At 41.6% G+C, this 144179-nt stretch overlaps 2 protein-coding genes and 1 pseudogene across 3 annotated transcripts; 2 read left to right on the forward strand and 1 right to left on the reverse strand.

Moving 5' to 3' along the window:
* Positions 1-3605: 3605 nt before the first annotated feature.
* Positions 3606-65676, forward strand: gdap1l1 (ganglioside induced differentiation associated protein 1-like 1). 2 transcript variants are annotated; one of them, XM_080204424.1, is made up of 6 exons: positions 3606-3803; positions 18523-18715; positions 46296-46469; positions 52228-52322; positions 54890-55004; positions 61365-65676. In XM_080204424.1, the coding sequence occupies exons 1-6, from the start codon at positions 3606-3608 to the stop codon at positions 61706-61708; spliced, it is 1119 nt and encodes a 372-aa protein (XP_080060550.1). In that variant the 3' UTR covers positions 61709-65676. The 2 variants fall into 2 exon arrangements, with proteins under 2 accessions (XP_080060550.1, XP_080060551.1); XM_080204425.1 differs by lacking the exon at positions 3606-3803 and adding an exon at positions 4738-4941.
* An 11522-nt stretch (positions 65677-77198) lies between these two features.
* fitm2 (fat storage inducing transmembrane protein 2) lies at positions 77199-83717 on the reverse strand. Its single transcript, XM_080204940.1, has 2 exons — positions 83551-83717; positions 77199-78721 (listed from the first exon to the last, which is right to left on the reverse strand). The coding sequence occupies exons 1-2, from the start codon at positions 83715-83717 to the stop codon at positions 78112-78114; spliced, it is 777 nt and encodes a 258-aa protein (XP_080061066.1). The 3' UTR covers positions 77199-78111.
* An 11692-nt stretch (positions 83718-95409) lies between these two features.
* On the forward strand, positions 95410-95552 carry LOC145354120 (U2 spliceosomal RNA; annotated as a pseudogene).
* The last annotated feature ends 48627 nt before the right edge of the window (positions 95553-144179 follow it).

Here is a 144179-nt window from a genome sequence, read left to right on the forward strand (position 1 = left end):
CCGTGCTGCGTCTGCTCTATCAAACAATTCTCCTCAAGATGCCTCGCTATTTTCTCCTTGATCACGGATTCGAGCATTTTACCTACAACAGACGTTAAACTAACCGGCCTATAATTCCCTGCCTTTTGCCTGCTACCCTTCTTAAACAATGGCATAACATTAGCTGTTTTCCAATCTTCCGACATTTCCCCAGAATCCAGCGAGGTTTAGAAAATAATCATCAAGGCATCCACTATCACCTTCGCCATTTCTTTCAGAACCCTTGGATGCATTCCATCCGGTCCTGGGGACTTGTCCACAATCAGTCCCTCCAGTCTGTCGAGCACTGCCTCTCTAGTAACAATAATGTCATTCAGGCCCTCCATTCCTACCATCTTTCCATCACTAACACCCGGCAAACTATTCACGTCCTCCTCCGTGAAGACCGAAACAAAAAAGTTATTCAAGGCCTCAGCCATTTCCCCATCCCCTACCACTAAGTCCCCCCTCTCATCCTCTAAGGGTCCAACGTTCACCCTAGTCAGCCTCTTCCTTTTTATATTTTTATAATATTTATAATATTTATAGGCTATTTTCTAAATGGGAAAATGCTTCGGAAATCAGAAACGTATAGGAACTTGGGAGTCCTTGTTCAAAATTATCTTAAGGTTAATAAGTTGGTTCAGTCCGGAGTTAGGAAGGCAAATGCAATGTTAGCATTCATGTCGAGAGCGCTAGAATATAAGAGCAGGGATGTACTTCTGAGGCTGTATAAGCCTCTGGTCAGACCACATTTGGAGTAGTTTTGGGCCCCATATCTAATGAAGGATATGTTGGCCTTGGAAAGAGTCCAGAGAAGGTTCACAAGAATGATTCCTAGAATGAAGTGTTTGTCCTTTGAGGAATGGTTGAGGACTCTGAGTCTATACTCATTGGTGTTTAGAAGGATGAGGAGGGATCTTATTGAGACTTACAGGATATGCGAGGCCTGGATAGAGTGGATGTGGAGAGGATGTTTCCACTGGTAGGAAAAACTAGAACCAAAGGGCACAGCCTCAGACTAAAGGGACAATCCTTTAAAACAGAGATGGGGAGGAATTTCTTCAGCCAGAAAGTGGTGAATTTTGGAACTCTTTGCCGCAGAAGGCTGTGGAGGCCAAGTTATTGGGTATCTTTAAGACGGAGATAGGCGGGTTCTTAACTAATAAGGGAATCAGCAGTTATGGGGAATAGGCAGGAAAATGGAGATGAGAAAAATATCAATCATGATTGAATGGCAGATAGACTTGATGGGCCAACTGGCCATATTCTGCTCCTATGTCTGATAGCCTTATGGTCTTAATGTATGCCTGTCTAAGAAGATTGATACCAATGAGTCACCTTCAACTTCTTCACCCAAAGGGTTGTGAATCTATGGAATTCCCTACCCAGTGAAGCACTTGAGGCTATCTCAATGAATGTTTTTAAGGCAAGGCTAGATAAATTTTTGAATAGTAAAGGAATTAAGGGTTACGGTGAGTGGGCAGGTAAGTGGAGCTTACAACATCAAGGGCCAAAGGGCCTGTTTTGTGCTTTACTGTTCTATGTTCTATGATCTTATTAAATGGCGGAGCAGGCTCAAGTGGCCTACTCTTGCTTCTAGTTCTTATGTTCATTGTCTTCATTGATCAGACATTGAAGTGAGTAGGGAAGAGGCTTTTACTTTGGAAAATTAAATGTTAATTTTGTTTATCACACCCAAACCTGATGAAAGGGAAAGAAGTATTCAGGGGTTACAACAAACTTGAATAAAGCTGGAGGAGGATTCAGAAGGTTAAAAAGTGCTAAAGGGGTAAGTCTCTGAGGGGATATTGAAATATAAGTTTGGCATTTAATTGATGGAGGCAGAAGTTCAAAGCATATCATTGGTTACATGAGAGATCTGTTTCTCTCAGAATTGAAATTAGAATTAATCATAATCCAAAAATAACATGAGACATGCAAGGATCTGTCAGCTGCCACTAAATGTCTGCTTAATTTTTTCCTCTTTTAAAATCAATGTTAAAGAAAATGGGATGGGATGGGCAGCTGGTCCAATATCACCCATTTTATAAACCCAAGGTTGAAGGTTTCACCCAGCATTTGCAAATTGAGAATTGCCACACTGATATCCCAAAAAGTAATTCCAGCATTCCAAAGGGAGGCAGGACAGCTAACTTTACCTAAGCTGACACAGAAGGATAAAGTTATTAGAGATCAAGGGATAATAATATTAAATCTACAAACTCAACAGCAACATACTGAATTTAGTTATTGACACACACATGTGAAGACTTGTTTAATGCTGCTTACAGTTTCCTTATACACTTGAGTCCAATCTTGTCTACAACTGGAGTCCCTGCATACAGGTGAGGGGTGGCTTCCTTCTTCCATCCATGACCCACAGGTCTGGACATCAGTTGTAATGTTCTTATCACTGGCCCACTGTTATCACCTTTGGTAGCAAAGATGAAGAATCAAATCAGGGACCTCCCTGGATCTGTTGCTAAATACAAGCCAGACAGTAGAGTTATTTGCTAAACCTTCTGGCTCATGGTCTTGGACTTTCTCTTAGCTTCAAGATATTTTCGGATCTGGTCAAAATTTCTAAAATTTGAAGCACACAGAATCGTCAGAACAGAGACAGAGACCATCATGTCTGCACCGACTCTTTGGATGAGCAACTCACCTAGTGTCTCCTTTCCATAACTCTGCGCATTCTCCCTTTTATAGATAACAGTCCATTTCTCTTTTGAATGTTTCAGTTGAACCTACCTCCACTCCGCTCTAAGGCAGAGCACTCCAGATCCCAACCACCCACTGCATGAAAATGTTTTTCCTCAAATTACTTTTTTTTTACTGATAACTCTAAATCTGGGCCCTCTTGTTCCTGACCATTTCAGCAGTGGGTTCAGTTTCTCCCTATCTACACTGCCCAGACACCCCATGATTTTGAATACACCCATCAGATCCCCAAATGGATGTCCATGTGCTATGTTGATCAAGGTCAATATGCTGAAATAGCCTATCATCAGAGTCATCTTGGATCAATTGTTCTTTTCTACTCAATGAATACATTACCTTAAATAACAAAATAATGTATGGTCCCCAGGATATACATACCGATAATAAGACTATACATACTAGTTCAATCCATTGTTATAGAGGTCTATTATGCCATAGATGACATCTGACAGGGTGCTGCTCTAGATTGAACCCCAGCAACCTGCATGTATTTCAGAACAGTTTTCACTGGTACAACCTCTCATCTGCAAGATATAACCAGAAATGTACATGCAATTTAATTAAATCCTCACGACAACTGAATGTCCCAATCTATAATATACAATACGACCAGCCCATGACAGTAGATGTGTATATATGGTTACAAGTATTCATCACCCTCAAATGTGCATTCTGAGGATACCTTGCAACCCCATCTATTATATATTTAAATATATATAAAAGATACGCACATCTCATGTCTAATACATATTAAAATGATGTGACAGGCTGGAGGTTGCTGGGTCTCTTCCTGTTTCTGGTTTTGGTGCTGATGCTGAGGTTGATGCTTTCCCCCCTCGATTCTCGCCCTCTTCTCCTCTGTCATGGCGTCTCAGCACTCTCCTGCTTCCAACTGCAGCTGGTGGCCGATCTCAACAACAGAAAGCGATGGAAAAATCACCGAAGGCGACCAGGGGAGCACCCCAGCCGCAGAGCAGGCGGGATTTTTATCAGATAAAAACGAAAAAGACGGCGACAGCATCGTCTTGTACCACTGGACTCAGTCGTTCAGCTCTCAGAAGGTAAACACTGCAATTCGCCCTAGGTGACCACAATTACACAACAATAGGGGAACTGCAAGGACTCGCAGCACCTGTAAAAGGCGAGGTTTTGTTATTGCAATATAAACTTTAACAAAAATTGAAGGCTAGAATTTTACCAAGTAGTTTTGAATGCTTCAGCAATGTGCCTTTCCCTTAACAATCTCCAGATTTCGGTTGTTACTCTCATTGTCTCCTGTTTGTTGATTGATTAGGGAATGGTGCGAAATGTTTTTTGTCTCTCTTTTAATTCTCCACTACGAATTCAAAGGGTGAATTTTACCTGAGGAATGTCATTTCATTGTGGAAGGAAATACCGCAGCAACGCCCACAATGTCCCAAAGAAAAACATGGAATAACGTGGACAGCATGTTATCACACACAGTGTGTGTGCTGCCACGGTGTTTCATAATGCAGACATATGTTTATTAATTACTGAAATGATTTGTGTGTGGGGCGGGGGGAGGTTGGATGACTGTGCAAGTCTAAACCGACGTACGGGGTTAAAGTGTCTGTTAAAATGCCACAAATGATGGGAAGACCCCCGTATATCTGCTCGCAATAAAAAAGGCAGTACAAAGCATCTCATTCCGTTTGGGTTTACGTGATATTAGATCCCATGGAGCAAGTTCATGCTGAAACGTCCTTCTATTATTCGACATAAAGTGCAGAAATATCGAACCCCTGCCGTCTTCACATCTGCTGTTTATGAGCCGGCTGAGAGGTTTCTACTTCCTCTTGCCTTGTATTGGTTCGCTCAACACATTTAAATACGTCCCCTGTAGTATTTCGACGTGATATCATAGTGTACCGGCTTTGGTATCCTTGACACTGTAATAAGTGTAAGGAGCAAAAAAAAACCCGCCCATAAGAGCTAGAGAGATGCGGTTTAAAATATTCGAATCAAGAATAGTTTTTGATCAGTATTCGTGTCATTAGGTTAAAGAGGGACTTTCGTTTTCTTCTGAACGCGGTATGAACAAATTGTTAGTAATGGAGTAGAAACGGCAGGCTGCATCTTCTCGTTCAGTTTCGCCAACCTAGACATGGTTCCAGCTACAACGTTGGTAACTCTCTTTGTCTCAAGTCATGTGGTATCTCAAAGAGTATGAGGTTGCAAGTAGGTAAACCCCACTTTCTTAATCAAAATGACAGTATAAATTGGCCATCGTTCTTCTGAACATGATAACGACTTAATCCAATTGAACATCTTTCGGTTTATGAGGTCATCCGAACTCCTTAATCGGATTTCTGATGTGAAATTTACGGCAAAGTATTTTTGGCCATGGTGTTATCCGGCATATACATTAAAAATCTCTTCTGACATATTGGAATTTGACGAAACTTGTAAAAAGAAAAGTCCTACTCTTAGTTTTTTAAAAATTCCTGTCTGTTAAATGCTGCAGTTTCTAAGCTGTTAGAAAGTCCGGATGCAATTTCTAACCAAGATGCTGTATCTTCTGTGATTAAAAAAAATGCTTAAAACTACTATTATGCCAGACTATGGATATTAGGTTCCTGGTAATATTACATCTTTATTGAATCCCTGATCCCTGGAATGAGGGGCTTGTGGTATGAGGAACCGTTGACGACTCTGTCTGTACTGGTTGGAGTTTAGAGGGATGGGGGGTATCTTATTGAAACTTAAAGGATAGTGTGAGGCCTGGATAGAGTGGACATGGAGAGGATGTTTCCACTAGTGGGAAAAAACTAGAACCAGAGGGCATGACCTCAGGCTAAAGGCACGATCCTTTAAAACAGAGATGAGGAGGAATTTGTTCAGCCAGAGAAAGAATACTGGTTTCAGTTATTAAAAATTCAGGTCTTGCAAAAGGATCAAGTAACTGCAAGGATGAAGGATATATTGGCGAAGATGCAGATTGATATAAGAAAATGCTGTTATACAATAAAGACCATAAGAGCATTAGGCATAGGAGCAGAATTAGGCCACTTGGCCCATCGAGTCTGCTCCACCATTCAATCATGGCTGATATTTTTCTCAACCTCATTGCCCTGCAGTCAGTGTCAGCAGTCCAGACCGGAGTGGATGCCATGTCAAAAGAAATCAACTTATCATCAAAGTTGGTGAATGCTTCTTCACATTCCATATCCTGCCATTTACATCATATTGCTTAATTCTGAAAAGCGCTTTCACTTGCCTAGCAATAATATCTGTCAACCATCATTCATACGTCAGATTCATAGCCTCACCATATCCTCATGTACTTAGCACTGCTGCAAGTCACACAGTCCCATCTCACTATTCAACTTACGGGCAGCACAGGTGGCACAGTAGCAAGCACTGCTGCCTCACAGTGCCAGAGACCTGGGTTCGATTCCCAGCTTGCATCATGGTCTGTGTGAAGTTTGCACATTCTCCCCATGACTGCATGGGTTTCCTCTGGATGCTCTGATTTCCTCCCACAGTCCAAAGATGTGTGGGTTAGGTGAATTGGCCATGCTAATTTGGTCCTTAGCACCAGGCGTAGTAGCTAGAATAAATACATGGAGTTGTGGAGATAGGGCCTGGGTGGGATTATGGTCAGTGCAGACTTGATGGGCTGAATGGCCTCCTTCTTCATTGTAGGATTCTATGATGCTAGCTATAGCAAGCACATCACCGAAGCATATTGCACTATACTCACTGATGCACTTTGCATTTTCATACCAGACAAGTGGCCCCTAAGAGACAGAAGCAGCAGTTCACTGGAGTGGGGCAGGCACAGCTGGGTATGCCTATCCAATAAAGAAGACAATGCTGTCCATCATTGGAGTGGCGTCACTAAGGCAGTGTTAAGTGGCAGGAATGAAACCACTGTGGGTGACAAAGATGCCTAATTCTGCTTCACCCTCATCCCGCAATCTATTATCGTTTACTGCCTGCAAGTGATATAACTACGTATCTCTTGATTTCCGTAACCACATTCCCTCCCAATGATCTAGCTCTCCTTTTTGCCACTCCAACTCTGCCATAATGCCTTATGTTATCAGACACACAAAAACTGCTGTCTGGTCAGACAGTGCTGCAGGAGGCTGAAGCCCTTGAGGGACAAGATAATGCTGAAGAAGAAACATTGTCACTTGATCTCACACTCACAGCCATTAATTCTGGTACTGGAATTGCACAAAGCTTAGAGGATGGCTTAAACATTGGACCTGCTTGTGATGAGTTACTAGGCATGAGTAGGCTGTTGCCTGGCCAGAAGGAAATGATAGTGCAGCTACCAGCTCCTGAGAGGACAAGGTCCCGCACAATGAAATACTTGGTGCACTGGCAGACCTGCGAGAAAGCTTGATTTCACTGTCAAGGAGCGTGGAAGGGTCTTGTTCCAATTTGACATAAAATTTTGCTTGCTTCCCAAATACGCAGTGTGCACATAGTGGACATGCAGATACCTACTGCTCAGACTGATCCAGTCTCTGATGACTGAAATTGCAACTTCCATTGCTTTATAACCAGATGCTGCCTTATGTTTGAGAGTTTTAGTGGAGGTTCAGACTATTGACATACAAGCCCAGCTTGGTGCCATGCAGGCTGTCTGCTTCAAACATGGCTGTGGATATTAGTTCGCAAAAAGTTACAGTGTCACAGCAGTCCAGCAACCCATCCTCCAGAAGGTGACTAAAATAACTGTAATACCAGTAGCAGTGACAGTGGAGCACGAATGTGCTGTCTTCACTCAGGAGGATAGCATTTGTATTCTCACCATTAGTCTTGCTACTGCCTTTCAGCCAAGACTGCTGTTGTCCTTGCTGAGATAGTGCTGTCTGAAGCCAGGCCTTCCATGGCCAGAGTTGCACAAAGTCATCTTGCAAGGCCATCTGACGTCTCCCGCACTGAATTTCTGCAGCTTTCCATCAGCCATGCTGAACGCAGTGGGTTAGCACTACATAGGAGTACCCGAGGATTGACAATGGCATTCACACAATGGACAACACGGATTTGCATAGGGTGATTGGTTGAGTCTTATATGGAATGTTGGAAAACACTGTTAGCTAGTAGTTGTTTTATTCTATTTTAGGATTGTGAAAAAGAGTGTGTTGGTCCATAAGAGGTAAGATGTGAGATGTGCTAGTTGCCTCCTCCCTCCTTCCTTTTCCTCCTGTGACTGCTCATCTTCCTGAAGTGCTCACCATAATCCCTCGTGGCAAAAAGGGCTGTGTCCTCATGATGACCAAATTGTAAAGAATGCAGCAGACTATCACTGGCTGGGACATCCAATGTGGCAAGTACTAGAGGGCATTTCACAAACTGTTGAGGCAGTGGAATCATTACTTCAGTATCCAAATTATCTGCTCAGTGACATTCCTTGCAGCAGCATGGCTCTCATATGAACGCTGACCATGTGCAGTTGACTTACGGAAGAGAATCGTTAGGCAGGCATTGTTGCCTAGCAACCACACTCTGGTATGGCTCAGTTGACTGATGCAGAATGAATGCATCGTGACTGCTGTCAGGACAGCAAGTAGTCATAACATGTTATGCTTGGTGTGGTTACATACCATTTTCATGAATGGCAATCTTTGTGGGTTTGGTACATCTCACCTTTAAGGTCTGGTGCCTGAAAAGTCATGTGCATACTGTCAGTGGTGTTCTACACCATTAGAATGCTATCCTGGCAAAGGCATATGTGCACTCCTGCTGTTCAGGTAGAAGCAATGACGTCCTCTCACCCGGCATACAGAGCCTCCATCAGTTCTCTGCAGCAGCAATGAATAGCATGTGGGGAGATGTTAACTATGTCGAATGTTCCAGCCTGGAAGGATCTGAGAGTAAAGAATTTCAGGGCCCTGGTGACCTTCATCAGCACTCACGAAGTCATCTCAGTCCTACTCTGAAGCCACAGGTCTGATTTGAAGAGACAACAGAGTTTTCTGGCTATCTCTTTTGTGAGTCACAGATGCTGAACATACTGCTTTTAACTTAGGTAGAGATAGAAGAATCATTTCCCGATGTGCCTGTGTGGAAGAAGCCTCCTCCTGAGGCCCTTTTGCTATGAAACTGGCATTATAGTACCACAACCAGCAATGTTATGTACTCAAATTCTGCACTCCACTGCAGGAATAGGAAAATGTCAAAAGACCATAAAACTTATGCCTTTTGATATCAACCCCAGTCACTGCTTAACTTTTTCTCACTCCCTTCTCTTGCATACATATAATGGCAGACAATGCTTTAGGGAAAAGCACTGTTTGTTCATAAATAATTTCAAAAATGTAATAGACCTAAATTTAGCTGCATTAAATTTACGATCATTTCATTAATAAATGCCATACTATGAAAGGTAAAATACTAAAGCGTATATATACTTTTAAAAAACGGGGTGCAATTTTCTGCTCCCATTAGCAGCAGACATTGCAGAGGCTGAGACAGGAAATTTGGATTTAAGGGAAAAGTCAGTTTTCCACCTTCAGAAAATCAGTCTGGAATTCTCCTCTGTCAAGTTTGGTGGCAGATTAAAGGTGGCATGACTTTCCCACTGATCCATGTCCGGAACCACATTCACAATCATTTGTATCTCATAAAGGCTGATTAAAAGCCCAACTCGCTGGAATCAAATTAAGTGCCCCGCCAGCAGATAATTACAACAGCCTGTTTCACCACTGTACATGGTGTGCACTTGGTGAGCTTCACTTCATGAATGGCCTGCAGGAATGTAAATGCTGCTTTTGCCTACTTTTAAGAGAGTCACAATTCGAGTTTGTGTATCACAGGCAACTCCAAGGCTGGACAGGAGAGACAAGCTGACGAGGGCAGGTGGGGAGTTGTGCATGGAAAGTGCATGGGTGGGGTATGTGGAGCAGGACGGGAGGCTTATGTCCCAGGAAGATGGGGGTGAATTGGATTGTAACTCTAGCTTCAAATATAGACTACCCTAGATCAGGAGCACTCTCTCAACAATCACCTTCACCTGAGTTCAAGGCAACAACTTCACACAGACACTTACTTTAGGTCTGAGAAAGTGAACCGCATCTCCCCCAAGGAAGGTGACTATTAAGAAATATTACCTTTTCCCAGATAGCTTGTGAAATAATTTGTTGGCCAAGTTATAACTAGTCAGAAATTATAAGGGTTCGGGAGTCTAATTTCAAAAGTTCTTTCTTCCCACTTTCAGAAAATACAAGAGAGGTGGGTTTGTATACTGCATGCAGAAGAGATGTTATAGTTTGTTAATTTATTTAGAAGTTTATTACAGAACTAATTTAACAGGCAACACACTTTAAAGCAGATAAATACACTGCAATGTTAATGACTGTAAAAACTAAAAAAACATAGTCTTACTTCTCCTACAAAATCCAATAAAGCATTAAACAAATCCACAGCTAATATCAATTTAAGAATATCTATCTGTATTCAAAGTAATGTTTTACACGAAGCCCTGAGAGAATCAGTTGCCGGGCAGTTGGATACAAAAGTTGTCCGCTTTACGCTATCTAACCCCACAACAACTGGAGAAATATTGTGGAGGTTCTCTCAGTACCTTTCTACAATATTTCTGAAAGGAAACTGAAATAGTTATGCCTTTTTTAACCTGATTACATCATTCTTTAGAAGCAATGGGTGCAACCTCTTCCTCTTAGATGAGCCCTTATTATTTACTATGATTTAATTGTTAAAATGGTTTTATTACCCACGCAGTGAGCCTGATATCTGGTCATCATGTTCTTAAATATGTCCTTAATATCTTTCCTGTTTATCTACAATTGGTTTTATTTTTTGTAGAAGTGATTTTTCAAATTCTGCCTTATATTTGATTAATATGATTAATCAATGATTAATCAGTGAGTTACTCACTGCAGAATTTTCAGCCTCTCACCTGCTCTTGGAGTTACAGTTTCTATACGGCTGATCCAGTTCAGTTTCTGATAACTTCCAGGATGTTGACAGTGGGAAATTCAATGATGGTAATGCCACTGAATATTAGTAAAAATAGTTACATTCTGTTTTCATTCATTTCAGTTTCTGGTCAGTGGTGACCTCCAGGATGTGCGAATCCTGGAGAAGGCCCATCACTGGGTTGCTAAGTGCCTTGTTGGCATTTAATACTGTCAGTCTTCCACAGTGGAGGTGATGCAGGGCTCTCATTAGCTTTCCAACTGCAAGTCACATTCCTGCCACTGGAATTAAATTCCCCCCATAGTCACTATTGTAATGTTGGCAAAAACAACAGTGAATTCACACATAGCAATATCTCAATAAAATTGGCCATATATTTCGTTTTGTGGTGATGTTTAAGAGTTAAATGTTGACCAGCATACTGAGAAAAATCCCCTGCTGTTCTTCAGATAATGATGGGGGATCTTTTAGGTCCAATTGAAAGAGTAAACAAGACTTCGGTTTGATGTCTTGCTAATAAACGGCACCTCCCAACCCTGTGTCACTCCCTCTTCTCATGTGTTTGTTTGTTTGTTGAAGTCTCTTTCAGAAGCTTGATCCTATGACCTTCTGATTCACAGGGAAGAGTGTTATCACTGAGCCAACAATGGCATAGCTTACAATATACACTGAAGCACTGAACACCACCCACCTCTCTTCTCTCAATACTCTTAGTTCTAGTTTGATTGTGGTCTGAACCACCCCACCTCTATTTTCTAAAGATGGTTAGTTCAGTTTAGGTGTGGTCTCACTACTACACTCGGAAGCTTTAAATGACTTGGGTAGATTTAAAGGCCAACTTTTTAATACGGGCGTAAGGTTGACTCACAAAACCAACCAGTATCTGACATGACGTTATTCCTTGCACATAAGGAGAGGAGCGAATGGGGGCAATTTTCATCCAATGGCCAGTTGTTCCTTGTCTAAAAGACAGCTGGCTAGCAGTTGAAACTCTTTTTGATCCTCATTCACCTGTTGTTGATTCAGGGAAGGACCTTAACCGCCCATTGTTAAGGATTTTCAGGTTGTTCCTCAGACATTAAAAGCCCATCTGTAAATAAGCAAGCGACATGTCTGTTTCAGATGTAGGGCTGTTTAAATATTTAAATTATAAGCCCTACAATGATTGTAAAATCCTGTTTTCAATTCACAAGTTCAAATGGGAAGAGAGTGTGGCATAGCCTGTCATTTGTGCTGTGCAATAAGTGGTTAAACAGATCATAGATTAGGCCCAGGAATTTTTTGTGTGGGGGAGCCAAGAGAAATAGCCAGGTATACATTCTTGAACTATATTGGGGGAATGACCAACATAGATGCTTTATGACTTTCCTGAATTTTCATGGAAGCTATTACAAAAAGACACTCCTTTTCATATGCTTTCTGAAACCACTTGTTGAGTATTATTAATGACCTGTAAGTATTTCACATTCAGTCTGCTGTCCAACAATTCCATGGGAAATAATAGGCAATTTTGAGGGGAGGTTCAAAAAGAAACTTAACATGAATAATCTCTCCAAAAATTTATTCCAAAAGTGTTAAATAGAAGAGTAGTAAATACAGAAAGTTTGTAAATAAAACTGGAATACTAAAATAGTCTTGTAAATATTACAGTAACAAAGAAACATATACACAGAGCTTTCAACTATGACAGGAGTATAAAAATCTATTGATATTTATGGAAAGGAATATCGAAGTGAGTGGATTACAGGTGACAAATCCAATATTCTACATGCAGCATGCTCTGACTAAAATTCCACCAATGAAGGCTGATTTCCTTAAGAGCTCCACTGCACATCAAACATCCGGTGTGCTCAATTAATCAGCTTTAAAAACAGAAAGGAGAGTCCCAGTGGGAAAAAAATAACAACAAATTATGCCATCTGCTCACCTAAACAGTTTTGGTTGAGAGCTTGAACTTGAGAATGGCATCAAATGTGTCCAACCAATCTAGGACATGAAAGAAAGCCCAGAAGACTAGATTTAGGCACGAGTTTAGGCTTGTACCTATTTTGAAACTCTTGTGTACCCATTCTGTGCCAGCGCAACTGAGGTTCAGGAAATCTGTCGTACACGCTCGTGGAGGTCTTGTGGTGCAGTGGTAAGGTCTTGATCTTTAAATCAGAAGCAGGGGATTCAATTCCCATTTCAGGACATAAGGGCCATGGAGGTTCAGAATGTGATTATCAACCTGTATATCCTTCCAGAAAGTTTGGTGACAGGTGGTGAGAGTTTCCTAGTCAGCAGTACTTCAGTAGCAATGGCAAACTACTGCAGCACTTTGCCAGCCATAATCGTGGACCGATACAATGGAAGCCCACAGTCAACAATATCCTCTTACATGTATCTGCAGAATGTCTTCAAATCTGAGAATTTGCCTGGAAGGATGGCTACACTATCCATAGTAATGCATTACTACACAAGGACTTCAAAAAGCACATGCATCTTACTGGTCATTGATGACTTACTATTCTTCAATGAGAGAATAGTCATACCAAGAAAATTTTCTTAAACTTTTTTTTCTCAAGGTGGCGTTGAAGCGAGGTGATTTCTTGCAAGCTGTGCCCAGCATACTTCTAATTCTATCTTTTACTCTCATTCTATGAGTCTAAGACTTCATTCTAATTCTTTAAAACACTGTAACAAATGGACCTACCTCGCACTAAGTTAATCTTTCTCTACATCCTAGCTATGACTGTAACACTACATTCTGCACTCTCCTTTCCTCCCCTGTGAACGGTACACTTTGTCTGTATCGCACACAAGAAACAAGACTTTTCATTGTATACTAATATATGTGACAATAATAAGTCAAATCAAATATTATATTTTCTTTTTAATTTCTTGTTAAATTGCTTCTACATTGATTATAACTTGCTCTCCTGTCTTTTCTAAATCTAGTAAGAAGTTTGACAACACCAGGTTTAAGTCCAACCGATTTATTTGATAGTAAACTCACAAGCTTTCGAGGTTTACCTCTTCGTCAGGTGAACGAAGAGTTCTGGCCTCAGACAAAGCATATAAAGCACAGACAGTTTACAGATTACTGATTGTGCTTTGTACATATATATATGTATGCTTTATATATATGATTGTGACTGTCTGTGCTTTATGAGGCCAGAACTCTTCATTCACCTGACGAAGAGGTAAACCTCGAAAGCTTTTGAGTTTACTATCAAATAAATCGGTTGGACTTAAACCTGGTGTTGTCAGACTTCTTACTGTGTTTACCCCAGTCCAACACCGGCATCTCCACATCATTTTCTAAATCTCCCTGTGCTAATGTTCAGCTCGACAGTTACTTCATATTTATTAATGTCCTTTCGTCTTGGCGTTTTAGGATTAAATTCATCCTAGACTGTTGAGAGGAATTTCTGTCTTACGGTCTTAAATTAGGTTAGTTTGAGGCCAAAGCTTTTTGTAACCTAGCTTTAAATTGGCAGTTGCACTCAAGTTAGCAGTTAGGTGGCATGTGGGAAATTGAAAAATCATACTGGTGTAGACAAAGATGCTTTTCTGAGGTTTGAACTCAGATATGTTGTCAGGATGATATAGAGAGAGTTTTGGGTGAAAAACACAAATGCTGGGGCAGCACTGTGGCACAGTGATTAGCACTGCTGCCTCACAGTGCCTGGGATCCGGGATCAATTCCTAGTTTAGGTCATTGTTTATGCAGAGTCTGCTCATTCTCCCGGTGTCTGCATAGCTTTGCTCTGGGTCCTCTGGTTTTTTCCCACTGCCCAAAACTCGTGCTGGTTAAGTGCATTGGCCATGTTAAATTCTCCCTCACTGTGACCCAAACAGGCACCAGAGTGCGGTGATTAGGGGATTTTCACAGTAACTTCATTGAAGTGCTAATGTAAGCCTACTTGTGACACTAATAAATAAATTTTAAACTTTAAAGCTGTTTTGAATGCAGAATGTGTCCACAATCTGACAATCACATGCGTAGGAAGTATGACGTTCTGTGGTTGTCCTAGGCTCTACTTGAAGCAAGTGTAGATCTAAATACGTATTCAGTCCTCTTTACAAGATTAGACTGCATTTGGCCAAAGCATGCATTGCACACGTCCTAGTTAGTCTTCTAAATCTGTGGCGTATCCAAAATAAGTCTTTAAAGGGATCATGGAAGAGCACTGCCAACAATATTAGTAACCTTATGGAATATAGAGCCATAAGAAGGTGGAATAACCAATACAATTTTATGAATCTTAAAAAAAAATAGTGTGACGTAGGAAAATAGCCACTCCATTCCTTAGATGATGAGGCATGGTCACAAATCTCTTTATTTACAGAGCACTGTGATACAGTATATTTTTATTTAGGTTTTACTTCTACAGATTTGGAGTGTCTCAGAAATGACTCTCACATGAATTATGCTAGTTAAAGACCTTCCTGTGGCGCACACACTAACAGGATAAAGAGATAATTTGAAGATAACCCAACCGGAACCTTTTAGTTTAATTATATAGGTGCAAATATTGCTTCTTATCATCTTAAAGGACAATTGTCTCACATTAAAAGATGTTAGAAATGAGGATGACAACTTAAAATATGATTTTCTTTTCCCCGAGCTGCCACCTGAAGAAATTGTATTATATATTTCACTGTGAAACACGATTAAGAATCTATTTCTGACATTGGTGATCATTTATTCTAATCACTGACATGGTAATAAGCATTTAAGAGCAGAAGCTGTACCCACAGAGAGGCAGTAGGCCTGTGGGTCAAACCAAATCTTTCATGAACAGCACATCTTCTAAAATGCCAGCAAACAAAAGCACTTCTAAAGTGTAGTCATAGTGAAATAGAAGAAACAGAGCAGCCAGTTTAGGCAGAGTAAGCTCCCACAAACAGCAATGTAATTCAACCCACATAATGTTTGAGTGTTATTGATTGAGAAAGAAACATTGGCCAGGACAAGGGAGATAACTTCCCTGCTCTTCTTTCAAGGAGTGTCTTTTGTCCACCTCAAAGGATATTGGTTTAATATTTCATCTTCAGTACCTCCAACAGTCTAGCATTCCTTCAGTTATGAACTAGAATGTTGGCCTTGATTTTCTGCTCAGGTCCTGGAGTAAGACTTGAACCAAAAACCTTGTGACTTAGAAGCAAGCATTCTCCCAGCTGACACCAGGAGGGGAATTTTCCCATCCCGCCCGCCACAGGAATCGTAGCGGGCAGGGGGCAGACCATGCAAAGGCCCATTGACCTCGGGTAAGATTTTCCAGTTTTGGGGCTGAAAAATCTCACCCAATAAGTAGAAATGTTGAAGAAGTGATGACCTTGGACCCAGAAGCAGTGCAATAAAGAAAATATGTCATTTCTTTCAAAAGACTAGGAAATATGTAATTGTTTTTAAGGATATTTGAAAGGGATTTTTCAGAGTTTGCATCAATTGTAAAGAGATCAATTGTAACTATTTTTTATTCTTTCACGGGATGCGGACATCTCTGGCTAGGCCAGCATTTGTTGCCTAACCCTAATTGCCCTTGAGAAGATGGTGATATGCTGCCTTCTTGGATCACTGCAATCCACATAGGTACACCCACAGTACTGTTATGGAGGGAATTCCCTGATTTTAAACCAGTGACAGTGAAGGAACTGCGATATAGTTCCAAGTCAGGTATTATGTGGCTTGGAAGGGAAATTACAGGGCTAATATTCCCATGCATGTGCTGCCCTTGTCCATTAAAGTGGCAGAGGTCATGGGTTTGGAATGTAGTGTTGAAGGAGTCTTGGTGAGTTGCTGTAGTGCATCTTGTGAGTTCAACTGTGCACCAGTGGTGAAGGGTGTAAATATTGAAGATGTTGGAGGGGTGCCAATCAAGCTGACTGCTTTATCCTGGATGGTGTCAAATTTCTTGAGTGTTGTTGGAGCTGCACTCATCCAAGCAAATAGTGGGGGATTCAGCGACAGTAATGCTATTGAATGTCAAAGGGAGATGGTTAGTTTCTCTCTTGTTGCAGATGGTTGTTGCCTGGCAATTGTGTGATGCAAATGTTACTTACCACATATCAACCTAAACCTAGAAAATGTCCAGTTCTTCCTACATATGGGCATGAACTGCTTCAGTATCTGATGAGTTACAAATGGTGCTGAACATTGCACAAACATCAGCGAGCACTCCCACTTCTGATCTTATGATGAAGGGAAGGTCAGTGATGAAACAGCTGAAGATGGTTATGTCTAGGCCACTATCCTGAGGTAGCCTTGCGATGATGTGCTGGGCCTGAGATGATTGACATTCAATAACCACACGATTTCTCTCTTGCTTTGTATGAGCCCAAGCATTGAAGAGTTCCCCCTCCCTGCCTCCCCTCCCCACCTTATCCCCCCACCTCCAACTATCACCTCTCCTGATTCACCCCTTCCATTGACGTCAGTTTTGCTGGGGCTCCTTGATGCAAATTTTATCTCGATGACAAGTCTAGAAACTGTCATCTCACCTCTTGCTTTCAGTTTGTTTGTTCATGTTTGGACCTGGGCTTTAACGAGATCAGCAACCTTGTTGTCTTGCAGAACCTAAACTAAGAGCAGGTTAGTAATGAATATGTGCCACTTGAAAGCACTGTCAATGACATCGTTCACTACTTTACTGATAATCGAGAGTAGACTGATGGGACTGTAATTGGCCAGATTCTTGGATAATTAGAAATATAGGTCTATGTAACCTGGTAACCCTTGAGACAGAAGCAGTACCAACAAGATGGAAGTTAAGACGCAGCCATTGACATAGGCAGAATTGTCCAGCTCTTCCCACCAAGGGAGGGGGTGTGGGGGGTAGGGTGGATCTTCTGTGCAACTGAAGTCAACCCCGGCAACAGGTTGTCCAGCAGCGGCATGGGTGAGGAATATAAATTGTCATTGACTTCAGCAGAATCAGAATATTCTGCTGGTAACCATTGGTTAGCCGTCTCTGTCGCAGCAAGGCTGGGGAATCAACCCAAAGAAACTGCAGCAGGGGGATAACAAAGAAAGCATGTTTACAAGGAAACTGCATTATTAATACTGTTAAAAGGGACAGAAAGATGAAGACAGGTTTAGAACAGAGACTGTGGCTTGGACAATTCCACTGTAATGCTTCTGATTTGAAGAGCTGACCAGACTGTTTAGCGAGGTTTATTAAAGGAGCCAGCTAAAGGAATCTTTGGGGAACCTGTTCCATGAAGACTGTCATAAACTTAGCTAAGGAGGTTCTGCAGAAGTGTACTGATTGGGTAACAACAGGCTCTGGGAAGCTCGGATGGAATATGAAGTAAAAGTTACAGCAAGTGAAGATCCGTTGAAAATTTCTTCATCTGGGGGCCATTTGATAAATGTGGTTATGTTTGATTTATTGTTCTCTCATGGGGATCATAATTGAAATAAATTTGCAAAAATCCTTAGTCCTTGCAATCCTTTGAAAGCAGATAATGCAAACTATAATACTTCCTCCAACCCAAATAATTAATTCAGTATTGATTTACAGGTTAGGTATCACTGACAAGTCATGTGAAAAGTGTTTCTTCAGAAGGAACTCTTCAACTGCAAACAAGAAATATATAACAAAACTTACTCCAATTTATAAATCAAAATGTTTAATGAAGAAATTCTGTAATTCCAAACTTGGGGCTTTGGCTTGGGCCAATCCAAGCTTTCCATAATTCCCAACGGGTTCTTATTTATAGTGAGTCAGCTGGTCAGCTGACCATCAAATCTTTCTATAATTGGTTCCATGGTTTACTGGCTCAGCTGACCCTTACAGCTTGTTACCACTAATCACATTACATCTGATAAAAGTTGTCACCGGTTTCTTTCTGACAAAACGTACCTCTTTGTTTCAGGTTCGTCTACTAATTGCAGAAAAAGGTGTGCTGTGTGATGAACGAGATGTTAGTTTACCATTAACTGAACACAAAGAGCCATGGTTCATGCGGCTGAATCTAGGCGAAGAAGTGCCAGTGTTGATCCATGGGGACAATATCATCAGTGATTACAACCAAATTATTGACTACTTAGAGAAGACCTTTGTGGGAGGTAAAGTTTTATTTTTATCACGTGTTTACGGAGCAAAATATAAAATATGCCTTCTGAACATTGTTAATATAAAATGCATGTGGGGAATCACCTTTTATTTTGACTTTTGTTTATCTCATTGTAAGAAGTCTCACAACACCAGGTTGAAGTCAAACAGGTTTATTTGGAATCATGAGCTTTCAGAGTGCTGCTCCTTCCTCAGGTGAGTGGAGTCCACCTGAAGGAGAGGTGCTCCGAAAGCTCATGGTTCCAAATAAACCTGTTGAACTTTAACCTGGTGTTGTGAGACTTCTTACTGTCCCCACCCCAGTTCAAGGCCGGCATTTCCACATCACGTTTATCTCACTGAGAGCAAGGAATGAGTTCATTTTTTTCTTTATAGTTTTATTTCTGATATCTCTCAAACTAATTATTAATTCCAGTCATGCTTGACTAGTTGTCCAACGAATTAAGAGAAGAATTGTTTTATCGTGTGTGACCAAAAACCAACTGGAATCTGTGAATTAATGGAATTGAAACAAGCACTAATTCCCTTTTTAGTCCATGTTCTATAACAATTCCACAAGAATTTCAGTGCCTCTGTGAAGGGAAAGTGGGTAAGCAGGAATGTACATAATATTATTCCTTCGAGTAAAGGTGGGATTTTCTGGCCCTTCCCGTGGTGGCATCCTCCAGTCTCGCCAAATGTGACACCCCCAAACACGGCGGGTTCCCCAGTGATAGGACGGGCAAGCCACACCAAACATCATGGACAAGGGTGGGACCAGAAGATCATTCCAATGGCCAATGACAAGCCGTTGGAAAACATGCTGTTAGGGAGCCTGGAAATCCTGCCCAAAGTTTGTTGCTGGAAAGTAGGTGATGAGAATTTCCGTACAGGGTTCAACTATTTATGCAGTGACAACTTGTATTTATCTAAGATAGAAACATTTACCCACAGTATTTTAAACAAATATAACAATTTATAGTTAGACAGTGCTTTTCATTTAGAAAACTGTTCTAAGTCACTTCACAAAGGATTAAGAAAATATGAATGGCATGGCAAAGGAGGTGATCAAAAGCTTGATCAAAGAGATGGGAATCAATGAGGATCTAAAAGGGAAAGTGGAAGGTGGAGCAGTGGAAGTATTTTGGAAAGAAATTCCTGAACATGGAGATGGGTGTGTGTTATATCTGTCATATCCTAATAATAATGTTGTTGGAAATGGTTTCTTTAGGGTTGTTGTGTGATTTGCTACTTTTGGACCACTAAGTCAATCCTAAAAACAATCATAAGCAAAATACTGCTGGATGCTGGAATCTGAAACAAGAACAGAGACACTGGAAAAACTCAGTAGGCCTGCTAGCATCTATCGGGAGAGAAATGGAGTTAACCGCTGGAATTTTACCAACCCGCCCGCCACAGGAATTGGAGTGGGCGAGGGGCAAAACATGAAAAGGCCTATTGATTTTATGGTTTTAGGGCGAGTGGGGCCATAAAGTCCTGCCCAATGTTTCGAGTCCATAGACTATTTGTCACAAGTGAAAGGAGGGAGAATATGAAGTAGCATCTTTAAGACCAAATGACTGGTGTGAGGGGGGAGGGAGTGTTTGCATTGAGGTAATATATTTGGAATATTTTTCAATAGTGAAAGTGGGTTTAAGATGAAGAAAAATGTCACAATAATGTTGCTGAACTCAACGTTGAGACCCGAGGGCTGAGATGTTGCTCCTCCAGTTTGTGCCGGGCTTCACTGGAGCACCACAGCAGGCAAAGGATGGACATGTGGGTGTACAAGTACGGTGCTGAGTTAAAATAGCCAGCAACAAGAAAGGTGGGGTCTGTTTGTGGACTGATCGGAAGTGTTCCGCAAAACTGTCACCATGTCTATGTTTAGTCTCCCTAATGGAGAGGAGACTGTATTGGAAGCAGTGAATATAGTAAACCAAATTGAAGGAAGTTCAAGTGAAATGCTGTTTAACCTGAAAGGAGTATTTGAGGCTTTGAAATGGGAGGAGGTGAAGGAGCAGGTGTTGCACATTCCGCAATTCCAAGAGAAGGTGCCACATGAAGGTGGTTGGACATGATGGAGGAGTGGACCAGGGTGTCACCAAAGGAGTGGTCCCTGCAAAATGCTGAGGGATGGGTGAGGGGAAGATGTATTTTGCAGTAGCAGCATGCTGAAGTAGATGGAAATGGCGGAGGATGATCCTTTGAATGTGGAGGCTAGTGGGATAAAAAGTGAGGACAAGAAGTGGAGGGGCAGACACGCAGGAAATGGGTCGAACCCGTTAAGTGCTCTGTCAGCCCCAGGTGAGGAGAACCCTCAGTTAATGAGAAAAGCAGACATATCAGAGGGACCATTTTCAAAGGTGACATTATCAGAACTGATGCAATGGAGGCAGAGAAACTGGGAGAATGGGATAGGGTCCTTACAGGAAGCAGGCTGGGAGCAGCTGTAGTCGAGGTAGCTGTGGGTATTGGTCAGTTTGTAATGAATATTGATAGTCAGTCTCTAACCAGAAATGGAGACAGGGGTCAAATAAGGAAGAGAAATGTCAGAAATTGACCATGTGAAGGTGAGAGAAGGATGGAAATTGGAAGCAAAATTGATAAGTTTTCCAGATCCGGATAAGAGCGTGTAGTGGCACCTATACAGTCATCGATGTAATGGAAAAGAGTTGCAGGAGCGGGGCCTGAATTGGACAGGAAAAAGGAATGTTCCACATAACCCACAAAAAGATAGGTGTAACTGGGGCCAATGCAGGTACATATAGCCACACCTTTTATGGGTTTTGCATCTGGTGCCAAATGGTTTGCAATCTTTCTGGTCCCTTTCTTATGGAACAAACCAAATTTCAACTGGAAAGAGCATGAGGCTGATTAGCATAAGTGACTTGCTTTAAATCTCATAAGCAAGTTTGGCATGCGATGATTCCCCCCTCCCGGAATGTTCCCATTCCCCCCTCGATGGAAGTGACATGGCACAAATCACGACTCATCCCTCCAATTGTGGTCCAGGTGTCATGGATTGCGAGGGTGAGCGAGGAGGCGAGTTCCACCTGGCGTAACCTCCAGGGTGTAAAAGGACAAGTCAGCTGCTGCCATGGTGTGGATTGGAGTGGGGAAACTTTAAGGGTGCAGGGGCTTGAGGGGAGCTTGGCTGGGCTGGAGATCTGCAGGTCGGCACCCACCATGGAGTTGGGATTCATGTGGCGAGTATTCTCACCGGCAGCAGAGAGGCCCTTGATGCTGAGCCAGCTAATGTCGCACTGGCTACACTGCTCTCTGTCTGTTTGAAAGGTTGTATAGTTTATTTTTGTCATTCCATCCCAGGCCCCAACTAACAGTTATAAGCACCAGGTCTGGCAGCTGTTGCCTCAATCAAGGGAACTTGTCAGCACCGTTCTTCACAATACATAAACTCTGAAGAGCTTCCTACAATGAGCATTGTAATGTCTAACCACATGGAAATTAGGAAGGTTCTTTGTTCATTCTGAACTGAATGACATCCCTGGAGGATAGTTTGCACCAGAGGTCCGGGTAGGTGCACCCAGAAAATATGCTGCAAGCATTCCTCAATGAGGACCTACTCACAGCCGCCTTGATTGTCTACATGAGAATCACAGAGCTCAGTCCAATCTGTGACATGCTGCTGCCACTCCTGGCACCCCAGGAATTGAGAAACTCCCACAACTGAAATGTGCCAGCACAAAGGGCTGGTTGGATGTGGAGAGGGAAGGCAGAACATACATTCTGAGGGTGGCAGAAGGGGCCAAACCCCTCAGGCTACATCTCACAGTTCATGCACTGACTGCGCAGGTGCATTGAGTATAAAATAGCATGACAACTTCATCCACTGGCACTCGAATATCCTCAGGGTCTTTGAGGACCACCCCAAGCTGCCGGGATGGTTCATGGGAGACGAGAGCTACACACTGAGGTCATGACTGATGATGCAGGTGGGAAGGCCTGAGACCAATGCGGAGACCCATTACAATGAGGCCCACGCTGCCACTCGATCTGTCATTGACATGCTCAGTTCTGCTACCTGGGCCACTCTGGCAGTGCTCTTCAGTACAACCCCCAAAGAGTCTCCTGCATTGTGGTGATCTTTTGTGCCCTCCACAACCATGCTCAGCAGCAGGGTGACACTCTGGTGCAGGAGGACCAGGGGTATGATTCTGAGGAGGAGGCAGACCAACTGGGAGCAGAGGAAGAGCCTGAGGAGATTCCAAGGGTTGGAGGGCAGACGGTGGTAAGGATCTAGCATGCCAAAGGAGGCCATCATTGCTGCCAGATGCTCCTATTAGGAGGCATGCTGTCCGACCCGCCACCCAAAGAAAGCCTGCATTCCACCCACCCCTATTCCAAGAAGCCGGTCCACCTTTCCAGAACCCTTGTCCACACCTCAAAGGACAGTACTTCCCCCTTCCCACCTCCGAGGCTCTCAATTACATCAGGCCGGGGTGATAAGCCTGGGCAGGCTGCCAGCAAATGACTTGTCTAGGAGGGAGGGAGGTGACGGCTCACTATGAGGCAAGCTCTGATGCTGCTCTGGCACTGGTCCAGTTACAGAGCTCCATTCTGAGGGCTCTCACACCATGGGGTGGATGCAGTTGAGTCTCCAGAACACAAAGTGACACAGAGGCTTCCGGTGTGACAGCCCTCAGCAATGGACTTCTTCATTTGGACCAAGCCCTAGCTTCTGCCTGTCTTCTGACTGCACATAGACCTCCGGGCTCATGTCTGAATGAGAGTCAGGGCCGCAGCTAACATTCAAGTGCATTGATGTAGCCGTACCACTCTCTTCAGGAAAAGGGGGGGGTGGGTGCAGAATTCAGAAAGGCTGGAGACTGCCATAGTATCCTGGGTGGAAAGCCTCGGGATGGGTTCCAGTGCATCCTCCTCCCTCAGGGTCCTCATGGGCACCTGGGACACTCCTTGGGATGGAAGGACAGCTGCAGTGAGCTCCAGAAGTCTCTATGTCACCTGGTGCTGCCAGTTCTGGAGGCCCAACTGTATCCAGCCCACTGGTGAGAGAATCCTCAGCAATGGAGCTCTGCATCTGGACCAAGCCCTGGAAGCCCTCGGTGACTGGGCTATGCTCTCAATGCCCACAGTCATTGTCCTCCCTGCCTGGTGCATGTTCCCAAGGCCCTCAGAGATTTGGCCATGCACTGGGCTCTGCCACCCATGGCTACAAATTCCAGGCCCAGGCTTTCCACTACAGTCACCACCCTTGCCTGAGTGCCATGCAACACTGGCACTATCTACTGAGCCTGAAGGCTGTGGGACTCCTCCAAGCAGCCTTGCAGTTGCTGGAAAATTGTTGACACCCTCTCCTGCAGTTCCTGGCTCTGTTTCTGCATCTTGGGTAGCTTTGAGAGAACATTTTTCAGCATCTGGCTGTTTCCTGAGATCCAGCAGACCTCTGCCAGCTCGATGCTTTGGACGTTCCAGACTCTACCTGATGACCCTGAAGCCTATCTGCTAATTCCTCCCACCGCCTCTCCATTGGTGGATGGGTGCAGGTGATGCCTGTGATGGTGGGGTGCACTGACTCCTAGGCTGGTCCCATCAGGTGTTGATCCTGCAACTCAATAAACAAGGTTCAGCACAAAGGAGGGCAAGTGTCTGCGCAGCTTGGAACACACGTAAGACAGGTCATATTGAAGAAGGTTCTGTGGATCCTGATTTCTGTGGCAGAGGCTGACCTTGCAGGCACATAGAGCTCTCTCGTGTGGCTCACCCAAGATCTCCATCGCTCTCTCCTCTCCGACACAACTCAGGAAATTCCCCGCCAGTCTTCTCGCTCTCCCTTTTATTATGGGCTATCTTCTGCGGGAATGAAAGGGGGTGATTGATAGCCTGATGACTGGCTGGCCAGGCTGGTATAGCAGTTGGCATATGTCAGCACTGTGCCCTGACAGGAAGGCGATATGAAGCGGAATGCTAGAGGGATTTGAGGAAGATGCTGGGGGTTTGGATGCTGGAAGACTGCGGCGGTCAGGGAGTGGATAGATGTGGACATTCCAGGTGTGACAATAGGGACTGATGCCAGGATGTGACACATGAGCATTCACCCTTGCAGCTCAAATTAGGTCATTCATTTTCTTTCGGCATTAGATGGCAGTCTCAGTGCAAGACCGTGGGCACAAACTGCCACAGCCACCACATCCCAGGTCACATCCAAACCCATGTTCCTGGGTCATCTGTCTAGTGCACTTCTACAAAAGTTAAAGTTAAAGTTTATTTATTAGTCACAAGTAGGCTTACGTTAACATCGCAATGGAGTTACTGTGAAAATCCCCTAATCACCACACTCCTGTTCAGGTACACTGAGGGAGAATTTAGCATGGTCAATCCACCTAGCACATTTTTCGGATCGTGGGAGGAAACCGGAATACCCGGAGGAAACCCACAACTTGAACAAGTTTTCAACCAAAAGAATTGTTCGCAGTTCACATGTTTAGCTTGTTGAAGGAGAACCATTGTTGTGAGCCTGATAAAGTTAGAAGTCTTTTTCTACTCTTAAATTGTAGTCACAATTAGACTATGAGGTCAAATAGCTTGTTAGGTATCTGTGTTATTGCAGGATTCCCCTGAATAGATGAATGTTCAGCCAGTCACAAAGCTCATGGTTTCTGTGGTTTTTGATCTGGAGGTCAAATTTTCTTTACAGATGGCCTTGGAGTTTTTGGAATCAAACTGGGAGGCTCTTTTACAATGTAATGCATCCAGGTCCTTCAGGGCAAAGATGACACTGTCATTTTCTGTCACTATTGTCTCCTTTAGTGTTCTCTGCAGAATGCCCAGTTCTTTTTGGTTCTTTAGATAAAAAGCTCATTATTTCCAGCTGGTTTTGTGAACATGGCCAATATAAGAATTGTCCATCCAAAATGGCATAGCTGAAAGCCATTGCTATAAAATGAGATAATGGATGAATCTTAACACTTACACAGGATGAATAGCTTTCTATCCAACTCTTATCATCAGGGCTCCCACTCTAGTCCCAACTTGTGTGTTAGGTGAATCCCCAAACAATAGCATGTGTGAATTCCATGGAATGTATCATATCCAAAAAGAGTGGGAGACAAAAAATAAGTAGCTGTAGACTGTTAGCTTAACGTCTGCCATTGGGAAAATGTTAGTATCCATTGTAAAGGATGTAATACTGGAGCATTTAGAAATGCATCATATAATCAAGCAGAGTCAGCAAGGCTTCACGAAGGGGAAATCATGCCCGACAAATTTATTAGATTTATTTGAGGAGTAAAGAGTAGGATAGTTAAAGGGGCACCAGTAGATGTAATATTTTGGATTTCCAACAAGCATTCAATAACATACTACACAAAAGGTTATTCAATAACTTAAGAGCCCAAGGTGTTTTGGGGGGGGGGGGGGGTGGTGGTGCAGTAACACATTAGCACAGATAGAGGATTGGCTAACTGATAGAAGACAGAGTTGGGATGAGAGGGACATTTTCAGGATGGCAACCTGTAACTAGTGGGATGCCACAGGGATCAGTGTTGGGGCCACAATTATTTATAATATCTATTAGAGACTTGGACAAAGGTGATGAATGTACTATTGTCAACTTTGCAGATAAGTGGGGAAGCAAGTGGTGAGGATGACACAAAGGCTGGAATTTTATCACCCTGCCCGCCAAGGGAATCAGAGCAGTGGGGGGCGGGGGGGCGGACCATAGAGAGGTAAGTGAGTGGACAAAAACTTAGCAGATCGAATATAGTGCAAAAAAATGTGAAGTTATGCACTTTGTGAGGAAGAATAAAGGAGTGGAATATTATTTAAATGGAAATAGACTGCAGAGAACTGCAACAAAGAGAGATTTGTTGGTCCTTGTGCATAAATCTCAAAAAGCAAGCATGCAAGTTTAGCAGGTAATTGGAAAGGGAAATGGAATCTTCTGTATTTCAGAGGAAATGGAGTATAAAAGTAGGGAAGTCTTGCTAAAGCTATACAAGTGCTAGTACGACCATAACTGGAACATTATGAACAGTTGGTCCTGTCATCTGAGGAAAGGCATACTGGCATTGGAGGCAGTCCATAACGGACAAACTAGGTTGATCCCAGGTATAGAGGAATTTTATTACGAGTAGAGGGTTGAGCCTGTACACAATGGAGTTTCAAAGAATGAGAGGTGACTTTGTTGGGACATATAAGATTCTCAAGGGGCTTGTCAGGATAGATGCTGAGAAGTTGTTTCCCCTTGTAGGAGAATCTGGGACCAGAAGGCATAATCTTAGAGAAAGTAGTCCTCTGTTTAAGACAGAGATCAGGAGGAATTTCTTTTCAGAGGGTAATGAATCTGGAATTCTTTACCGCAGAGGTCGTAGGGGCTGGGTCATTGATTATGTTCAAGGCTGAGGTGGACAGATTTTCACTTAGTGAAGGAATCACGGGTTATGGGCATAAGACAGGAAAGTGAATTTGAGGATTAAATTAGAACAGTTAAGATCTCTTGAATGACAAGCAGACCCAATGGTCCAAATTGCCTACTTCTGCTCCTGTACAAAGAACAAAGAACAGCAAAGGCATAGGCTCTTTGGCCCACCAAGTCTGTACCAGCACAGATACCTCTCTAATGTAATATTTTCTTGTCTCTATGGGCTACATATCCCTCTATACCTGCCTATACATTATCTATCCAGATGCCTCTTGAATGTTGTTATAGAATCTACTTCCACCACCTCCTCCAGCAGAGTGCTCTAGGCATTTAGCACCCTCTGTGTGAAAAACTTGCTCTTTGCAGCTCTTTTAAACTTTTCCCCTCTCACTTTCAACTTATGCCCCTGAGTAATTGACCCTTCAGCCCTGGGAAAAAGACTTTGACACTCCAACCTATCCATGCCTGTCATAATCTTGTAAACCTCTATCAGGTCCCCCCTCATCCTTTGACACTCCAATGAAAAAAATCCAAGTTTGTTCAACCTTTCTGCATAATCCATATCCTTCAACCAGACAACATTCTGGTAAATCTCCTCTGCATCCTTTCCAATGCAGGAACATCCTTCTGGTCGTGTGGCAACCAGATTGTACACAATACTCCAAATGTGGCCTAACCAAAGTCTTATACAGCTGCCACGAGTTTCCAGTTCCTATACTCAATGTCTCGATCAACGAAGGCCAGCATGATATCCGTCTTCTTGACCATCTTGTCCACCTGAGTTGCCACCTTCAGGAAACTGTGGATCTGCACATCTCGATCCCTTGTTAAGCTCTACCATTTACTGCATATTTTTCTTTGCAGTTTTTAAAGTGGCATCTCAGCCTTTTGGCTAAGATGCAAATGAGATCAAGCCTTGGAGGAGGAGCAATGCCTGCTCCAATCAGCTTGGATCATGTAGATCAAGCCCAAGATGGGAGGTGAGAGCCCTGTTGTGTCAGCTTGAATCGGGAATGTCTCAACTTGTTGGGACTCTGAATTGGACTTGATTGGATTGAATTGGAATAAAAACAAAAAAAAAGACATTCCAAATCACATCACCTCACATTTGTCTAGGTTAAATTCCATCTGCCATCTTTCAGTCAGGACTCTAACAATCCTCCTCACTATCCGCTACTCCCAATCTTTGTATCATCTTCAAATTACTAATCAGGCCACCTACATTTTCCTCCAAATCATTCATATATACTACAAACAACAGAGGCCCTAGCACTGATGGTTGTGGGATACTGCTTGTCACAGATTTCCAGTTAGAAAAGTACCCTTCCATTGCTTCTTTCTGCTTTCTATGCCCAGACCAGTTTTGTATCTATCTTACTAGCTCACCTCAGATCCCATATGACTTCACCTTCTGTATCAGCCTATCATGAAAAACCTTACTGAAGTCCATGTATACAACATCCACTGCCCTGCCCTGCTCAATTTTTCTTGTCACTTCCTCAAAGAACCTAAACAAGTTTGTGAAACATGACCACCCTTCACAAAACCATACTGCTTATTGCCAATAAGCCTATTCTCTTCCAGATGGGAGTACATCCTGTCCCTAAGAATCTTCTCCAATAATTTTCCCACACTGATGTAAGGCTCACAGGCCTGTAATTTCCCCAGATTGTCTCTTCTGCCCTTCTTAAACAGAGGAACAATGTTAGCTACTGTCCAATCCTCTAGTACCTTGCCCATAGCTAAAGACAATACAAAAATTTTGGCCAAGGCCTCAGCAATCTCTTCCCTCGCCTCTCTCAGTATTCTGGGACAGACCATAAAGGGCCTGTGGACTTGTCATAGAATCCTACAGTGCAGAAGAAGGTCATTTGGCCCATCGAGCCTCCACCGATCAGTATCCCACCCAGGCCCTAATCCTATAACCCCATGCATTTACCCTAGCTAGTCCCTCTGACACTAAGGGGCAATTTAACATGGCCAATCCACCCAACCCACACATCTTTGGACTGTGGGAGGAAACCGGAGCACCCGGAAGAAACTCATGCAGACACGGAGAGAATGTGCAAACTCCACACAGTCAGTGACCCAAGCTGGGAATCAAACCCGCGACCTGGCGCTGTGAGGCAGCAGTGCTGTGAGGCAGCACTACTGTGCCACCATGTCCACTTAATGTTTTTCAAAACCTCCAATACCTCCTTCCTTTTTATCCCAACATGTCCTAGAATGTCAACATCCTCCTTTCTACACTCACCATCCACCACACCCTTCTCCTTTGTGAATACTGATGTAAAGTACTCATCATGGACCTCATCTACCTTACCTGGCTCCACACATTCCTCCACTATCCTTGAATGGACCTACCCTTTTCTTAGCTATCCTCTTCCTCCTTATACATGCATAAAAAGCATTGGGATTCTTCTTAATCCTGCCTGCCAAAGATATTTCATGGCCTTTATGCCCCCCAAAATCACTGTTTAAGTTCTTTCCTGCTATCTTTGTATCCCTCAAGAGCCTTTTCCATTTTCAATTTCCTGAAATTTATATTTACCTCCTCCTTCCTTTTCACTAAGCTCACAATATCTCTTGTCATCTAGGGTTCCCGAATCTTGCCACTTTTAATCTTTCATTTTGACAATGACGTACTTGTCCTGAATTGTTAACAACTGACTTCTAAAAGACTCCTACATATCAGAAGTGGATTTACCCTCAAACAGCTGCCCCCAGTCTACATTCCCTAGCTCCTGCCTGTACTGTCGTAGTTAGCCTTCCCTCAATTTAGTACTTTCACTCTGGGACTGTCCCGGGTTACCCACATGTCACATGTCACAGGTGGAACCTAGGGCTGCTGTGACTGACATTATCCTCTGTTAGTTAATTAATTAAAATTTGCATTTAATTTGTGTGGACCCTCTTTTGTTTAAGTAATGACTAAACTAAATTGGTCGGTCAACTAAATTAATTACTCTGTCTTATGATCTTATTCACTTGACCCTTGGCAGCCATCAGAGTCACCTTATGAATGTTCATTTGTTAAAAATAAAAGCTTCCATATGAGCAGAGTCTCTTTAAAGTTATAAATAGGGCATGCCTTCAGCTGAGTACAACAGGCTTTTTAAGGTCAAAATGGAATTTTGTTGAACCACCAATACAATTACATCAAATTTGGAAACTGTTAAAGCTTCAGATTCTAAACGTGATGATTTTTAGGAGCTGTTCCTGTTATACAAATTGTCACCATTATGACCTTTAAGTGGCTTGTGATGTGCAATCCTGCCCTTCTCCTTCCCCTCAAATAGGTGATCTCACTGACATCTTACTTTAGGGAATACAGAGATACAGAGTAGAAAGAGCTGAACCACCTTTGAAACCGCAGCACTTGCACAGTTCAATTCTTCACCATTTTTGGAATGTGAATCAGGGCCATTGGCAGACTTGACTTCCTGAAAATCATTACTGAAGGATTTCTTTCACTGCCATCCTTGAGTCCTGAAAATTAGAAATCAATAGTTAGGGAAGATGACTCTAACATAAGCACTAAATGCCATCTGATACACGGATGGTAGCACAGAACAAATAAATAATTTGTTCAGGAAAGAACACAATTCTTTGATCAAAATTAATCACTCTGATGTCAATTTTTTTAACCATTCAGTTCCAAACTGGTCTTTGAATGGCTATAGCATTTAAGATCCATTCATCCCAACATAATAAAGAGGATAATTTCAAAATCAAACACCCAGTACATAGCAAAGGAAAAATAACTTCCAGTTAAATTATTTGGATGCACTTGTTATCACCTCCCGAGATATTGTCTCGTATTAATGGATAACATAAGTTAGAATATTGCTAAGGTTTAAGACGTAGGAAGATGAAACAATAACCTGATAGAGGTCAATGAGGATGTTACTTCTGATAAAAGATCATTCCTAACCCTGTGCTTCTATTCCCCATTCAGTTCAGGTACACAGCTCTGATCCTGGACCTGACCCCATGACTCACTTATCAGTGGGCCTGTATGCTGATAACAATTCCCGGTCTTGCACCTCTCTTTACTAGTTGGTCCAATATCCGGATCGCCACAGATCTCACCAGTCAGTTAGATTGCATCTACCTTGCTCCCCGGCACATCCGAACATATCCAATAGCCTTCATTTTAAATCTGAAGTAGCTATTGATTCCATTATTGGAAATCAAAAGTTGAATTATAAACAAAGGCCGCTAAATCGATAAAACTGCATTAAATATTACCCTTAGCATACGCATGTTGAATATACACCAAATATACTATCCAGTAAATGTACACCTTCCAGACCTATGATCATTGCCATTTCGAAGGGCGGCAGAGGGAACATCACCAGTTTTCTTTACTCAGAGAGTAGTAAGGGCGTGGAATGCCCTGCCCGCACAGCAGTGGATTCGCCAACATTAAGGGCATTTAAATCGTCATTGGATAAATATATGGATGACATTGGAATAATGTTGGTTGGATGGGCTTTAGATTGGTTTCACAGGTTGGCACAACATCAAGGGCCAAAGGGCCTGTACTGCACTGTAATGTTCTATGTTCTTGCATTTCTAGTAATTAAATGTCTAGCCGGAAATCTCTGGTTGTTCACACCAGCGGGATTCTCCAGATCCACCAGCAGCACACCCCTGTTGACGTAGGTTGGTGTCAATGGGAATTCCCATTGACAGTGGAGGGACCAAAAAATCCTGCCACTAGCAAACAATGTGCTGCCTTCCGCCAGTGGGAAACATACAGCTGGGAGACTGGGGAATCTCGCTCGAGATGTCTGTTACTTATCTTGGTGCAACATTTCGATTTTAAATAGTGTCTGGTGGAAAAGCAATTGTTTAAAACAATTGTGCACATGAAGGTGAGTAATGTAAATACCAGGCACTCTAAGAAGCAATATAACATGGCTAGTGGGTCTCTTTATTCCGCCTGATAACATTACATAACAAATTCAGTAGAGTGCTCTGTGCAGTGTGCATTTTTCCACCTCCTGCACCAGCTGTCCTCATTTCCAGATACACTCATATTTATATGTTGACTTGAGGAGGGAGTGATAGGATAACCAACCTCCTCACTGCTAGCCCCCATTTACACTTCTAGTGATGCCATTCTACATCAGGTACAGGAAAAACAGAGTTCGCAGGTCGAACCAAGTCAGGAGCAGCTTATATCCACCAGAAAGTGGGCCTTTACTGTAGTTACAAGAAAGCAAGTCATCAAGATTATATAACCAACTGTAGCTGACTGCAACAGAATCTAACAGTCGCAGTCTGCAAAATGTAACATTGCCTTTTGCTGAATGCAATCTGTGGGCAGTTGTGTGCTGTAGGCACATGAGAACTGTGGGCATGTGCCCACTAGGTGATAAGCCAAGTCTGAGCAAAACATTTCACGTAGAACCCTCCCAGCCATGCATTCCACTGTGTCAGTCCATATTCTGACTGAATCCAAACCCTTGTCTCAGTATAAATAAATATTTGAAAAATATGAAACTGCACTTCATCAAAGTGCTCATGACTGCCACTTTGATGATTGCAATTGTTTTAATTTGGAGACAAGTGTCTCCTAGCAGCCTCTATGAATTTATACAACTAAATGCAGCTCCCATCCCAGTGCCAAACTCTAAATAAACCTGAACAACAAGTCTACTGATGGGATAAGGGGACTTGAATTAGTGTATAGATGGGAACTGTGATGAAATCTAAACTCAAGCAGCACCAATATTTAATTGGCTTTAAAATCTACTTTTTGTGTCAAATAATTTCTGGATGACATTTCCATCAGTCACATTATATTACAATTTGAAGAATGTTTGATGGTATAATCATGCTAACAGCTATGAAAAATTGTTTTTTTCATCAGTTTGTCCAGTTTGATTGGAAAATAGCTGTCAGGAAAATGGTTATCCTGTCTTAGTTCTAGAATAGGAGGGCTGCATATCCAGCCACTCAATAGAGGTCTCATGATCATAAATTATATATACACAAACATGCACACACACACGTATAGAATACACCGCCTAAGTATATGATAAGTGATGGTATGATTGCTAGACTATTAATCCAGAAACTCAGCTAATATTCTGGGGACCCGGGTTCGAATCCTGCCACGGCAGATGGTAGAATTTGAATTCAATAAAAATTATCTGGAATTAAGAATCTACTGTTGACCATTGTCAAACGTTGGAAAAACCCATCTGGTTCACTAATGTCCTTTAGGGAAGGAAATCTGCTATCCTTGGCTGGTCTGGCCTGCATGTGACTCCAGAGCCACAGCAATGTGGTTAACTCTCAAATGCCCTCCAAGGATAATTAAGGATGGGCAGTAAATGCTGGCCAGCCAGTGACATCTATGTCCCACAAATGAATAAAACAAAAATTTATACACATATATATATATATATATATATATATATATATATATATATGTGTGTGTGTGTGTGTGTGTTGGGGGTTGGGGTGACTCAGTAACTGATAAAAAAGGACAATCCAGTTTCTGGTCTTCACGTATTGATTTACAATATTAATAGGAGTTATCAGTGGCTCAAAAATAAAAAGATTTCTTTTACCACCATGTCCCTCATTCATGAATAATATTTACTTTTTAATGTCTATTTATAGTAGCTACTTGAGTACCAAGTGACAAATTTAGACTATTAGGAGAATAAACAATTTCCCAATTATACATACATTTACAGAAGAAAGGTTTAATGGCAGTTTTTATTCCATGTTTCGTGAAAATGACAATATTCTGACTGGCTCAGGTTGTAGATTTCCCAGGCAGCTGAAATGAGAATCACTCTGCAGCAATGGAAATCCATTGTCCCAGAATGTCTCCCACTTCAATTTGAGGATGCAGCCCTTATATTTTTGTATGCAATCGTTCCAAGGTACATGAAGGAATCAGAAGATGAGAACAAGGAGACCTTGTTCATACCGTCAAGAGAATTGACGTTTTTATTAATCCTCTGACAAAATTTTGTTTACCCAGTTACAGTCCTCTGTAGAATGGGCAGTACTTTTGAGCAAACAATGCTTTCTAGGACATTTTTCCCTTTCATCATCTGCTTCCTATTGTTAATTTATCAAGAAAAAAATAATATTTTGTTCATTTTTTAAATTCCAAAGCATTCACACTAACTGGAATACTGCCCAAACTAATCTCCTGTTTTAAATAGTAGATTGTGCAGTTAACTAGATTAATTGCCTCTCACCATTGGGATCTGTGATTGATTTCAGTTCAAAGAGATGAGTTGAAAATGTGTTGTGTACAATTCTTGTGAAACATCTGGAGTGGTTTCAATAAAAGGACATAACTTCACAGTACAAAACAATCCAATATAGTTCAAACGAGTACTAAAACCACAGTCTTACTCAGTAAGACCACATGGAAACTTTCACACAGGTGAGTAGAGCTGAAATTGAAATTGAAATATGCGTTGTAATAGAAATAGGAAAAAGGAGCAGGAGTATGCCATTCAGTCCTTCAAGCCTACTGTGCCCTTAATTATGATCATAGCCGATCATTGCAACTCAGTAGTCTGATCCCACCTTCCACTCATATCCTTTGATCACCATTGCCCTAAAAACTACATTTAGCTCCTTAAAATCATACAGGGGGGTGGTGATCTTACCAAAAAAATTCTAAGTGCTAAATGAGCATGAAAATGGAAGAGAATCACACTGTTTTATTGGGTGAATTAGAAAGCGAATCTTCCCTCACTTTGAAAAAAAGATGAGTCAGGATTTGTTCCTGGCCAGCAGGGAAAGGGGGTCAGGGCCTAAATTTGCCAAAAGCTGGCAGATGGCAGCAGAGCATGCCATTGCGCATGCTCAGATCCCTTGCAATAGCACAGAACAGAGAGATTTGTCAGGCACCTACCCCCCAGCTATAGCTGGCTTGCACGGCCTGATCACAATCCTTCTGTGAAAATCAGACTTCCAGTGAGACCAGTTGGCTCACAGTGTAACAATAATCTGGGTGATTTAATGGGAAATCCACTGAATTTGTTGTGGGTAGCATATGTCACTTGGTTTTAGAGTATAGTCTGTATGACCACATTTCACCAGTGCTTTATGTGAACTGTCTATTTACTGAATTTAACTATATCTTGTAATGTGCATTATACTTAAAAGTCTGTATATATCAGTAAAGTTAAAGCTGGGTGAAGGAGTAGCATATTGTAGTTAAGCTTTTCTTGTTTCATGTGTTATTAAAAATTAATTGGCAGTCCTGTGACTCTCTTTATCCATGTCTCTGAACAAAAAATAAAAATTATGATGACCTGATTGCGCTATAGTAGCATCAGCTGGGATCGTAACAGTCTCGTGGTCAGGTTGTAAACCTGACATTGACTTTAAATAAGGCTCGGCCTAGACCACACACAGGCTTATTAATGGGCAGAACTATTAGTGGATTATATGATCCAAAACATAACCATCTAATAAAGCCTCACACTTGTAACACCATCAGTTTAACAGAGAACTATTTTCAACACCCAGACTAAGGTCTGGTTTCTGAGCTTAATAGATAACATATCCTCAATTGTGTTGTTCTTACAAGTCCAATAAAAGAAGCACATGCAGATTTATTTTGTAAAAATCAGCAAATTCAACAAATTTCCCAAGTTGAATGGGCTTTGATGCATATGTGCCAATGGTCTACATACTAAATTGCATTGAAAGTGTTATGGACATGGATAAGAGAGAACTGACATGCAATTCTCTTCCTTTACTGTTCTAATCAGTGTGTTTTTGAAAAGGAAGCTGTATGAATTTATTTAATGTATTAAAGGAAGGTGTGTTAACCCCCAAATCTGTGGTCAATTTGAATAACCAGCTTTTATGGGTTTAAATAAATGGGATTGTTTATTTACATGTTCACTCCAAACATCTAACGCTCTGTGACCCAAATGGTATTCACACACGCCCACATCTACATATTTGTACACACCCAAGAAAAATACAGTTAAAACAAATAGTACACTTTACAAGTCATTATTCTTTTGTTTACATGTTTGCCTTGTCTTGTTTCACCAGGCTGGAAATGTTTGCATTTTCCCTCCGGAAGGGTAAACTAGTTAGATTCAAGAGCCGGAGTTGTATAATCAGGCAAGATTTCCTTAAAGAGATGAAGTTTCAGTCGGTCACAAAGTTAGTTACTTGTGATCTTCTTACCAGTCAGTCAGATTTTGGTACTAGTGGACTTGAAAAACAAAAAAAACGAATATCTTATTATGTTGCAGTTGTCAGTTTTAAGGTGTCGCTGCCAATGTTGCTGCTGATTATTACCGAGTGGTTTTCAGACTGACTGGTTACTCCATGGATCCTGAGGTAAAACGATTTGTCATCTGAGGACAATTTCAGTCACATGACCAAGTGACCAATACTTCTATTGTCCATCCAGAATGATTTGAAGTTCAAAGTCATTGCCGCACAATGGGACATGGATGGTGATCCCACACACATAATTTTAATTCATTGTTTTTTGCAGCTCCCTTTTGTTAAGGTTCAAGCTTGGGGCCAATGATCTAGGAGTGCATAGCTTTTGTGTTTTGGGTTAGATAACAGATAAGAGATATGAATTTTCAAATGGTTTTGTATTAGTATATTTATTCAAAGGAGGCACTCCATTCATGGTCTTTCAGTTGAGAACTTTTCAGTGACGTGAGATAGCTCTAAGTCTATTCAGAATATTCAAAATTCACCTGAGTGTTGGCAGTCATTTTAGCAGCCTTATAATGCCCATTTTAAAAAGAAAGTGGAGTTCAAGAAAATTCCATACTGAAAACAGTTCAAAGTTATGAATACAACTGTACATGACAAAAGATCAACAAAACTTTTCAGAAACCGAAAGGATAATAGTATTAATCAGTTGCTATCTCTCAGTCTAACAAAAAGTAATGAGTTTCTAGTGATAACAATACTAATGTATGATGCAGAAAATTGGGAATCAATGAAGACTGAAGAGAAAGAAATGGGTCCATTTGGCAAGAATGTCACTATAGGATACCTAATAAAATAACAAGAACAGGGATTAACATAACACAGAGAGAATATAAACATAGAAATTACTGTTTCGATGATGGCTTATGATTGTGTTCATACTGTATTCTCTATTTCAATGAAGGTTTCAACTCATTTCAAAATAATGAATTAATACATTTCTGCTAAAATGGGCACTGAAGTGCAATAAGCACTTGTGCATTATTATGATGAGCAGTGATTTTTTTTTGGACAAAGAGTTCCAGATCCCCATCCCACCGTCTAGAAGAAACAATTTCCCTTTGATTCCTTTCTATACCTTCTAAGGCTGCCTCGCTAAATATTTTTAAGACGCGGGTTGATGGGTTTTTGATAAGAGAGGGGATTAAGGGTTATGGGGAGAAAGCGGGAAAGTGGAACTGAGCAGCGACAGATCAGCCATGATCTTATTGAATGGCGGGGCAGGCTCAAAGGGCTGGATGGCCTACTCCTGCTCCTATTTCTTATGTTCTTATGTTCTTATAATCTATGCTCCTGGTTAAAGACTCCTCAACCAAAGAGAACAGGGTGTTACTCACTACTCTATCTAGACACCTATTAATTTTATACACTTGAATTAGGTCTTCCCTCAGTACTAATTTATGATGCAGATACAGCCTTCCCTGTTCCAAAGAAAGAATTACTTTTCACAGAATGGCAACATCCTTTAGTGACTTCTGAGTGAACTCCTGTTCAAGATTTTAAACATGAATTTGAAGTTGCCAGAAGGTGAGATTGGACCTGAAGCACTTTCATTGTTTTCGCTGTTGTGCCGCTAGTGTTTGATATTGGTCAGATTCTCAATTTCTAGCCTTGTAATCATACATAGATCATGTAGAATCATAGAAACCCTACAGTGCAAAAGGAGGCCACTAACCACAATCCCACCCAGGCCCTATTCTCGTAAACCCACATCTTTACCCTGCTAATCCCCCTAACACTAGGGTCAATTTATCGTGGCCAATCAACCTAACCTGCACATCTTTGGATGGGGGAGGAAGCCCACACCAACATGGGGAGATCGTGCAAACTCCACACAGACAGTGACTCAAGGCCAGAATTGAACCCGGGTCCCTGGTGCTGTGAGGCAGCAGTGCCAACCATTGTACCGCTGTGCTTGTATTTAGTTACATTTTATATGTTATTATTGTTCCTATTTGTACAACTTGTTTTAAAACTTCATTTCTCATTTTATATTTTGGTTCAGCATTTTCCTGTTGCGTTTTCTGATAATTTCCTGTCAATCTGTTTAGTTTTGTTTTGTGATTTGTTGTTGTTGCGAATGATGTCAATAGTGATTCAGCAACCAAACCTATTCAATTCTTCTCAGATTGTGCATTATTTTCAAAGTGGAGTTTTCCATCAAGATCAGATAAGAATGAACTGAATCATTTGATTTCTATCAATATTATAGCCTGTACGATGGTTACATTTACAATGTATCCAATGTTTTATTATATGAATAATAGAGAACAGTGGGTGGGTGACAAGTTGTGATAATACCATAAGTGTTATGAGAAAGATTCAAGCAGTTTATAGTTATTAGACCCCCAGAAATTAACCTCTGCAGCAGTTATAGCTTTTTTTTGTTATTTATGGATGTGCAATATCAATAATATGTATGTTTTGTTATTTCCTTGAATTTTATAGCTTGTTTATAGCTAAGTATGGGTTCATTTCATGATGTGACTAAAAATATATTACTGGAACATTAGCACATGAAAGGGAAGGCACAGTTCTGCGAGAAAGAAATGATTTGACACTACATGTAATTGTTTTGAAGAAAAGAGCAGGTGTAGGGCTTATGACAGTTCAAGCCTGCTGCACCATCGAGTAAGATCATGATTGATCTTCAACCTCAGCTCCAATTTCCTGCCAGATCCTCATATCACTTGATTCAATTAAAGTGCAAAAATCTGTCAATGTCAGATGACCTCTCTGGAGTAGAGAAATTCAAAGCCCTCTGAGTGAAGACATTTCTCCTTATCCCAATCCTGTCGGGCCAATCCCTCCTGATTATGTCCTCTATTTCTAGACTTTCTGGCAAGAGGAAATAGACTCTCAGCATTTACTCTGTCAAGCTCTCTCAGAATTGTATGTTTTAAGGAAATCACCTCTCATTCCTCTAAACTTCAGATTGCATAGGCCCCTTCTATTCAATCTGTCCTCATTGGAGAACTCTCTCATCCCAGAAATCAATCTAATAAACCCTCATTTCATCCCAAAGCAAATAGGCATGCAGACCAAAACTGTACACAGTTCTCCGTCATCTCAGCAAAACCCTGTACAATTGAAGCAAGACTTCCCTCTTACAATAAAAGCTAACATACCATTTGTCTGAATGTTAACCCTGAATTTTGTGTCAAGGACACCCAAATTCCTTCAAACAACATTTATAAGTTTCTCATCATTTAAAAATACCTGTTTTGATTGTCTTCCTATTGAAGTGAATAACATTACATTTCTCCTCATTATACTCCATTTGCCACTTTCTTGCTCAAACTATTCATATCTCTTTGCAGACACTTTTGCATAACACATTATCCCACAACACATTATCCCACCTAGTTTTGTATCATCAGCAAACCTGCATTTTGAATCCACAACTGGTCTCTTCATGTAAGTCATTAACATAAGTGGCAAATAGCTGAGGCCCCAGCCTTTATCCTTGTGAAACACCACAACAGTCTGCCAACCTGCAAATGCCATTCATCCCTACTCTGTTTTCTACTCTTTAACCAATCCTCTATTATATTGTCCTCATCCCATGAACCCTTATCTTGTGTAACAATCTTTAATGTGGCTTTTTATTAAATGTCTTTTGAAAATTCAAATATACTACATCTACAGGTTTCCCTTTATGTGGGGCGGCACAGTGGCACAGTGGTTAGCACTGCTGCCTCACAGCACCAGGGACCTGGGTTCAGTTCCAGCCTTGGGTCACTGTCTGTGTGGAGTTTGCACATTCTCCCTGTGTCTGTGTGGGTTTCCTCCAGGTGCACCAGTTTCCTCCCACAGTCCAAAGATGTGCAAGTCAGGTTGATTGGCCATGCTAAATTGTCCCTTTGTGTCAAGGGGATTAGCAGGCTAATATGTGGGATCAAGGGGATAAGATCTAGGTGGAATTGTTGTTGGTGCAGGCTCGATGGGCCGAATGACCTCTTTCTGCACTGTAGGGATTCTATGATTCTATGTTGCTGATTATGTACTTCTTTCGAGATTTGTCAGAAAGAGACTAAAGAAAGAAAGATTTGCACTTATATCATGCTTTTCAAGACCACAGGTCATCTTAAAATGCTTTACAGCTGATGAAGTATAGTCACGATTGTAATGTAGGAAATGCAGCAGTCAATTTGTGCACAACCAACTCCCAAAAATAGATAATGATCAGATCATCTATTTTTGGTGAAGTATAAATATGGTATAAATATTGGCCAGGCTAACTCTCTTGCTGTTCTTAATACCATACCATGGATCCTGTATATTCACCTAATCAGGCAGATGCGGCCTCAGTTTAAAATCTCATTCAAAAGGTGACACTGCCATCAGTCAGTGCTCCCTCAGTACTACTTTGCCTATCAGCTTTGATTTTTCTAATTAGAACTTTAGAGTGGGACTTGAACTCAGAATGCTGTGACCGAAGGGATGAGAGTGCTACAAACTGAGTCATGGCTGTCGTGATTCCCTTTTATAAAACCACGTTGGCTCTGCTTAAACATATTAGGATTACCAATTCATCAACAGTGGATTCCAGCATTTCCCCAACCAGCCCTGTCTCCCACCCTACTTTTTGAATAGCGATCTTACATTTTCTATCATTCAATCCACAGGCAGTAGTCCAAAATCAGGGGAAATTTGGAAGTTTGCAGCCAATACATTCACTATTTCTGAAGCCATCTTTTTTTAGAACCCAAAGACGAAGATCATCAAGGTCAGGGGCTTATAGTCCCATCAATTCCTTCAGTTCTTTCTTCTCAAAAAACTAATTAATTTAAATTCTGTACTCTCAGTCTCTCAGTTCTCCATTATTTCCAGCATGTTTTTTTCTGCTTTCCGTGTGAACCCAGAGATTAAAGCCCAAATTTTCCCTTCTGGGTCGAGGAGCAGAGAAGGGAGGATTCCTGGCTCCATGAACCAGACCTTTAGAAACGGCTGCCTGGATTTTGGATTTTCGGTCTGCGTTGGTGGACTGGATTAGAAGTTGGGGCAGGTGACTTTGAAGAAGTGAGCAAACTGCCGGGTGCAGGCTCGGCGGAAGGCTTGCCTAGTGACACTGATACTGTGTCCAATCATTGTTTAAAAATAATAAAACATAAAACATTCCTTCAGCCCTCAACCCCTCCCCCCAACACACACGCACACACATGCCAGCCCATGCCACCTTATGCCCCATCCGCCTCTCATTGCCCTCATGTTAAAATATCCTCTCATACCAACCCCCATAGACCCTCATACCCACCATGCTAACCGATAAACCTCCACCCATTCCCTTCCTTTATCACCCCTATCTCCTGCCACACACCCCATGGCTCTTTATAGCCCCATGCCAACTCATGCCAACCCATGTCCTCTGCAACTTTTCCCTTAGACCTATCATGCGAACTCACCCAGTAGCCATCATCAGCAGACACCAGGATCCGTGCAGTGATTATATAAAGTTCTGATAAAATGTTCCAAATGTCTATTGCAGACATCATTATATTGAAAATACAGACATTTCATAAAACCCATTTACAACATTTACATTCCTTCAACTGTGTAAAGCTTTATAACAACTGTTATGATCCAGTTAGGGACCAGTAACTATTTGTTTAAAGTAGAAACTGTCTTAAATCCCAGTCATCCACAAGAAAAATAAAGCCACAAAATTTGACAGTTTTAATCAAACAAAGAAAACCTTACTATACAAAATCAGAGAAGTAAAACAATGTACAATACCTACCCCACGCTTTAACATTCAGAATTAATACAAGGTAAATAAGAATTAACAGGAAAATTGTGATTATACACACTATACTGCACATGAAATGGCTGATGCAATGCATACTGATTCCATAGATTTCTTAGCAATCCACCCAGGCATCAATAACCACTGCCATTCCTAATTTCTTGTTAAGTCTCTGATTCTCTTATGAGGGGTTTCAACTCTTGACTTTTGGAGATCTAGCCTCTGAATTCTCTCAAAGCCCACTCCAGTTTGGACTACCTCAAATGACTGCTCACTTCCAATCTCTTCTACTGAGATTGTGTTCCACAAGATTCACAGAGCTGAACTAAATACTGGCACAATTTCAGCTCTTTTGCAGACTTTTAACCACACTAAACTGGCACTGCCCGTGGGTTTCTTTTAACTTCAGTCTACCAGGCCTTTTTTTTGAGATCTAACACTCTCCAGCACAGAAGCAGTTACCTTCCACCACCTTCTCAACTCCAAATGGCTTCTCAGAGCTATAATTTCCTGGAGCATACAAATAGACCTCGGGTTTCCCTGTGAGTGCAAACCAGGAGATCCAAACTGCAACTAATACTCCCCTTCAAGCAAATACAGAGATAAATTGAAATGGATAACCTTCCTAAGCTCCGCCTATTTCCATAATGACATAGCCTGGCAGAGTTCAAGGAATGCTTTTAAACCAATTTACTTCTAACTCACAAAGCTAACATCTCCTTGGACCACACTGCTTTACAAGGTATTTAGATACCACCTTCCCAGTTCTCCAAGTAAGTAAGCTCATTTGCTATTCTGGCTCTTACCTTTCTAGCTGTTACCTTCGTAAGACAACATAGCCGCAACATTTGAAGTGAAATGGACTCCAAATTGCTTTAGTTGCATTTATTCCATTTTCTATGCTTAAACTTTAACCTTCCCAGAAATAAACATCGCCTGTGGAATTTTAACATGAAACATGAACTAGACTCTTCCCGCTCAAAGAAGACAATAGGACTAGGGGGCACAGCCTCAAGATAAAGGGGAGGCGGTTTAGAACGGAGTTGAGGAGGAACTTCTTCACTCAAAGGGTGGTGAATCTCTGGAATTCTCTGCCCGTTGAAGTGGTGGAGGCTGCCTCGCTAAATATTTTTAAGACGCGGGTTGATGGGTTTTTGATAGGAGAGGGGATTAAGGGTTATGGGGAGAGGGCGGGAAAGTGGAACTGAGCAGCGACAGATCAGCCATGATCTTATTGAATGGCGGGGCAGGCTCGAAGGGCTGGATGGCCTACTCCTGCTCCTATTTCTTATGTTCTTATGTTCTTATATTTAACACACAACAAGCATTTCATTCAAGTGCACAATCCCTCATACATCAAGCATTGGAATTTATTCTCCCATATCTGTCACCACTGATCTGTCATTTCAATGGCAAAATGGCAGGCATAATAGATGGTTGTGAAATCAGACACACAGCACTCATCCAGCAATGGAAGCCGTCATGCTTATGTCATCAGACAGAGTGAAAAAAGAATCAACCATTTGTTTACACTCCAAGCATTTACTCAAAGATTTAAAGAGTAGAGGTTTTAAATGCCTTAATAGTTTGCTTCATTTGACAGGTCCTATTGTTAGCTCCCTTTGACGTTTTTCCTACAGTTTTTATTTCTAATAGAAAGTATCTTTTTGAAAATTATGAAATATTTAAGCGCCTGCTATTGCTTATATATTATATCTTTCAATCTAATTTCCAAATATACCTTAGCCGACCCGTTCCTCATATCTATGTAATTTCTCTTGATTAATATTTTAATACTCCAGGTTTAGATGAATAGTCATCATTTTGGAACTTGAATGAAGATCAATCATCTCATGAATTTTTTTTCCTAGAGGATTCCTTACTATGAGATGACTAAAATAGTCTCCTTCCTGGCTGATTCTATGATGTATTATTCTTGGAAATGATTTCAATTGCATTTCATGAATGTGTCCTCTAAACTATTTTTGCCAAATTGATTTGTCCAATCAACATGAAGATTAGAAACCACCACAATTATTGCATTGGTTTTGTTACAAGTTCCACTAGTTTCATGATTAATACTCTAACAACACAATTAGTATCAGGGAACCTAGAAAGTACTCCAATCTATTTTTTCAGGCCCTTGGTTATTTCTTAGCTCCACCTATACTAATTCTACTTCTTAATTTAAAATTACTAAGTCCTACTGTTCACTGCATTTTATTGTAAACTGTTTAATGTAGACACTAGAAGCAAGTGTAGACCATTCGACCCTTCAAGCCTGTTCTGGCATTCATTATGATCATGGCGGACCATCAAATTCAAACCCATATCCCTTGATCCCTTTTGCCCCATCTAGTTTCTTATTGAAATCACATAACGTTTTGGTTTCAACTACTTTCTGTGGTAGTGAATTCCACACATTCATTATTCCCTAAGTGAAGAAGTTTCTCCTCACCTCAGTCCTAAAAGTTTACCCCTTACCCTCAAACAATAGCCCCTGGTTCTGGGCTCCCCCACCATTGGGAACATTCTTTCTGAATCTACCCTGTCTAATCCTGTTAGAATTTTATAAGTTTCGATGAGAGCCTCTCTCACTCTTCTGAACTCCAATGAACATAATCTTAACTGACTTAATCTCTCCTCATATAACAGACCTGCCATCCCAGGAATCAGCCTGGTAAACCTGGTAAAAGTTTAGTAAGCTTTTTGCCCAAATAATTTGTTCTTTTAGAGACTGTCTTATTCTCAAAACTTTGTTGTGTTCTGATTAAACTTGATGCAAAGTATTTATTTAATATCTCAGCTATGCTCCCTGCCTACATGTGTAAATCCCTTTTTGGGTCCCCAATGGACCACACTACTCTTACCATCTTCTTACTATTTATATGCCTAAGTAAGACTGTTGGATCCCTTTTATGTTAGCTGCCTGTCTCTTCTCATACTTCCTCTTTACTTATCCCATTTATTTTTTTTAAAATAAATTTTGCATATCTGCTACGATTCTCAGCAACATTTGCAGATACACTATAGAAAGTATCCTTTCTGGTTGTATCACAGCTTGGTATGGCTCCTGCTCTGCCCAAGACCACAAAAAACTAGAAAGCGTTATGAACGAATCCCACTCCATCGTAAAACCAGCCTCCCATCCATTGATTCTGTTTACATTTCCTGCTGCCTCGAAAAAGCAGTCAGCATAATCAAGGACCCTACGCAACCCAGACATACTCTTTTCCACTTTCTTCCATTGGGAAAATGATACAAAAATCTGAGATCACATACCAACCAAATCAAGAACAGCTTCTTCCATGTTGCCATCAGACTTTTGAATGGACCAACCTCATACTCAGTTGATCTTTCTCCATAGCCTGACTATGACTCTCACACTAAATTCTGCACTCTCTCCTTCTCTATAAGTGGTATGCTTTGTCTGTATAACATGCAAAAAAAAAACAACTTTCACCGTACACTAATACATGTGGCAGTAATACAACAAATCAAATCTCTAAACCTTCCATATTCTGCCTAATTCTCAATTGTATCATCCACCTAGTATCTGTCATGATGAATACTTTTCCACTCATTTTAATCTCTATCTCTTTCATCATCCAAGGATCTCTGGATTTGTTTACCGTACCTTTCCTCTTCATGGGAATATACTTCGATTATACTCAAACTCCCTCTTCTTTAAAGCCAGTCCATTGTTTAGTTACAGTTTTGCTTGCTGATCTTTGATTTCAATTTATCCAGGCCAGATCCATTTTTATCCCTTTGAAATTAGCTTTCTTAAAGTAAAGTTTATTTATTAGTCACAACTAGGCTTACATTAACACTTTAATTAAGTTACTGTGGATATCTCCTAGTGGCCACACTCCGGCTCCACTTAGTTATAATTTAATTGGGAAATAGTGAGACATTGAATTTCATCACTTTCCTGAGTAGGTGTTTATTACATGAAATCTTTACAGCTGTAATTTACGGGGATTAGTTTTCTTAGAGTAGGCTGAATATAGCCAGAAGATTATTGTTCTGTCTGGGTGCATTGTCAAATTGCTATTAATTTGCTTTACACTAATTAAGTTTTTAAGTGGTCATGTTATAATTATAAAATTACATTATTTAATAATTATATAATCTTGGATGAATTAAAGAAGCCAGATCTTCTTTGGCAAAGTCTGAAAAATTATTATTTCTTCACCAGAAAACTTCCCAAGATTAATTCCAGAAGCTGATAGCCTTACTTATTCCAAAATGCAGCATTTTAAAGACTTGTTGGACTCACTCCCCATGGATGCCTACACTCACGGCTGCATTCTACATCCAGAACTGACCACAGAATCCATGATCCCAAAGTATGCCACGGCTGAAATCCGCAGTAAGTACAAAGAATAATACACTTGAGAAGGGATTTAGCATTGCAAATTCTGAGTATGGTAACCTGGTGAAAAAAAGTTATAAAAAACTTGCATTCTTGCATAGCATCTCATCGTGTCACCACTGTGTCCCAGGGTGCCAATGAATTAAACTGAAATTTTATTAACAGATCTTAAGGCTACAAAATCACACAGAAAGAGTCTGGTACTTCAATTAACAGTTTCACATGTAGGATCTGACATGTTTGTTAAGTTTAATATTATCAAATCAAAGGAAGCCACAACAAAAATCAGACTTGTGAAACTTCAAAGAAATAATGAAATACCAAGAAGCGATTCTCCCCAAAAAATTTTAAGTGTCGAATTTTCATAAAAATTGGAGTAAATCACACTTTTTTTTCCAGCTGGAGTTTCAAAATGAATCTCCCACACTCTGTGCACTGCTGAGTGCACTAACATAAATCCCATCTTATTCCTGCCTGACATGCCAGCAGTCATGAGTGGGCCACTGCACGTGCGCCAATCTGTCAGCACAGTGGCCCTGCATTGCCGGCCTCCCGATTGCTAGCCAGCCCTGTGGTCCCCAGCATCACTGGCCTCCTGTCCCCCCCATGGCCCAATCACTGGTTCTCCCAAACATGCCAGGGCCAGCCTTGCTGCCCCGACCCCCTGCAGCCCAATCTCCTGATCCACCCCTCCCTGACCTCTTCTTTCGCAGCCCCAGCCCACCCCCTCACCCCAATGGCCAGCCCCGATCGCTGGCCCCCTGCCCACTGTCACTCAGCCCAAATGCAGAGTGGCAGCGGGACCTGCCACCAATCGCTCCTCCAGAGGCCCTGCCCCTCTTAAGGCCCCATCTCCCCTTGGCACTGCCCAATGCCCCCTGGGCTTTGACACTTTGCCCCTTGGGTGGTGCTGGGTGGGGGATGGTGGCAGGGATGCAGGACTTTAATCCCTCATTCCAGAATTGTCACATTATACCTGCTTGAAAGGATGTTGAAGTTGGATTTCAAGACATTTTGATTTGTCAGCTTATGTTATTAGTTATGTATGAATAATATTCATGCTGAGTGAGCTGATGATCAGAGAGAGTAGATCAAAATGTCCCGAAGTTAACTTCCAACCAAACTTAAAGACAAGTATACTCACAAATTACAATAATGGCACTTGTATCTAAAGAAAACTGATGTTCACAAATGGACATCAATTCTTAATAACTGTGAGGAGAAGTTGTCAAACTTCTGCATGCTATTTACAAATTGAAGACAAAGCATTTTGACAAAGACAAAACAAAGTCACTCGATAGCATTTCTTCCTTGAAACAAAACGTTGCCAAGCTTTGAACTATGGAATTGCTAACATTTAATATTCCATCACAAAATTTTAATTAGTGGAGTAGACCTTTGTTTTAACAAAGCAACAAGAAACACAAATGAGGAGATTGTTTCTGGTCCTCATAAGCTCCTGTCATCCTGGGAGGTGCAAATTACTCATTTCTTTCCCTGCCCTGTGATTTGATTACAATTTATTCCATGGTCACAATTGCTAATTTCTCAGCCTCTAGTTTTATCCCTCCGTATGCCCCTTGCAACTTCTAAGTCTGTCAGGCTAACTATTAGAGGATGGGGAGTCCTCACTTAATTTCATTACTTTATAATTTTCATTGAGTTTACACCCCTTAGTCTCACTGGAGAAGTGAACATCCAGGTCCCACACGGAAACTTTGAGCCTTCTCTATCCCAAGCCTTCTGTCCCCAGACCATGAATGATGTGGAGATGCTGGTGTTGGAGTGGGGTAAACACAGTAAGAAGTCTCACAACACCAGGTTAAAGTCCTTATCACACGATTAGACTATTATGCCAACAGACTCATATAAAAACATTGACCCTTATCATTGAATTAGACATATTTACAGCAGTGAAAGAGGCCATTCAGCTGACAAGGAGATATCTGGCTTAATACCATTTACTGGCACCCACCAGAAATTAAGTGCATAAATATATAGAAGATAAGAGTAGGAAGAGGCCATCTGGCTCTTCGAGCCTGCTCCGCCATTCATTACGACCATGGCTGATCATCCAACTCAATAGCCTAATCTTGCTTTTTCCCCATAACCTTTGATCCCATTCGCCCCAAGTGCTATATCCAGCCACCTCTTGAATACATTCAATGTTTTGGCATCAACTACTTCCTGTGGTAATATCTAAATACTTTTTAAATGTTCTGAGGGTTTCTGCCACTACAACCTTTCAGGCAGTGAGGTCTAGAACTTAGAACAGCAGTTTATCCCCAAGAATCTATGTGACAGCTCTGAAATTCATTTCCCAACCCCGTACTCTACCAAATTCTTTGATTAAGCTTTAGACAATTTAACCAAGAAGAATGCAAAATAATTGCAAGTTGTTGTTGTTACTATTGGACAAATATAGTTATGCGGCTGAAGCTTGCTATTTTTCATTACACAATCACTGAGATGAGTTGCCAAGTAGGAGCAGTGAAGTTTGCTCCCAATGAAGTGATTTGTGAGAGGATCATATGAAGAAGATTAAGGGAAAGAGGACGAACAAAAATGAGCGGAGAAAAAAATCCACAAGTGAAAAACATTATCTAGTTCTCCATTTTGTGTACTTCCCCATTTTGTGTAGCACACAAAAACATGAGCTGTTGAAGTTGCTTCTGTTTACAATTCTCATCATCCTGCGTGACAGGATTGGTTATAAATGCAGAGCACTTTAATAAATCATGCATTGGCAGTGCTTGACATTCAATCTTTGCATGTAGCTAATGGAATCTATCTGCTTTTGACTCCATGTTGTGTGTCAGTTTGAAAATTAACACTTACCCTTGTGTCTTCACTGGTAACTGGCAATGCTTCAGTTGAAATGAGACCACACAGAACAGCCAACTCACAGGGTTCAATTCCTCATCCATACCAAGTTAGTTACACTCAACAGGGTCAAATGAATGAATACAATTGACCTCAGCACCTTGGGCAAACGAAGGGAAGAATCAGGCAGGGTTCTTGCTCCTGGTCACCATCTAGCAACCACCACAATGTGAACAGATCACAGCAAGACATTTTCGTACTTGCTTGTGGTGCTACCTGTTCCATAATTAAGCACTCTACCCTTATTTGTTACCTGGGGTCAAACATGAGAGTGGTTAGCAAGTGGCCCAATACAGCCCAGAAGAAGCCAGCTTATTTAGCTGACAAGGGCTAACAAAAAGCTGCAAGACACCACGCTGTAAAATTATTTACAAAATGCATTGTTTTTTGAGACTCCATGATGATTTGCGCTGGTCATCAGTATTGACTCCAAATGCATTTTTCTTTCCTGTAAATGGCCTCTGGGAAGAATTAAACGTCTAGTCTGCTTGCCTGAATTAAAAGTTCATGCTTCTGACCACTGAGACTTTGCACCACCAATGGAGCCTCGGAAAATTCGTTCTCTAACGGCAACTCAGTAATCACAAATTGAAAGGCTGATTTTGGAATTGCCAACGTACCTCCACTTGTAAAAGTAGAAAAATCTCTTCTGTTACAAATCTTTGCCTTGTTAACCACATCTGAACTATGATTAGAAAAGCAAAGGAGAAGAAAGTGTGGAAAATCTCAAAAGTATATATCTTTAATAGACAGAATCCCTACAATTTAGAGGGAGAGTCTGCACTGACCACAATCCCACCCAGCCCCTATCACCATGCATTTACCCTAGCTACCCCCCCCGACACTAAGGGGCAATTTAATAAGGCCAATCCACCTAACCCGCATATCTTTGGACTGTGGGAGGAAATCGGAGCACCCAGAGGAAACCCATGCAGACATGGGAAGAACGTGCAAACTCCACACAGTGACCCAAGTCAGGATTCGAACCCGGGTTCTTGGTGCTGTGAGGCAGTAGTGCTAACCACCGTGCCATCATGCCACCTGATTAATCCAGATTAATCCAAGTTGGCACAATTGCTGCCTATAAAATATATATGGTCTCTTCCTGCTAGACACTGTAAATAATAAGTTTAACTTGCTATTTGTGAAGCATATTAAGTACCAAACATTTTTTGTGATTCCTTTAAATAGGGAAGTGAATTGCTTAAAATACCTGCATAAATCTCATTTGATTTAATAAAATTGGATTTAGTCGTGACCTCACACCTATAGAAAGAGCCATTTCTGCAGCACAAGTTGTCTGCAGTTCAGCACACAGAAGGTAGAACTAATTGGCAACATTCAGATTTGTCAAGTAGAGATTAGGAGAAAGGTCACCTCTGAAATACCAAGAAAGGACTAGCTAGGCCAATTCATGTCAGTACCCAGTTACTTGGGAACATTTGTTTTGAGGAAGATGCAAAGCACCTTCAGCCGATTTTGGACAGACTTAGTGAATGGACATTGCAGATGGAATATAACGTGCAATAATGTGAGGCTATCCATATTGATAAGAGGAACAAATGTGCAAAGCATTTCATAAATGGTGAGAGATTAGAAAGTACAGAGGTAGAATGTGACCTGGGTGTACTCAACAGTAATACACTGGAAGTTAACATGCAGATGCAGGAAGCAATTAAGGCAGCCAATGTCATGTTAGCCTTTATTGTAAGAGGATTTGAGTAGAGGAGTGACAAAGTCTTGCTTCAATTGTATAGAACCTTGGATGAGCCATACCTGGCATGCTGCAGGCAATTTTGGTCCCTTACCTGCGAAAAGATATTATTGCCATAGAGGGAGTGCAAACAAAGGTTCACCAGGCTTGTTCTTAAGATGGCAGAACTGTGCTTTGAAGAGAGGTTGGGCAAATTGGGCCTGTATTCTTTAGTGTTTCAAAGAATGAGAAGTGACCTTATACTTCAAGGGAGAAACAGGGTAGATGCAGATAAGTTGTTTTAACCAAGGGACGCAATTTCAAAATAAAGGGGTAGCCAGTTAGGACTGAAATGTTAGTAAGGAAGACTTGGCAACATTGACACATCTGGGTTTGCTCATATTGTTTCCAAGGTTAATGCAGGGTGATTCCTCCAGTTTATTTTTTCTTTTAAGATTCGGACTTGCTTGAACAATTCATAGGGCATTTAAGAGTCAACCACATTGCTGTGGGTCTGGAGTCACATCAGCTAAGGACAGCAGATCCTTAGAAGGCATTAGTGAACCACATGGGTTTTTAATGACAATTGGCAATAGTCTCATGGTCAACATTATTGAGACTAGTTTTCAATTCTAGATTTATGAATTGTATTTAAATTCCATCAACTGCTGTGGAGGTATTTGAACCCATGTTCCCAAAGCATTAACCTGTGCCTCTGGATTACTAGTCCAGTGACATTAACACCATACTATTGCCCCAGTAACCCAAAGCAGAACAATTCACACAGACTAATACATATTTTATTGGAACATTACATAGTCAAATAAACTCAATTTGAGTGATTTTTACTGTCACCAATTTTGCTTTCAGAATAGTTTTTGCTTTCAGAATATTTGCTAGAAACTCTTATTTAAAAGTGCAGCACTTAACATGATGAAAAGAAATGACACCAATTCAAAGACTTAAGATTAAATGGTACAATTTCCATGGTACGGTTAGGAGTACAAGCCTCAGCAGAATCTTTGTGATAAAATAGCAGTTCGAAATCTTTTACAAGTCCAACAACTGTACCAAAAGAGAGAATGATTTCTGATGTTTCTGTGTACCATTTATTATTTACTGTATTGTACAAGACATAATAGATATGAAATCATATTTCTTTGTTTTTCCTTCTGACAGGACATTTAGTAAACACTGCTGCAGAACTTCTGAAACTTGACCAAGAACAACCTCAACTCACAGAGCCATATCTTTCCAAACAAAAAAAACTAATGGTAATACGATTTCAGTTTCCTTTCAATTTGATTCTAGAAATGAGACTTGTCAAGTTTCACTACAAATTATATTTGCAGGAAATTTGCTGTTAGACCCAAATTGGCATATGGTCCTATTTAACCTCTAAGCTACGTGCTGACAAAATTCTATTTCTGAAAATGATTAAGGATTCCTTTCTGAGGTATTCTTGCCTTCTTGTGTCTTTCCTGGAGGTGGATTCATCACTGCAATGGCAACCTGCCTGAAAATCCACTTGAGTCATTAAATGAGCCAGTTAGCATAAATTTTACCAGGGCAATGCAACCTTCCAAGTCTCTCACAGGACCCAATATTAGCACTTTGACAACTCAGAGAAGGTGACTGCATAGCTGGAAGTCAGAGGTGAAATTGATTTGAAGAATTCTAAGTGCACATCTGCAAAGATAGCAAGTTCCTTGTTACTTTCTCCATGACAATACCTCAGCCAGAGTTGACTTGCCAGTCAATCAGCACCCTTTTTTTGCTGTATTATAAATTGTGTGATCATTTGAAATTTGGTATTCTTGTGTTTGTGCTCATGTACACAAGTCAAAAGGCTTTGGCAACATGTCTCTCTTTTCAGCAACACTCTAGTTGTGATTCAACCAGAGTTTTATACAAGCTCAGCTAACTGCCCTTTTATACTCAATACCTCTGATTTCACAGTTTTTATGTCTATTAACATCTCTCAGAATGAAGCAGGCCATGTCAACTTTCAGAAGGACCTAGGCAATATCTTGTCTTGGACTGAATGTGGCAGGTAACACTCACAACACACAATTGCCACCATTACAAAGACTAGAAAGCCCAGCCGTCAACATTCACAATGAGAACAACAGCAGCAGAAACAACTTGTATTTTACATAACACCTTTAACGTTGCAAGAATGGTGATACCATCACTAAACCTCCCACCATCAACATCTTGGGGGTCACCATCATCTATAAACATTATTGGACATAGCTACAAGAGCAGGGCAGACATTAGATACTCAGCACCAATTGGCTTAGCTCCAGATCCTTCAATCCTCTCCATCATCTACAAGGCTCAGATAGGAGTGCAAGGGAATGCTCTCCAATTGCCTGGATGAGGGAAGCCTCAAAAACACTCAAGACATTTTCCAGGACACAACTGTTAGATTAGCATCTCAGACACTGGATTCAATAACCTCCTGCATCGCTGGCATACTGTACTTGTTGTATGCCAAGTACAGAATTACTTGCAATAATTCATTAAAGTTGCCACGACGGCATCTCTCCGCAGCAGAATCTCTGTGACTAAGAAGGATAAAGGCAGAAATGCCACGATTAAGCATCGCCTTCAAGGTCTCCTCTCAGTTGCATCTTCTTGACATATACATATATCAGCACTCCTCATTGCTGCTGGGACAATACCCTGGAATTTGTCATTTAGCTTTGCAGGAGTACAATCATCACAAGGACTGCAATAGTTCTAGGTGAAGACCTCCTAAAACTTTTTTTCAGGACAGTTAAGGGATAGCAGTGAATACAACCATTCTAACATTGTCTACAGTGTGAACATCCAAAGAGCAAAAGCTGCATATTTTGTTTGAGATACTTTGAAAGAAAGCCTGCACAGATTACAAATTATTATGGTCTGATCTCACTTTGCCAAGTCATTGCCCAAGAATTTTCCACTGTTTATTTCATACATTTAGGAAATTGCTTTATGCTGCAGGGCATGCTTAACTCTTCAATCCAAGTGTCACATTGTCCAGGCTGTTGGAAAATGTTTCCCTCAGATAGAAAATTCAATTTATTTTACTATGAACTTGAACATAAACTACTTTGTATTTGAGCTGTCATCATAAATCTTGTAAAAGGCGAGTCTGTTTCATCTGTATAGATATTCAAGGTTATTTTACAACAATCCAGTTTTCATTTTAATTTAATGAAATCACCAGGTAAAGTCATACTAATTGTGCTCCTCCCATAGTTGCTGTATCGATGTGAGCAGTGCCAAATTATATTTTGAAATTTTTGACCTTAAAATTTGCAAATAAAAATACTCAGATGTTTCACAACATTGATATATTCCAAATAATAAAGTCACAATAGTCCTAGATAACTATAGGTTGCTCTCCCCATTGAGGGGAAGATCTGACTAGTGGATATTTAACCTGAGGATCACCATACCTTAAGTGAGGGACAAGGTTGAGAAGGCGAGCCTTCATGAATAACCTCAGCCGGTACAGGAATTGAATACACGCTTTTGCCATCGCTTTGCATCACCAAACAGATATCCAGCCAATTGAGCTAACCAACCCCCTTCCAATTAATAGAAAATAACTGATTTACCATTGGCAATCTCTAATGTTAAAACTGTCACACTGAAGCCAACAAGTAGGGTCCCACGCTTATATGTAAAGGCAGAGTGATGCTTGTCCCGATTCAACAGCCCTCTCAGCTAGCAAGCTAATTCCATTCTCCATGCACCCACCACTGGCCACAATGAGAGTGATGAACAGTTCTGTCATGACTAAATAAGACTGAGTCACACTAACATCCTTTTCTCTAATTCTTCCCAGGCGAAGATACTGGATCATGATGATGTTAACAACTTGAAGAAAATTCTTAGTGAGTTAGGGAAAGTTTTAGATCAGGTGGAAGCAGAACTTGAACAGCGAAAGCACGAACTGGCAGGTATGGAGTCCTTAAGATGTTTGCTGTGATACAGTAGTACATGTTTGCGTAACTAACTCAGATTAGGTATTTTTCACATCTTACTTTGAGAGTTAAGAGATGTGAGTGAAACAAATCAGTATTATTCAGTTATCAGTCTGTGACATGAAACTACAAGATTTCCCTGAGACTAGGTGCCAATTCAGCACTCTTATTCAGAAAGCAGCAGCAACAGTTTACATTACACTTTTAATGTGAGAACTTTAAACTAATTAGGGGGGGGGAGGGTGCGAGGGTAGGTGACGCTACGAGGTCTAAAGTTAAGGATAGGGTACAGGTAAGGGAAGAGGCCGAGGATGTCCCAATTGGTGGCGTTACGGCAAATAGGGTCCAGGTGAAGGCTGGGATGAAAGCGCTTTATCTGAATACACGAAGCATTCGGAATAAAGTGGATGAGCTGGTGGCGCAGATCGACACAAATGGATACGATCTGGTGGCCATTACAGAGACGTGGCTGCAAGGTGACAGGGACTGGGAGATGAATGTACAGGGCTATCAAGTGTTTAGGAAGAATAGGCAGGAGGAAAGAGGGGGTGGCGTAGCTCTGCTGATTAAGGATAGTATCAAGGTGGTAGCAAGGGATGATATCGGAGCCAAAGAGCAGAACGTGGAATCGTTGTGGGTGGAGATTAGGAACAGCAAAGGGAGGAAGACGCTGGTGGGTGTCGTCTATAGGCCCCCAAATAATGATCTGGAGGTGGGGCGGGCTGTTAACGCGCAAATAAGTGCAGCGTGCAGGAATGGGACGGCAGTAGTTATGGGAGATTTCAATCTGCATATTGATTGGTCGACCCATGTTGGACGAGGTGGGCTCGAGGAGGAGTTCTTGGAATGCTGCCGGGATAATTTCCTTGAACAGTGTGTGTTGGAGCCGACGAGGGAGCGAGCTATCTTGGATCTGGTGCTATGTAATGAGGCGGGTAGAATTAGGGACCTTGCGGTGAAGGATCCTCTTGGAGAGAGTGATCATTGCATGGTGGAGTTTCTGTTGCAGATGGAGGAGGAGAAAGTGGGTTCCCGGACACGCGTCCTTTGTTTGAATAGAGGGGAGTATGGTAGGATGAGAGAAGAATTGGCGAATGTGGACTGGGGGAGCGCGTTGGAAGGTAGGTCTGCTGAGGAGCAGTGGAGGATCTTTAAGGAGATCTTTCTTGGTGCTCAGCAGAAATTTATTCCGATGGTCAAAAAGGACAGTAGGAGGAGAGGTAATAAGCCGTGGATAACGAAGGAGGTGAAGGAAAGTGTAAAATTAAAAGTGGAGGAATTTAGAGTAGCTAAGAGCAGTGGGCGAGAAGAGGATTGGGAAAGGTTTAAATGTCAACAAAGATTGACAAAGAAGTTGATAAAGGAGGGTAGGAGAAGCTATGAAGCTGGGCTAGCACTTAATATAAAAAAGGATAGCAAGAGTTTTTATAAATATATAAAAAGGAAGAGGCTGGCTAGGGTGAACGTTGGTCCTTTAGAGGATGAGAAAGGGGAGCTAGTGGTAGGGGATGGGGATATGGCTAAGGTCTTGAATAACTTTTTTTGTTTCTGTCTTCACGGAGGAGGACGTGAATAATTTGCCGGGTGTTAGCGATGGAAAGGTGGTAGGACTGGAGGGTCTTAATGACATTACTGTTACTAGAGAGGTGGTGCTCGACAGACTGGAGGGGCTGATTGTGGACAAGTCCCCAGGACCGGATGGAATGCATCCGAGGGTTCTGAAAGAAATGGCGGAGGTTATAGTGGATGCCTTGGTGGTTATTTTCCAGACGTCGCTGGATTCCGGGGAAGTGCCGGAAGATTGGAAAACGGCTAATGTTACGCCGTTGTTTAAGAAGGGTGCCAGGCAAAAGGCGGGGAATTATAGGCCGGTTAGTTTAACGTCTGTGGTAGGTAAAATGTTAGAATCCGTCATTAAGGAGGAAATTGTGAGGCATCTTGAAGGGAATTGCTTGATAGGGCAGACGCAACACGGTTTCATTAAAGGGAAGTCGTGTCTGACAAATTTACTGGAGTTCTATGAGGATGTGTCTAGGGCAGTGGATAGAGGAGAGCCGGTGGATGTGGTCTTTCTGGATTTTCAGAAGGCGTTTGACAAGGTACCTCACAAGAGGTTCTTGCAGAAGGTCAGGGGACATGGAGTTGGGGGTAGGGTGTTAGCGTGGATAGAGGATTGGTTGTCAAATAGGAGGCAGAGAGTGGGGGTCAATGGGTGCTATTCGGATTGGCGGTTGGTGACTAGTGGGGTGCCCCAGGGGTCGGTGCTGGGGCCTCAGCTATTTACCATTTATATAGATGATCTGGAGGAGGGAACCGAGTGCAGGGTGTCGAAATTTGCTGATGACACCAAAATTGGGGGAAAGGCAAATTGTGCGGAGGGTGTGGAGAGTCTGCAGAAGGATCTAGATAGGCTGGGCGAATGGGCCAGGAAATGGCAAATGGAATTTAATGTTGGCAAGTGTGAGGTGGTCCACTTTGGTAGGAAGAATGGTAGGAAGGACTATTACTTACGTGGCGAAAAACTGCAGCAGGCGACGGTGCAGAGGGACCTCGGGGTCCTTGTGCATGAGTCGCAAAAACCCAGCTTGCAGGTGCAGCAGGTGGTCAGGAAGGCGAATGGGATGCTGGCCTTCATAGCGAGGGGGATTGAATATAAAAGTAGGGAGGTCTTGCTGCAGCTGTATAGGGCATTGGTGAGGCCGCAGCTGGAGTACTGTGTGCAGTTTTGGTCGCCGCATTTACGCAAGGATATTTTGGCCCTGGAGGGAGTGCAGAGGAGGTTTACTAGGCTGATACCGGAGTTGAGGGGATTGAGCTATGAGGAGAGGCTGAATAAACTAGGCTTGTACTCGTTAGAGTTTAGAAGAATGAGGGGAGATCTCATTGAGACGTATAAGATGATGAATGGGATGGATAGGATAGAGGTGGAGAGACTCTTCCCGCTCAAAAAAGACAGTAGGACTAGGGGGCACAGCCTCCAGATAAAGGGGAGGCGGTTTAGAACGGAGTTGAGGAGGAACTTCTTCACTCAAAGGGTGGTGAATCTCTGGAATTCTCTGCCCGTTGAAGTGGTGGAGGCTGCCTCGCTAAATATTTTTAAGAAGCGGGTTGATGGGTTCTTGATAAGAGAGGGGATTAAGGGTTATGGGGAGAGGGCGGGAAAGTGGAACTGAGCCACGACAGATCAGCCATGATCTTATTGAATGGCGGGGCAGGCTCGAAGGGCTAGATGGCCTACTCCTGCTCCTATTTCTTATGTTCTTATGTTCTTAAAACATCCCAGGCCACTTTACAGAGATATGGGTAGATTGCTGCTGGCTAAAGGTGGATATTTTGGGAGGAGTGAACAAAAACATGGTGAAAGAAATGGATTTTATGAGAGTTTAAAGGAGATGAGGGAAACTGTGAGGCAATGATTTAGGAATAGAATTCATGAGCTTGGGGACTGGGTGATTGAAAGCATGGGAATCAATGACAGGGTTACGTAGTGAAGAGAGTACACAAGGAATCCAATCCAGAGGGCCAGTGCCTGGGGGTTGGATGGGAGGAATTGATGGCAGGACTGGAGGAGCTTACAAAGGTGGAGACAATACAACAAAGGGCGAACATTTTTTAGACTTTTAGGCATTTTGGGACTGGGAGTCAATTTCGATGAGCATTGATCAAGCTTCTGGTTCAATTTGAGACAGTGGTCATGGTGACAAAAGTTGTTTGTGGCAAGAGACTGTGGTAAGGCAAGAAATAAAGTGCAGCATTCTCTGACCTCATTTGCCCCACGCCCTGCTGCTAGCAAGAATAGAGAATTTGTCACTCAGCCAAAACTGCATTCACAGCATCGAGACCAGAGAATCCCAGCTGCGGATGAGATCAGAGGATTCGGCAAATGGCTTTGCACTTCCAAAAGTTTAGCCATTGAAAATTACAACTAAAATTTGGACAAGCAATCGGAGAGAAATTAGGCAGCAGAGGGGTGAAGAAGATAGAATTGAGGTAGTTATCATGTGGAAATTGATGCCATATCCCTTGTTCATGATATCAAGATGCAACAAAAACATAACAAAGATGGTGCAGGGATGGATGTAATATGCCCCTTGGGATTGAAGATGCAGAACTGGTTGAGAGGGGCCATTGCTAAAGATGCTGCAGACATGATTGGAGCTATAAAAGTTGAACCAATCAACAGCAGACTTACCAGCCGAGCAATGGAAAATTGGTACTGGAGAAGGATGATATGGTGAATTCTGTTGAAGGTTGCAGTTGGATTGCGAAGGACAAGGGAGGATAATTCACAACAACTAGGGAAAACGACTACAATTGCAACTAATGCTGCTATTTCAGTGTTTTGGAAATGGAAAAAAGTTCTCAAGAGATGTAGGTCGCCTCTGCATGACATCTGATTCAAGTCAGATACATATCTTTCCACTTGATAAATTGGGCAAAGGAACAGAAAAGTAACATCTTCCTAGCACTTCAATTGTCATGTGAGTTTGATAAATAAAATATAAATGGTGTTTTGATTTAGCAACGATACTGTGATGCAGCAACCTTATTGTAATGCTGCTTATTATAACTTATATGAGCACTTCGCACTGAAATAGCACATAACATATCCACAAAATGACAAATAAATGACTATCTGTCAAGGTGAGAATATGTTAGGAAAGTCTACGATTGATCATCTCCTTCTTAATCCTTAGTTCTAGAAATCATATTAGTGCTTTGAGATGGTTATTTTCACACCCACCTGTCATTCATTTTAATTTAATCAACTGCATCATTTACTGAAGTGTCATTTTTTTAAAGATTGACACCAAATCTGCTGAGAATGTATTATTATCATTATTATTTTGGCTCATCAGTAAAAATGCATTTTGTGCCTTTTCAATATTGCAGTAGTAATGGTAAAGACGTCAACCATCATTACCGCTTCAAAACTGACAGCAAAATCTGGAGTCCACTCACGCACATGTTAAAACACAGAATTTCAGAAGTTGTTATGAGGGATCCTATGCCTCTTCAGAGGATGTACTTTTGAGGTGCATCCACAATGCATTATCAGAAATCATTCAACTGACAAGAATGTCCGCTGTTACATTATTAATCTTACTGCAGAAGTCCTTGAAAAATTTAAACCTCAGTGAAGAACAATACAGCACAGAAACAGGTCCTTTAATGGTATACAAAGTTCAGAATTACTGCTGAACATTTCACTGACTCTGAAAGAATGATCTTGTTGAATATCAACTTTCTCCACTGTGATAAAAAATCTACGTTTTTAAAAAATAATAGTTTATGATGATTTTGTTGAGGATTAACCACAATAATGCACAGTGAGTACTCAAATCTTTTTTAAAGTTTTTATTACCTGTTAGCAACAGACACAATGAATTTCACTATGGTGTTCTGTCGATTCGTATAGATACTTAGCAGTTATAGTTAATTATAGCAAATAGGAAACAAGCAACTTTCTAATCCTTTATTTGCAAACATAGTCCACCAATCACAGCATAGCTTTTTGCCCTTTCTTATCCAATAGAAAACCATCTCCTTCAATAGTGTAATATGTCAACATATCTTATTTTTTGGTATTTGTCATGGTAACTTGTCTTTGTTTTTATCCTGTGTCCTGGCCCTAGAATGCAGTATGTATAAAACTGATTCAAGGTTAGATTAGTCTCTTATCCTGCAAGCGCTAGCCTCACTGAAGGTCTTGTTTGCTAATAAGCATTTTCTATTACTTGATAGAGTTGTTTGTCATAACTTAGTTTTCACAATTGTTGCAACTTAATTTTTCTCTTCCAGCATCTGCAGTTTTTAACTATAGTTTTACAAGTTCCAGCAATTCCATGGTATTTTGTTTGAAGTGAGCAACTTTAATCTTGCAGAACAAAGTGAATTAAATATTTAGCCAATCACTGGTATTACAACTTAATTTCCATAATTTTGCTTCTACTTTAATCATATATCAACATCCCAATAATCATTTCATTATCTGCAAAATTTAAAATTAAAAGTGAAGGGATTCAGAGATTTTTACTTCCTGGTTTGCTGTCAGTGGGAATGCTTCAATGCAAGCTGCATAGCGTGCTTGATGGCATCTCGGCTGCTGGCCACCCCCGACCTGATGCTAGATTCAAACTAATATCGGGGAAGGGGGAATCCATGCCACAGGAATTACGACACTTTTGTGAGCTGTTTTCTTGAGGTCAACAGCAAATGTCGCTGACCTCAAAATCTAATTTAATAACTTCTATATTGTTTTCATAAAATGAGAAGCATTTTGAAATTTTCAGTGCAAGATCTCATGCAAGGAATTTGCATCTCTTTGTTTTCTAGGTCAAAAGTGTGAAGCGTGGCTGTGTGGGTCAGTTTTTACCTTAGCTGATATCTCCCTTGGAGCAACATTACATCGCCTCAAATTTTTGGGTCTCGCTAAAAAGTACTGGGGAAATGCAGATCGACCCAATTTAAAAGCATATTTTGAAAGAGTGCAGAAACGTACAGCATTTCGGAAGGTTTTAGGAGACATACATACCACACTGCTGTCCGCTGTTTTGCCTAATGCATTCCGCCTTGTGAAAAGAAAACCACCTTCTTTCTTTGGCGCCTCATTTTTAATGGGAACCCTAGGCGGAATGGGATATTTTGCTTACTGGTATCTGAAGAAAAAATATATGTAAAGGAGTAAATGTAATTCTGTGGTCTGTGTAATGTGTGATATTATGGAATGTTTAAAAAAATGTGACTAATTTCAGTAGGTGAACTCTTGTAGTACTGTTAACATTCCATGCCATAGAAAGGTATATTATACAGCACATATACTTTACCTGCTGTTTCTTTTTTAATGAATAGGTTTAGATTTCCCATGCAAACTTCAGGCCAGAACTTTATTAAGCAGCATAAATGCCACCAAATAGTCTAGTTAGAAGTGAATCAACTGACAGTTAGGAACTGCATTGTATATGACATTTTAAAAGCTAGTAATCCAGCAAAACCCTGCCCTGTTCGTAGAATTTAGAAACAAACGGGTTCTGGTGAGTTGGACTAAAGGTCATTTCCATTAGACATATCACTAACTTCCATCCCGTCACTCTGCTCCAGTCATTTTATGATCTAATTTATACAAAACCAATCTGGAAGCATCATACAACCATTTTCTTTTTTGCTTTGCTGATTTAAATTATGACTCTACTTCGAGGACTGTTGTTGGATCATTTTAAGTCATACTTTAGGCCAATGCATTTTATTAAACTGTTGAATGAATTGCGAATGCATTTCATACTTGAAAAGGATGAAGTTAACATTCACAATTGAGTAAATAATTAAAGTGCACTTACTTGACTTACAAATGCAGTTTTATTTTGCAAACGTGTCAATAGACTCCATTTAGCATTTTTTTAGATGGTTCGCTAGTTTGAAAGGAAACTATACAATCTACTTCTGGATCTCACCCAATCTTTATTCAACAATTTAAGAGATAAGCAATAATCATTATGGTGAACTTCACAGGTTTCTTTTCTCTGTAGAGCATTATACCCTATATTCCAGCTAAATCCATGAGTTAACTATGTTGAGAATTATTTGCATTGGTTTATTTTTCATTGCTCACTTCTTAGTGCCACAATGTGCTGTTTATTCAAGCCACTTTCCACATATATGTCTTTCTTCTTCCAGACTTGCCCTTTTTTTTTAAACTGCTTCACTCCTCTTCTTCTGAAGGCAGCTACTCATGTTGAGGTACGGTTCCACATGCATCACTCTACCTCCATCTCCTCACTCAATGGTTATTCTTGATCTGCAAGTTAAATAGAAAGTGCTGCCAGGGCATTCAGCATTGGTCCTCCGCATCCAATTTTGAGTTTACATTCATCTGATTCCCACACAAAAAAAAACCTATTATGAGCAGAAACCCTGACTGAACAGTCCAACATGGCATCTGCTCATTGCCCAAAATAAAATTAGTTATAAGCATGGTTTAAACCTGGTAGGTTTCTGGTCTGCATCCCAGTTTACACAATGCATTTACTTAATGAGCCATTGTGGAAGTTTAAGTCAAATGTCTCTTTTTAGCAATTTCCTTTTAAGTTAAAACGAACAGAATTGTATTGGCCATTCCTGCCAACTTGATATAAAATACATGATATGGTGACTGCACTTAATAAGGCCTCTGAATGTCAAAGACTAATTAATGCAATATCTGTATTTTTAATACAAAAATACATTTAATTAACACATAAAACGTGAAGAAGCATCTCCTGGTTCCATCTTCATTATAGTGTTTTAAGTACATACAAACATAATGAACAATATGCAAAACTACATGTCAGCATGTCAATGAAGTTGAAACAAGCCCCAAGCAATCAACATAAAGCTGGTTAATGATAATCTACATTTTAAAAATCTTTGTATCATTACTTAAGCAACATACCTGCCCAGATTTAGATATAGCCTGTGTTGAATCGGAAACTTCATAAAACAGCAATGGGACCATAACTAGAGAATTTTTCCAGCTTTGTTCATCTTTTTATGTTGAAACTGTTCCACATGTCCGAGATTTGTTGGTTCAATTAGAAATGTTATCATCCTATAAGATAGTTTCACGCTAAACAGCTCAGCATTCTAACAAAAGGAAAATGGCACATTTCTGAAATTTCTCAATGAGACAAGAAGATAGCAGCTCATGGCATAAAATTATAATTTTTTAGTTAAACCTCATCAGTATTGTAACACTTTAGATGTTCCCTCTGCAACTGTATAGTTGTGGAAACAAGTTAGCATCAACAATTACATTTGCAGTAGCTGTATTTGTTCTCACTTAGACCACAACACAGAGACTAACAAATCATCACTAGGTGAATTGTCATTAGGTATTAGGAAGGATCAATGACTGTTTTGAATTACTCTGCCGAGATAGTAACTGGATGGTTAAGTCCTGATCAGACTCACTGCATACCCAACACTGATCAATTCTTCAGATTTCAAATTATCACTTGAAAACATTATGTTGCGGTTCCGTTCCTTATCAGAAATCAAGATAAGAAATCTTAGTGGAAGAACAGTCCTTACCTCCTACAATGCAAAATTCTGTATGGGTTTTAGAAAATTGAACAATTTAAGCGCTGTCAATGTGTTCTAAATTTGAAGAAGATTTCAAAAAAGTTGCTTTGCATAATAAGCCACAGTATCTTCAAAATTTGACTTCAATATTACTATACAATGCAGGAGGCAGGACCTTGTCTTCAATGTTTACATCAGGAATCTAGCCTTCCTGACCACACAGCAGCCTTAAAACTTACACCATCAACATGGATATCACATTTCTTAAATACCCGCCTGACTCTAAATTTCATTAAAAAAAATCAAAATGTAATGAGCCATCAATGTTTCAATTTACTGGTAATGATATGAATAGACAGATTACTAGTTCCAATTTCCCTATGAGACAAAGCAGCAATGATCAAAGAATGTCATTGTGGACACAATATGATGATATTCAAATCAATTACATAGTCACCAGATCTACCATAAACGTGCAAAATTTTGTTTTTGTAAAAATCTTTGGATGGCGAGATAGCAGACCAGTTTCAAAGCTTTGCCCTCAAAGAAGTGTGTCTCTTTTAAAAACAAAATCCAAAACAAAGGATGGGTTGAAGAGTAAAGACTTATGCCTCAGGAAAGTGTGATTTTGAAATTTGAAATTTGAAATTTTTTGAAATTGACACTTGAAATTTCAGAAATGTATTTCAAAACTTGCTGCAAACGCAAAACGAAGGGCATACAGAGCAAAGTATCATATAGTAATTATACACTAATTAAATCTACATTTTAAGCATGCTTGTGTTTTGTGGAACCACTGCATTGACAATGGGTTTGACAAATTCTCTGCTTGTCAACTGCACCTGCCAAAAATCATCCTTAATGTCATAAAAGTGATTGAATACAAAACAGTTTTTAGTATAGTTCTTAGCTTAAAATAATCCAGAGTAACAGAATTACACATTTCATTCAATCTACCATTAGTGTGTGACACAAGAATCATTTTCACAAACTCTGCAGTTGATGGTCAGTGTAAATATGAGAAAAAAATGTGGAAACATCAAAAGAAAACTGCTGATTTACAATGGACATAATTTTGTGGGACTATCAGACTGGAATTTGTTACTTTAACTTATGGAAATTGCATCTGTGTTCATAGCAGAATTTATACATAGGAAATCTGGCCTACGGTTATTTATTGATGGACTTTCTTTGTGTAATTATCAAAAAGAAACTGCAATACAACTAGCACTAACTTACAATTGTTTTGAGAACCCCGTGTCCATTTTCAATTCCCCAGTGCAGGTCAGTGGATGTGAAACAGCTATCAAAATACCTGCCAAATATCCAGTATGGGAAGAACCATCCACAAATAATCCAGGATTGCGTTCACGTCTAATTGCCTGACCACAGAATCAGAGCTTCACCTAAATCTTAAACAACAAATGATTTGGTGATCGATACCCAGTTTGACTAATTGCTGAATGTACTGTACTACTGATGATATTCACCTTGCAAACATACTTCATTTCTGTTCAGATACTGAATTGTAAATGATTTATAATAATATACAATGTACGGCAATACTGATATTATGGTTTTACTTTTTTGTGATGACACGCTAAATAAATGAATGGTCACCTTATTTTGGTAACTTCTAGGCAACAACATTTATTAGCTTCCTATAGACCTTTTAGTGTCTTGCAGTTAGTCAACGAATAGTGATACAAGTGTTGTCTTTTTTATTTGTCTTCCACCAACACTGATGCCTTATACTATTCACTTTTAAGATAAAACATTTTATTATCAGTAAGGCCTTAAATCAATGTTTTATCCAATTCTTAGTTCCTTTCCACACAAAATAATGACAAACGTATCTTCTCATACAGACTAATTTGGTAAAGGAGTGAGGGGCAAAACGTTACATAAAATTAACTGATTAAAAACTTGTATATTGTTACTGTGAATCCTTAATGTTAAAATAAACCCATATTAACTCATTTTGCAGGGATAGTCTCTGATGAGATTCAATGTTCAAAGAACAGCTCCCACTCACAAAACCCAGCCCAAATACCCTAGCTGCCATTTTACTTGAATAAGTGTTCTATATCTTAATTGCAGCTTGTGTAAATCTGCATCTGCACTTAGAGACAGACCAATCTCCAGGGCCCACTGCCAGTTGACAAATTTCCTGCTCCTTTGCGGCCAATGGGCAAGGAAAGGGTGAATTGTCATTTTGTTGAATTGTTTTGGCTGATTAGTTTCAGTCTGGACCAGCGAGAGGACAGAGCAGGGAGGATAAGTGACTGCTGGCCAAAGGAGCGGTTGTGTTTGAGCAGAAGGTGTGATGCTCCAGTATTGGCAGTGTGAACCGGAATCTGGACACACCATTGAGGGTGCAGTAATGCGCAGAATGAAAGAGTTTTATGTCTGCCTTTGTAACCCTGCAGACTGGGCCCGGTACCTCAGTTTTACTCAATCCTATGATAGAGTGTCAGATTGAGGTTAAACATTGCTGTGTGTGTATGTATATGTAGATATTGTGCTTCCACACTATGGGCAGAATTTTACTGGCACGTCTGCTCAAGGTTCATAAGATCCAACCTGAGCACAATGGAGAATGCCGTTCTCCGAGCCTTGCCCTCCCCTGGAATCGGGATGGGCATACCGGTAAGATTCAGGCCTATGTGTCTCCAGATTTAGTTTAGAAAATATATTCACCCTAATGTTTGCTTACAGGATAACTGCCAAACCATGGTAATTGTACACACATCAAATGATATGATTGTTTAGAAACTACTATTTACATGTTGCCACAAAAGTCTACAATGTGCATCCTAAGCCTCGACCAACCTTGCTCACGCAAACACCATAGAATGCATCCTGGGTGACAAATGTATAAAGCTAGTTTGTTAACAAGCTACAGAGAATAATATATATTTATGTTTAGAAAAATAAATCACATAAATCAATATAAAGAAGACAAGTTAGTCATTTTATGTTAGTTCACTTCAAAACGGGGTTGGGGAAATAAGACTTACAAATTTTTCACTGTGATACCAGATACACTCTTCTGGGTTAAATACAATAATTTTAAAAACTTTTAAAGCAATTTTATTCTGCAATCCCTTATATTTCCTCCAGCCATACGTATTTATCATTGTATTAGCCAGTTAGCTGTTACAATTCTTAAATAACCAAAATTGTACCTCAACACTGTTATAAATCTTTGAAAATGTAATTGCAAAGCTAATGAGACTACAACAAGCACTGTTTTAACAAAATAGATATGTATGAACAAAATAAATTCCATTCAAAGTGGATTTCTTCTCCGTTAATAGATGTAGGACCACCTGACTGCTTTAAGCTCCACTCCTTTCTGCTTGATCCCTCACTCCTGACCTGAATTCACATGATTTTGCAACTGCTCCTTCATTTCTCCCACCAGGCTAACCTTCTACATGATACCCATTTCCTTGTTGCTATCCTTGCTGATACTATGAAGAGCTTCCTTTCATCCATCAGTGCTCTCCACATCTTTTCAATACTATCCTCATCCCTCTACGTTAAATGATCCTTCATGTTATCCCTGAGAGGGTGAATAAATGCACTCAGCATTTAATTTTGTTTAAGTACGAAGTTTGGGTTTGAACTTCATTGCAGAATTGGCTTGAGTACCACTACGTACAATTGTTGGAACTGGATTTTTTTTAAATCATCTTCCGAGACTGGGAATCTCAAGAATATATTGTAAATTAATTTTGTATTATAAATGCAGACCTGAGGAGTAAGTCAAGTTTGATCCTTGCAAGGGCATAATGCCATCATTGGCAGAGCTAGATTTGGGCCATCAGGCAGAGGTTGGATGGGATAGGGTTGAGCTTGTTATTTGGTTTACTTGACAGCAAGGGGAACAAGTTTGGATCTGTGGCTTTCCAGTCAGTATAGTCCAAAGGCCAAGCTGGAAACCTCAGGCTTGAGATCAGAGGGGTGGTGGAGTCCCTGGAAGAAAAGCACTGGTGGATATCCAAAGCAATGTTGGCCAACTTCAAAGTGATTATTTGGAGAGACTTTTGCCCTACCCCTCAACCACCATCATCACCAATCCCCTACTGACTCTGCCAATACTTCTTGTGGAAATTCAAGTTAACACTAAGCTTGTAAGTTGGACATAGAAGAATAGCAATGTAGGGAACACTAATGACATGTGTACAGTTGTAATATATCAGCCATAATAGGTTTTCAGTGTCCAGTGCTTTTGCTAATTTTCAGAAAATTGAGTCTCTGGCGTTGATGGCTTGTGTGCTTAATTTACATTCATATTGCACCTTTTACTAATAAAATGCACCAAGGAGCATCATCAAACAAAATTAGATCCCAAAGCATATAAATCAATATTGGGGCGGGCAATCAAAAGCTTGGCCGAAGACTTAAGTTGTTAGGAGCCTCTTAAAGGGGGAAAGAGGGATGAGAGTAGGAGAGGTTGGATAGGAAATTTCACAGCTTAGGGCCTAGGAATCTGAAGGCACAGTGCCCAATCATAAGGCAAAGAATTGACACTCAAAGGCCAGAATTGGAGGAACACAGAGATCTGGGCAAACTATAAGATTAGGGAAGGTTAGAGAGAAAGCTGAGTGAAGCCATGGCTGATTTGTAAACGAGAGAGTGAGAATTTTAACGTTGAGACATTGGTAATGAAGGTCAGTGCATGCAGGAGTGAATGAGACTTGTGGCCACAATTTGATCATAGCCTACAGCAAGAGGGATCAAAGGTTTCTGAATTGTTCTTTCCAAAATATGATCATCTAAGAAACAACACGAGACAGTCCAGATACCATAGTATAGAAAAAAATTGTTGACTACCTGCAGGGACAGCAGGGAGTGACAGGATTGAGCGGATTGTAGTGAATCCTTGAGCTACAGGAATTGTGCAAAAGATGCATTATATTGGACAGCTGTGAGCACGACAGTGACACGGAAGAGGATGATCTTTAGCAACATTGTGATGCCATTAAACAAGCAGCTGACCAGGAGGGAGAAAGAGAGGTAGACTCTTGTAGGATATTCTAAAGTCAGGGGGGAAAAAAATAACCTTTATTTGTAGTTGTGACTAAGACCCACTTGACATTTTAAGTCCCTTGTGTTATGCTGCAGGGAGGGAAAGCTGGACCAGGTTATAATCAATGATTCGGATAGATGCACAGTTAAAATCTTTGGTGGAGTTTAAGGGTTAAAGTGACAGATTGAAAAGCCAAACCTCCAAATTGCTTCCTTTGTCGAGCACTGCTAAGAAGAAACAGTTAGGGAGGTCAACACCTGGTTGTAGGGCTGCTGTAGGTAGACAGGTTTCACATGTTTTGCAACATTGGAATAATCTCTGAACAAAATTAAAGAAAAACCCCTCTAGGAAGTAGAAACATCATTAATACACTTCCTGAGAGGAGAAATGGAGCAGGGGTTGGTGAATGCAATTTAACTAAATGTGGAACAGGAATGAGAGAAGACAATGCTTGACAATAGGAAAGGAGAGCATGAATAACTAAGTTTTTAAAGGATGAAGACTGATAAAAATGGGAAAGAAATAGGTCAGGAGGTGGTGAAAGAGAGAAATACCACTGAAAAGGGCAAGCAATATTAAATTAAATTTAAAAAATGAAATGAAAAGAAAAATAATGGGGGGTGATTTTCCAGCCTGGTGCAGATCAAGCTCATCCTGGAAAATAGCACGTGGGCTGAAAATTGAATTTCGCACCCAGCATCAAATGGTTTGCAATTGTCTTGATCACTTTCTACTAGTGCAAACTGGATCATGCACAGAAAGGGCATGAGGCCAATTAGCATATTTAAACATGCTTAGTCCATTCAACGCCAGATTCTCCCAGTTCTTGGACCCTCCCATCTTTGGGTGCGGCGCAAGACTTGAGAATCGCTACTGATCTCCATTCGCGGAGACAAGGTGTGATGGCTATGCTGGGGGTGCTCAGAAACATTAAAGCCCCAGGTGGTTAGGGACATGACTGGGCAGTGCCCACTTGGCAGTGCCAGTGGGGCTCTGTCAGTGTGAAGGGGGTGAGGCCTGAGCTATGACAGAGAGGGGGGAATGGTATTTGGAGGTTCATGAAGAGAGATTAATGTTAAGGAGCCATGGGAAAGCAGTTTGGCCAGGGGTAATGTGAGGGGGAGGGGGTGCACATAGCTGGTGAACGTGGTTTTTACTTCATAAATCCTAATGCATGCAAATACTTGTTTACATTTGATTCTGTGTTCGCACCTATTTCACGGTAGAGGGGCAACAACATTTTGAGAATGCTTAGGATTCCCTGACGCCACTGGGAGGTCACTAGGCATTTTGCCACTCAAAAGGTTTGAGAGACTCTGTCCTTGGGAGTTACAAGATAGAATTCATTGAGATAGTCATTGAATTTAAACAATGCTTGGCCAAATATGGATTAATTAAGGAAAGCCAGCATGGATTTGTTAAAGGCAAATCATATTTAATTAACTTGGTTGAGATTTTTGATGAAATAACAGAGAAGTAATGCAGTTGATATTCCGTACAGTCTTTGAAAGGGAGAATGATGGAATGCCACATGATAGACTTGTCAGCAGATCTGAAGTCCACGAAATGAAAGGGAAAGTGGCAGCATGGATAAGAGACTTTGCGACTGACGGGAAACATGCAATGTCATGATTGCTTGTTGGAGGAAAATATGCAGTGGTGTTCTCCAGGGTTGGCCCTGGGACCAATGCTTTCTTCAGTGTATATTAAGGAATTAAACTTTTATGACTTGGGCATAATCGCAGAATTTGCAAATAATACAAAACTTTCAAGTATAGTGAAAGTGGGAGATAATGTTAGACAGAGGTCAAACAGATTGATGGAATGAGTGGACAATAGCAGGTGAAATTTAACATGGGGAAGTGATACATTTTGATTTATTATTGTCACATGTTGGGATACAGTGAAAAGTATTATTTCTTGCACACTATACAGATAAAAATATAGCAATCATGGTCCTTGTGCATGAGTTGCAAAAACCCAGCTTGCAGGTGCAGCAGGTGGTCAGGAAGGCGAATGGGATGCTGGCCTTCATAGTGAGGGGGATTGAATATAAAAGTAGGGAGGTCTTGCTGCAGCTGTATAGGGCATTGGTGAGGCCGCAGCTAGAGTACTGTGTGCAGTTTTGGGCGCCGCACCTGCGCAAAGATATTTTGGCCTTGGAGGGAGTGCAGAGGAGGTTTACTAGGCTGATACCGGAGTTGAGGGGGTTGAGCTATGAGGAGAGGCTGAATAAACTGGGCTTGTACTCGTTAGAGTTTAGAAGAATGAGGGGAGATCTCATTGAGACGTATAAGATGATGAATGGGATGGATAGGATAGAGGTGGAGAGACTCTTCCCGCTCAAAAAAGACAGTAGGACTAGGGGGCACAGCCTCAAGATAAAGGGGGGGCGGTTTAGGACAGAGTTGAGGAGGAACTTCTTCACTCAAAGGGTGGTGAATCTCTGGAATTCTCTGCCCGTTGAAGTGGTGGAGGCTGCCTCGCTAAATATTTTTAAGACGCGGGTTTATGGGTTTTTGATAAGAGAGGGGATTAAGGGTTATGGGGAGAGGGCGGGAAAGTGGAACTGAGCCACGACAGATCAGCCATGATCTTATTGAATGGCGGGGCAGGCTCGAAGGGCTAGATGGCCTACTCCTGCTCCTATTTCTTATGTTCTTACATATAGCACAGAAGGAAAGGAGAGAGTGCAGAATATAGTGTTGAAGTTACATGTAGGATAAAGAGCTTAATGTATAATAGGTCCATTCAAAATCTGATGGCAGCAGGTAAGAAGCTGTTCCAGAGTAGGTTGGTAAGTGATCTTAGACTTCAGTATTTTTTTCCCAATGGAAAGAACAAAGAAAGTATGTCTGGGGTACGTGGGGTCCATAATTATGCTGGCTACTTTCAATAGGAAGAATGAGAAGAAACAATATAAACGGTACAATACTAATAGGGTGCAGGAACTGAGAAACCTGAGGGTAAATGTGCACAATATCATTGAAAGTGGCAGAGCAAGCAGGTTGAACATGTGGTTAAAAAGCATTGGAATTGTGGGCTATATAACTAGAGGTGCTAAAGCAAGGGAGTCATGATGAATCTTTGTGAAACACCAGTGTGCCCTTAACTAGAATATTGGATCCAATTCTGCACACCACACTTAGGAAGTCTTTTTTCCAACCTTTCTAAATCCTTATGGGAAAAGTTTTGAGGTTCAGGAACTTCAGTTAAGCAAATAAATTGGAGAAGTTGAAGTTAGTCTGCTTAAAGAGAAGGCTGAAAGGCAATTTAATAGTGGTATTCAAAATCATGATGTGCCTAGACAGCGTTGATAGAAAAAACTATTCCTATTGTAGATGGGTCAAAAATCAAAGGACATTGGTTTATGTAATTGGCAAAAGTGCTAAAGGTAACATGAGGAATAGCTTTATTACACAGCAAGTGATTAGGATCCAGAAGGTACAACGTGAAAGATTGATAGAGGCAGATCTAATTGTGGATTTCTAAAGAAAGTTGGATCAGTACCTGAAGAGAAAAACCAATTGCAGGGGAGAGGATTGGAGTGTGGAATTAGCTACAATGCTCTTGTGGAGTGCCATGACAGAATCAATGGGTCAAATGGCCTCCTTCTGTGCAGCAACTTTTGATTCTATAATTCTCTGTTCATTACAGGCATTAAACTACGAGAATGAGATTGGGATGGGGATGAAGTTCTGAAAATAGTAGAGGGAAAAACATGCAAGGAAACAATGTTTGATTTATTATTGTTGTATGTATTAGTATAGTAAAAATTATTGTTTTTTATTAAAAAAGGTTGAAATTAAAAACTTAAACTGGAGGCATATATAAGAATTAGTGCATTACCTGTATGCACAGGTTCCATTGGAAGTAGGTAGGTTTGTTTTTCTCTTGTTGGAGGTGGTCATAGTTTGGTACTTGCGTGGTGCTAATATTGCTTGCCACTTATCACTACTCGACATATTTCTTTCCCATTTTTATCAATCTTCATTCTCTAAAAGTTTAGTTATTCATGCTCTCCTTCCCTATCCTCAAACTTTGCCTTCTCCCATTCCTGTACCACATTTAGTCATGTCATCCAGATCTTGCTGCATATTGACTCTGAATGTTGCAGTAGGTGAGGAGTTGCTTATGGTACTGATCCTTGTGCAATCGTCAGCAAACATCCCTATGTCTGATCTTATAATGGAGGGAAGGTCATTAACGAAGCTGAAGATACTTGGGCCAAGAACACTACCCTAGGGACTCCAGAGTCCAAAGACATCACTGGAGATTGGCCTCCAACAGCCATAAACGCAATATATATTCTCCACTTGCCTGGATGACCACAGCTCTCACAACACTCAAGTGGCACGACACCATCCAGGACTGGGTTGTCAGGTCAAAGGGAACAGGAGGCTCATGTGTCAACATCTTGAGCGTACAGTCACTTTAGGCACTCTGATGAAGACTTTAATAGCACCACATTAAGGCATACATTGATAATGGTGCATACCAAGATGCTTGGTGCCTTGGCAGGCCTGTCAGTGCCTCCAGTCTACATCAAAATGTCCTTAAGAGTTTGGTTCCAATATGGCAGAAGACAGCCCACAGTCCACCCTTTCTACCATTGAAGGGCTGGCACTAGCAGTCCTGACCTTGGTCTGATGACTGCTATCTGAGTTTCCCTGCAGCACAGACATTGATCATTCAACATCTCACTGTAGTCATGAGATCTATTCTTGCAGCCAGGCAGACTAACAATGATGGCATCATTGCTACAGATCTCATTGTTCAAAGGGGCTTTAAGGGTCTCTCAGCAGTCCGGCAGAGTATGAGGAATATGGAGGTGCCACCCTCTCAGGACAGGCAGTGGCTGCATGGAACCTGAGCCGCCTGTCTTCTCACACAGTGAAAGCACTTGTACTCCTGCCACAGAAACTCTAACCAATGTCCTTGTTGTTCTCAGTCAGCACAACTGCTGCCAACTGCCTAGATGATGCTGTTAGTTATAAAGCTGGAACCTCAAAGCCTAGAGTATCTTGTGAGGCCAATCAGCAATCCTACCGCTCCCCCCACCCCCCAGGGTGACAGTCAACCACCTTCCACCACCACTGGAAATCACAAAACAGGTATTTTGGAAATGCACACAAGTTCATTTGTGCTGGTACAACTGGATGTTATGTTGATTGGTGGTTTTTAATTGTTGAATGGTTATCAAGAAGACATTGACCAATTTGGATGGATGTGACAACAAGTTCATGCTGGTTTGGAGAAGTTGTCCTAGTGGAAAGCAAAGCCTTATAATCCCCTCCTTATCCTTCCATTGGTCTTCAGGTCTCTGGTAAATGACGAGCTTGAGGACGCAGCAGACCACCACAACCTTTGACACCCAATCTGAAATGTATTGCATAATTCTGCCCAATATAGTCAATGTAGTGGAACTGTAGTTTGAGGAGCTGATTACTTTTTACTATCAGTCTATGTGGCAATGATCATCCATGTGTAGATGGGGTCACTCTTGTCTCCCAGCCACTGGCTCCTGTGGGAAGTCCAAATGACACAAAATGGGTACTGCTGACTGGAGGATAAATATATCAGCTCCATTTTTTTTTCCTTCTCTTCCCCCCCTCCCCTCAAGTAACTTATCTGTGAGAATGTAAATTTTGATGCATGCCTGTGCAGCATTTAGGGATATTTGAATCTAGGATATCAATTTTTAAAATATTCAAATACAAAACAGAACATTGAGTATTCATGATCAGCTTAACCTGAGAATCATCTACACTGCTTTGAGTAATAGCTACTGGTCAAGGCATATAGTGAACATTTGCCTTTTCACCTAGCATTGAAGACCATTAACTGTCACTTTTCACATAAAATTGGGTTTGAAGTTAAGCAGTGTCTGACATCAATTTTTAGATCATGCATGATCAGACTGATGAAAAGTGGAAATTGCGAAATGTGCAAGAATTACTGAATTATGTATCAATGAAATTAGAAAATTAGCACCTGATTATACCAGACTCTGAACATGATGCATTAATAAATCATGTATTAGATCCAAAACAGTTACAATAGGAAAACTGGAAAAGCTAAAGAAGAATAAGGTAAAGAAAGAAGAACTTGTGGCAAGTACTAACTTCCACAATTCCCACATCAGTTGAGGAGAATAAAGCCCATGGTCAACTCATATGGACTAGTATATTACCAATACCACTTATAAAAAGTGAAGGTAGGAAGGTCACATATCACTGGTTTAGATGTGTGAATACAATATGATGGATGTGAAGAAAAAATACATAAAGCACCCACCACATGGATTGGACGTTAGGTAAATTTGATTAAGTCTTCCATTTCTCATAGCTATAAAGCTGATACTAGCATACCCTTCTCGATACTAGCCTCAAATGTTTTAGAGGACAGAAGTGTTGCTGTTTAAGACAGTGTTTATTGTCCATCCCCAATTGCCCTTGAACAGAGTGGCTTGCTAGGTCATTTTGGAGGCAAAGAGTCAACCACATTATTGTGGGTCTGGAGTCATATGGAGGCCAATTCAATTCCACCATTTGCAATGGTGGGATTCAAACCCATGTCCCCAGAGCATTACACTACGTGTCTCACTAACTAGTCTAGTGACAATACCATTATGCCACCATCTGTTTTATTGTAAACAATCTTCAACATTCTTACAAATGTCAGTTATATATACACACACCTTTAATATAGCAAAACCTCCCACGATATGCTTTACAGAAGCTTAAGATGACACTGACACCAAACCAAAGGAGATGTTTGAATGGGTGACCAAAAGCTTGGTCAATGAGATAGATTTTAAGGAGGGTCTTAAAGAAGCACAGATGACAAGGTTTGGGGAACTAACAGCAAAATTTAACAATGCAGGAAGAACCAGAGTTCCTGGCAGGTGGTACAGCTAGAGGAAATTAAAGGGCAAGTAATCAACTATTCATGTAATTGAAGAGTCAGAACTCTAATTAAAAATATTTAACATTTTAATAGAAAAATAATTGGTTGCTAAATTGTGAACATGCATAATCAAAATTGTGTTACAATTTCATGCTCTTTTCCTTCATAGTGTTGCAAACTACAAACCAATTAGATCAAAGACTTTCTCTAGATTCTGGGAGAAAAACTTAAACAGGACAGTATTACTTTACATTTCAAAGTCAATTCCACTTGCATTAAATGGTTACAAGTTTTTAAAAATATACAGTGACAAATTCCCAAACTATCACGTACATCTGGTATGCACAATCCAATTAATTTTTATTTTCTTAAATAGATTATATGTTTCATTATTTACAGATGCAACATTCCAAGACATTTCAAGAATTCGGTAGTAATCTTCCTTAATTCTACACACGAATAGGTGAAAAGAACCAACTTTTTTTAAAAACCTTTCATTGCATTTAAAATATGGTACAAAATGTCAATCAGATAACTGCAATTTTAATACACATTCTTCCTATGTGAATAAAACTGACAAAAATAGGTCAACAGAAACAGATTTGTAAACATTGGTTTAAATGTTACAGAATTAATTTATATTGTTACAACACCAGAGCTCGAACTTTTCCTAGTCCACAGTGCTGAGTGTAACATGCAACCAACTCTTAAACATACAATCCATACACAGAACGAGACAGATACAGTCCTGTACCAGCAATTTTCTCCCTCTATCACAAAAGAAATCTTCAGCTGCGGCACACCACACATCGTGTTTTGGTTCTAACCATACAATATTATAAATTTCAACACTTCCAACCTCAAACTCACCTAACAATATAAATATTGGTACACAAACAATTTGTCAGCAGTGCACTTAGGGGAAGACAACCACCGTGCTTTGAAGGTAAAATATCTGAGGCAATATTGGCACCAAGTATTTTAGGCAAGTCACAAAGTTATCAGCTTGAGTGACACGCAGGCTGGAGAAAGTAAGTAACTCCAGTCTACTCTTGGGAAGTAAACATAATAGCTGCAAACAAATATTACTCAAATTGGATTACATTATTTCATAATTTATTATAGGTTTATAAGCAAGCTGCTTTCAATACTGAAAATACAATCTTAATACTTGAATCTCTCAAATTACTATTATATGTTCAGAGCATTTGCAACTAAAAAGCTAGTTTGTCTATTTTCATATCATTTCCACCACTAGATATTTCTTCCCTATATGTGTGTAATTTTTAATGCCCAAAAAGCATTTAAGTACAAACTTAATGGAATTATTGAGTGTAGCCATTACTTGCATAGAATTGATTTTCTTTTAACTATCATAGAGCGCAGCGAAAAGTTGAAATAAAGGACAAATAAACTTTTGCACATTGAACATGCAGAGATAATAATGAACTACTAATAGAGATTTGAGAAAAATATAAATGGAGACAAATGGAAAAAATAGCAACCACCCTGATTACTATTTGGTACTAATTGAGGTGAAAGTATAAAAAATTGCTGATATTTGAAACTTTATGGGCAATAACATAACACAGGAAGCATAATGGTCAGCATCTTCCAAAATAGAGATCGGAATGGCATCATTTGTTATCCCACAATTGCACTTGGGCTGCTGCTTGGCTACATATGCAAAAATAATGTAAGCTGCAATATTACTTTTCCTCCTTTAAAATACTGATGCTCCCAGCAATAAATATTCAAACTGATTTAGCTTGGACACAGAAACTAAAAGGTAATCTTCCGCAACTGAACTTTAAAATCCACCTCAGCAAGGCACGCCAAAACAGCAAAGCAACAAACTGAAGAAAAGAAAAGCAAAGTACCTTTTAAGTTAAGTTTATTATCAGTACACTGATTATATTAAATCAGACTTTTTCACTGGTATTCAATATCTGTCCTTGCCTCTGCCGTAAATCTCACCAAATGATTCAGGTTGATGTTTGAAGAATACTGACCAAGTGGATAAATGTATTGTCAAAGCACAGCCTTATGTGGACATGATGTATACAGTCAATATTAAGTCTAGTCTTCGCTCTCCTTTTTCCTACCAATTTCAGGTGGCAATCCAGGAGAAAAAGGCTTCTTAAACCAAAATCTGTATGTTACACACCAGGCAAAAATTCCCAAAGCAGTTCCAATTATTTTGTGAGGCGTTTCATGAAAATACACTGCAGTACAAAAAAACATCCAAATCCACAGCAGAAGCAAGGCATTTAAAGCAATATACAGTGACTTAATGACTGTAACAGCAGCATTTCCTGGCTTCTGCTCCAACTTGTGAAGTTCACTCATGACTACTATTTCTTCTGTTATTATCAGCACACAGTATGACAGTAAGAAGGAGTGTCCAGAGATGTCAAAGCCAAGCCACAAATGTCCATGCTTCTTGCAGGCATGTAGGCTTTCAAATTCGTGGAGAACAGTCATATTTTGAGATTCGTAGCACTGGCCCGTCAAATTTTCAATTACATGAAAGAACCTTGTGCTAAAGAACCAAATGGCAGTTCCTACCACACACGAAGTTATGCGACGTACTACAAACAGAACATCCCTTTGAACAAAGTAGTTTGAGATTAAAACAAAAGGAAGCAGCAGGCCTAAGGTCCAACCCCATGAAAATTTGACAAAGTACCTAGAAAACAAAAATGTAAAATAATGTTAATGCCAAAATAATTCCTGAGCAATTACTCACGTTTTCAATTTAGGGAGTTAGTGCAGCAGGAAGTAACTAATTGCTTATGAATCCTTATTGTACGCCACTTAATATATAGTTCCATTAATGTTATTGAAATTTTTCAGTTTTTAATCAGAGTATTTCTCCCAAGCCAGATTATTTTAGGATCTCTGGAATAACACAAATGTTCCCCTCTGGTTGTTTTGTTAATAATCTATGGTTTTAACAGTTCTCTCTAAAAGATTAAAGGGAAGGTTAGTGAATTGAAGATGGCAGGCCTAGTAATATTATCACTAGATTACTAATCCAGAAACTCAGCTAACGTCCTGGGGTCCTAGGTTCAAATCCCGCCACGGCAGATGGTAAAATCAATAAAAAAAACTGGAATTAAGAATCTACTAATGATCATGAAACCATTGTCCAAAAAACTAGTAGGTTCACTAGTGTCCTTTTAGAGAAAAAAAAATCTGCCAGCCTTACCTGGTCTGGCCTAAATGTGACTCCACAGTCACCCGAGCAATGTAATTGACTCTCAACTGCCCTCGGGCAACCAGAAAGGGCAATAAATGCTGGCCAGCCAGCATTTATTGAATGAATACAAAAATGCAAAAGTTAAACAACGCCAAGTGATCAAGAAAAGGCCAAAGGGGCCAGAAGAGTCATCTAAATGCGAGCCAAACCTGCTGAGCTTTTCTATTTTTGTGTAACTAGTTTCACAGAATCCCTACAGTACCGAATGAGCCATTCGACCCATGGAGTTTGTACGACCACAATCTCAGCCAGGCCCTATTCCTGTAATTCTACACATTTACCCTGCTAATCTCCCTGACACTAAGGGGCAATTGATCATGTCCAATCAACCTAACCTGCACGACTTCGGACTGAGAGGGGAAACCAGAGCACCCAGAGGAAACCCACACAGACATGGGGAGAATGTGCAAACTCCACACAGACAGTGACCCACTGCTGGAATCGAACCTGGGACCCTGACACTGAGGCAGCGGCGTTAAGCATTGTGCCGTCCATAGTTTACTTCCATACAACAACTTCGCAATGCTATTGCGAAATAAAATATTAAAGCTTCAATATGAACAGCAAGTGCCTGCCATCCATCTCAGTGTAACATTGACATGAGTGTCAGCAGAGGATGGGATGATACAAGGTCAGAAATGGGCAATGTTGTGTAGTTGTAAGCTGATGTTTGTTACGATGAGGGTGTGGGAAGAGACAGCTCAGTCAATTTAGCAGTCTGAAATTGTGAACAGTTCCATTCTGCCTGAAAAATGGTTGGGAAGTGAGATGAAATCAGTAGCAATAGGGCTTATGCAGATACATTTGACAAGCGACCACAACCACTCCATAGTCCTCACGCAGACAAGTACCAACCCCACATTGAGAATGCTGTACATTGAGTTGTTCATATCACCACTGTTCTAAACAGAATCAATTCAGACCAGAACTAGCAACTTGAATCCATGAGGCACTGCAGGCTATCAGCAGCAAGACAATGTTTTCAGCCTTATGGCTCGGCATATTCCTCACTCTATCACTACTGTCAAGCCAGGGGATCATGATGTGGAGATACCAGTGTTGGGCTGGGGTAGTCACAGTCAGAGGTCTCACAACACCAGGTTGAAGTCCAACAAGTTTATTTGATAGCATGAGCTTTTGGAGCACTGCCCCTCATCAGGTGAGTCACCTGGACATAAGCCAGGGGATCAACACTGGTTGAATGAGTACAGGAAAGCATGCCAGGAGCAGCACCAAGCGTAACTATAATGAGGGTCAACCTATGAAAATACATCACTGGGCTACAATCATGATAAATAGCTGAAGCAGCAGGTGATAGATTCCACAACCAAAAGATCAGATTTAAGGTCTGCATTTATGCTACATCCAGCCACAAATGGCAGTGGCCAATTAAATAGCTAAAAGGAGGAGGAGGAAGCTTCAGAAATATCTGCATCCTCAATGACAGGAGTCCAGCATAGAAATGGACTCCTGTCACTAAGGATGCTCAAATAAGCTGAAACATTTGGATCTTCAGCCCAAAGTACCAAGTGAATGATCTCCTGTGGTTCTCAGCATCACAAATACCATTCTTCAGCCAGCACAATGCAAAATAATTGTGATTATTGGACATCAAACATCTCAGTCCCAGGATATTACTGCAGATGTTCCTCAGGATGGTGTCCTTGCGCAACCATCCTTCAGCTGCTTCATCAATGATATTCTCTTCGACAAGAGGTTAGAAGTGCAGATGTTCACTGATGACTGTACAATGTACAGGACCATTCACGAATCCTCAGATAATGAGGATATCCATGTGCAAAAGATCTGGACAACATTCAGGCTTAGGATGATAGATGGCAAGTAATATTTGCACCACAACCATCACCAACATAAGAGAATCCAACTGTTTCCCTTTGACAAAGTAACTGAATCTTCCACCATCAATTTACTGGAGATTAACATTGACCTGAAACTGAACTGGACCAGGCATATAAATGTTGTGGTTACAAAAACTGGTCCGTGACTAAAAATTATGGATCACCTGACCACGATCTACAAGGCACAAGTCTGGACATCTGGACACGTGCAGATCCAACAACACAAATATGATATCATCGAGGCCAAAGCCATCTGCTTGGCTGATAACCACCATTCACCTTAAAAGGTTAATTACAGCCACCACTGATCACAGTAGATGCAAGGTATACCATCTACAAGATGCACTGCAGCAACTCTCTATGCTTCCTTCAACAGCACCTTCCAAACCCACAACCTCTACCACTGGAGGAGGACAAGGACCTCAGATGCATGGAACTACCATCCACAAGCTCCTTTCTAAGCCACACAACACACTGAATTGGATTGCACAGTAATTCTTTCACTGCTGCTGGATAAAAAAAACATGGAATTCCTTTCCTAAAGTAGGTTTACCTACACCAGATGAACTGCAGTAGTTTAAGAAGGCAGCTCACTGCCATGGTCATTAGAGATGGGCAACAAATATTTTTCTTGCCAGCAATGCTCACACCCATGAAGGAAAATAAAATGCAGCACTTCATACAACAAGATAATCTTTCCACAGACAATGAAGACCCTAATAATAAAACCTTCAGCTAAGTGTCATACACAGTGAAGGTATGACCTATTCATAACTTCAAACATGGACAGCTGTCAGTATATTATTTTCTGGAATGGTTTTATTTAAAAATAGCCACTATCAAGACTGCCAAGATGACTGGCTCTTTTTCCAAATTACCTCAAGTCTCCAGCAAGTTCTCCATTGAATGGCCATGGACAGGGTTCCTCTTCGAATGGGCATACCAAGATGACACCCATCAATGGAGTGTGCAATTGCTATTGTTTCTAGAGTAACCAGAAACTCTCCACCCTCCTGCCACTCCCACCACAAACTCACTGGCTACAAGGTGGAAAAATCATAAAGGGAGCTGTTGAGAAGACAGTTCATTACAAATAGGGGCGAACAGGTCAGTCTTCCTATCCATTCCCCATTTTATAGCAATGGCTTCTGGCTTTAAACCATTCTGGTTGGAAAAACTATTTGCGCATCCAATCTACACTGTATACAGATAAATCTGTCACCCCAAGAGAAACTGATCAATCTGCAGAAAACACTGCAAGAAATTGCAGCTACAGAAAGATAAGAACATACACATCTTTAAAAACCTGATGATGGCTACGTTTTAAGTGTCAATGCACCTAACCAACATATCTTCTAGACTTGTGGGAAGAAACCAGAGCACCCAGAGAAACTCCACACAGACATGTGCAGAATGTTTGAAGTTTATTAATGTCACAAGTAGGCTTACATTAACACTGCAACAAAGTTACTGTGAAAATCCCCCACACGCTACACTCCAGCACCTGTTCATGCACATTGAGGGAGAATTTAAAATAGTCAACGCACCTAACCAGCAAGTCTTTCGGACTGTGGGAGGAAACCAGAGCAGCCAGAGAAAACGTGCACTCTACAGATAGTGACCCAAGTCAGGAATCAAACCTAGGTCTCTAGCACTGTGAAGCAGCAGTGCTAACCACTATGCCATCATAATAACATTTTGAGGATAGTTTACTTTATTTACAACTTGTAATGCATCTCTTTACCGACAGCTTTTCTTGAGAGTGTATGTGCTGAGTAATTAACGTAACATGACACTTGCCAGGTAAATGTAAGAATTATTGATTCTTTTTAAACCCTCAACAGTTTGCTACTGACCATGCAAACTGCCCAAACACTTAAAGAGGTTGAGAAACACACATGCATTTCTTTCCAAAAAAAATTACAATCACAGACAGTGAGGGAAACGTATTCAGTTCCAGGTACTTGGTTCTCTCATCCCTGTCTGAAACATAACATTTGAAACAGCAGTGTCTCAAAGATCAGGCTGTATTCCTTTTCTGCTTATCTGAAATTTAAGTACTATTTACAAAGGTGATACAGCAAAGATTAATTTCAAGAGCAATTTGTATATTTGGCGCACTTTACTCCACAATAACTCAACAGGAATGTGCCTGAAATGAGTTTGTGCAAATAATTACTTTCAACTTCAACCAGCATGATGAATGGTCATGGTCATCATGCTGAACTCCCCTCTATTGGTGTAAATTTGAATCATTTCCCTATTTGGGCGGCATTTACCATCGTGAACTGCACTGACGGCCTGGGTGCGGCTGCAGCCTCCGCTCCTGGAGTTTTACTGGGCGGGAGGCAATACTCTGGGCCCAGGCTCCGGGACCTAGCGCCCTTCGATACTCACACATTGAGGGCATTGCGCCGGTTGGAGAAGTAGGAGTCGGCCAGGGGCAGGCTGGCTTTCAGCAGCGAGCCGCCCACAGTGATGAGGAAGAGCAGCGGCGCCAAGTAGCTGCGGGCCCAGTACCGGTGCACAGAGCTCAACAGCTTCACACAGCCGTCTACAGCCATCTTCACCCGGCACCGAGAAACCCCCACAGCCCATTGGCCAACCAACAGCCCGCCCCGCCCCTTCACCCCATTGGTCATGCTTAGGCCTGCCCCTTCACCCCATTGGTTAGAATACCCAGCCCTCCCCATCAGCCCATTGGTCATGTCTAACCCCGCTCCTTCATCCCATTGGTTAGAAGACCCAGACCGCCCCTTCACCCTATTGGTCAGGCTTAGCCCCACCCTCTCATCCCATTGGGTAGAATACCCAGCCTCCCCATCAGCCCATTGGTCATGTCTAGCCCGCCCTTTCATTCCATTGGTTAGAATACCCAGCCCACTCCCTCACCCAATTGGTCATATGTAGCCCCACCCCTCAACATATTGGCTAGACAACCGGCTCCGCATCCTTACGCTTTGGTCGTGCCTATCCCTGCCCACTTGGCCCATTGGTTAGAATACCCATCCCCTCCACTCATTGGTCAAAATACCTGACCTCGGCGCCCCCGCCCCCCCGCCCACCCCGCTGGAGGAAATTAATGACCTTGCCCTTCGTCCTATTGATGGCAAAAAATCACATGGCTCTCCCCTTACCCCGTTGGTGGAAAATACCCGTTTCCCCTCACTCCATTGGTTGGAAATTTCCAGCTGTGCCACTTCACCAAGAGCTAGGAGCAGATGAAGGCCATTTGGCCCATTGAGTCTGCTCCATCACTCAATGAGATCATGACTGATGTAATAATCCTCAATGCTGCTTTCCTGCCTTATCCCCATAACCCTTGATTGTCTTACTAATTAATAATCTATCTCAGCCTGAATGACCCAGCCTATATGTAAAGAATTCAACAGATTCACTACTCTCTGAGAGAAGAAAATTTTCCTTATTTCTGAGATCATGCTTTCTGGTCCTGGACTCTCCCACAAGGGCAACTAGCTCTCTGCATCCATTCTGTCAAGCCCCCTGAGAATTTAAGAATAATTACAAGATTACTGCCAGTGCATCCTTTATCTCAGTAGCTATTTAATATCCTGAGATGCAACCCATCAGGTCCAAAGGACTTATTGGCTTTTCACCCGATTTATTTCCCTAATACTTTTTCTCTACTGATCGTTATTGTTTTTATTTCCACCACCCACCTTTTGCCTCTTGATTATTTAGTATTTTTGGAATGTTATTAGTGTCTTCCGCTATGAAGACTGATGCAAATTATTTATTTAACTCCTCTGCCACTGCCTGGTTCCCCATTATTATTTCCCCAGTGTCGCACTTGCAAACTAAACGTTCAATTCTACCATGTTATGGTTTCCTGGTAATCTTAAACTCAGATTGTTTATTAAACCTGCCTCATTACACAATCAGATCCAAGGCAGTCTAATCGCTGGCTGGATCCACAACGTATTGTTCTAGGAAGATGTCCCAAATACCCTCTATGAATTCTTCCTCAAGGCTACCTTTGCCAATTTCATTTTTCCAATCCACACAAAGATTAGGATCACCCATAGTTAATGTAATGTTTTTCTATATGGCCTCAATATCTCCAGATTTATTCCCCATCCTACAGTCTAGCTACTGTTAGGAGGCCAATGTCTTCTTCCCCCCATTATTTCTTATCTCCAACTGTATGAATTCTACATCTTAAAGGATAGCAAGAGTTTTTATAAATATATAAAAAGGAAGAGGCTGGCTAGGGTGAACGTTGGACCCTTAGAGGATGAGAAGGGGGACTTAGTGGTAGGGGATGGGGATATGGCTGAGGTCTTGAATAACTTTTTTGTTTCGGTCTTCACGGAGGAGGACGTGAATAATTTGCCGGGTGTTAGAGATGGAAAGGTGGTAGGACTGGAGGGTCTCAATGACATTACTGTTACTAGAGAGGCAGTGCTCGACAGACTGGAGGGGCTGATTGTGGACAAGTCCCCAGGGCCGGATGGAATGCATCCGAGGGTTCTGAAAGAAATGGCGGAGGTGATAGTGGATGCCTTGGTGGTTATTTTCCAGACGTCGCTGGATTCCGGGGAAGTGCCGGAAGATTGGAAAACGGCTAATGTTACGCCGTTGTTTAAGAAGGGTGCCAGGCAAAAGGCAGGGAATTATAGGCCGGTTAGTTTAACGTCTGTTGTGGGTAAAATGTTAGAATCCGTCATCAAGGAGGAAATAGCGAGGCATCTTGAGGGGAATTGATTGATAGAGCAGACGCAGCACGGTTTCGTTAAAGGGAAGTCATGTCTGACAAATTTACTGGAGTTCTATGAGGATGTGTCTAGGGTGGTGGATAAAGGAGAGCCAGTGGATGTGGTCTTTCTTGATTTTCAGAAGGCTTGACAAGGTACCTCACAAGAGGTTATTGCAGAAGGTCAGGGGACATGGAGTTGGGGGTAGGGTGTTAGCGTGGATAGAGGATTGGTTGTCAAATAGGAGGCAGAGACTGAGGGTCAGTGGGTGCTATTCGGATTGGCAGTTGGTGACTAGTGGAGTGCCCCAGGGGTCGGTGCTGGGGCCTCAGCTATTTACCATTTATATAGATGATCTGGAGGAGGGAACCGAGTGTATGGTGTCGAAATTTGCTGATGACACCAAGATTGGTGGAATGGCAAATTGTGCGGAGGGTGTGGAGAGTCTACAGAAGGATCTAGATAGGCTGGGCAAATGGGCCAGGAACTGGCAAATGGAATTTAATGTTGGCAAGTGCGAGGTGGTCCACTTTGGTAGGAATAATGGTAGGAAGGATTATTACTTACGTGGCGAAAAGCTGCAGCAGGCAACGGTGCAGAGGGACGTCGGGGCCCTTGTGCATGAGTTGCAAAAACCCAGCTTGCAGGTGCAGCAGGTGGTCAGGAAGGCGAATGGGATGCTGGCCTTCATAGCGAGGGGGATTGAATATAAAAGTAGGGAGGTCTTGCTGCAGCTGTATAGGGCATTGGTGAGGCCGCAGCTGGAGTACTGTGTGCAGTTTTGGTCGCCGCATTTACGCAAGGATATTTTGGCCTTGGAGGGAGTGCAGAGGAGGTTTACTAGGCTGATGCCGGAGTTGAGGGGGTTGAGCTATGAGGAGAGGCTGAATAAACTAGGCTTGTACTCGTTAGAGTTTAGAAGAATGAGGGGAGATCTCATTAAGACGTATAAGATGATGAATGGGATGGATAGGATAGAGGTGGAGAGACTCTTCCCGCTCAGAAAGGATAGTAGGACTAGGGGGCACAGCCTCAAGATAAAGGGGGAGCGGTTTAGAACGGAGTTGAGGAAGAACTTCTTCACTCAAAGGGTGGTGAATCTCTGGAATTCTCTGCCCATTGAAGTGGTGGAGGCTACCTCGCTAAATATTCTTAAGACGTGGGTTGATGGGTTTTTGATAAGAGAGGGGATTAAGGGTTATGGGGAGAGGGCGGGAATGTGGAACTGAGCCGCGACAGATCAGCCATGATCTTATTGAATGGCGGGGCAGGCTCGAAGGGCTAGATGGCCTACTCCTACTCCTATTTCTTATGTTCTTATGTTCTTATCTAAGATCATTTTTTGCTGTTGTACTTATTCCATTTCATGCTAACCACCCCAACTGCCTGTTCTTACGAAAAGTCATGATGTGGAGATGCCAGCATTGTACTGGGGCAAACACAGTAAGAAGTCTCACAACACCAGGTTAAAGTCCAACAGGTTTATTTGGTAGCAAATGCCACTAGCTTTCGGAGTGCTGCTCCTTCGTCAGGTAAGTGGGAGTTCTGTTCACAAACAGGACATATAAAGACACAAACTCAATTTACAAAATAATGGTGGGAATGTGAGTCTTTACAGGTAATCAAGTCTTAAAGGTAAAGACAATCTGAGTGGAGAGAGGGTTAAGCACAGGTTGAAGAGATGTGTATTGTATCCAGCTGGGAAAGTTCATGAGATTTTGCAAGCCCAGGCAAGTCACTGGAGTTATAGATAGTGTGAAATGAACCCAAGATCCTGGTTGAGGCTGTCCTCATGTGTGTGGAACTTTGCTATCAATCTCTGCTCAACAACTCTGCATTGTTGTGTATCGTGAAGGCCACCTTGGAGAATACTTACCCGAAGATCGAATGCCTGTGACCGCTGAAGTGCTCCCCAACAGGAAGAGAATACTCTTGCCTGGTGATTGTCGAGCGGTGTTCATTCATTCGCTGTCGTAGCGTCTGCATGGTCTCCCCAATGCACCATACCTCGGGACATCCTTTCCTGCAGCGTATCAGATACACAACGTTGGCCGAATTGCAAGAGTATGCATGTGTACCTGGTGGATGATGTTCTCACGTGAGGTGATGGCATCCGTGTTGATAATCTGGCACATTCCGCACACGAGGACAGCCTCAACTGGGATCTTGAGTTCATCTCATACTATCTGTAACCCCATGACTTGCCTGGGCTTGCAAAATCTCACTAACTGTCCCAGCTGGAAACAATACACATCTCTTTAACCTGTGCTTAATGCTCTCTCCATTCAGATTGTCTGTATCTTTAAGACTTGATTACCTATAAAGACTCACATTCCAACCATTATTTTGTAAATTGAGTTTGTGTCTTTATATGCCCTGTTTGTGAACAGACTTCCACTTACATGACAAAGGAGCAGTGATCCAAAAGCTAGTGGCTTTTGCTACCAAATAAACCTGTTGGATTTTAAGCTGGTGTTATGAGACCTCTTACTGTGTTTACGAAAAGTTACATATCCCTAACATCTAGCTCCCAGCATTGATTTTCTTGTAACCATGTTTCTGTAATAGCTATAAGATCATTCCCATGAACCTCAACTTGTGCTATTAATTCATTTATTTTGTGTTGTTTATAACATGCATTTAAGAATTGACCTGGCTCCACCCTCCCTCAAAATTTTGTAGAAAATATCTGGTTCTGCCCCCTCGCCCCATTAGTGGAAAATACCGAGCCCCACCCCCTCAACCCCATTAGTAGAAAACACCTGGACTTGCACCCTCACTCCATTGGTGGAACATACATGTACCCAGCCCAGCCATCTCACTCCATTGGTGGAAAATACTGAGATCCACCCACTCACCCCATTGGCATAAAATAACCTGTCTCGCCCTTTCATCCCACTGTGGAAAATACCCAATCCTGTCCTCTCACCTTATTGATAGAAAATAACTTGCCTAACCCCATCATTCCATTGGTGGAACAGACCTGGTCCCTTCCCTTCACCCCATTGGTGGAAAATACCCTGTCCTGCCCCTCAACCCAAAGGCGTAAAATGTCAGGCCTCACCTCCACTTAAGTCCTAAACTCTAGAATGCGTCTATACACCTCTCCACTATTCTACCTCACATTCCTCCTTTAACCCACTCCTCAAAACTTACCTCTCACCTGACCTACTTACTCCAGACTGACCTGGTGTGATACTTGGTTTTATAGTGCTCCTGTGTAGCGCTTTGGGATTTTCATTCTGTTAAATGCGGTCTATGAATATGTTGTTGCTGTTGTGGTTGTACACGAGCCGAGGCAGGGGTGGACTTGGATGATGTTACAGAGTTGGAAATAGACAGTCAGTGATAACCGGAGGATGTAGGCACAAACTACATGACTCAAAGGCTGCAAACAGCCTGATTCAGCTGTTAGTTATGACTCTTCGAATAAAGTTCGGACAAGTATGAACATATTTTAATCGCCTGCTGGAAAGAAGAGCAGCAAAAGTGTTTTTTTTAAATAAATGTCTCAGCCAAAGGGGAAAAGGAAAGCTGTCCAAATAATAACGAAGACAATCAAACAATGCACTGAATAAAATCACAAAGGGTTTGGTAGACTTGGGATACAATAAGATGCTCTCTTATAGTTTCTCTACATTTGGCCTGGAGGATCGGGCTTTGATTGCCACCCTGCTCCCATCCACTGTCTGGGTACACATCAGTTTTTGAATCACATGGTAAGTAACTATGGACCAGTATAAATACTTTTTTCCATTTTAAAAAGATTTGCACTTCAATGTTTATTTATTAGTGTCACAAATAGGCTTACGTTAACACTGCAGTGAAGTTATTGTGAAAATCCCCTAGCTGCCACACATCAGGGCCTGTTTGGGTACACTGAGGGAGAATTTAACATGACCAATGCACCTGACCAGCACATCTTTCAGACTGTGGGAGGAAGCCAGAGCACCTGGAGGAAACCCACACAGGCACGGGGAGAAAGTGCAGACTCGGCACAGACAATGACCGAAGCCAGGAATGGAACCCAGGTCCCGGGGGATGTGAGGCAGCAGTGCTAATCACTGTGCCACCATGCCACTCTTCATGACAATAGGACATTCTAAAACACTGTATAGCCAATCAAATACTTTTAAAATGTCATCACTGTTGTCATATGTGGTAGCCAATTTGCACACTATAAACTCTCTCAAATAACAATTCAACAAATAGCAGGCACTCTGTTTTTATGGTATTGAGTGTCAGATTAATATTGAATAGGTAATCAGAGATAACTCCTTACCTTCCCTTCACCATAGTGAAGAGCACTTGAGAGGGCAGATAGTGTCTCATGTGGTTTAATGTCTCCTACAAAAGATAGTTGATGACATTTACACATCTGTACATCAGTTGCAAATTCATGAGTTCATCTTAATGTGAAAGATGTCAGGTTTATGAATGTACAGGTGACGTGATTCCAGAGATATCATCACGCAAATCACAGGCACAGAATCACACAGTGTGGAAGAGGTCCTCAGCCCTTCGAGTCTGCACCAACACATGATAAACACCTGACCTACCAACCTAATCCCATTAATCAGCACTTGGCCCATAGCCTTGAATGTTATGAAGTGCCAAGCACTCATCCAATACTTTTTAAACGACGTGAGGCAATCTCCTGAATTGCAACAATGATTAATCTTTATGTGCAAGTTCATGTGTAAAGCATCTCAATTGAGGAGAACCTGACTGTAGGGTTGACACTAAAGGATAATTACATTCTTAATAACTGATGCACTCTGATGATAGGTATCCAGTGAAATGATAACTTCTGCTTTCTTGTGGCAGATGCTGAAAAACCTGCTGTTTATCATAGATTCATAGAATTCCTACAGTTCAGAAGAGACTATTCAGCTCATCAAGTCTGCACTGATTCTCTGATGAAGCATCTTATCCAAGCCCTTTTCCCCACCCTATCCCAGTAACCCCATACATTTACCATGTCTAATCCATCTAACCTACACATAATTCTGACATATTACCAACTTTTCTGATTTTAGTTCTGGCAATATTTGTTTATTTATTACCAAACATTATGCTATCTTTTGTACAGGAGCCTGCATTCTGAAACAATGTGTCATGATTCCAATTACTATTTTTTTAAACATATCTTTGCACCCACACTCTTTTTTACCCTTTGATGGTGGGTGGGGGGAAGTGGTGGGAGGATTTCTGAGCTGATTCTCAGCCCGTTGAACCATGTTGAATGTTCCTTCTATGGCCAACTAGTAACATTGGACTTGAACCTGGAGCTTCTGATCCAGCAGTAGCAATGCCACCACTGTGCCACAAGACCTCTTTACTCACTTCTAAATACAAGAAGACAAATTGGGCAACTAACCATTGGTTTGACATGAGTATAAAAAAGATGCCTGAAGGAAGAAATAATTGGAAATGCAATATATGAATGTTTAGAAACAGAAACACACAATGGATTACCCAACATAGCATCATTAAAAAAATTATGACTCACAAATATATGATTATGTTTTCTGCAGAAGTCATCATAGAACATAGAACAGTACAGTACAGGCCCTTCGGCCCTCGATGTTGTGCCAAGTTTTGTCCAAACCCAAGATCAAGCTATCCCCCAGCCTATCATTCTGGTGTGCTCCATGGTGCCAAATAATGACGATGGATGAGGAAAATCCAGTCAGGATTAACTACCTAGACTTCCAAAATACTTCCAATAAGGTACTTCACAATTAGCTTCACTGCAGGATCAAATCTTCTGGTATTGGAGTCAATAGATTGGGGTGGATTGAGAAGTGGCAAAAAGAACGTAGGCTAAAAGAACTTACAGATGGATTTTTAGCTATTTGGAGGCTAAGGATCACTGCTAGGAAGGTTATTCTTTACCATTGCCATTGGTGATACAGAAGTTGGGGGCATAATCTTCCTGTGCAGATTTTTCTAAGATCTGTACAGGTATTAAGAATCTAGACAATGCTAAACAGCTTCAAACAGATCTTAGCATGTTGGGAGATTGGGGTTGATGTACGCTCCAGGAACTGCATGCAATTTAGGGATAGCATAGTGGCATAGTAATTAGCACTGCTGCCTCACGGTGCCAAGAACTTTGTTTCAATTCTAGACTTGGTGACTGTGTGGAGTTTGCACGCTCTCTCTGTGTTTGTGTGGGTTTCCTCTGGGTTTTCCATTTTCTTCCCATTGTCCAAAGATGTGCAGGTTAGGTAGATTAGCCATGATATAAAAAAGGGACTCGAGATTATTTTGGCAGATAAGGCAAAGGAGAATGCAAAGAGCTTCTTCAAATACATAAAGGCCAAAAGAGTAACTAGGGATAGAGTATGGTCTCTTAAGGGTCAACAAGGTCATCTACGTGAGGATCAATACAAGATGGGTGAGATCCTAAATGAATATTTCTCATCAGTATTCACTGTTGAGAAAAGCATGCATGTTAGGGAACTTGGGGAAATAAATAGTGATATTTTGAGGAACATCCATATAACAGAGGAGATGCTGGAAGTCTGAAAGTGCATCAAGGTAGATAAATCCCCAGGATCTGATGAAGTGTATCCCAGGAATTGTGGGAGGCCAGGGAGGAAATTGTGGGTCTCCCAGCAAAGATATTGGAATCATTGATAGTCACAGATGAAGTGCCTGAAGATTGGAGGGTGGCAAATATTGTGCCTTTCTTTAAAAAGAGCTGCAGGGAAAAGCCTGGGAACTATAGGCTGGTGAGCCTCACATCTGTAGTGGGTAAGTTGTTAGGAAGTGTTTTGAGAGACAGGATCTACAGGCATTTAGGGACGCAAGGACTGATTAGGGACAGTCAGCATGGCTTTTTGAGCAGAAAATCATGTCTGACAAATTTGATTGAGTTTTTTGAAGGGGTAACTAAGAAGGTAAATGAGGGCAGTGCAGTTGATGTTGTCTACATGGACTTTAGCAAGGCCTATGACAAGGTACACCATGGAACGTTGTTGCACTAGGTTAAATATCATGGGAGCCAGGGTGATGTAGCTAAATGGATGCAAAATTGGCTTGGTGACTGAGAGTGTGGTCAAAGGTTGTTTTTCAAACTGGAGGACTGTCACCAGCAGTATGTTTCAGGGACCAGTGCTGGGTCTACTGTTATTTGTCCTTTATATTAATGATTTGGATGAGAATATAGGTGGCATGGTTAGTAAGTTTGCAAATGACATCAAGATTGGTAGCATAGTGGACAGTGAAGAAAATTATCTAGGATTGCAATGGCATCTTGATCAATTGGGCCAGTGGGCTGATGAATGGCAGATGGAGTTTAATTTAGATAAATGCAAGGTAGTGCATTTTGGTAGATTGAACCAGGGCAGGACTAACTCAGTTAATGGTAAGGTGTTGGGGAGAATTATAGAACAAAGAGATTGAGGGGTACATACTCATAGCTCATTGAAAGTGGAGTCACAGGTGGACAGAGTGGTGAAAAAGGCATTTGGTATGCTTAGTTTCATTGTCAGAACATTAAATACAGGAGTTGGGATGTCTTGTTGAAGTTGTACAAGTCATTGCAAGGCCACACTTGGAATACTGTGTACAGTTCTGGTCACCCAATTATAGAAAGATATAATTAAATTGGAAAGAATACAGAAAAGATTTACTAGGATGCTACCGGGACTTGATGATTTGAGTTATAAGGAGAGGCTGGATAGTCTGAGACTTTTTTCTCTGGAGCGTAGGAGGCTTAGGGCAATCTTACAGAGGACTATAAAATAACGAGGGGCATAGATCTTTTCCCAAAGGTAGGGGAGTCTAAAACTAGAGGGCATAGGTTTAAGGTGAGAGGGAAGAAATCCAGAGGGGCAATTTTTTCACACAGAGGGTGGTGAGTGTCTGGAACAAGCTGCCAGGGGTAATAGTAGAGGCGAGTACAATTGTGTCTTTTAGAGAGCATTTACACAGTTACATGAGTAAGATGGGTATAGAGGGATATGGGCCAAATGCAGGGCAAGTGTTACTAACTTAGGGGTTTAAAAGAAAAAGGTGGCATGGACAAGTTGAGCCAAATGCGTGGAGTTTGCATGCTTTCCCTGTGTGTCTGTGTGGATTTTCTCTAAATGCCTGTAGACCCTGTCTATCAATGCTGTAAACCTCTATGACTCTATGACTCACGTAGTATCCAAAGTTCTGTAGGTTAGATGGATTGGCAATTATAAATGTGCAGGGTTGCAGGGATGGAGCAAGGAGGATGGGCAAGGAGGATGCTCTTTCAAAGGGGCGGTGCTGATTTGATGAGCCAAATGGCCTCCTTCTGCACAGTAGGGATCCTATGGTTAATCCCAGTCTTGTCCACTGCAAGTTCTGGCACTAGAGAGCTGCTGGCAGTCTGATAGACTGGCAGCTCTTCAATCAGGACTTTCTCCTGTGGCCAGTTGATGCTAATTCGAGTGAAATGGCTGCGGGGCAAGCAGAATCAGGGGTGATTTGTTCCACTCTAACTTCAGGTGGTGGGACAGGAAGCCCCACCACACTAAAAGTCCTGGCCCTTGTTTTCACCTCTCTCAGGAGATCGTATGGATTTGGTTGGAGTGGAGAATGTATAATTTTTCACCATTATATGTAATAGGTTGGATGATGAAACAATCATATGTTGTTTGTATGTCATATAAAAATGTCATATAAGCTTCATGGAGGGACTGGGGCTAAATTACAAGGTGGCACAGTGGGTAGCACTGTTGCCTCACAGTGCCAGGGAACCTGAGTTTGATTCCCAGCAAGGGTCACCATTTGTACGGAGTCTGCACATTCTCCCCGTGTCTGCATGGGTTTCCTTTGCCTGACCTGCTTTCCTTCCCCAATCCAAAAGACATGCTGGTTAAGTGCATTGGCCATGTTAAATTCTCCCTCAGTGTACCTGAACAGGCACCGAAGTGTGGCGACTAGGGGATTTTTGCATAACTTCATTGCTAATGTTAATGTTAGCCTACTTGCAACATTAATAAATAAACTTAAACTTAGAATATGTTGAACTGAAACAGGCCATTCACCCATCCTTATGCATCTCCTCCCATCCCATCTGCTGTATCTGAGCCTTTCAGCAGATCTTTAAATGAACCAAGGTGCAAAAGAAAATATCCAAAGTATGCTTTAGGTTATATATGAATGCAAAAATGTATATGGTACAATGCTAATATATCAGCACGCACAATCAAATATAACTTAGAACTTATTAAATGTTGCAGTGTTGCTCCAGAACAATCAGACCAACAACTGCCAGCATCAGACACACTGCTCAAATTAACAAGATCTCCACCACGGCCTGAGGAGGGTGCCACCTCTGCACCACTAGCTATATCAAAGCTGAGGCTGTTGGGAACACTCAGCAAGTTAATCAGCATCTGTGAAGTGAACATGTCAGGTAGTAGTTACAGACCCTTCCTATAACTCCCACTTCCTCTTTGATGAGATGTGGTGATTGAAAGGAGGGGCAGTTTGGTGTTTGGAATGTGGACCCACCTCCACAGCATTTGTTAACAAGTAACCTATACCTTAAGCATCGACCACTTTTCGGCCTTTTGGCTAAGATCAAGTGTAGTATCGACACGCTGTGCTTGGTTGAAGTCATTAGGTTACATTTCAGCTTCATTTAGAGCAATTTTTAAAAGTTGCATCTTGGCTTTTTGGCTAAGATGCAAATGAGATCAAGTCTTGGAGGAGGAGCTATGCCTCCTCCAATCAGCTTGGAACATGTAGATCAAGCCCGGGACAGGAGGTGAGAGCCCTGTCTTGTCAGCTCGGATCTGGAATGTCTCAACTTGTTGAGACTCTGAATTGGACTTGATTGGATTGAATTGGAATTTAAAAAATTAAAAATACCTTAAGCATTGATTTTCTCTTTTTGTTTAATTAGGTTGCAGTGTTGCTGGAGCTTAATTTGCATTTCTAGCTTCTGGCTATTCCATTTGTCTTATTGTCTACATTGCAGCTATTCACATTCTCTGAGTCTTATAAATGAATGTAATTTTTCTCATTATAGCTTCTTTTTGCCTCAGTTAATATGATCCAATAAATTTTGTTGCGCTTGTTTTTGTTACTTTCCGGCATTACCTCATTTGTGAGTTTTTGTTACTTTCTCTCCCCTTTGTTTTGTGCTTTTTCAGTGTTGTTTATCTAGTGATATCCACCAGTTCCAATGAAAGGTCTACACCAGGACCATTAATGTGTCAGTGCTCTCCACAGATATGGGCTGACCTGCTGAGTGCTTCAAGTGCTCTCTTCTTTTGTTCCTGGTATCCAGCAGCTGCAGTTCTTTGGCTTTCTCCCCACCACTAAGTACATGTCCGTTGCCTAGCAATTTACAGACAATGTCTCGCCATCAACACAATTCATTTTTAGAAACCGCGATTTACTCAGAGCAGGAATGTTCTTTTGGGTCATGAGGTCATTTATAAACATCAAGTAATATTTATGAAGGGATTTTTCCGTCACTACTTTTACACCCAGGAGTTGTTGATGCATTCCATCATCACCCTGAAAGAAAAACTCACCAACAAATTGCACTTCATTTTTTAAATAAATAACATAGTAACCCTGAGGTGTGAGGAGAGTCTTCAAACCATCATAATTGATAATGCTAGAAAGCCAAAGGCTGGAATTTTACTGCCCCGCCCGCCACAGGAATTGGAGTGGGGTGAGGGGTGGAACATGAAAGGTCAATTGATCTCGGGAGAGATTTTATGCTTTTGGGGTGAGTGAGGCCATAAAATCCCACCCAAAATTGATGATTGTTAAAATAACAAATTACACAACAGTTAAATTGAAGTGATTTTGATGAAGTAATTCTGTAAACCTCTATAGAAAGATTAAAGAAACGAAGTCACAAAACATCAGAGCAATGATTGAAAACTTGTGACTGAAATTTGACTAGAGTTCAAGCCATTTCAAAATATTCTGTGATTACAGTATTCTTATAACTGACGACATAATCACCTAAAAATAATTATTTAATGCAGATTTTTTTATTGAGACATTTGACACAGCAAGTGATCACTTGCCCAACAATCATACAAGACTAGACACCGAGAGGCCTGATTTATTAACCTCCAAATCCATTCACTTAAGTCATGTCACTCTCACTAAAAGCAATATCCTCTTGCATAGCATCATAAATACACAATATCAACAACTTCAGTCAGCAATTTGGACATCACAATTTACCTAGTAACAGTGACGCAAATCTCATAATCTAATGGCAGTTTCAACTGAGAATGAAAGTACTGGCTCTGAAAGTAATTTACAGTTTTATAGTTGGCTTTCAGTGCTCATGTGGGGTCCTCACACACAGTGAGTTGAATGCATGCTTCTGAAACAGAGTATCCAATTGATTTTGTCCTTAGATACTGGAACTTCACACTAGCCTCACAATTATCAGTGATCAAAGTGGCTTTTCTACTTGGCAATGGCTAGGATTTTCCAATTCTCCCACAGTTTATTTTCCAATGGCAGAGGCAGCTTGCCATTGGCTGCTGTCCTGCCAAAGTCAATGACCATTGCTCACCAGTCACCCTACTCAAAGAACCCACCACGGATGGGTTGACGGGACCAGAAGAGCCCGCTGATGAGAAGGGCTGGGAAGTCTTGCCCAATGACATTGTTCAGTCAAGGTAATACATCCTTTCCACATAAAAAACATCAGTCTTCCATCGTCTTGTTATTTCTCTAGAATATAGATTAAGGGACTGAACCATCAAAACTGCAAGGAGACGCACTTGGACTTTTCAATTACAAGTAGATTTTTTATTTCCCAATAATGCTAGCACAAGTAATAAGTCATTTGCTACTTACTCCTTATTCCCATCTGATGAAGTACATTTTTTATTCATTCTGCCTTGTTCCAGTATAATTTGATTATTAAATTTTATATTTTAAAACTAACCCTGAAAAGGCTACTCAAGAATCACCTAACTCCTATTGTGAAGTGAAATACACCCTGGTCTCCAGAGGAACAAAAGGAACCATCCAGGTGGATGTTGGCTCAATGCCTTTTCCTGAAAATGGTTCAAAAAGATCATTTCAAATTGAATGTGTCAATCAATACACATGGACTAGCTGTCACAAACTCCCAAGATGTGAATGCCGCAGCACAGGATATATAATGGACCACCCACCTTACTTAGAAAACACTTTATGCTTGAGAAGTATTGTATGATGAGATAGTCATGCCTTCTGTTTGGTTTTAAAACCGTCATAATCTGCTCTGCACAGACAGAGTTCCTTCAGAAAGCCATTGAACCAGCTGCCAGTCATCTAAGCAGCCACGATAATAAACAGCTTTACCTTGAAAGTGCAAGAACTCCCACAAGCCTGTTGTAACTTTGAGCTCACCTGAGGACCAACCTCCTGGACTTTTGATTACAGGAGACCACACAGCTCACTCAGGATTTTGTTCTTTACAAGACCTTCAGTGCAACTAAAGCATCTGAGGATTAAATAACTTCACAGCATGGCATTTTCACACCCTTCAAGAGCATTTTCTTCTATTAAGAAAATCATAACTTCTACACTGTAGGTTAAGGCTGTTGCTACGGTGTAAATGTTATAGGTTTGAATTTTGTGCTGAGTTCAAATGGTCCCACTGGATTCCGGTATTACCTCACTTGTGAGGCAATGACACAGTGGTATTGTCGCTGGAGTAGTATTCCAAAGACCCAGGGTAAATCTCTGGGGACCTGGGTTTGATTTCTACCATGGCAGATGGTGAAATTTGTATTCAATAAAAAATATGGAATTCAAAATTTAACGATGACCATGTAACCATTGCCAACTGTTGTAAAAATCATCTGGTTCACCAACGCCCTTTAGGGAAGGAAATCTGCCGTCCTTACCAGGTTTGGTCTACATGTGTTTCCAGACCCACAACAAATTTTAAGATGACTCTTAAAATGCCCTCTGAAATGGCCTAGCCAGCAATTCTGCTCAAGGGCAATCAAGGATAGATAATAAATGCTGGCCCAACCAGAGATGCTCACATCCCACGAATGAATTTGAAGATTAGCATTTAACACTACTGGTGAAAATGGAATCTTAGGAAATGGATTTAGGTCCAACCATCATTTTTGGAGGAACATGGTGTGTCTATTGTTCGGGGCCAGATTACGTACTCAAAAGTATATTATGAAATTAGCTGAGACCCAGTTATTTTTGATTTTGGCATTACTGTGAGCGTAAGATGTTTCACTCCTGGTATGATTCTATTGATCCATGAGCAAACTTTGATTAAAACAAACTTTTTTTGACACACAGTTAAATTATATCAAAAAGAGTTAGTATTGCTTTTAGCAATTGAAATACTTAAACATGACAGGATATAATTTTTAACTGCTAAGTCTCTCTATTAGTTTTAATTTAAGTAATATCTCCATAGACATAAACTTCCTCAGAAACAGCTAGCAAGACATACAGGCTTGAGTTACCAGTCCTCTAGCCTTTTAACCCATCTGTATGGAGACTTGTCTTCTGACTCTCAGACAACAGCCTCTAGAAAATGACGTGAAAGAGAGAGGGAGAAAACACCTCTTGCCTTTTCCAGGTGTCTGGAGAGAGACGCCGCTTTTTAGGAGAACCCAGACTTCAATTTCTGAAAAGAATGAGCTACTGCTTTGTTCAAACTCAAAAAGTAACTGCCTGCTTTTCTTCTCTCTAAGCCTAGCTCCACCCATTCACATGATTTTCTTCTTGTCAATCAAATTAATTAAACCCTACTCTGAAACCCAAGGGAACAATCCCAAGAATAACAAAAATGCATTAAGATTAAAACAAACAGTCCAATTATTAGGAGCAATTATCTTTCTGTGTGCTCAGCATGTGGAATGCCAGTTGTAGACATTTTGGAATAATTTAAACAGGGTAATCTTATAAACACAGCCTTCACCAGAAACATGATTTAAATATATTTCTTAAAAGCATGGCATCATCACATCATGACTCATGAAAATTCAGGTTTCCCTCTGAGTCAGATAGAGAGATTTGGAGAGGAAGACCAAACACAATTGCTGCTTTGCCCAGCAAGGAAAAGGCTGTGTTTGTGCTAACCACCGAGCAGAATTCTAGTGAGGAGAGATTCACTGGAGGGTGCTTTGATGTTGGAAGTCAGTTTGATTATACTCAGTAGATTGAATGAAGGAACTTTTGAAAGGACACTGGAAACTCACACTGGCATGACAGGAAGAAGATGAACTGTTGAACAGCTGGGAGAACTTTGGAAATTTAACTGTAAGGCTACATACTCACTGAAAGTGTGGAGTAACATATAAACATTGTTTTGGTTTTCAGTTGTGTTAATTAGTAATGTAGCAAGTGCCTTTTCTTAGCATAGTGTATTATTGCCTACAAAGTAGTGTGTGTTTAATGTTGATTTTTGTTTGTTTATTCAGTAAAAGTCTTAAAACATGAAAACATTGCCATGCAATTATTTCCACCAGTCACTGGAAAATTCATATCTGTTTTTAAGAGTTATCAATCTCTAAAGGGAATCATAAGGGCTTCCAGAAATTTTATCAACAGCTGATGACACTTTCAGTTAGAATGCCATATGTTTCCCTTCTCCAGCGTTGGATTTGTTGGATGGTTATTGAATTTATTCCACAAAACAGAAATAGAGATCGTTTCTATAGCCTTTGGCGAATTCATTTGCCTTTTCATGTAAGACAAGGTTGGTTAGTCCAGGGAAGTTAACTAAGCAGGCTTACTAGAGCATGTCGAATTTGATCTAAGCAGCAGTTTCTTCTGGTTAAGACGTATTTAGGTTGGGAAGTTGAATTAATGTGAATTAAGAATTCTAAAATAGTTTAAATTTTTTTTAAAGCTTATTTATTAGTGTCACAAGTAGGCTTACATTAACTCTGCAATGAAGCTACTGTGAAAATCCTTGAGTCACCACACTCCAGAGCCTATTCAGGAGAATTTAATATGGCCAATGGGAGGAAACCAGAACACTCAGAGGAAACCCACACAGACACGGGGAGAACATGCAGACTCCGCACAGACAGTGACCCAAGCCGGGAATCAAACCTGGGTCGCTGGCGCTGTGACACAGCAGTGCTAACCATTGTGTCCCAGTGCTGCCCCTCATTTGAATGCAATAGAGTTTGAAGTTTTATTTTCTCCATTATTTCAATTTAAATTGCCAAATGATTCAAATTAAGCAACTACTATAACATTCTAACCTCTGATGGTCCTGATTGTGCCAGTTTTGTTGTGTAATCTATCCTAATTACCAACAGATGGCACTGCAAAATATTACATCAACTAACTGCAGTGACAATTACTGACATATGGTTTGAGAGGAGGTTAGCATTGTTTAAACTGCATAAAATTGATCTACATAATTCATGCATTTTCTCTAATCTAATATTTTTTAATCTATTGAATTTACATCTTCTTATCATATTCTTCCCTTGTGACAGGAAAAGATCTATGTCTGATGAATACAGTGTGTAGTTAGGGATTGAATCTGTTGGTTTTGTTCCAGCTTATTACCAAATTGGCTTTGACCATTCCACCAGGAGACAGATTGAAACAGAATTACAAATCATAATCAATTGTATAGGTGAAGAAATCACTGATAGTAATTATAGAATCCTACACTGCAGAAGGCCTAACGAGTCTGCACCAACCACAATCCCACCCAGGCCCTATCCCCATAATCCCATGCATTTATCCTAGCTGTCCCCCTGTCACCATAGGGCAACGTAGCATTGCCAATCCAACAAACCCACGCATCTTTGGACTGTGGGAGGAAACCAGAGCACCTGGAGGAAACCCACACAGACATGGGGAGAATGTGCAAACTCCATGCAGACAGTGACCCAAGCCAGGAATAAAACCCAGGTCCCTGGCACTGTGAGGCAGCAGTGCTAACCACTGTACCACTGTGCCAACTCGAACCACTATTGCTTCAGTAAACATGAACGTGCCTGTGGATTTTTTTTCAAAAGGGTCAGGATTAGAATCGAGTTGGTTGACCTTGACTATCAATAAAATATATTTAGAATGACATTGACTGATATGTTGCTGCATTGACATACTTGTCTTTGATTGTTGTTTTTCGCCACCTATTTCTGTAACCTCCTTTTGTCCTATGTTCACTTGACAGCTTTCCATTCTTTTGTTTCAGTCCTCTTATGCAAATCTCCATTCCGTTACCCCACACTGGCCACAGGGCCTTTAATCCTTTGTCTCTGAATCTCTAATTTCCTCTCTAAACACCTTGACCTCAACACTTTTATTCCTCCTCCAAAAACATCCTCAAAATCAATCTCTTCAACTACATTTTTGGCTGCACTTCCTGATCTCATTTTTCCTGGCACAGCATCAATTTCCCATTATTCTATCTATAGTGTCCAAAACATTAGAGACACAGTGTTCATGGTGAATTCTATTCTTGTTTTCTGTAGCATAGTTTATAATAAAGCACTGAGTCTCAAAGCATCTACTTTTGCTAAGGAGGATAACAACTCTGAATCAATAATTATGAGGCCATTTATGCTTCTTTTCAATATATGCTTAGCACTGAGGTCTCGAAAATGCCCTTCACCATTTGGAATAATCTGAATAAACTAGAGACTACCTGGTACATAATAGGCATCATCACAATACCAGATCTGATGTGACCACAATGGGCTGCATGATGGCATAGCAGTTAGCACTGCTGCCTCACAGCACCAAGGACCTGGGTTCAATTCCAGCCTTGGGTCACTATCTGTGCAGAGTTTTTACATTTTCCCCATGTCTGTGCTGGTTTCCTCTGGGTGCTTTTGTTTCTTCTCACAGTCCAAAGATGTGCAGGTTAGGTTAAATTGCTCCTCAGTGTCCCAAGATGTGTAGGTCAGGGAGAGCAGCAGGCTAAATACATGGGGTTACAGGGATAAGGTGGGATACTGTTGGTGACAGCAGACTCAATAGGCTAATTGGCTTTTTTCTGCACTGTAGGGATTCTACTGTGATCATGCTGAACACAATTATGTATTGCTTTCAGAGAAACTGCCTTCCTACTCCAGGATCATCTTGGAAAATAAAGGTGTCTGCGGTTCCTTCTTCCTGCCTCTTCAAACCATTTTCCTCTTCCGTTAGCCTCAGTTGCAAAATCAATTGTGAAAAGATCATAGATGTTTCATCATTTCTAAGACTGAGGGCATTCTTGCAGCTCCTCAGCTGTTCTGACCCGTTTTGTCCCCTCTACTGCTCCTCACCACCCCAAATCTCCTGTCCACCTGACAATCTACACTGGCTGCTATTTCCAAATGATTTAAAACAAATTCAACCAGCTTGGTTAGACATGGCCTACTTTTCACACATCCATATGGACTTAGTTGACCAGCTGACACTTTCTTTAAGTGCTCAGAAACTCTGCTTTCCCAAGATTGAAGTTAAGCTGACAACTTCGTTTTGTTTAGAGCAGTGAAGGCTAAAGGAGGACATAATTGAGGTTTATAAGATAATGAGGGGTAGGAACAGGAATAGGAAACAGCTGTTCTCCTTGGTTGAGGAGTCAATCATGAGAGGGTATAATTTTAGGGTGAGGGGCAGGAGATTCAGAGAGGATTTGAGAAAATACTTTTTCACCCAAAGGGTGGTGGGAATCTGGAACACACTGCCTAGAGAGGTAGTGGAGGCCGGGAACCTTACAACATTTATAAAGTATTTGGATGTGCATTTGAAATATCATGGCATTCAAGTGCAGGAAAATGGGATCAGCACGCTAGAAGTGATATATATGGTCACGGCAAACTCAAAGGGCCTTTTCTGCACTGTATAACTCTATGGGCTGGATTTTACAACCTCAATCCAGCCCGGGGCCAATGGAGATTTCCGTTCTGTGAGCCTCACCTGCCCCGGAATTGGGGCAGGCGAGGCGGTGAAATCCCAGCCTATGACTATAACTCTATGACTAACTCTGAGTTAGTTGGTTTCTTCCTTCCTTCTTTCATTAAAAATGGATAGGCAAATTCCAATTTTTCAATCCAAAGGCACCATTCCTGAAACTGGGCCACCAACAGGTTTCAAGCCTTCAGTGTTTCTGCTCCGTTGCAAGAACTGCAGTATGTTCACAAATGTGAATGTGCTGTAAAACATCCCACTCTACTGCTATCATCAGTTTTACTGACGGGCCATTCAAGAGCTCAGTTTAACATTTCATGCAAAGATGTTCACTGAACAGTGTTCCGTGAAGTTTCCCTTGTCATCAGTCTCATTGCAAATGTTACGGTGTTTCAGGACATCACAGGATTACATTTTATTCTACAGAGTAAGGTGGATAGAGGTGATACCAGCTAAATATTAAGATCTTGATTAAAGAGTCATTTGACTCATGTTGGCGCTTACTCTGCTACCGTTAATTTACTGGAACACTCAGGAGGAATTGCCACCATTGGAAATAGGATCTCAATGACCCATTTCTCCTGAGAAAGCAATTGAATAATGGAAATGTGAAATGATTCAGACTTCACTCAAATCTCAGGGTTCCTGTAATAACTCAGGAAGCCAGCTGGAAAGGAACAATGTTTTATTCAAAAGATAGAGGCTGAGGGGACAACCTGATAGAAGTCTACAAAATTATGAGAGGCATAGATAGAGTGGATAGTCAGAGGCTTTTTCCCAGGGTGGAAGGTTTGACTACAAGAGCGCACAGGACCAAGGTGAGAGGTGGTAAGTTTAGGGGAGATGTGCGAGGAAAGTTTTTCACACGGAGGATAGGGGGTGCCGGGATTGCACTGCCAGTGGAGGTGGTGGAAGCAGGCATGTTAGCAATGTTCAAGTTGTGTCTTGATGGGCACATGAACGGCAGGCAAACGGAGGGATAGAAATCATATTGGCCTATTGGTGGGCTGAAGGGCCTGCTCCTGTGCTGTATTGATCTTTGTTCTAAACCATAATCCTGTGGTGCATATACATGTGTCCCATCCAGGATGATAGAACACTGGACCCGCTCAGGAGTTTACCTTATCAAGGGCTCGGGAAATGAATTCCACCTAAGTTACCACGGGAACTCATATTCTACGAGTTCCTCGGGGAGGTCAACTTAGGATTCCCCACGTAAATCCTGAGAGTTATTACAGTTTCATTTTAGGTGTCAGCTTGTCACTCTCAGCTCTGCCGGAGAACATGGAGGATTTAAGCCTTACTCCAAAGCACATAATCTAGGTAGACACTTGAGCACAGTGCTGAATTACAGCCACGTTGTTGCCCTTCGTTTGAGATGTTTATCTGAGTATTGTCAGCTGAGTACTGAGTGAAGGAATGGTGCTTGCTGTTCACTTCATCTATAATGTTTCACCAAGTTTTAATGGGTATTTGAGCAGTGATTTTCACTAACCCAACACAATATCCCCCTTAAGACACATGTGACATGTATGAGCAAAGCAAGAAACCGTGACACTTTCAATCCTATCAGAGTAAAGATTCCTCACAGAAGTAGAATTTAAACCAGGAAATGTGAAATCAATTTAAATTTTAGTTTTTATAAAATAAATCTCTAGCAATTATTCACTTCTGAAGGAATGAAGCTCCATATTTGTAAAATTAAATTTTGGGGGTTGGAAATGTTGTTTGCCAATAGTTACTACTTACCACACTGTTACAACTTCAGTATTACCTGACTGCACCAGCTCTAACAGTTTGTGGTGTCTTTATTGGGGAATCAGTAGACAAGTATGGCAAATTCACACCACTGATTGATTTCAATGCCAAGCTCGTTGGCAAGACCTATTACAGCGCTCCCTGTGGAGGAGTGAGGTATTTCTGACAGCAGCTTTTGGATTCTGGCATTTAATCTGTACGCCAGGAGTGCTGTCAGTGTTATTCCACAACAATGGTGAGTGCTATTAGCCTCACTATTACTAATTACACAAGATCCGAGCCATTATCCGGGTTTTTATCTCGTGCCTGTGGTGCAGCTTTGTCATGCAAACATGAATTGGCTGCTGTGTTTTCACATATTATAATAGTGACTACCTTTCAGTAGCTCTGAAGTGCAGTGGGATATTCCCACTCATGAAACATAACAATTAAGTTATAGTTTGTTCCTTCTTTTCTGTTGGAGAGTCATGACAGGGCGCTCCATGTCTCAAGTACACTACCATCTCTGAGGTATTCGCATCAGTCAAACCATTCTAAGAAATGTTCAATGCTAAAAAATAGACTGAATAGTACTGTCATTGCCATGCACTTTAATCCATAAATTTTTCCTCATTCTCCTCTGTAAAAGTTTTAAGTTACCAATTTTTACAGATGTACCAAAAAAGCATCCTTTCCAGATGCATCACAGCTTGGTATGGCTCCTGCTCTGACCAAGATCACAAAAAATTACAAAGGGTTGTGAACATAGCCCAGTCCAACACGACAACCAGCCTTCCGGCCATTGACTCCATCTACACTTCCCGCTGCCAGCATAATCATATTCTCTTCCATCAGGAAAAAGATACAGAAGTCTAAGATCAAGTACCAACCTATTCAAGAACAGTTCTTTCCCTGTTGCCATCAGACTTTTGAATGGACCTACCTTATATTAAGTTGAACTTTCTCTACACCCTACCTATGACAGTAACATTACATTCTGCATCTTCTCCTTTCCTTCTCCATTATCTGCTTCATGAACACTATGCTTTGTCTGTGTAGCACGCACAAAAAAATGCTTTTAGCTGTATCCCAAAAATGTGACAATAATAGATCAAATCAATAATAGGACAAAATACGTTGATGATATATTGCTAATTGTGTAACTCCAAGTAATACTGCAGCAATAAAATACAAAAGAATGCTGACAATAGTTTATAATGTTAGACCATGAATTCCAAAATATTTATTTTCTGAAAGGTGATGTCCAAATACTTCTTACCTGGAAAATGTATTGCACACTGTTTCTCTGGAAATATAATTTGACAAGTTAATCTTTGTTTCTTTTGCCAAAGAAACTTTGATTACTATGCATCCAGCTGAGAGGCAGCACAAGGATTCTGTGCTACTGACTATAAAATCTGTGCAGATGTGTCCAGCACATTGCGCTGTAATGTGGAAGAAAGGTGGAGCTCACAAAGGGCAAAACCTGGCTGCCAGAAAAGCTTCTTGCTAAATACACAAATCATTGAGACAAAGCCCACTTGGCCTCATACCATTGTGGTTAAAACTTCAAATAGGTTTCTGGTAATGTTTATTTTATTTTCTCTGAAGCAAAACTGTTAGTTTAATTTCTTGCTAACAGTGTCACAGCAGAGACTGCAGTGTTTGCAAGGGATTTTTGTCTGCTTGGCCAGAGTGTCTAGACTTCAAGAAGTCATAGAATCAAGACCTGTTTATACTAGAATAACTGTCTGAAGAGCATCCTTTTGGCTTTGTTTTTTGGCAAAGACATTTATAGTTAATATGTTTCCATCCTGTAGATATCTTTGAGTGAGAGAAATATTCACCATCAATAACTCACACTAATCAAAATGTAGGTATAGATTGGGTTTTGTCCCTGTCTATTCTGCTCAGGGCTCGTTCCTTACCCCCATTTTGCCCTGGTAGCCAGTTCATTTTTTTCCCAAGATGATGCTGGAGCAAGGCAACTTCTTGCAAGCTGTGCCCAGCATATCTTCTAATTCTATCTTTTACTCTCGTTCTATGCTTCTAAAACTTCACTCTAACTTTTTTTTAAACTTGCTAACCACCTTTTAATTCTCTTACAGATTTGGCAATCCTTAGGACCCTGGAGACAAACAGCTTAAAAAGATACAAAAATCTGAGGACACAACTCAAGCCCTGTAACCATCAGACTTTTGAATGGACCTACCTCACTTGAAGTTGATCTTTCTCTACACCTTGGCTATGACTGTAACACTACATTCTGCACTTTCTCCTTTCCTTCTCCACGAACGGTATTTTTTGTCTGTATAGTGCACAAGAGACAATACTTTTCACTGTATACCAATACATGCGACAATAACCAAATCAAATCAAATTTTCTGCCCCCATGTATTTTCTAATTTATAAGCAGGCACAATCGTTATGAATTTTGTGTTCTGCTCTCCTGAAGTTGAAGGTTTAATTGAATACTGTGCAATGTGACCCAGGCACTCTCAAATGCCTCAGTTCCTTGACCATTCTCCCTTAACAGCAGCAAACATGCTGTTATGGTCATTGGGCACCAATCAGGAATGGCCCCAGTTAAATTTAACCCTCCCCAATCCAGCAGCACAGAGACAATTTCTGTATTATTTCGCGCGATTGAGATCAACTATTTCAACGCAAGCAAACTGAGCACTCTGCATCCCTGTTCCACTTGCTTCATATTTAAATCCATACACTGGTTTATTATGTATTAATGCTCTGATAGAAATATCTTTGAAGTAATGGTTTGCTTCTTCAAGAGAGCTCAGCATTTCATGAAGAATGATTTTGCGTTAATCCAGAAGGAACACTTCCAGTGTAGACAATAAAGATATAACAAAACTTACTCCAAGTTATAAATCAAAGAAAAGGTTTAATAAAGAAACTCCATTACTCCAAACTTGAGGCCTCATCCTGGGTCATTCCAACCAATGTAACAACTCCCAACAGATTCTTATTTATTCTGAGTCAGCTGGTCAGCTGATCATCGCATCATTTCGTACGTGATTTACTAGGTCAGCTGGTCTATACAGCTTGTTACCATTGGTCCATTACAATATATCCAAGATTATCACCGATTACATTCCAACTTTTTGAAGTGCAGTAACTGCTTTTATGCTGACAAATACTGTGGATGTTTTGTGCATAATGTGCTCTCAAAATTACCAGTGAAATGAATGATTAATTTATATATTCTTGCTAGTTTTGGTTGATTACAACACTGTAGAACTCCCTTTCTTATGTTGGGTTATATCGATGGATCTGTGCTGACTCAAAAATGCACAGGAATTTTAGCCTAGCCAACAAGTTGCAGAAGATAGGATGATTCAATGTTGTCCTGTTACTTCAAGCCCTGAGCACTGGGATGGACATCTCCGCATCCATCAAGCGCTCAGGCAGTGCATCCCATTTCCTAACTATTTGCTGCATAAATAAGTTTTTCCTCATGTTGTCAATTTTTTGCCATCCACCATGTATCAGTGTTCTTTGGTTCGCAACCCTTCGCTAAGGGGAACCATTAAGGAACCAGCCAGGCTTCGCTAACATATCCATGTCACTGAAGTTTCTCACCCATGGAACCATTCTCATAAATCTTTCCTGCACCGTCTCTAATGCCTTCACATCCTTCCTAAATTGAGATGCCCAGAATTGAACAGAATATTCTAGTTGCGGCAAAACATATGTTTTATAAGGGATCATGATAACTTCCTTGCTTTTATGCTCGATGCCCCTGATTATAAAACCCAGGATCCTTTCAACACATTTTTAATCACATTCTTCATCTGCCTTGCCATATTCAATAATTTGTGCACATATGCCTCCAAGTCTTGTTTCTCCTGCAACCCCTTGAGAATTTCATCCTTTATATTATATTGCCTCTCCTCATTCTTCCTATAAAAATGCATCACTACAAATTTCTGTGCATTCATTTCTACCTGCCACATATCAGATTATTCATCCATTCTTTCTCTAGCCTCTTAACGCCTATCACTCGTGGTGGGGAGTCCCGCTGCCATTCTGCATGGGGATCAGTCTGGGCTGGAGGGAGGCCAGTGATCGGGGTGGCCTGGAGAGGCAGTGGGGGGATTGGTGGTATGCCAGAGAGAGGCCTGCCTTCCGGGGCGGGGGGGGGGGCGGCGTCGGACCCCAGAGGAGTCAGTGAGGAGAGGGGAGTTGCCGGGGTGAGGGGAGTAGGGATATCGCCAGTTCTGGCAGCAGGGTGGCTGGACTGGACATCGGGGTGCTCCAGGGTGGAGGGGGTCAGGGCTGGCCTGGGAATTGTCGAGGGGGCTGCAATTGGGCCATGGGGTGGGGGCTGGAGGGGGCAGCACTGCAGGGATCCCGGGTTGGCAAAGTGATCAAACTGGCCAGCAAATGGGGAATCTAACAGATTGGGTCACCGCGCACGTGCAGAGTTCCAAAACTGTCAGATTCTGGAGCGAATAGGCACCGCCCCCCACCCCCAGGTTTTTAAAGAGATTCACAATTGGGATCTTGGCAGTGCACAGAGTGTGGAGATTCAGATCTGAATCTGCATTGAGAAAACAGTTGTGATCTAGAACAGTTTTCCCACTAATTCAGCACTCTTGGGAGAATTGTTCCCAAGATTTCAACTTCAATCTTTAAAGGAAATCTTCAAGCATATAACCTGTCAGAAGCTGGAGCCAAAGAGGAAAAATGGAGCCAAGAAAGTCAATAATACCTCATTGAACATGATGCTGGGGAGTGATAGACCATTCTCTAGCACTGACAGAAAGAAGCTGACTGAAGACTTGGTCCATTTGGGAGTTCAGTAAGAAGTCTCACAACACCAGGTTAAAGTCCAACAGGTTTATTTGGCAGCACGAGCTTTTGGAGCACTGCTCCTTCGTCAGGTGAATGGGAGTTGTGTTCACCAACAGGACATATAAAGACACAAACTCAATTTACAAAATAATGGTTGGAATGCGAATCTTTATAGGCACTCAAGTCTTAAAGGTACAGACAATGTAAGTGGAGAGAGCATTAAGCACAGGTTAAAGAGATGTGTGCTGTCTCCAGCTGTTAGTGAGATTTTGCAAGCCCAGCCAAGTCTTGGGGGTTACAGATAGTGTGACATGAACCCAAAATCCCGGTTGAGGCTGTCCTCTGAGTGCAGAACTTGGCTATCAGTTTCTGCTCAGCAGTTCTGTGTTGTCTTGTGTTGTAAAGGCCACTTTGGAAAACACTTACTCAAAAATCAGAGGCTGAATGCCCATGACTGTTGAAGTGTGCCCCAACTGAAAGGGAACACTCTTGCCTGGTGATTGTCGAGCAATGTTCACTCATCCATTGCTGTAGCATCCACATGGTCTCCCCAATGTACCATGCCTCAGGACATCCTTTCCTGCAGCGTACCAGGTAGACAACGTTGGATGAGTTGCAAGTGTATGTACTGTGTACCTGGTGGTTGGTGTTCTCACATGAGATGATGGCATCTGTGTCGATGATCTGGCACATCTTGCAGAGGTTGCTGTGACAGGTTTGTGTGGTGTCATGGTCACTGTTCACTTGAAGACTGGGTAGTTTGCTGCGGACAATGGTCTGTTTGAGGTTGTGTGGTTGTTTGAAGACAAGAAGTGGGAGTGTGGGGATGGCATTGGTGAGATGTTCGTCTTTATCAATGACATGTTGAAGTCTCCGGAGAAGATATCGTAGATTCTCCATTCCGGTGAAGTACTGGACGACAAAGGGTACTCTGTCCATCGGGACAACATGCAAACTGCACACAGACAGTGATCCAAACCGGGAATCAAACCCAGATCCATAGCATGAGGAGGCAGCAGCGCTAACTACTGTGCCACCATGCCGTCCATAGAGTGACATTGATATCCACAGGCAAACAGCTGAACGTGCTGCAATTAAACATGGAAGTGATGGGGTCTGATTGCTGACTTATTCACGTTTTCTGGGATTTCACCCCGATCAATATCCAAATCCACGCACCTATCTTCATTAAAATGTTCCTTAGTTTTGTTGCATTCTTCGCAATTTTAGCCCTTGTCTCCTTTGCAGATTTTTTTTGACAGTTTTAAAGTTGAAAACTATGTGACTATTTTATATTTTAGTCACCTTACACAAAACTATAGTTGTTTTTGAAGTCATTACTTGAGATGGTCAAGCAGGAGAGTCTGTCAAAGTTTTCTCTTTCCAAGGCAGTCTGTGGCGTTTGGAATGAATTATCCATCCAAAGTATCCATGTTTTATATGGTGCAAGGAGAATCTTCCCATTGTTCACTCAACATTCAAGCACTTTTCCTTTCATTTTGAAGAAAGCAAAATTTCAAGATACAAGGTCAAAATTAATTAATATCTCTTCCTCTTTTGACATTTTATCAACACATTATAAGGCACACTGTGCTAGCAGAAACACACGTGAGTCCTTGTTGCCAACTTGAATTTCTTCTGTGTTATCTTTCTGTTCCATTGATGCCTCTCTTCTATATCTGTAAAAATATCTGTGACATCTTCTTTCCTCAGCCTTCACCTAATAGTGAAGTCAAAAAATGATCAGTGAAAATGCTGCAGAGTAGCACCATTTTAACAAGGATATAATGAATAGGATGGATAGCCAGAGGCTCTTTCCCAGCGTTGGAAGGGTTGATTACAAAAGGGCACAGGTTTAAGGTGAGAGGGAGTAAGTTTAGGAGAGATGCGCAAGATAGGTTTTTCACACAGGGGGTGATGGGTTCTTGGAATGCATTGCTGGTGGAGTTGGTAGAAGTGGCACATTAGCAATGTTCAACGTGTTTCTTGATAGCAACATGAACGGGAAGGGAACAGAAGGATAGAAACCAAGTATCAGTGCAGGTTTGATTGGCTGAAGGACCTATTCCTGTGCTGTATTGTTCTTTGCTTGTCTCGAACCAGGAAGCTCAGAGCCAGATTTGGATTACAGGGGGATTTTCCAGATTTTGAGTCCTGCGGTGTCAATGCTGGAAGTCTGAAATGAATCTTCCACATTTTTCTGTTTTTATTTCTTATTAAAACACATGTTTTCTCAATCATCAGTTCTGCTTGAGGTTACACCTGAAAATCACGATCTGTTTTACTTCCTGATCCGTATGCTTTATAAAAGGTCACTAGCTTCCAGTATAGTGTCCAGTTTTTGGATCCTTGTAGATTTTGGATCGCCAAAATCCTTGTAGCAGTTTTTAACAAAGACAATGCAAAAACATGTGTGGTAATTAAAACCACAGGCATTTATAGTATAGGCATTTATCTTCTCAAGTGCAATTAGGAAGGGGCAACAAATTCTGGCCTAGCACTGATAGCCATGAAAGTAAAACAAATGGAGATTACTCAGACTACCACCTCTTTCTTGGCTTTTTGATCTTACTTTGTCTACTCTTTATCTAATCTGCATACATCAGTAAGAGGAAGAAACCAGTATCTGACTTGATTCGTTTGATTTGATCTGATTTATTATTGTCACATGTATTGGTATTCAGTGAAAAGTATTGTTTCTTATGCACTGTACAGACAAAGTGTACCGTTTCTTAGAGAAGGAAAGGGGAGAGTGCAGAATGTAGTGTCGCAGTCGTAGCTAGGGTGTAGAGAAAGATCAACTTAATGCAGGGTAGGTCCATTCAAAAGTCTGATGGCAGCAGGGAAGAAACTGTTCTTGAATCGGTTGGTACATGACCTCAGAATTTTGTATCTTTTTCCTGATGGAAGTAGGACGAAGCGAGTATGTTCGGGATGAGTGCGTGCGTGTTTACTAATTCTAAACAATAAATGTAATAGAATACATTTTGAAAAGTACAAAGTTACTATAATGAATATTAATCCTCACATAGATAATGCAACGCAGTTTACTTGACTAATCAATTTAGATAGCTTTTATAATATAGAAAAGGATTAAGTCTGTTTGGGACCAGAATGTTTGTTATCTTTTCATGTGAGAAGCTTATTAATGGACACAGCAAACTGCAGAGCTAAAACTACTGACATGAAATATAGAGCATTAAAACCTATCAGCAGAACTGGCTTACGTAGTTTTACCCTTAGTGACGTATGTTGAGTCTGAAAGGCTTCGCTCAGCGGATTCTGTGTAACCAGGTTCATGCAGCTGAGATCCATTCATCAGACATTTGTCAGGATAGCTCTTCAGTTAATCTTTTAACTATTTATTTTTAATGATTAATGAAACTCAGTACAATGATTTTGTTCCCCGTTGTTGTAGGTTGTAAACAGACTTGGGGATGAGGAGGGTGATCTTATCAGAATTTGGCAATGTGTCAGTTCTGGCAAGAAAAGATGGAGTGAATCCCATCAATGACTCCATTGTAATTTCAGACCGAATCTTGAGGCTCATTGAGAAAACATTTTATGACTGTGAGAATCATGCTGCATCCAAGGAAGCCTCCCTCTGATTCACCTGCCCCAGCTTAACTGCTCCCTGTGAGAATTGTGGTGAGGCTTTCCTGGCTGCCATCCTCTGTAGTAGTTCTGCGGCATAGAACATAGAACACTACAGCACAAACAGGCCCTTCGGCCCACAAGTTGCACCGATCATATCCATACCTACCAGGCCATAGAACTATCTGTAACTCCCAATCCCATTAAATCCCATATACTCATCCAGAAGTCTTTTAAAAGACCCCAGTGAGTTCGCCTCTACCACCACTGACGGCAGCCGATTCCACTCACTCACCACCCTCTGAGTGAAAAACTTACCCCTGACATCTCCTTTGTACTTGCTCCCCAGCACCTTAAGCCTGTGTCCTCTCGTAGCGTCCATTTCAGCCCTGGGAAATAGCCTCTGAGAATCCACCCTATCTATTCCTCTCAACGTTTTATAAACCTCTATCAGGTCACCTCTCAACCTTCGTCTCTCCAGGGAGAAGAAACCTAGCTCCCTCAATCTATTTTCATAAGGCACGCCAGGCAACATCCTTGTAAATTTCCTCTGCATGGAACTTCAAGGGCAGAGCCGCGAGCATCAGGAAGTGATGACAGCTGCTCTCCTCAGACTGCAAAGCTGACTGGAGGAACCTCATCACCTTTTATCAAAGGAGATGGAACCGTCACTCCAGTGCAGCGCGGCCAACATTACGTGGATGGCATCTGCAGTGGAGACCTTGGTGCAGGATGTGCACTCCATGACAGGAGATGTCTGCACCATGGTTCACCTCATGACCTCCAAGTCTGAGGGCATAATCTCTATGGTACTGGGCTTCAACTGTTGCAGGCTTGGTAGCAATCGATGAGTGTGCCAGAGGATGTTGGGGCGTTGGGACCTCACTCCAGGTGTGCTTCTATCCCATGGAGAAAAACTGGGCCCATCAGGCACCCGAAAGGATGAGCATTGTCTGGTTCACAGATCGAGGTCTTCCATCCAGAAGATCCTGGGGGTGTCCAGCCTATCTGAGTCCTCCTTCCTGTGAGCGACACTCCCACAGCCCCACACATTGATGAGGACAGCACTGAAACATCTGTACTGCCCAAAATCAAGCCAGGGTCCTCAAGGTGCAGGTCCCTTAGAGGAGCCACCAATGTCATCTCAGGTAACGGGTGTGGAAGTCAGCAGACTTCCTCAATTTCAGCTGCCAGTGCTGGGAAAGCACATAGATGTAGTGGGAGGCTGAGAAAGATTAAAAAGTGATAGGCATCTAGTTGGCACATTGAAAGTAGGCACTAGAGTAAAAAGGTCACAGCTTTATATAACAACAAATAATAAATCATTCCGTTCACTCACAGAGCCTGCTCCCTGACATTGCATACCACCAAGCTCAGCAGATCCAGGATAAGTGAGCCTCCTGCCATCCTTCTCTGGACCTTCTCACACACCCCTCCCATCTCCTCCTTCATCTCTCACCCACCCAGTCTCACACACCCAGCACTTCATTCCTTCAGGTGTGAGAATAGCTGTGCTATGTCTCTCCACACTGAGGACAGAGAGAAGAAGCTCTTCAGCAGGCAACCCCCATCTTCCCCAACCCTCAACCACTCTTCCCAAGATCCTGTTCAGAGAAGGAGCAAACCTCCCACCCATCCATCAGGATTACAGCGTCTCAATTTTGCATCTCTTCACTTGAGCAATAGATGGCAAGGGACTGGTGAGTTGTTGATCGAGTGGTCCCACTCAGTACTCCACATCTGTTGTGACCACTCCCATCCAGTTTGCAGCTCCCAACAAGGAAGGGCACTCACTCAGCAACTGTTTGAACATTAACCTAGCATGAAGGCAGAGGGACTGGGAAGCAATATCTGCTTGGTAACCAGCATTTTGGAACAAGGGACAATTGGATGTGAAAGAAAGATAAGGCCTATGAACTATACCACCATCACCACTTTTTATGCATATCTGCAGGGTATGAGAGCTGTGAGCGCAAACCAATTTATACCTAGTGCAATGTGACAATAATTAAAATCCTCAGTCATAGATCTGGAGAAAAGGATAAGGCACAATGGAAATCTACATTGTTGAGAAAATACATGGATAGAGAGTATTTTTCCTGATTGAACATTAAAATGCTCTGCTCAAAATCAGCGTGCAAAATTTACCAACCTGATCCTGCTGATCCTTCTGCCATTTTAACTGGGACCTTCACCTTGACAGAGGACACTCCTACTGCCTGGTGATGGACATGGGAAAAGTGTGCAGCATACCAACTGATGATCTGACTGTGAGTCATTCGTCACCAGTTCTGGTGCATTCCCATACTGTTTCTGCTGGGCAGGAAGCCTCCAATCTACCCCCAGAATCATGCTGTTGGGTTTAGTAATTTTTCAGAATTAAAATAGATTTTGTTATTCTGCTATTATTTATAGCAAAGCATTTCTTGCTAATATCACTTCAGGGAAGAATGTGAAACATAGCTGTATTAAGCAGAATAGTTCGGACCTTAAAATCCATTCATTACTCAGGCTCCAGGCTTGTTATCTGTTTGTCCTGAAAATAATTTCATTTTTATCGTTGTGGAAGGGAGTCCCAAGTTAGCCAGCAGAGCCGCAGGCAAATTTTTATTTTTAGTAATAGCTGGAAGGAAAGAGTTAAGATGATTTTCGCCTAACAAGATGATGTTAACAGTTTGCTCCCATGTGAATGCTATAACACTATTGAAATAAATGAGATGTGATTTTATTATTAAGTACCCATATTTGTATGTTAAAAAAGTATATTTTAATATATTAAGTATAATACTAATATATTTGTTCGCCTCAGTCAAAATGCGAGCACTGCAAAGACAATGGAAAATTCAAGGGTTCAATAGCTAAATCCATTAGTCAGCAGAATATATAGTTTTGAGTCTAGGGTCAGTTATTGAAATACTTAATGTTTAAATTATAAGGTTCTATTGTCCAAGACATAGAGACTGACATTTCTTGAGCCCACAAAAGACACTATCTGATTGTTTTGGCAATATGCCTGTGAATATTTGGGTAGAAGCATCCTTAGATACATAGCAACAAGAAAATACCAGAGGGACAAAATTGTTTTTTGGATTGGCAAATGCAATATCATTAAGTCAAGTAGTGCATCACAATTGGCTGAGATAATTTGTCATGTTTTGGACTGACACGCTAATACGAAATGAAACCAAATCTCAGCTAATTAGAAGGTGAATCTTAGATAGCAAAAGGTATAATTGCACTGAATTTTGGCTCAGTGCCTCAGATCTTTAGAGAGGCCTTTAGCACTGATCCAAAGCTATTTGATTACCCAAAGGCCTCCCATGGCTGTAGGTTAATGTCTTGCCTGTCTTGCAATGATTTTTCATGCTTTTAATAAATTTTAGTTATGTCTTGAGCTAAGTTTTTTGCCTTTGCAAATTTAATTCTTCAGTTTTCTTAAGGTTTTAAGAGAATCAGGCACCATTAAGAACTCCCCCATCCCCTCCACTACAATTGCTGCTCCTTTTGCATCAATATTCCAAATATTGAATAGGGGGACATTTACCTGGAAAGATTCTCTCTGAAAAAAAAACGAGGAACAACGTATCCATAGCTATGCGCATTCTGATGCTGCATTACCTCAATGAACTGGACTTTCTTGAAATACAGTGTATTTTTAAATTTTTATTTTCACATGATGTGGGAACATACTACTTCAACAGATATTTGTGTACATTGCAAGATTTTTTTTTCCCTTGATTAATAACTTTATTTTAGGATCTAACATTTTCCCATGCACTCCATATTTAGTGAGAGAACTATTAACCAACTGACAGAATTTACATGGCCATGACTGTTACTAAAATTGAAATCCATTTCTTTTTTGAGCTTCCTTCAGAATTGTCATTCAATTGGCTGTTATGTTGTTTGCCAAGTCTCTGAATAGATGTAATCTGGCAGTGCTGCGCAGGTTCAAGCATGACATCTGTTCAGATTTAGTGGTGACTTACTTTAAAACCTCAAACTCCAGAATTATCAGTTGTTAAGAACATCTTGAAAACAAGAACATGATCTGAAAAATAACTGGGTAAAAATTTGTGCAGTCACTTTGTGTACTTGCATCATAAATGTATTTATTCATGATTTGAATAGCACTTTTTGTGATTTTTAAAAATTTATTTATTGAGTGTGGGCATTTATTGCCTATCCCTCTTTGCCTTCGAGAAGATGGTGGTGAACTGCTTCCTTTAATTGCTGCAGTCCCTGAGGTGTAGGTACACCCATCCATTACCACCTGTTAAGGAGGGAATGGCAGGATTTTGACCCAGCAACAGTGAAGTAACAGCAACATGTTTCCTAATCAGCATGGTTGTAATGTACTGTTTTTAGAATAGGAAATCTTCATAAGTATATATAATTACAATATTACTTCTGACAGCAACCATTCTAATTCTTCCCATGACCCTAAATTTATAACATCCATGAGTATGTTGCTAAAATTAACTTACGTCTGGATTTTCAAGAACAGTCCATCTGATTTTTAGGATGTCAATCAGGTCGCTAGGAACAACAAATTGAAAAAATATGCCACCTCATGGGAACTCCAATGAGTTTCCTACCAAGAATTCCCCTAACTAGCATGCTTAGAATATACAGGCGTTGATCAAAGATGTCTAGCAAGTTTGATGAATGAGTGCAGAACATTTTTTCAGGGGAATAGCAAGAAGTCATAATCTATGTTTGACTATGTAGGAAGAGGGTTGAAATCCTATAGACAGTGGGGGAAATTTTCCCATCCCGTCCACCACATAGTGGGCGGTGGGGTGGGCCTGGGGACGGGGAGGGTGGTTGGACTATGTAAATGTCCATTGACCTTGGGCAAGATTGTTTGGTTTTGGGGTTAGCCTGGCCGGAAAATTCTGCCCCATGTTTCAAAAACGAAGAAGAAGTTAAATAACAGGACCTGAAATGTAGTAAAGTCTAGCATACTCTCTGCCTGATGTGCTTATATGTTCAGATAAACAGGTTAGTGCATGACTGGAGAAATGGTGCAGGAATGAGAGCTTCAGATTTCAGAGACACTGGGACAGAAGGGAGCCATCTAGAATAGAAGGGTAGCATCTCAGTAGGGCTGAAATCAATGTACCTGTAGAGAGGTTAACTTGCTGAAGGGAGGGTTCGAACTATTTTGACAATGGGCAGGTCATTAGTTTGAAATAATAGGGAAGAGATATGGAATGAAATTTTCCCATCCCACCCACCACAGGAATCACAGCAGGCAAGAATAAAAATTCGGCAGATCATTTAAAGGTCAGTTGAGTTCAGACGGAAATTTCCAATTTTGGGACACACATGGCCAGAAAATCCCACGCATGAAATGCCAAGAGGTTAGGCAAACAAGGTTAGGATAAAGAATAGCTCAGTACTCAAAAGGATTAGACAGGGTTGAAGATACAAGACATATGGAGATAGGTTTAGTATACATCAGTGTAACTGTCTAAGTGTGGTAAGTAAGGTTGGTGAGCTGTAGGCACAAATAGCCACATGGCATTATGATCTAGTGTCAAATAATGGAGACCTGGCTCATACAAGGGGAGAAATGGTCCACAGGGCGGGGGGAGCAGACCATGCAAAAGTCCATTGTTCTTGGGTGGGAATTTCCAGTATTGGGGTGAGCACAGCTGGAAAATCCCACTCTGTGTTTTAAAAACGAAGAAGTTAAATGATAGGTTCTGAAATATAGTAATCTCCAGAATGTTCCCTGCACAATGCGCTTTAAGATATAAGCAAACACGTTAGTGCATGACTGGAGAAATTGACTACAATTAGCTTGGTCCTTTATTGAATTTTGAACCTCAAATTTATTATAACCTTCATTCTTCTGTTTAATATTAATCTCATCCAGGGAAAAAGGGAACAAGGGCTGGCATGATTGATCTTGAATGCTCAAAGGTAGCATCTATTAGGTTAGAAATAAGGAACAATAATGGAGCTATTACACAAAGCATACTATAGATCAACAAATAGTGGTGTGGAGATTAAGGAGAAAATGCTGAAAGGGGTGAGAATCATAGAGTGGTAACACTGAGGGACTTCAATTATTTAAAATAGACTGGAAAATGTAAAAGACAGAGAGGGCCTTGAAATGAGTACAAGAGAGCTATCATAAGAAGCATATTTCCAACCAATTGAGGTAGGAACTATTACCAGGTCTACCGGTAGCTCTGGGGAATAGAGTGGGGCAAGTTCAGCATGTTTCAGTTGGAGTGCCTTTGAGAAACAGTGGCCATAATGTTGTTAGGTTTAGCATAATTAGAAAAAAGGACAAAAAAAAAGCAAATTGAAAATATTAACTGGAGGAGAGCTAATTTCAGGGATTTGGTGCAGATTGATTTAAATCAAAGCCAGGCAGGTACAACAGGAAATAAGAAAGGGGAGGCCTTCAAAAAAGTGATGACTAGACACTTGCAGAGGAAAGGAAGGGTATAAAAGCTGGAGCTCCCTGGGTGAGATTCAGATTAAGCAGAAGAATGAAGGTTATAATAAATTTGTGGTTCAAAGTTCAATAAAGAACCAAGCTAAATACAAAATGTAACTGCAGGAACTAAAAAAATAGGAGGGACAAAGAGAATGTTTGAGGGAAAAAAAGCAGGTAACCTGAAAGGAAACCCAAAAGGCTTTCATAGCATATAAAAAGAAAAGGGGAAGACAAAAAAGGATGGGTCAGTAGGGATCAAAAAAGGAAATCTTTTTATGAAGGCAGAAGACATGTTTGAGGTACTAAATGTATACTCTGCCTTCACTAACAAGGATTCTGCCAATGTCACAGTAAAGGAGGAGGTAGTGGAGAAATTTGATATAATAAATATTTTTAAAGAGGATGCAATTAAGAGGTTGGCAGTAAGTAGAAGAGTCACCCAGTCTGGTTGGGATGCATCCTAGATTGCAGAGCGAAATAGCTGAGACTCAAAACACAATCTTTCAGATTCCCTTAGATGTAGGAGTAGAGCCAGAGGAATGAAAGATTTCAAATGTTACATCCCTGTGTACAAAATAGGACAGGGATAGATACATCAAAAGGTCAATCAGCCTTGACGTCAGCAACGGGGAACTTTGCAGAAGCATTAATTTAGGACTTAGAAAAATATGGATTAATAGATAGAAGCCTGCACAAATTTGTTAAAAGCATATCACGTTAGACTAACTTGATTGATGAAGTAATGGAGGGGGCTGATGTTATGAATTTTGGGGAATTTTTCCCATCCTGCCCACCATAGCGGGCGGGCAGTGGGGCAGACGATACAGAGGTCTGTTGACCTTACATGGGATTTTCCAATTTTGGGGTGAGTACGGCCAGAAAATCACACCCATGAACTTTCAAAAGGCATTTGATAAAGTATCCCATAACATACTTGTTAGTATAATTGAAATCTGCGGAATTAAACAAAAAATGTCTGCGTGGATAGGAAGTTGGCAAAGCGAAAGAATAGTTGATTTTCAGACAAGAGGGGAGAGATTGCAATTGTGACCCCCATGGATCAGTGTTGGAAGAATTGCTCTTTCTAACGCATGGTAATAATGGTTTTGGGTACACCTGGCATAAATTTAAAACTTACAGATGACAACTCATCTGAAAGATAGTAAGATTTCAGTGGGACATAGACAATTCTGGTGAAGTGGGCACACAAATGACAGATGAAATTTAATACCTGGAAGTGGTTAAGTTTAGCAGGAGAATACAAACTAAATGTGCAATTGTAATTGGGCGCATGAAACGAGAGAGGTAAACATCCACAGATCTTTGAAGGTGACAGGACAATTTGAATGGTTGTTAGTAAGGCATACAGGGTCCTGGGCTTCATAAAGAGGCACAGGGTAAAGAAAGTAATGCCTTTGTAAAACATTGATTAGATATCAGGTAGAATACTAAGGCCAATTCTCCAGATCACACTTTATTTGCTTATTCTTCCTACAGCAGGGAAGGTTAAAGGGAGATTTAATAGTGATGTTTATCGTAAAATCATAGAATCCCTAAATGCAAAAGGAGGCCATTAAGCCCATCAAACCTGCACCAACAACAATCCAACCCAGGCTCTATCCTACATATTTATTTTGCTAATCCCTCTGACACTAAGGGGCAATTTAGCATGTCCAGTTAAACAAACCAGCACATCTTTGGACTGTGGGAGGAATGATGTGGATGTGCTGGCATTGGACTGGGGTAAACACAGTAAAAAGTCTGACAACACCAGGTTTTAGTCCAACCGATTTATTTGATAGTAAACTCACAAGCTTTCGAGGGGACTCCCTCTTCGTCAGGTGAATGGAGAGTTCTGGCCTCGGACAGAGCATATAAAGCACAGACAGTTTAGAGATTACTGATTAGAATGCGAATCTTTACACCTAACCTGCTGTTCAAGCCCTAAAGTGGCTGACAATGTGTGTGGAAGGAGCACTGATCACAGGTTCTTCCACACACATTGTCAGCCACTTTAGGACTTGAACAGCAGGTTAGGTGTAAAGATTCGCATTCTAATCAGCAATCTCTAAACTGTCTGTGCTTTATATGCTCTGTCCGAGGCCAGAACTCTCCATTCACCTGACGAAGAGGGAGTCCCCTCGAAAGCTTGTGAGTTTACTATCAAATAAATCGGTTGGACTAAAACCTGGTGTTGTCAGACTTTTTACTGTGGGAGGAAACCAGAGCACCCGGAGGAAACCCACGCAGACACAGGGAGAACGTGCAAACTCCAGAGTCTCCTGGGGTCAAACCCATGTCCCTGGTGCTGTGACGCAGCAGTGCTAACCACTGTGCCACCATGCCACAGTTTTGATGGATTAAGTAAGGACAAATTATTTCCATTGACAAAGGGGTCAGTAACTAACAGGCACAGATTTAAAAGGTTGCCAAAAATGGAAAAAAAATAAAGCGGTGGGTTATTCTGATCTAGAATGCATTGCCTGACAGGATGGTGGAAGCAGATGCAATAATAACTTTCAAAAGGGAATTGGAAAATACCTGAAAAGGAAAATATTGCTGGGGCTTTAGGTAAAGAACAGGGTAGTGTAAATAACTGGATAGCTCTTTCAAAGAGCTGGCACTGACACAATGGGCCAAATGGTCTTCTTCTGTGTGATTTCATGACTCCACAATTTCACAAGAGAGGTTCCTTGCTCACTTGTATTAATTCTAAATGCTACCAGCAAGAAATATCCAGCATGTTACTCTGATGCAACTTGACCATAATTGCTCAATTATCATTGGCATCATGTAATCGGAGGGAATAATGCCAGATGATATATGATGCACTGAAAGATTGGCTGATATCTGTGTCCTAGCAACAATTCTCTTTTAATTGAATGTCGCGGGCTAATAATATACAGATACCTTTCCTACTTAATTTGAGTGCAGCAGTTCTAAATGCCAGTGTGACATGAATTATTGCAAATGTACTCGTGAATCAGGCCAGGTTGGCCTGGACTGTGTAATTGAGCAGAACGAGCTGAGCTGAATGAGTCATCACAGATAAAATTAGCAGCTGTGTCAAGCTGAATGGCATTCATTCTGTGCAACACCAACTAATATTATTAAAATAATTGAGAACACAAGGTGTTAAGATCTCCAGAGTGGGCCCGTTGTTCTCTAACAGTGGTTATGCAGATGTGAATCTATGCTGTCAGCACAGACCTTTAGCTATCCAACAGAAACATGAGTCTAAACACATCAGTAATGTAACTGAAGATTTCCAAATACCTGTACTTGTTCTGTGTTCACTAGGTATTCATATATATTATTCATATATGTATGTTTGTATGGTTTCAAATGTTATAGTTGCACTCTGCAAAATAATCTAAATTTGAAGAATGGGCTGAATTTATTGCATTTGATGAATGCACTTCAAGTGTCCAGAGACAGCATTGCATTTACGTACTGCTCATTAGACCATAAGACCATAAGATGTAGCAGCAGAATCAGGCCATTCAGCCCATCGAGTCTCCTCCACCATTCAGAGAGGTCATGATTGATCTGAAATGATAATCCTCAACTCCAGTTTCCCACCTTATCCCCATAACTTTTGATTGCTTGACTGATGATGAATTTGCCTAGCTAGATGCACTGTCTTCCTAGACATCTATAATACTGCAAGGTACAGAAAGTTATAATCAATCATTCACTGTGAAAATGCTGATCTAAGTCCGTTGATTTCACTGGTGTACAAAAAGGTGCAATAATATTGTCAATATCTATGAATCGATCCTTCATTAGGCGTAGACTAAAATCATGAATAGGTCACTGAGACAATGGGACGGCGGCGCGGGCTCGTTGGGCCGAAGGGCCTGTTTCCCGTGCTGTGTTGTTCTTTGTTCTTTGTATGATAACACCATGGAACTTGTACTTGCCTAGTGTGAATATGCTCCATTCAAACATTTACAATACTGGCAAAAATAAACAGTGCAAAATGTCTGAACACCATGATTGGTTGGTTCCTGTGCTATAATGTGATATTCATTTCATCCAGGCTCACTAGATGTAGAAATCTTTTGCTAACTCTTTCTTCCTTGCAAACAATATTCCTGGTATATTTTGGAAGTATCAAACTCTTGCAAGGAATGATACTTTCAACGCAAGTCAAAGGTCTGAGAATACAAGAAATTGTACCCTGAATCTCTTTAAACATTCTGGGTGAGCTGTTGGTGTCTCCTGTGTTTCCACTGTAGCTTGCCCTAGAATGAAATTCCAGACCACCCACATTGGCAGCAGTGACTCTCAACTAAGTCCAAAATGGGGACAGCAGGAGGGTGAATGGCCCTGACTAGTGATGACCCTCAGGAATATCTTGTAACCAGGCAGAGCAGTCCTTCTCCTTCCAACTCCACAGAAATTAAAAAAAAAATTGTGCTGTGTAATGACAAAGTCATAATTACTGCAAATAACTTTTCTGGCACTGAAAATAAACTTTTACAAATGTGGGGTCTTTGGGTTTTAATTATTGTTGGCGATTTACTGTTTTAATTGAATCTCTCGCTCCTTTAACTCCTCCTTTTGATCCCATCTTTCTCTCTCTCTTCATTTTGTTTTCTGTACCTGGTTTGACATTGAGCAAAATGTTAAAGCTAACGCTTTCTGCCTCACACCATGAGCTGCTCATTAACGATTTTTCAATCTGATTGTTTAAGGTGATGCAATTGCTTACCTCATTCAGACTGGTTCCAGATGCCCTCTAGAGGAAGTCATATCTCCTGGATGTTTGACTGACAGAAACTTGTCATGCAAAATTCCACAAAAAGTCTGTGGGTAAGTGAAAATCAACACCATTCATAGCAAATTCCCTTCCATTGATTCTGCATCATGGAGTAACTTACATAAGATAATCACTCTTGAATTTTGATGAAATGACATCTAACAGTGCCACTTCTGTTCAAATGCTTTCAATATGAAGTGAGATCCAATTTTGTTTGAAAGTGGGAAAAATATTGTTGTGTTTAATATCTTTTTCTCAGTTTAATGACCAGTTCCATTTGATGAATGAAAAGCTTTTAGAATAACATCACCATATTCTGCTGTTGACTTTCTGAATTGTTGCACTGTGGTGATACCTCATTTTTTTCCATGAAGTCAAGATCCAAACAGCACAATCATTAAGATCAAAGGGTAAAATATGGTATGAGGTCACTTGGACAGAAGCATGATGAGATACTTGCAAATATTCACAGGTTCCCTGTGGATGGTTTATATAACCTGTGTAGTATTACAAACTTGAGAGTGAGAGAATGACTGAGCCGCTAAACTGAGCCACTAAAATAGGGCAAAAAGAACTAACAGCTTGTTAGTGTTAAAGAGTATATAACTTGATATAGTCAAAAGTCTTTATTATAAGCCACTCAGTCAAATAAAATTCCTTATTTGGAATTGACCTTATTCACGGTTAACAAAACACACATCTCAGCAAGATCATGGAAATGTGTGATAATTGGGAGGAATTGTAATTATATTTGCATTTTGTTACAAAGGCATAACAGGAATGGCATAAAATCAGATTATGCAGAGGAAAAAAATGCTTTGTCAGGGCCATCTTGAAGATTTCTACTTGGCTGTCAAATCTGTCCTTTTGTGTGGGAATTCAGTGGGTGGATGCAGTGAGAAAAGATATTATCAAAAGTACCAAATAAAAGGTTTTTAAAAACTATGCAGATTTCTGTAACCATACTGTGAGTCATTTTTTAGAGTAATGCATTGCATTAAAAAAATAAAGTTATGTTGTGCAGAATTAATACCACTTTTCAAATGACCTATTTATGACGGGTTAATTTATCAATCCTGTTATCCTGTTTGCCTCTTTTCTGGATTGATCTGCACTGTTCCATAAACCTTGACTATAGCTGTCCACCTGTTCCACCAACGTGAACTTAAAAAGCCTATTGATAGGTTTGTGCTAATGAATTATTCAATACAGACTCTCATAACGGGGTGCATTACAGATGGGAAGGGTTGGGGTGGAACAACTTTCCACAATTATCCTCATCTTTGCAACAAGATACCTATTTTAGAGGGAGTGTTTTAAACTTTTTGTGTGTTGTGACTTTAACATGGATAGGCATAGGCAGGATTTCTACTGAATTTAAATCAAAATAAAGAATAAACATATATTTACACAACCCCGGAAATGTAAATGCAATGAAAACACATTCCCTCAAGCACGCATACAAATACCCAGAGTAAAGATGAGTTGTAAAGATGACACCTGCACTTAGACTATTAACAGAATAACAAGAAATACCAAGAAATTGTGTTCTTAATGAGCTCTTGAAGATGAAAATATTGCAAGTCTGTTGAGTTCCTTTTCTTGGCTCTTTGAAGATAGATGGAGGTTTAAAGTCTCAGGATTTGCACATGGAGCTGTAGCTAAATTTGTATAGAAAAGAGACATACCTTTCCAGGTGGGAACAATTTAAACTCCCTTTCATTGCCTGAGTTAACTGTCAGTTTAGATAGGACTTTGTTGTCTTTGCTGGGTCTTAGCCTCCTCTGTGCTGCTTGTCCCAGACTGACTTGTCTCTGCTGGTTCTTGAGATAATACGATACGTTATCTCAAGTCAGTTTTGATCATGTAACCACAGACTCAATACTTACATCATTCACACAGATGATAGGATGTTGGGGACATTTGCCACACAATAGGAATCAATGGCAATCATTTGCATGTGTTTGTCATAAGAATAGGTACCTCTATGTTAGGATTTGAGTTTGCAGGCACTGATTTCATTTGAGTTTCTATAAATATCCAGACAACAGCAGTAGATTCCATTGCACCACCCAGACATTTATATTTCAATGTCTTCCAGAGACATGAGTTAGTTTCTGACTGTGCAGAAATCGCAGAGTCACCTGAGGCCTGGCTTCCATCTTGGGTGAAGGGGAATTGTTCATATGTTGCAAGTTTTAAAAAAGGTCAAAATGTCTATCACCTTCATATATTCTTCAGTAATCATGCAAGTGTAACAGATGTGGGAGGTTTCTCAAGTCTTAACCAGTTTGTACCTATGTACCTTCAGAGCACTGGAACTATTTTCTACATTCATATGAAGTCAGGTTATTAACATACTATCATGATGTTCCCAACACATATTGGATGGTGAACTAGAATGCGAGATATCAAATAATATGTTATCCAGAACCAGAAGCTGGCATGGTGGCACCATAGTTAGCACTCCTGCCTCACAGTGCCAGGGACCTGGGTTCAATTCCGGCCTTTGGTGACTGCCGGTGTGGAGCTTGCACATTCTCCCCATGTCTGTGTAGGTTTCGTCCGGGTGTTCCGGTTTCCTCCAAAGGTGTGCAGGTTAAGTTGATTGGCCATTCTAAATTACCTCCTTAGTATCAGGGACATTAACGGGGTAAATACAGGGAAAAGGCCTACTTGGGATTGTTGTCAGTGCAGGCTCGATGGCCCCAATGGCCTCTTTCTACACTGTAGGGATCCTATGGTTACTTTAAAGTTAGACTGCCACTGAGGGGAAAAAAGGGATTAAAATTGTGTGGTTATTGTGATAGGTGGATGATCACTCTGCCGGACTACTTTCCAGGTGACAAAGATGAAAATTTACCCAAGTGTTTTTGTCCCTATGTTACCTCTATGTTTTCATAACAAAAGGAAAGGGCCTAAATCAGATAAGCCCCTGCAAGCACCTGGAATTACAGACTTCCAGCTCAATGGATGTAAGACGTTTATTGTTCTGATGCTTGGTCTGACTGCCAAGTTGTTGGTAAGATCCAGTTAAGGACCAATAATATTTTGTTTAAAGTGAACAAACTTTGAGTTTCAAGACACTTGCTCAGTGAATAAAGTCACAAGGTTCCACAGGTCTTGAGCAAATATAAAACTTAACAAGGTCAGAAAAATAAAACAATTTATAATGCCCATCTTACATTCTAACAATCAGGGTTAATATAAGGCACATGTGAATTAAGGAGACACCTGTAGTTGAACACATCAGACTACACAATAAATACAGATGTGACCAAGGTAGAGCCCATGGATTTCTTAACAAAAAAACAGATGCCAGTAAGACTGTGTGTCAACCAATCTCACCGAAACTCTGTCTCTCTCATGAGGGATTCCAGTCCTCACCTTTGAATATTGTGCCTTAGAATTCTCACCAAAATTCACTCCAATTTAAATGGAATCAACAATAGCCAACCTCTCAGGGTTTCCATCTTCTGAGATTCCATTCCACTGGATTCCAGAGTATGCACTCAAACACCAAAACACAAGCGCACCTTCAGCTCTTTGGCCACACCAAGCAGGACACTACTGCTCCAAAGAGATACTTTTGCCCCAACAGCCTGCAATGTGGAGTCACCAAACTTTGGCTGGCTTTTTCACTTGAAGTTTGCTCTCTGTAACCTTTTTCCTGTTTGGAGCCTGTTTCTCTGCTCCTCTCTTTGAACTGAACTGGGCCCTTCTCCTGTCCCTGTCCATCTCAAGAACCCTATTTTTTGAAGCTTTCCCTGTTCCCTCATACCTTGATTCCTCTCCCTTTTCTCTTTCTTGTCCCCTGCCAGGGACATTAGTCTTTCGAGTCACTTCATTATCTGCCCTGCATTTTTGCACCATTTTTCTCCTTGGACAGGAAAGCTGGGTTCAAAGAACCGAAAAATTGCAGAACTGGCTCAGTCATGGTCAGTGCAGGCACAGAAGCTCTGAGGTCTGTCGGGAGTTGACATTTCCAAACTTGGCCTTCAACAAGTATAGTTTTCTTAACATTATCAGATAACTAATCAGGCTGAATAATTTGATTATTGTCTCTAATCTTTTGGGAAACAACTTTTCTGCCTAATTCATGTACATTAAATTACATTTCACAATGGGTTTTTTTTAAAGCACTGTTTATGTTCCAGGCAAAACAGCTCATTGTTCTCCGGAGCATTGAACCTGGTGGCTGTGGCTGTGGTGAGTGACTGATTTAAAGTAAAAAAACGCTTTTTTTCTGTACTTCCGGTTCTCGGGGCTTGTTAGAGTGTAGTTTACTTCCGTACCGGAAGTTAGGCCAGGGGATTGTCGTTAAGGGGGAGCGGGGGGTATAAAAAAGGGGTAGCAGCATAGAGCGGGCAGCATCGGGAGCGGGCAGCGGAGTGAGTGGGAACTGAGTGAGAAGGGCTTTGGCTCGCTGGGCTTGGCGAGAGCAGGCTTAGAGAGGGTGAGTGACAGATTTCTACCTTTGGGCACTTACAGGAGGTTGGGACATGGTAGGGAATATAGGGAGGAATGTAAGTTGTGTCAGGTGCCACATGTGGGAGTTCCTGGTGGTGTCACGTGTCCCCAAGGTCCACATCTGCAGTAAATGTTTAGAACTGCAGCGCTTGAGGGCCCGGGTCAGGCAACTCGAGGGGCGTCTGGAAGATGCGTTTCTAGTCAGGGAGAACGAGGAGATAATGGCTGGGAACCATGAGCAGGAGGAGGTCTCAAGGGCTGAAGAGAAGGGAGGATGGACGACTGTTAGAAGGGGAAAGAGGAAGAAAAAGAGTCGTCAGGGTCCCCCGGCCTCCCCAGGGGCCCCCCATGGTTCGTCGACAGGGGCACAGAAAGATAGGCAGGAGGGGGAGAAGACTGACTTAGAGGGACAGAAGGGGGCTGGCAAGGTGATAGTGGTAGGGGTCGGGAGGGTCAGAGGTATCGATAGGAGGTTCTGTGGACAGAGGCGTGACTCCAGGATGGTGGTCTGCCTCCCTGGAGCAGGGGTCAAGGATGTAACGGACAGAGTAGAGGGAATTTTGAAAGGGGAGGGGGCACAGGCTGAGGTCATAGTACATGTAGGGGAGGGGGACATAGGAAGGAGGAGTAGGGTAGAGGTCCGTAGGCAATTTAGGGAGTTGGGGGCCAAACTAAAGAGTAGGACCTCCAGGGTGGCACTCTCTGGGTTGTTGCCCAGTACCAGCAGGGCAAAGAATGACGAGATCATGCAGCTGAATGCATGGTTGAGGGATTGGTGTAGGGTAGAGGGCCTTACTTTTGTGGATCACTGGGAGGTGTTTAGGAGAGAAGGGCAATTGTACAGGAGGGGTGGGGAGAATTTGAACGGGAGGGGAACTAATGTCTTAGCAGGGAGGTTAGCTGGGGTGTTTAGAACATAGAACATAGAACATTACAGCGCAGAACAGGCCCTTCGGCCCACGATGTTGCGCCGACCAGCTTTTTAAAAAAAAACACTACCCACTAATCTAAACCAATCCCATTTCGTCCATAAACCTATCCACAGATCTCTTAAACGCCCCCAAACTAGGCGCATTTACAGCTGCAGCTGGCAGGGCATTCCAGTCCCTCACCACCCTCTGGGTAAAGAACCTACCCCTGACATCAGTCCTATAACTACCCCCCCTTAATTTAAAGTCGTGCCCCCTCGTGCTAGCTTTCTCCATCCTAGGAAAAAGGCTATCACTATCTACCCTGTCTAAACCTCTAATCACCTTATATGTTTCAATAAGGTCCCCTCTTAGCCGCCTTCTTTCCAGCGAAAACAACCCCAAATCTCTCAGTCTCTCCTCATAGGATCTCCCCTCCATACCAGGCAACATCCTGGTAAACCTCCTCTGCACCCTCTCCAAAGCCTCTATATCCTTCCTGTAATGTGGGGACCAGAACTGCACACAGTACTCCAAGTGCGGCCGCACCAGAGTTGTGTACAGTTGCATCATGACGCTGCGACTCCTAAATTCAATCCCCCTACCAATAAACGCCAAGACACCGTATGCCTTCTTAACAACCTTATCTACTTGATTCCCAACTTTCAGGGATCTATGTACACATACACCTAGATCCCTCTGCTCATCCACACTATTCAAAGTCCTCCCGTTAGCCCTATACTCAACACATCTGTTATTCCTACCAAAATGAATTACCTCACACTTCTCCACATTAAACTCCATCCGCCACCTCGCGGCCCAGCTCTGCAACCTTTCTAAGTCACCCTGCAAACTATGACACCCTTCCTCACAATCTACCACACCTCCAACTTTGGTGTCATCAGCAAACTTACTAATCCACCCAACTATACCCTCATCCAGATCATTAATAAAAATTACAAACAGCAGTGGCCCCAAAACAGATCCCTGAGGCACACCACTCGTAACCGAACTCCATGACGAATATTTACCATCAACCACCACCCTCTGTCTCCTATCTGCTAGCCAATTCCTGATCCAATTACCTAGATCACCCCCAATCCCATACATCTGCATCTTCTGCAGAAGCCTACCATGGTGAACCTTATCAAACGCCTTACTAAAATCCATATACACCACGTCAACTGCCTTACCCCTATCCACCTCTTTGGTCACTTTCTCAAAGAACTCGATAAGGTTAGTAAGGCACGACCTACCCGCTACAAAACCATGCTGACTGTCTCTAATTAATTCATTACTCTCCAAATAACTATAAATCCTGTCTCTAATAATCCTTTCCAAAACCTTACCCACCACAGAAGTAAGACTCACCGGTCTATAATTCCCAGGGAAGTCTCTCCTCCCTTTCTTAAACAATGGGACAACATTTGCTGTCCTCCAATCTTCCGGTACTATACCAGAGACCAACGACAACCTGAAGATCAGAGCCAGAGGCTCCGCAATCACCTCTCTTGCCTCCCAGAGAATCCTAGGGTAAATCCCATCCGGACCAGGGGACTTATCTATTTTCAAACCCTCTAAAATATCCAGCACATCCCCCGTATCAACTGCAATACTATCTATTTTACACCCCTGCACCCCAGCGTCCTCCTCAGCTACATACATGTCCCCTTGCGTGAACACCGAAGAGAAATATTGGTTCAACGCCTCTCCAATCTCCTCCGGTTCCACACACAACTTCCCTCTACTGTCTGTAACTGGCCCTAATCTTGCCCTAACCAACCTTCTGTTCTTGACATACCTGTAAAACGCCTTAGGGTTCTCCTTAATCCTATCAGCCAAAGTCATTTCATGTCCTCTTTTAGCCCTTCTTAACTCCCTCTTCAACTCCCTCCTAGCCAATCTAAAACTTTCTAATGCACTACCTGAGCCCTCAAGCCTCATCTGAACATAAGCTTCCTTTTTCTTCCTAACCAACGAATCAACTTTTTTAGTGCACCACGGTTCCCTGGGCCTACCAAATCCTCCTTGCCTGACAGGGATATACCTATCACAGACCCGCAGTAGCTGCTCCTTGAAAAATCTCCACATCTCGGACGTTCCCAGTCCCTGTAATCTCCTAGTCCAACCTATGCTTCCTAATTCTCTCGTAATAGCCTCATAATTACCCTTTCCCCAACTGAAACTACTGACCCGAGGTTCATGCCTATCCCTTTCCATCACTAAGGTGAACGTAATCGAATTGTGGTCACTATCCCCAAAATGCACACCAACTTCCAAGTCTAGCACCTGGTCTGGCTCATTACCCAGCACCAAATCCAATATAGCCTCACCTCTAGTCGGCCTATCTACATACTGAGTCAAAAAACCTTCCTGCACACTTTGAACAAAAACTGACCCCTCTAACGAGCTAGAGCTATAGCAATTCCAGTCAACATGAGTAAAGTTAAAGTCCCCCATAACAATTACCCTATTACTTTCACTCCTAACCAGGATCGTCTCCGCAATCCTTTCCTCAACCTCTCTAGAACTTTTTGGAGGTCTATAAAAGACTCCCAACAGGGTGACCTCTCCTCTCCTATTTCTAATCTCCGCCCATACTACCTCAACAGACAAGTCCTCATCAAAGTTCCTCTCTGACACTGTGATACAGTCCTTGACCAATAATGCTACCCCACCCCCCCTTCTACCTCCTTCTCTACTCCGACTAAAGCATTTGTACCCCGGGACCTGCAACATCCATTCCTGACCCTGCTCTATCCAAGTCTCTGAAATGGCCACAACATCAAAGTCCCAGGTACTGGTCCACGCTGCAAGTTCATCCACTTTATTGCGAATACTCCTCGCATTAAAGTATACGCATTTCAAACCCTGCTCCGCCCCACCCCCACAATGCCGTGCATTGCAGTCCCCATCTATGCCCCATCTATTTATGAAGGGTTTAAACTAATATGGAGGGGGGGTGGGGAGGTGGCTGGGAGAGAGTCGGGTGAAAGGAAAAGTATCAGGGAGAAGGAGGTTCCGAGGGACACTTGTGGGTTGAACTGTGTCTGTTTCAATGCTAGGAGTGTGGCAGGGAAAACGGATGAGCTTAGGGCCTTGATGTGTGTGAGGCAGTTAGATGTGGTGGCTGTAACAGAGACATGGTTAAGGGAAGGGCAGGACTGGCAGCTGAATGTTCCTGGGTACAAGTGTTTTAGGTGTGACAGAGGAGGGTTGAAGAGAGGTGGAGGGGTGGCACTGTTAGTCAAGGAAAGCATCACAGTAGTGCAGAGGGAGGACAATATAGAAGAGATAGGGATTGAGTCGCTGTGGGTGGAGTTGAGGAATAAAAAGGGAGAGATTACGTTGCTAGGGGTGTATTATAGGCCACCCAACAGCCCGAGGTCAGTGGAGGAAGGCATTTGCAGGGGCATTTTGGATAGGTGCAGGAAGAATAGAGTGGTTGTAGTGGGTGACTTTAATCTTCCTGGAGTGAATTGGAGGGGGCCTAGAGCTGGGGGTACGGAGGGAGAGGAGTTTGTGAAATGTGTTTTGGAAGGGTCTCTAGAGCAGTATGTACCTAGTCCGACTAGGGGAGGGGCTATACTGGATTTAGTGTTGGGTAATGAGCCGGGGCAGGTGGGAGAGGTAGAGGTAGGCGAACATGTGACTAATAGTGACCACAAGTCCGTCTACTTTAGGATAAAAATGGAAAGGGACGAGTGCCGGCTGAATGGGAGTGTGCTGAACTGGGGAAAGGCGAACTATGGCAGGATTAGGAGGGAGCTGCAGGACACTGATTGGGAGGGACTGTTCGCTGGCAAGTCCACGGTTGGCGAGTGGGAGGCTTTTAAGGGCAAAATGAAATGGTTGCAGGGGAGGTATGTTCCGGTTAAGCGGAAGGATGGGAAAGGTAGGATTAGAGAGCCGTGGATTACAGGGGGTATTGAAGACTTGGTCAGGAAGAAGAGGGAGGCGTATGTTAGGTCAAAAAGACTGGGTACAGAGAGTGCGCTGGAGGAATATAGAGAGAGTAGGAGGGAGCTAAAAAGGGGAATTAGAAGGGCGAAGAGAGGGCATGAAATGGCTTTGGCTGGTAGGATTAAGGAAAATCCAAAGGCATTTTATTCCTATATTAGGAGCAAGAGAGTAGTTAGAGGGAAAATTGGTCCTCTTAGGGACAAAATGGGGAGATATGTATTGAGTCGGAGGGAATGGGGGAGCTCCTGAATGAATACTTTGCGTCGGTATTCACGAAGGAGAGGGGTTCGGAATCGTGCGGTCTGTTAGAGGGAGCTGAGGATCAGCTGCAGGAGATATCTATTACGAGGGAGGAAGTGCTAGGGCTTTTAGGTAGCGTAAGGACGGATAAAGCTCCGGGGCCTGATGGTATTTATCCCAGGCTGCTTAGGGAGGTGAAAGATGAAATTGCTGGGCCTCTGGCGCAAATCTTTGTCTCTTCTTTGGACACAGGTGAGGTCCCAGAAGACTGGAGGGTAGCAAATGTGGTACCGCTGTTCAAAAAAGGTAGCAGGGATAACCCTGGAAATTATAGGCTGGTGAGTTTGACATCGGTGGTAGGGAAATTAATGGAAAAAGTACTTAGGGGTAGGATGTATGAGCATTTGGAGCGTTGCGGTCTGATTGGGGATACGCAACATGGCTTTGTTAGAGGGAGGTCTTGCCTTACGAATCTGGTGGAATTCTTTGAGGAGGTGACAAAAACGGTTGACGATGGGAGAGCCGTTGATGTCATCTATATGGATTTCAGTAAGGCGTTTGACAAAGTCCCTCATGGTAGGCTGGTAGAAAAGGTTAAGGCGCATGGGATATGAGGTCAGGTAGCTAGGTGGATTGAGAACTGGCTGGGTAATAGGAGATAGAGGGTAGTTGTGGAGGGGACTTTGTCCGGCTGGAGGCCAGTGACCAGTGGTGTGCCGCAGGGCTCAATACTGGGACCTCTCCTCTTTGTAGTCTACATAAATGACTTGGAAGAGAGCGTAGGTGGTGTGATCAGCAAGTTTGCTGATGACACCAAGATGGCAGGGTTGGCAGGTACCGAAGTGGATTGTGAGGTGATACAACGGGATATAGATAGGTTGGTGCATTGGGCAGATAGGTGGCAGATGGAATTTAATCCTGACAAATGTGAGGTGATGCATTTTGGAAGGAATAATGTAGAGAGGAGCTATGTGATTAAAGGTAGACAAATTAGGAGTATAGAAACACAGAGGGACCTGGGAGTGCAGGTTCACAAATCCATGAAGGTTGCGGCACAAGTGGAGAATGTTGTCAGGAAGGCTTATGGAATGCTAGCCTTTATAGGAAGGGGTATAGAGTTTAAAAGCTGCCGGCTAATGCTTCAGTTGTATAGAACGTTGGTTAGACCGCATTTGGAGTTCTGCGTCCAGTTCTGGTCACCTTACTACCGGAAGGACGTGGAGGCTCTGGAAAGGGTGCAGAGGAGGTTTACCAGGATGTTGCCTGGCATGGAGGGGCTGGGTTACGAGGAAAGGCTGGAGAAACTGGGACTGTTCTCCTTGGAAAGACGGAGATTGAGGGGGGGACATGATAGAGGTATATAAGATACTGAAGGGAATAGACAGAATCAATAGTGAGAGACTGCTCCCTAGATTGGTTACAAATACAAGAGGACATGATTTAAGGGTGAGGGGGGAGAGGTATAATTTGGATATGAGAGGAAGGTTCTTTAAGCAGAGAGTTGTGGGGGTATGGAACGCGCTACTGAGTAGGGTGGTGGAGGCGGGAACGTTGGACTCGTTTAAGGTTCAGTTAGATAGGCACATGAGTGAAACGAGGATGGAGGGTTATGGTAGGGGTTATTAAATAAGGGTTAGAACCTCGGGAGACACCGGAAAGGCAGGCTTGTGATTAACGTTTTTGTCTTTTTATTCCGCAGGTGGAGGTCCACCTCGTTGTCAAACGAGGGGCATACACACGGTGGGTCGTGCGTGGGCTACTCTTGGAGGTTCCGGGAGTGGCCTAGTACTTCGTGTCGGTGTGTGTGCTTGATCCTGGACCGGTAGACGGGCGCCGCAACAGCTCGGTGACTAGCACTGCTAGCTGTGCAGATACATGGATTTGGGCCTGTGTCTGTGGGAGTTTGTGCATTCTCCCTGTGGATGCGTGGGTTTCCTCCGGGCGCTCCGGTTTCCTCCCACACCCCAAAGATGTGCTCTTAGGCTGATTGGTTTTACCAAATTGACACTATTCTCCCCTGAATCTGGCTAAGTCAGGGGTTCTATTCGTAGACACGCAGGGTAGAATAGGTGTAGGGTGATGCGGCGGCGCGGGCTTGTTGGGCCGAAGGGCCTGTTTCCCGTGCTGGGTTGTTCTTTGTTTGTTAACACACAATACTGCAGATGCTGGAATCTGAAACAAAAAAGGAAAACGCTGGAAACTCTCAGCATGTCTGACAGTATCTGTGCAAGGAGAATAGAGCCAACGTTTCAAGTCTGGCTCCAAATTCGAAACATTGGCTCTACTCTTTCTCCACAGATACTATCAGACCTGCTGAGAGTTTCCAGCATTTTCTAGTTTTTTCTGTGACCCATCTTGGTTTAAAAACTCAACATTTAAACTTAAACTTTATTCCAAATAATTTCTAAGACAAAATAGCAAAACACACAAGGCCTAGCATCTACTTGCCTTAAGCCTTAATTTCCTTCCTGTCAACTAACTCGCTATCAAATCTGCTATATTTAGTTTTATCCTGTAATTTGTACCAGAGGTTTGCAGCATTCATCCTGTGGGACATCTAACCAAATTCTTTCCCTAAAAACTGACATTGATTGTATTCCTGTTGTCTATAGTAATGGTCACTTGATAGAAAATCAATTAATTTTTGCAAGCATGACTTTCTTTTAACAGAGTTATTCTAGCTCTTATTGCTTATCCCATGCATCACTAAATGCTCATTATTTTGATATCAAATTATAGATCTATCTACTCTTCAGCAAAAGTCCACTCACTGGAGTCGAGAGACAAATATGTCATGAATTCATTGGCTCAGCTTTCCCAGTTATTTTGGCAAATTTTCATGATAACTTTCTTCTGAGCCTATTTACAATCACAGCACTGCTATTTGTTTTATCTGTATATTTGGTGCAGAAAACTGCATGTGTCTGTTATGTTTATTTCTGGACAACTATTTTTGGCCATCTGATGCCTTATCTCCTGTGCAACGGGAAAATGTCTAACTGCAAAGCATCTTAAAAGTGAATGTTTTTATCAAACTATTCAGTATTATATTCAAGTGCACTTTATTGGCATGTCTGGCCTTTTGTTCCGGTTAACAGACTCGCTGGTACACACTTAATGACCTGCTTTCCTGGGTTCAGTGACGTTAATTGGTCCTACCATGATGTCTCACAAACCACCCAGCTGATTCTTTGTTCCCACAGTTCAATCATTCAGGCCCATGAAAAGAATTTGTATGTCACCCACAAAAGATTAAGCACCCAGTTGCAAGATGGGCCCTGTGCTAGGATTACATAAAGACCCTACTTGCAGGCAAGAAGGACTTCCACGACTGCAAAAAAACATTGGAAGTACTCTGGAGTGTTTTTGGAGGTATTGTGGTGAGCTCCTACATTCAGCAGGAAATGAATGGCATTGCATCCTCACATAGAGGGTAAAGGATTGAGTGGCTTGTCCACATACAGGCTGGAACAGATACGGAGGATTCAGCTGGGACTGTTTAAGCTGCAATTTATTGATGCAGAAACAGAAGCTGGAAAACTTGCTCAATTCTTGTAAGCTCGACTGGCCTTCAGACCCCTGGCACGTTCGAACTTGTGGCCCTTTGAGTGGATGGACAGTTTGGTGTGGCTATGTGGTGTTCCGGGAGCGGATCCAAAACGTTTGTAAACCTTACGAGGTCCTGAGAGCAGCACTGTAACCTGACCTTTAGGTACGGCCAGGGCTAACTGGTCAGAGGTCATGATCCATCCTCCAGCCTTTAGAATGCAGTGTCGAGTGACATCAGTTACCCGGACAGCACGGACCTTCAGCTTGGGGACATCCCAGATTCTGCAGCATGACAAGGAGATGGAAAAGAGTCTACAGAGTTGGGAATCTCGGCATGGAGCCCTCTGCAAAATTGCAGCCAGATGCCTTCATGCTCCTTGAACGTGATACAAGGCTGTCTCACAGGCCTGCCAAGCACATTAATGTGTTTTCCCACCAGCCTTTTCTTATATGCTTCTCCATTGTGGTCCTCATCTGAGTCCACGGTGGTAGAGCTCATCTGCGATCTCACCCTCTGGTAAAGTGAAACATGAACCATCATTTCCTCATGGAGCAGCTGGAGCTCAGTTGTACACAGTCACTGACTAATTTCAGACCCCAACTCTATCTGAGGCGGGTGCTACAAGTGTCAGATCAAATGACAATGCCTCTTCTTCAGGTGCTCTCTCTTCTTTTGTAGTTATCTGAAAGCAGAATAACAGAAGGAGAAAGCTGGGATAAGGAAAGTGGGGCTGGGAGGAAAGCAAGGGCACACAGCTGGCGATGCGGGAGTCGCAGGACTGACCAGCGATCAATCTGGCCAGTAATCGGGAGGCCACCATACAGGGGCCACTGCGCCTGCACAGGTCTCGGCACTGACAGATTGGCACATGCGCAGTGGCCCATTCAGCGCTATGCTGCTGGCCTCCCCAGCGGGAATAGGCCCAGCTCCCAGCTTTTTTGACTGATTTATGCTCGTTCACTCTGCAGTTGCATACTGTGTGGGAGATTCATTTTGAACTTTGAAACCCCCACTGATAAAAACAGCGTGATTTGCTCTAGTTTTTACATGAATTCAACACATACTTTTTTGAGAGAATTGCCACGATGATAGTCAGATTTGGTGGCTAAAGTTGCCAATTACACTAAGGTAGGGAAGAAGGTATGCTGTCAAGGGCAGATAAAGGCCAGGACTATATCAGGGCCCACCATGGGGGATGTGGCGGCAAAGTCCATATTCTTGCGCCAGGAGTGGTCGTTCCTCGTGGTGGGTGGGGCTGGAAAGAGTCTGCAAAGTGATATAGATGGGTTAGGTGAATGGACAGAAAATGGCATGGAGTACAATGTGGGAAAATGTGAAATTGTCCACATTGGCAGGAAAAATAGAAAAATTGTATCCTATTCAAGTGGCGAACAATTGCAGAACTCAGTGATGCAGAGCGATCAGAGTCTGCTACATGATTCACTTAAAAGTTAGTTTGTACTTACAGGAAGTAATCAGGAAGACAAGTGAAATGTGTTCTTCATTGCAAAATGAATGGAAAATAAAGTAGGGAACTTTTGCTTTAGATGTAGTTCTCTAATTAAATCAAAGAAATAATAATATAGGAGGATAGCATGCATTTTGACTGTGCCAAAGCAAATCTTTTTGGCTAGGAAAATCTATTCCAATCCTATTTTCCTTCATCATTTTATATTCTTCTCTTTCAAAATGTATCCAATTCCTTCTTGTGTGAGCTTCCCCCGGGTGCTCTGGGTTTCTCCCACACTCCAAAGATGTGAAGGTTAGGTTGATTAGCCATGTTAAATTGACCCTAGTGACAGGTTATTAGTAGGGTAAATGTATGGGCTTACAAGAATAGGGCCTGGGTGGGATTGTCAGTAGACTCGATGTGCCTTATGGGCTCCTTTTGCACAGTAGGGATTCTATGATTCTATGATTATCTGTCATGCTAACCAATTAAGGTAACATTTTCCATGTTTTAAAACCATTCCTTCTACCTTCAAAACGAATCACCTATCTAACTTTCTGTTCCTTTGGTGTCAATCTGCAACTAATGCAACAAATTTGTATTAGATTTCCCTAAAACTTTTCTTCTTCAGTAATAGTTCTTTCCAACTATACCTTCTCATTCTTTAGATCATTCCAGTGAATTTTGTCATAATCAGGACTTCATAGCCTTGCGATAATGGTTTTCTCATAATTGCAGGCAACACTTCAACTGTGCCTGAAGTAATGTCTTGTGCGAATGAAACATCACTGAATTCATTTTGTTAGTGGTTAAATAATAATCAATACTTACCAAGAAATGAGGAAAAGATGATAAAATGACCCTTTAAGTTAAAATACTCAATCTGCAATATTTGCGTATGTCTTCAGGCAACATACTTATGCCCCAGGATGAGAATGCTGTGCATTAAACTACTTTGACTTTGCATTTCCTAAACTGATTGTCCTTGTGACCTCTTGAATAGGGAAGTCAAATGAGTACTGATTGAAAAGGAGTACAACGGTTATAGGTTTCTTTTGCTGAACTTTCAGCTATCTACAAGAATATCATTGGAACTATCTTGCAGCATTGAGCTAGGTTCTTGAATCATTGCAATGAGAAAGGACTTTCATTGCAATTTGTTTTAACGCTCAACTGAATTCAGAAACATAATTTTGATTTTCTTTCGATCTGTCAAATAAGGATGCAATCTTATCAACCACTCACACCATGTTCCTGCTGTAGCGAAGTCGGAGAATTTAGCACCCACCCAAATCTCCATTCACTGCAGCGGGATGGGAAAATCCCACCGGCGTGAATAGCCGTAACATTCCGGCCTTATGTGTAACAACTCAAATAAAAATACAATGATCGTTCCATAGATCCTGAACTCATAATATACAGAAGATGACAAGGCATCTCACTAAATATAAGGCAAAAATCAAAACAGAAAATGATGGAAATTCTCAGCAGGTCGGGCAGCATCTGTGAAGAGAGGAACAGAGATAACTGACAAGATTTTCTTATTGTCTTTGAGACTCCAATTTCAGGACAAAATGTGAGTCCCAAGCCTGAGTTTATCAGGAGTGTACTTAGTGGCACAATCTTTCCAGAGGCAGCCTCACAATTCTCCACACTCACCAGCCTTGTAAGGGCAGCATGTAGTTTCCTACTTGTCCAGCTCAATTGGCAGGCCAGCAGTTCTTGAGTAGTGGCAGTGCCATTGGGAGAAGTAGGCACTGCTGAGACAGGATGTGGACCTCAAGCGTGGCTCAATTGGAAGCATCCTCAGAGGTGTACACTGAACACTAAATGTTATAAGGCCAAAGTCATTAGATCCATTGAAGTGGAGGGGAAACTCAACCAGGTGATTCATTTGGGCCATGGCCCCCTCTTTGGCACCTTCTGCTTCAAGAACTCACCAGCCAGTAATGAGAAGGCTGTCTCCATTGAGCTGGCAGCTTCTGCGCCTGATGGTGGGGGTTTGAGGGTTGCACTGGAATCGAAATGCCAGAACGCCTGCAGAATTTGATCCATACTTTGCATATTTTGGCTGCCTGCCTTTTGAAGCAGGCAGCTGATCCAGGACTTTCCCCACCTCTGGGAAACTTCTCCAGCAGCGAGGATGTGTCCTGGAGAAATTCTGCTAGGGCCCCATCTATTTTCCCAGTCACGGGGGTCACAGGGACAGGAAAATTCACCCTATATTTGAGGTCTGTCTCTCCTCTATAATTGGATCCAACTCTTAATTTACTGAAGAGACTGAAAATCATGTTTGGTGAGTGCTGAGGTCAGGGGATGGTCAGGAAGGGGCAGAAACATGCCCAAATTTTTCATTTGTATAGAGGCATCTCTGTGCAGGAGCATCACTTGTGTAAAATTATCCTTAGCATTTTCTTCTTACAGCAAATGTAGCAAACTACACCTAACTAAGGATCACGAATATCCTCCCCACGCATCCCCTCCCCATCCCCTTCCTCACCATCCACACACCCATATATTATTCTCATGGCAATTACAGTGAAACGGAAATGATTAACTTTCTTCCTGTGAAATTCAAGGCTGTAAGTGTGGGGCTAACTAATGTCTTATGCTGTTGACCTCGACTTTCACACTAAGTTTCAAACTCTTGTTGACAAGGATCTATAAGCATAGAGGTCACCAGTGTAAGTATATGAACCTCACATTACTTACTGATCATCAATCCCTACTACAAGCAGATAAAATTAGAAGACTATTCATGGGAAAAATAAAACAATGCACTGCAAGTTTAACCCTTTGACTACTGAATAGCCTTTCCAGGTGTAATAGGTGTATAATGAACCGTTCTATAAGCAGTTCAAACTGATCAGGTCTTGCAGGTATAAAAGCAGGTATAAGGGAGCAGAACTTTCTCACCAGTCAAGAAACCTTTTCAGTCTTGCAAAAGGCAAGCGAAGGGATTTCAAACTCAGGACCTTCCAACTCAGGACCTTCCAATCCATTGGTAAGCGCATTGCTTGCAAGTGTGGTCCCAGCAGAAACTTGTGCAGCTGCTGTTGTAGTGGCAGCAGGAGCATGGATAGCAAGGGCAGTGGGAACAGAAAGAAGTCTCACAACACCAGGTTAAAGTCCAACAGGTTTATTTGGTATCACGAGCTTTTGGAGTGCTGCTCCTTCATCGAGTGAGTGTAAACAGAGGTAGCAGTGGGAGAGGTGATACCGAAAAGTTAGAGAGAAAGAAACAGATAATGGTAGCCTGGCAATGGGGTTGTGGAGGGGGTTGGGGGTGGGATGGAGCTGTGGGGGGGTGGCTGGGTGCCACAGAATGCCACATCAGACGAGATCAGGCTACAATAGACCAAATTAAGTTAGGCCACACTGGGAATTTAAAAATGAAATGCAGATACAGGTCTAGAGGTCCTTGTTATTTGTATCTTATCAATTTGGCAGATAGTGCACGGCATATGCTCTTCGTGCTGGAAAGAACCAGTGTGGTGCCCATGCCATTTTTGTGGTTTGGTATAACAAAATAAATCAGTGAGCTGGCGATGCTCAATGTGCTTCTTACTCTCCATTGGAAGGCTAAAAAATGATGAAGGGAATTTACCCATCCTGCTCACCACAGGAATCATAGCAGGGTGGGGGGGAGGGGGAGAAGCACACAAGGCCTGTTGACCCTCAGGTGGGATTCTCTGGTTTTGGGACGAGCGTGGCGGGAAAATCTCACCCAATGTCTTCTGAGACACTGGCTTGGATTTTCCAACCTCGCTGCAGCTGGGATTTTCCAGTCCCGCTGTAGTGAACAAAGATTTGGCTGAATGTCAAATTCTATGTTCTTGCTGGAAGCAGTGGCGGGTCGGGAACAGCCAAAGAATTTGGGCCACTATTCTTCAGAAATATTCATACATTTTGTCCTGGATCAATGGATACTGTTAGGAGGGTAAGGATTCCCTCAGACATGCCTCCTTGTATTTAAATAGCAGATATATTTTTTGGACAGGATCCAAAACTTGCAGCTTTAGTCCCATTTTCACCCTATTTTCAGATGCAAAGCATCCAGAATGTATAATACTCCACTGCAAATTCTTTCGAGGTTATTTTAACCCAAACCACCAGGTAGAAACTGAGTTGGCAGGAAGTTAGAATCAGCCATGACACTTGTCCTATTTACCCCTTTTGTCCTCGACCTTTGCCTGCTCTTCCCTGAATGGGGAAGCCATTTGCAGGATTCCCAGTAGGGAAGTGAATGGTAAGAGGATGGAGGGAGTCAAAAATTGTCAAACCAGTATTTTTGCCTATAAACTTTCCTTATGAGCAGGCTCCAGAATTTCTAAGCCTCTCCTTTCCTGGGCTCCTGTTTTTTCCGAACTTGAAACCTTCCTAAAACTCCTTGCCCATGTCTTGTTGCTGTGATCTGTTCCATTTAGTGCCAGCAGGTAGCTTCCTGCCACTCTGAATTCCACTCCTGTCACTGGCCAGGTGCCACTTCCCACTCTTTAGAAT

This window comes from Carcharhinus amblyrhynchos, chromosome 16 (genome assembly GCF_965287045.1).
Source record: "Carcharhinus amblyrhynchos chromosome 16, sCarAmb.v2.hapA, whole genome shotgun sequence".
NCBI lineage: Eukaryota > Metazoa > Chordata > Chondrichthyes > Carcharhiniformes > Carcharhinidae > Carcharhinus > Carcharhinus amblyrhynchos.

Excerpts from the sequence above, each read along its gene's own strand:
- gdap1l1 (XM_080204424.1), top strand. The coding sequence starts at position 3,606 with ATGGCGTCTCAGCACTCTCCTGCTTCCAACTGCAGCTGGTGGCCGATC. Across the intron at positions 46,470-52,227 it reads TGCCACGGCTGAAATCCGCA|GACATTTAGTAAACACTGCT; the intron begins GTAAGTACAAAG and ends TCCTTCTGACAG. Across the intron at positions 55,005-61,364 it reads GCGAAAGCACGAACTGGCAG|GTCAAAAGTGTGAAGCGTGG; the intron begins GTATGGAGTCCT and ends TTTGTTTTCTAG.
- fitm2 (XM_080204940.1), bottom strand. The coding sequence starts at position 83,717 with ATGGCTGTAGACGGCTGTGTGAAGCTGTTGAGCTCTGTGCACCGGTAC. Across the intron at positions 78,722-83,550 it reads CGGCGCAATGCCCTCAATGT|GTACTTTGTCAAATTTTCAT; the intron begins GTGAGTATCGAA and ends TTTGTTTTCTAG.